A 120719-nucleotide genomic window follows, 5' to 3' on the forward strand; every position below is an offset into this window, starting at 1 on the left:
AACACTGTAAAATAAGCATCGGGGTTTTCATTAAAGTAAAAAAGTCCAGTCCTTCAGTCAAATATTGATAAATAAAAAAAATACTATTCTTTCCCAAATAACATGAAGCACTATCCTACAGCATTTATGTCAAAATTCTTTAGTTAAGGTGAATAGGAGAGCCTGTAGTTTCGAATGTAATAGTTGAAAAATGCAGTGAAAACCTCATTTTTGTGGCAATCTATACCAATTTTGAAATGATGACTTAATTTTCTAGATATGAAGACTTACATGTTAGTTCTTAGGTAATGCTTAAGCTCAAGTCTAAGTGGATAAAGGACCTTCTCATAAAACCAGATACACTGAAACTAATAGAAGAGAAGGTGGAGCTGAAGCTCAAATACTTGGGTGAAGGGGAAATGTTCCTGAGCAAAACACCAATGGCTTATGCTCTAAGATCAAGAATTGACAAATGGGACCTCATAAAATTGCAAAGCTTCTGTAAAGCAAAGGACACCGTCAACAGGACAAAATAGCAACCAACAGATTGGGAAACGAATGTTACTCATCCTATATCTGATAGAGGGCTAATATCCAATATATACAAAGAACTCAAGAAATTAGACACCAGACAACCAAAAAACCCTATTAAAATTTGGGTACAAAGCTAAACAAAGAATTCTCAACTGAGGAAACTCGAATGGCCGAGAAACACCTAAAGAAATGTTCAACATCCTTAGTCATCTGGGAAATGCAAATCAAAACAACCCTGAGATTCCACCTCACACCAGTCAGAATGACTAAGATAAAAAAACTCAGGTGATAGCAGATGATGTCTAAGATGTGGAGAAAGAGGAACACTCCTCCATTTTTGGTGGGATTGCAAGCTGATACAACCACTCTGGAAATCAATCTGGAGGTTCCTCAGAAAATTGGACATAGCATTACCTGAGGATCCAGCTATACCACTACTGGGCATATACCCAGAAGATGCTCCAACATAACAAGGACATATGCTCCACTATGTTCATAGCAGCCTTATTTATAATAGCCAGAAGCTGGAAAGAATTCAGATGTCCTTCAACAGAGGAATGGATATAGAAAATGTGGTATATTTACACAATGGAGTACTACTCAGCTATTAAAAACAATGAATTCATGTTAAATGGATGGTAAATGAATGGAACTAGAAAATATCATCCTGAGTGAGGTAACCCAACCACAAAAGAACACACCTGGTATTTACTCACTGATAAATGAATATTAGCCCAAAAGGTCACAATACCCAAGATACAACTCACAGATCACATGAAGCTCATAAAGAAGGAAGACCAAAGTGTGGGTACTTCAGTCCTTCTTAGGAGTAACAAAATACTCAGGGGAGCAAATATGGAGAAAAAGTGTGGGACAGAAACTGAAAAAGGGGCTGTCTGGAGACAGCTCCACCTGGGTATCTATCCCAGGTGCAGTCACCAAAAGCAGACACTGATGTGGATGCCAGGAAGTACATGCTGACAGGAGCTTGATATAGCTGTCTCCTTAGAGGTCTGCCAGAGCCTGACATATACACAGGCATAAGCTCACAGCTAACCATTGAACTGATCATGAGGTTCCCAATGGAGGAGTTAGAGAAAAGACTGAAGGAGCTGAAGGGGTTTGCGGCCCCATGGGGAGAGCAACAGTACCAACCAACCAGAGCTCCCAGGGTCTAAACCACCAGCCTGGGAGCACATAGGGAGGTACCGATGGCTCCAACTGTATATGTAGGGGAGGATGGCCTTTTCTGGCATAGGTGGGAGAGTAAGTCCTTGGTTCCATGACGGCTAGATGCCCCAGTGTGGGGGAGTTCGAGTGTGGGGAGGTGGGAGTGGGTGGGTGTTGGGAGCCGACTTTAGTAGAAAGCGGCTAGATCAACTTTGCAGCCATCTGGAACCATATACCCTGATGAAAGACTTGGTTGTCAAAAGCCTATAACAGCTGAAGCACACTCTGATAACTATATTGTTTATCCCACATAGCTTGTTTTGCTGTTTAGTGACCTCAGCTGTATGGTGCACGTGGTAAAGTGTTTTCACCTGTGTTCTCCTGCTTGTGTATATAAATACCTCAGAATTCCCTTCAAAAGAAGAGACTTGATCACACCCTGTCTTGTCTCCATTCTTCGAGTCTCCTGCCCCTGTAGCCCCACTCTCTCTCTTGACCAGAGCACTTAGCCCCCAAAGCGTTGAGAAAGAGTACGGGCCGAAACAGGTGGGTGGGTGGGTGAGGGCACATTCTCATAGAAACAGGAGGAGGGGAGATGGGATAGGGGGTTTCTGGGTGGGTGGGGGAATGGGGAAAGGGGATAACATCTGAAATGTAAATAAAATATCCAATAAAAAATTAAAAAAAAAGAATTTTCACATAAAATTGTAACTAAAATCTCATCAAGTCCAAATAGGATGTATGGCTATTGTTATATATTTACATGGATACATAGTGTCTTAGTTATGGTTTTACTCCTGTGAACAGACATTATGACAAAGGCAACTCTTATAAGAATAACATTTCATTCGGGCTGGCTTACAGGTTCAGAGGATCAGTGTATTATCAAGGCAGGAACATGGCAGCATCCAATCAGGCATGGTGCAGGAGGAGCTGAGAGTTCTACATTTTCATCTGAAGACTGGTAACAGAATACTGACTTCCAGGCAACTAGGATGAGGGTCTTAAAGTCCACACCCAAGCTGACAGATGTACTCCAACAAGGCCACACCTTTGAATAGTACCACTCCCTGGGCTGAGCATATACAAACTATCATATATGAGTAGTGAAATTTGCCTAAAAATTATTTTCCTATAGGTGTGTTTACAAGAACACATTGAAGATCAGACTGAGACAGTAGATGTAAAGAGAAAATGAGGACTTTTATGATTCTATTTTTATTTAAACATAGCTTCACTTTTCAGTATATTAATTTTAATTTCACTGAAGTCTTGCTGTTTTCACCATTGATTTTTCTGTCTTCTCAATCTGAGACCCTGGTTTCCAAGTAGCAAAACAACAATCTCTTGGCTTTCAGAAACAGCAGTCTTCACTCTACACCAACACTTTAGCTTCTTGTGAACTTCTCTGAAGGCAGAAGTTTAGAACCATCAAGAACACTATGTGTTTACTTATTTCATTAAGTGTTGAATTCAAAATATTTAAGTGCCTTCGACTTTCTTTTAGAGGAGAAATGTTCCATTTCAGTTACAGAAATTTTTTTAAGTCACTTTCATTTCTTGGTGATTCTTATGTACTATTTAGCTCCTATTACAAAGAGAACAAATTCTCCAACAAATGAAAATTAATGAAAAACCATGTCTCTGAACAAGAAATGTTAGATGAGACTGTCAAAGATTTTATCAAAACTAGCAATAACATTGGATTTTTCCATTAATACTAAGAAAAATATATTTTAATCAAAGTATATACTTGAACAGAGTTATACATGACAGAACAATTAATTACTAAGTTTTATTGAAAAGCACTTTCTAGACTTACATTTTGTAAATTCAGATCTCAGCTCTGCTATTTATCATCTGAGTCCAATATGAGTCAAATCTAATGACCACAGTGCACCTCAGTTTAGTCATCTACAAATGAGAATTAGGCAGGGCTTTGATGAGTTTTAACTGGGCTAACATTTCTACTTGTAATAATGCCTGGCATGTACAGGTACTCTTTGATCTAATAATGTATTGCTATATTGTGGTGATTTGAAGAAATTACCTCCATAGATTCATGTGTTTGAGTGGCTGGTCCATAGGGAGTGGAACTATTCAGAGGTATAGCCTAGTTGGAGTTAGTATGGCTTTGTTGAAGTAGGTGCATCACAAGGAAGTAAGCTTTGAGGGTTCAGAAGCTCAAGCCAGTTCTCTCCCTGCTGCCTGAGAATCCAGGTATAGAACTCTCAGCTCTTTCTCCAGCACCAGCACCATGTCTGCCTGCAGGACACCATACTTCCTGCCATGACAACAATGGACTAAACCTCTGAAACTGTAAGCCAGCCCCAATAAAACATTTTCCTTTATAAGAATTATCATGACCATGGTGTCTCTTCACATTAATAGAAACCCTAAGACATATATCATGTATAGATTAATATACAATTTTTAACTTTGTGATTTTTTGTTATATTTGTGGATATTGGATTTCTATGAACAATAATAAAAGTAAATCGATATCTCAATCAGAGAAGAAATGAAATATATATACATATATATACATACATATATACATATATATATACATACATATATACATATACATTATATATGTATATATATATATGTGTGTATATATATATATATATATAGTCTATAAACTCCTTCTTGAGAAGGAGTTTATGGACTAGTGGTAGTAGTGATATATGCTTTTGATTCCAGTACTGGGGAAGAAGACACCCACAAATGTCTCAGTTTGAGGCCAGCTTGGTCTACAGAATGAGTTCCAGAACAGCCAAGATTATACAGAGAAATCCTGTCTTAAAAAACACAACAATAACGACAACTGAATAACACCTATCACCAAGTAGTCACCATTGGGAAACAGTAGAAATTCTGAGAGGTGTGGCCTAATGAGCTGTCCTTAAGTCCATTAGAAATATGCTCTCCCAGGGAATACTGGAATGGTGTAGTCTTTCTCATTCTTAGTCATAAACTTAATGACTATTTTAGCATGCCACAGCTCAATGCCACTGGGGCTGGTTGGTTATGAACTGACTTCCAAAACCATGAACCAAAGTAACCCTTGTTTTGGTGTGAGTCAATTGTTTCAGCTATTTCTTACCTCAACAGAATTAAAAGATCAGGCAAGCTACTTGGTACCATGATAAAACCCAAAACCAAAATTTTCATGTACTCCACACTGAAATATTTTGATGGTCAACTTTTTTAAATTAAATTTATTAAATTTTCTCCACAGCCTATTCCATGCCTTCTCCCCTACCCCTCCTTTGTCTCCAAGAGTATGTCCCACCTACCCACTCACCCACCACCACCACCACCACCACCCCACCAGACCTCCCTACTCCCTGAGGCCACAAGTCTCTCTAGGGTTAGGAACATCTCTCACTGAGGCCAGACCAGGCAGTCCTCTGCTGTTTATGTGTCGGGGGGGGGGTCTCATATCAGTTGGTGTATGCTGCCTGGTTGGTGGCTCAGTGTCTGAGAGATCTTGGGATACAGATCAGTTGAGACTGCTGGTCTCCTATGGGGTTGCCTTCCTCCTCAGCTTCTTCCAGCTTTTCCACAGGGGTCCTTGGCTTATGTCCATTGGTTGGTTGCTAGTATCTGCCTCTGACTCTTTCAGTTGCTTGTTGGGCCTCTCGGAGGGCAGCAATGCTAGGTTCCTGTCTGCAAGCACACCACAGCATTAGTAAATGTCAGGGCCTTGGGACTTGCCCTGAGCTGAATCCCAATTAGGGCCTGTCACTGCCTTTCTCTCATGCTCTTCTTCCTTTTTGTCCCTTCAGTTCCTTTAGACAGAAACAATTCTGGGCCAGAGCTTTTGAGTGTGGGATGGCAACCTCATTCCTCCTCTTGATGTTCTGTCCCTCCACTGGAGGTGGACTCTAATAGTTTCCCCTTCCCACTGTAGAGCACTTTATCCAAGATCCTTCTCTTTGAGTCCTGAGAAGCTCTCACCTCCCAGGTTTCTGGTATATTCTAGAGAATCTCCCTAATTCCTATTTCCCAAGGTTTCCTGTTTCATTTTTTCTGCTGGCCTTCAGGGCTTCAGTCCTGTTTTCCCCCAATACCTGATCATGTTTCCCCCTTCCCTTTCCTGTCACCTCTTCTACCAAGGTCTGTCCCTCCCTCTACCTCCTGTGACTGCTTTCTTCTTCCTCCCATGTGGGACTGAGGCATCTTCACTTGGGTCCTTCAGCTTGTTAACCTTCTTGAGTCCTGTGGGTTGTGTCCTGGGTATTCTGTACATTTTGGGCTAATATTCACTTATTAATGAGTGACATACCATGCATGTCCTTTTGGGTCTGAGTCACCTCACTCAGGATGATATTTTCTAGCTCCATCCATTTGCCTGCAAAACTCAGGATGTCTTCATTCTTAATAGCTGAGTATTATTCCATTGTATAAATGAATCACATTTTCTGTATCCATTCCTCCACTGTGGGACATCTGGGGTTGTTTCCAGCTTCTGGCTATCACAAATAAGGCTGTAATGAACATAGTAGAACTCATGCCCCTATGGCATGGTAGGGCATGTTTTGGGTATATCCCAAGAGTGTCTTCAGGTAGATCTATTTCCAGTTTTCTGAGGAACTTCCAGACTGAATTCCAGAGTGGTTGTACCAGTTTGCAATCCTACCAGCAATGGAGGAGTGTTCCTCTTTCTCCACATCCTTGCCAACATGTGTTGTCACCTGTGTTTTTAATCTCAGCCATTTTGATTAGTGTAATATTTAAGCTTTGCATAAATGTTATTTTTTTGTAATTATTTTCCCCTCTATCCATGCTTTTCAGCAAGTTGTTTGGTTTATGTTGAGGTTGCTTGGTTTGTTTACTCTGTTGATTTCTTTTAGAGGTTAGTGTGGACAAGATGCAAACAGAGCTTCCAATTGACATGTAGAAGAAAATGGTTAGCTTTTTGTTGTAAAAAACAAGATACATATTTTTTCCTTCTATCCCAATGCCTTTGCAACACCATAAAGAAAAACAAAGATCAGGAAGGCAGCCTGCACAGCCTTCACTCTCAATAATGAGGTCAAAGATACCAGTTTGTAACTTTCATGCATGGTATCCGCCCTATGGAGATCTGCCCCTCTAGCAAATTGCAAGGTTTTCAGTGACTGTGAACAATCTTAGCCTTTGGTCTTAAAATGGCTCAATGTTTATTTAGTCATTTAGCTTATTTCTTTTTCTTTGTGCATCACACAAACCAACATGCTTGTTGAGGTTTCTTACAGCAGCAAGGGTGGGGTGTTACTTACAGAAGCATAGGTAATCAAGGCAGCTACTTCCTTGCAAAGAGCACCCTCCCACATGTAAAGCCTAACAGAGGCTACATCCAACGTAGCCTCCCCTCTGATCTCCAGCATATTCTTATTGCTCTTTGATGTCTTTAATAAAGGGCCTTTAAATTCTTGGATCACCAATTTCATCTAAGATAATAATTGTATTTCATATTTTTTTGTAAAAGAGAGCATAAGCTTCACTTCCATTTCCTTTGCAGTTTAAAAAAACGATCTTTTTTTGAAACAGCTTTTTTCTAAAGAAATCTTTCACTATCCTCCACATTACCTACGGTTATTCATATTTTATGTTGAGTTATATTTGCCATCAATTTGCAATCAAGCAATAATTATTTCCTTAAATATTTTCATTTTGTTTGGACACTAGAGTAAAATTTTGTTATTAATTTATGCTTACTCCAATTCTATAATAGGTCTATTTCTTCTTCTTCTTCTTCTTCTTCTTCTTCTTCTTCTTCTTCTTCTTCTTCTTCTTCTTCTTCTTCTTCTTCTTCTTCTTCTTCTTTTTCTTCTTCTTCTTCTTCTTCTTCTTCTTCTTTCTCCACTTACTCCTCCTCTTCCTCCTTCTCTTTCTCCTCCTCTTCCTCTTCCTCCTCATCCTTTTCTTTTTTCTTCTTCTTCTGCAGTGTCTGTGGCTCATTCTTAAGATTCTTACTTTGAAGATTCTTAAGATTCTTACTTTGAAGAGCTGGTCTCTAAAGTATCAAAATTGGTTTCTTGTTAAGCTGGTAACTTCTGTTAATAAAGCAGAGTCAAAATTTGCTGATGGTACTTTTGTAGTGTCTGGTAGTTTATTTCATGATTTCTGTTTGCTGGGATGGGGATACAGATTCTAACATCAGAGCCAGTCTCTAGAGAATTTGGAAAAAAAAAACAACTGATGGACAATTGTGCCAATTGTTTTTGCCTGATTATGTCTGGCTTTAAGGATCTAAGCCCTTGACCTCTACAAGGCAAGAAAATAACTCTACTCAGCTCTTCTCCATGGACTCATGAAAATCATCTTTCTCTGCAGGCTCTCCAAGAGCTTGTATGTGTGAGCTCCATGTTTAAGGCACCCATTGGAACCATGCCACATCTGTCACACAATCTGCTTTAGTGTGTCTTTTGCCCTCTAGTTAATATGCTAATATTTTTGTATTTAAATGAATTTCTTAAATTAAATGGTTAATTAATAGAAATGTAATATATCTGCATGGATTTATCTATATCAGGAGTTGAAAGGCTTATTTGGTTTAGTATTTTTTTCTGTAAAGAGCTTTTGACTGGAAGAATGCCTTGTGTAGGTTTTTTAATGAATAAAGCAGATCTTAAAGACATGATAGGAAAGATATTTTGCTTATAACTAACATCAAAATGCAATACCCATGGTTTAAAACAAGCTAAAGTATAATATTACATGTTGCATTATCGTATGTATTTAGATAAAATACCTTTTTTACAGGTGAGTAAATCAAAATTAATGCATACCTAAGACCAATGCTTCTCAAATTGTTCCACAAAACAAGAAAGAATGGAATACTACCAAACTCATCCTATGGAACTAGAATTAGCCTGCTACCCAAACTGGGTAAAAACACAACAACCTCCCCCCTCTCCCATAGGAAAAAAAAACCTATAGAAAACTTTTCCTGCTGAACACATGCAAAAATTTGTAACAACATACTTGCAAATAAAATTCAAGAACATGTTAAAAGGATCAAGATCCTGATCAACGGGACTTTGTCCCAGAGATGCAAGGTTTGATTAGCACACACAAAAGTAAATACAATATATTATATAAATAAACATAAGGCCAAATTTCACATAATCACCTAGGCAGGTGCTGAAAAAGTATTTAACAAAGTTCAGCATGCCTTCATTATTAAATTCCTAGAGTGATTAGGGATAGAAGGAATATAGCTCAAAATAATAAAGGCCATAGCCAACATTGTACTAAACAGAGACACCTTGAGAACATTTTTTCTTAAATCTGAAATGAGATAAGGAAGTCCTGTTTCACATCTGTTATTCAATAACATCTAACTTCGTCTTAATATTAACTTTTATCTTGGCCATCACTTGGGCAGAAAATTGTTTTAAGCAAGGACCACAAACAGGCAGAACTGACCTTGTATCTTAGTTTGCAGTATCTTTGTGTCCATGGAATCCCAGAAAACAAGATCTTCTCTCTGTTCACTTCTTACGTGCATGTGTAATTCTATTAGCTGGAAATGCTTGGGTCATATGTTTGTCTCTCAACATCAGTGTGACTGAGTATTAATCATTCAGGCTAGTAGCAAATTCTTACAATCTTCAAATTTGGGAGTGGCATTGTCCACTAAAACATTTATTAAATCAACTAATATTTACTAAGTACCTATAAGGTCTTTCCAAGTGATGGGTTAAAAACAAAATCTCTGGCACAACAGAGCTCACTTCTAGTTAAGAGTTATTAGTAGTACAATAAACAGAACAACATCATTATTCTCCAATTAATACGATACACAGCTGACATACTTTTTATCTATATGTGGTCTTTGGTGTTCCTATATACAAGTGTAAAATGAAAAAATAAAAGAAAAAAAGCTTTGCTCTTTACTAAGGATTTTAGAAGTGTTCTTTCCCATTTTCTTTTATAATATTATAGTTACCTAGTTGCTCTAAAACAAACTCAAAATACTAAGTGGAAAGAAGTAAATCACAAGGAAATGCATTCTGGTCAGGTGACTGCAGCAATTATTTTAAGTAGGTGGAAATGAGTTAAGGGGGAATGTGAGAAGAGAATTTCAGGTAATGTGTCTATAATATTTCAAAATTAAAAGCATAATGAGTACTGTTTAGCAAAAAAGAATTGAGGGAAATGGTAAGAAGCCATGTTATTTTTTTCCTTAGTGTAAATGGGAAATATTTTTCAAATTGCAAGGTAAAATGACATCTGATAATTATATTTTAAAATATAATCTGCTCCTAAGTGGAGAATTAGATGTAAATAGTTAAGCATGGTTGTGGAGAAGCTATTGGAGGATGCTGGGATTTTGGTCCCATGAAGGACAAATGGGTTAGCGGATATGTTGAGCAATTTCTCATTCTAAGACAGGAAAACGGATTCTTAAGATCAACATAACATTACCTACAGATATGTTAACTAATGGACAAAGAGTCATATGTTTCCAAGGTACTTCAGTTTCTGTATGCTATCTACCAGTTTAGGCTGACATAACAAACAGCAAAAACAGGCTCACTTATACAATGACCATATATTCTTCATAATTCCAAAAGCTGAGGACAGAGATCCAAGCACTGGCATATCTGATAACTGGTGAGAGCTTGGTTCCTGATACACAGATAACTATCTTTTTCTTGTGTCCTCATTTGGCACAGAAAGGAATTACTCTTTTATCTCAATGAGAATTCTGCTCTCACTGTGAAGGCTGTACCTCATGCTTCAGTTACCTCTCCAAAGCTTCCCCTTCAATTCTATCAGACTCTGGCTTCCACATTTTACTAGGGCATACCACTTGGTCCAAAGTAGCCTAAATGTTTGCATGAAGGTAGTTCCATTGATTGAAATGATGGTCATATAAAAGGAGAAATGTTAGAGTTTATTAAAATAACATTATAGTTACATTGTTATGGTTAGAGAAAAATTCAAGATGTCCAATTAGAAATATCTAATATGCCATGGAAAAAGGAGGGCTGAATATAGAAAAACACAAGTTGAGAATGGATACATCAAAACTGGAGATATAGGCACAGCAAGCCATTGCTTGAGGGTGGATGTGGAGGCTATAAACCCTAGCCACTATATATATGTATTTTACATTCTATATACTAAAATGTGCAGATTAGTAGTGGGTAAATTTTTTTGAGTTCCTAGGCATTTTCCTGAAGTAAGTCTGTGTTTTGCTCCTGTTAATAGAAAAATCAAAAACTAAAAATTAGAAAATATACTAGTGTGTATCAGTAGAAATTTTGAGGTCAGTGAAAACTTACTTAAGGGCTGACCACTGCCTTCAATTTGCAGAGGGCTGGATCTTGCTTTTAATTTTTATCTTGCTCATCATCCAATAAAACACAGAAGTAAGTTTGTTGTAAGCATGGTTTCCTTTGCTCATGTAATGGCCTCCAGAATAAAGGATGCAAAGATTTTCTTACTTTGCGTCAGGAAGAGAGATGATTGACTTCACATTTTATCTGTTAATAGATGGAAAAGTTTGACATATCTGCCATAGAGATGCCAGAATATAATGCCTTGCATCTCAGCATGATTTGGATCACAGATTCACTGTTGAATCTAAGTACAACCAAGAGGATGGATGTTTTCTGCTAAAGGACATTTGTTTTGATATGAAGTCTATCTGGAAGAAGTAAAAAGAATAGAATTACCTCTAATACAAGAAAACTTCCCATTATTAGATGACTACTGTAGTATTATGAAGCTTAATATGGATGGTAGCAGCAGAGGTGGCCTGACACATGTGACAAAGAAAGATGTATTTTATTTTTAAAGTCTCCCTTTGACTGGAAGGGATCATGGTACGCACTCACTGATAAATGGATATTAGCCCCAAAGCTTGTAATACTCAAGATACAATTCACAGACCACATGAAGCTCAAGAAGAAGGAAGACAAAAGTGTAGGTGCTTCAGTCCTTCTTAGAAAGGGGAACAAAATACTCATGAGAGGAAATATGGAAACAAAATGTGGAGCATAGACTGAAGGAAAGGTCATCCAGAGACTGCCTCATCTGGGGAACCATCCCATATGCAGTCACCAAACCCAGACACTATTGTGGATGCTAAGAAGCACTTGCTGACAGGAGCCTGGTATGGCTGTCTCCTGAGAGGCTCTACCCGAGCCTGACAAATACAGAGGCAGATGCTCGCAACCAACTACTGGACTGAACATGAGGTCTCCAATGGAGGAGTTAGGGAAAGGACTGAAGGAGTTGAAGGGGTTTGCAACACCATAGGAAGAACAACAATATCGACCAACCAGACCCTCCAGAGGTCCCAGGGACTAAACCACAACCAAGGAGTACTCATAGAGGGACACATGGCTCCAGTTGCATATGTAGCAGAGGATGGCCTTGTTGGGCATCAAAGGAAGGAGAGGCCCTGAGTCCTGTGAAGGCTTGATGCCCCAGTGTAGGGAGGGTAGGCACGCATGGCTTGGTGGGTGGGGAAACACCCTCATAGAAGCAGGGAGAGGGGAGATGGGATAGGAGGGTTTCCTGGGGGGAAATGGAAAAGGGGGATAACATTTGAAATGTAAATAAAGAAAAAATCCATTAAAAAAAGGAGAAATAAAATTTTTAAAAAGTCTCCTTTTGGTCCAACGCACCCATATCTAAAGTCATCCTATTTACATCATGTAAATAGGAAAATAAAAAGTAATATCATATTAGTTGTTTTTCTCGACATATTCTATTCCCTTGTCTGGGTCAAACTCATTTTATGCTCGGAATATCCTCTAACACATAGAAGCTTCTTTAATGTGATTACATGGCAATCACCCCCATTGTTCTGTAATCACAAGGGAAGACATTTTTAACTGATTTTGTCTAACCGTTGATATAAACGTGGGAGAAGATCAGTAAGATTTCATTCTTTAATTAATACAGTGCATTCAATGCCATCATTTTTGTTAATGCAGTCTATAATGAACAGGTTTTGGGGACAAAGATTAAGATTTGCTCTTAGACACTGATATTATGGCTGCATGCAAGTGAAGAAATGAAAAAAATACTTTCATTTTCATCAAGGGAATATCAATATTTTCTGAACTTCCTGTAAAATTGTATAATGAATAGATGTGTATCCAATTTAAACTAATAGAGGAAAGTTTTGACAATGGTACAAAATTGTATTCTGTGTTAAAAATACATTTTGAACACAATACAAATGATTCCCAATTATTCCAGATAACCATGATAAACCTTTAAAGCATACTAACTCTTAATAGGCTTTCCATTATCCAAAAATATTCTTTATAAAGTTTATAAAATTATCCCAAATTTCAATCACTCAAAAACTCAGAGAAGAAAGTGAAAACTTTCAGGCTAACTAATTGCTCCCTGCTCCTGAGTTTTCTGACTTTTAGAATATGATCACCAGTCAACATTACTTTCTAAGTCTAAAATTAAATAGAAATAGGACTGTACACATGCAGCATTTTAAGTGTACCATTTAGTGACACAGGATTTAAGACATGCCAATGAAAGGAATTCACAGATCATGGAATAAATATTAGACCCACAGTGTTAAATTGAAAGATTTCTCTGAATATCCTGATATCTATGTGTTCATTTTTAACAACATTTTCCCTAGTTCTTCTTTGTGTATTCTTTTCTATAGGTAGTGCTGCAATCATACATATATCAAGTTGTGTGCAATGTGTGACAATGTTTCCCCACTAACTCACTATTGTTAACTATTTGTTACCTCAATTACGCTAAGATTTCTTTGTTTCATGTATAAATGGAATTCAACATAGGCATCAAACGACAGTACTTCTACTGGGAGACATAAGAACTTTCTGGCCTTGGCTGAGCCCACATTTTCCCTCCTCATTGTGTTTGCATTGCATCCTCAATGTATATCTAACACAGAAATAGAGAAATAATTTTTGTATACAATGGCACTGTTGGGATATTTTATTTTTAATGTTAAGTCAGTTTACTTAAGAAATGTTTTCTCGTCGAACAATCAAAAGACTTAAAACAATTTTGATTACATTTTGTACATCTTAGTATACATCTTTTGTATAATTTAATAAGTTACCTTTATTGAGATGGATTTTCCTAGTTTTATACCCAGAACCCAAGTCAAGGTAGAAGGAGAAAACCAGTTTCTGTGACTTCAACACTCATGCCCAGAAGTCATGTCCACAAATACACACGAAAAAATAATTAAATAATTTTATTTGGCTGAGGGAAAACTCCAAGGATTATTAAATATCAATAATATATACAATTACATAGGGGACCAGTACATACATGTAGTCTAAGGAGGGAGTCTGAGGCAGGAGCACTGCTTGAGTTCAGCAGTCTAGGGTTAATTTATCCTGGGCAACAGAGTAATATCCTATGAAAAGATATGCTATAAGTAAAGAAATACAAATGAAATATATCAATTTATAACTGAAGAACTGTCATTTGTATTAACCTAAGTTTTAAAATTTTAGATGTCCCTAATCATTATTATCAAAGATCTCTCATTTTTCATATTCCTCAAAATATGGCCTTGGGATCATTTATAGACCATAGTAGGTTTTCATATAATTCATGAGAAATAAAAAAAAACACACTCACACACACATAGACACACACACACACACACACACACACACACACACACACCATAAATATAACGCTAGTATTTATAAAGTGAGATTTTCTATTTCTCTATTTCTTGGGCATATATTAGCACTTTGTGACATATAGTCACATATAAGCACACTCATGTATATGCAAAGTCAATGTCTCCTCATCAATTCTACTGACAGTTTTTAACAATTTGTAAAGAGGAAAAGATAAAATGTTTTTCCAAACTTGTGGACTAATTGTAAATGAAACGATTTGTATATTAGGCATTATGTCTTAGTTAACCATTCATCAAGTATTCATTGCTATCTTAGTTAGGGTTTTACTGCTGTGAATAGATACCATGACCAAAGCAACTCTTATAAGGACAACATTTAATTGGGGCTGGCTTACAGGTTCCAAGGTTCAGTCAATTATCATCAAGGTGGGAACATGGCAGCATCCAGACAGGCATGGTACAGGAGGAGCTAAGAATTACACATCTTCATCTAAAGGCTGCTAGCAAAATACTGACTTCTAGGCAGCTAGGATAAGGGTCTTAAATCCACACCCACAGTGACACACCTACTGCAACAAGGCCACACATCCAAATAGTGCCACTTCTTAGGCCAAGCATATTCAAACCATGACAACTGCCTATTAAATGAAGAAGTCTGCCATCTTTGCTGTAGTGGAATTCACATTGTATTGTAAAATACAATGAAATTAGTCAATTTTTCTCTATGTTGAAGTTCATCAAAGATTATATATAAAGAAAACAAAAGCAGAATTATGTATTGGATTTTAAATAGTCAGGGTGACTCTTTTGAAATTATATTTTTGGAAATACTTGAGTTAGACAGGAAAAACTATTCTAGTAATATTATGTAGCACCAAATGAAAGCTGCCAATTTATCTGGAGTGAGTGAAAATCATGTCAAACAAGAAGTGCAGAAGATGGATCAGATCATCTTACCATTTAGACTAGTAAAGCTTGGACTTTTACTCTGACAGCATTATTGAGTCCTTGTGATATTGGAGCAGGTATGAATGATATAACCCACAGTGTGTTCAGATAGAGAATGGTTGTGTGCAGGCAGGATGGAGAGGATAATACAGCAAGGGTGATCCTCTAGAATGCTCTTGCAGAATACAATCCAGAAAGCACAGAACCTTGGATCAAAGTTTTGTTGAAGATAGGCAGCCATCTGATTTCGTACACCTTTTAGAGGCATGACAGGAGGATAGGTACAGGAAACATTAAGATTGACACATATGAGACTCCAGTTGGTGGGGGGAAACTAAATGGAACTCTTTCACACAGGCTTTTTTTCTGAGGAAGGCTTCAGGAGCAAGAAAAGTAAAGTCATCAGGTAAATTTGGAAAACCCAAGGTATCTGTAAGTGACCCACAGAAAGTCAAGCAGCTCCTCTCCTCTCCCTTTTTTTCTCTTTTTTTTTTCTTAGAGCCTGGACAAAAGCCAGGTCTGGTGTCTCTCCAAGCACATCAATATTTCCTTTAAATAAGAGAGCAACTTCTATGTAACTAGTCACAGTTTTGTGTACACATTTTTTGGAAAGATGCACAAGAATCTAGAATCTTCAGAATTTCCCCCTAAATAAGTCTGTACTTGAACAGGGTGAAAGGTCAATGAAAATTAGATTATTTATCAAATTCCCTCTGTGCTCAAAATACTTAGGCTTATACTCACAGAGAAGTGTGGCTCTTATCCCTATTCAAAGAAGCTCCGTTTTGCATCCAGATACAAACTATAACATATAGTCACATCTATATGGACTATATAGATACAGTCTAGATGGAAAAAAATGTTATATTGGGGTGCCTAACCCTAAGTGTTACATCTCCAAGTAACACCCCCATCTAAGGCTCAGGAAACATCATGGGTAAGGAGGGGAGAGATTATAAGAGGCCCATCAGGCCTGTTGTGGGACAGGGTCTTCTAATCTTCTAGACAAGATAAGGAAGGTACAGCCATAAGATTTCAACAATATTGATACATAAAGAACTGAACAATGATAAAACCAGTTGACTTGTCAACTAGAATAAGGGAAATTTCACAGCAGTACCAACAGTGATAGTAATTATATTGCAACAGGAGTTCAGGAAGAGGTCATGAATTTGATGTGGAGTCAGTGAGGAAATGGGAAAAGTCAGAATGGGTGGAAATTATGTAAATACAGGACTCATGTACACAATTCTCAAAAATATAAGATAAAATTTAATAAAAAAAGAATGTTGAGTAATCATCACATTCCTTTTGTTAGGAAATGAATAAAGGTTAACTACAACCACCACCATCACCACTACCACAACAACAAAACAAAAACAAACAACCAAAAGCCCTAAAAGGCTCTTATGGATTTCATACACTTCCAACATGAAACCAAAAAATAGTCATCTTCTTCTTCTAACAGGAAATCAAAAAACAGAATAGTCACCTCCTTATGAAGATCTATAGCAAGGATAGTAAAAGGTAACATTTGTATGTGTGTGTGTGTGTGTGCCTGTGTGCACATGTGATTTATGATTCATCTTCATCTTTCCTTACAGTTTTTGATTTTTTAAAAGAAGATATATATATATATATATATAATATAAGTACACTGTATCTGTCTTCAGACACACCAGAAATGGGCATTGAATCCTATTACAGATGGTTGTGAGCCACCATGTTGTCATTGCTGGTAATTGAGCAAAGGACGTCTGGAAAAGCAGCCAGTGCTCTCAAATGCTGAGCCATCTCCCCAGCCCCCTTCTTTAATGTTTTCAAGCTTCTGTAGATGATGACAATAGGATCCTCCTACGTGTCTTGCAGATCTGTATGTAAATGACACATCTCATTTTTATAAAGTCTAATCCACAGTTCCTCATTAGTGCATGTTTAGTTCAGGAAATAGATTGGTACTTTGTAAGGCAAGTTTTTATGAGCCAGCTAGCTGGTGTCACACACTTTTTTCAGAAATCTCATAGTAGATGGGGATAGTTCTAGGCCCTAATTCTTTAGTCACCGTTGGATGAGCTGACAGACTCAGAGATTCATAGCTCTGAGTGTTGAGAAGTAGAGGCTTTTGGTTTTTGTTTTGAATTTTGTGTTTATTGAAACTAGATTCTTTTCTCATACAATCTATTCTGATTACAGTTTCCCCTCCCTCTACTCCTCTCCGTCCCTGCCACCTCCCCCTTATCTTTCTTTGGCTCTTTACAGTCTCATGCCCTTGCTGTGCTTCCACGTTCCTTCATCTCTGCTGCCTTTGTCTCTCACATCTCTGCTCCCATTGACCTACAGAACTCTTCAGCCATAATCTTGTCACTATTGTTGATGCCACTACTGCTGTGGTTTGTTGAAGCCACTGCTGTTGCCCTCCATACCCTATTTGTCCCAACAGCTGAGATCGCTCAACCCATGATATACATCACACACAGACAAGAAAGACTGTGAGAAGAGTTTTATTTTAGCAAAGGTGAATGTCTTTTAACTGACTTTAAAACCAAGCCTGCAAATGCACCATTGTATTTTCATGATTTATAGCACAGCGTCTAGTTCCACCAATCGCAGGTGTTACATACAGACCAATCTCTGCCTTCAGTTACCACCAACAAGCTTCCTGCTGAGCTACCTAGTGAGGTATTCTCTCTTTGGTCTGAATAAGCAGAATCCTTAGGGATCCTCTGAGGCTTCTCTTAGAGTACTGTGTTCCAAGGCCAGTGCAGTTGGCCTGGAGTACTCATGACTGGAGCACGGACTCCTGCAGCCTGCATTCTGTGAGCTGCCACATGGTTGTAGTAGTTGCCTGAAGCTGCTGCAGGTTGTCAGAGTAATTTTAGTGTCTAATATAGTCAGGCAGCCACGCACACAGTCCAATGTTTGGCCAAGGAACTGTCTCTGCATTTGAGGTAATCAGGCAGAATAAGTTAGTTCTGAGAAGTGCTGCTAACTGGTTGAGTGAATGGGCTCAACATTTGAATTAATTATTAAAAGCCAAGAAGTGTTTGCAGCAGAGAAATAACACGAAATTAACATTCTTAGTAAATGTTCCACACGGCTTTGTTTGTTCAGGTGGTCAATTTGGTCCTTCTTATATATGTATATAATATATGTATGAACATAATAAAGTATGAACATAATAAAGCAAGAGTACATTATATTAGCATCAGTACATGGTTAGAGTTCTATGTATGGGGTGAATGGGTGTTATAGAATATGAGCTTCATAAGTATGTAAAATGTATATTTGCTATGAGATAATCTTAATGGTAAAGTGAGCTTAAGTAAGTGCAAACTTCAAAAATATTTTGGCTCAGTGAATATTAGTTATGAAGATAAATAATAAAAATAATAATTTTTTAATTAAATAAAACAAATACTCAGCAAATTGGCCACTCAAGAATAACAAGCTAATATTATTATTTCATGAACATAGTTTCAGAATCTCTATACAAATAAATAGAAGAAAGCAACTTGATTTGGTGGATAGAATTAATTTTAAGCTAATATTTGATACAAAAAGTTATTTTCAATTAAAAACTATCAACTAAAATTTTGTTTGAATTAGTGAAAGCAAAAAAAAAAAACCAACAAATAAAACGGAGGGGACAAATAAACTTCAAATAAGTCTCTCTCTCTCTCTCTCTCTCTCTCTCTCTCTCTCTCTCTTTCTCTCTCTACACACACACACACACACACACACACACACACACACACACACACATTATACAGGTAAATTGTGATAAGGATGAAAGGGGCCAAGGGGAGTGTAACTGGAAGAGAGAGGAATTCATTTCTGCTGTACTTTTATTATAAGCCTTAGCCCACCACAAATTCTTACGGAAACAGTCAACTTTGAGTCTTGAGAGAACTATATAGTTTTTTAGCAGCAGGGCATTAAGCTCCCTGACAGGCCTTGACAGCTTTCTCACACTCTGAAAAAAGGTAGTCAGATACTTAGAGTAATTAGATTAAATGCTCCAGTGAGATGATTTTTTAAAAAAGAACATTTCTGTATTTTCAAAAGAATTAGAAATACTGATCAAACAGTTATGATTTTAAAATTTGCAGAATGAAGATGACACGACATAAGCAAACAGTTCCAAATACTAGCGATCAAACTTTAGTCTGTATCTCATCAAATCAAATCAGAGAATAAAAATGAAGGAGTAGAACAATTGGTAGCACACACAGAAGTCTGATTAACCAAAAATATAGCATCTATGAAGCAATAGTTCAGTGGTGACGGTATCTTGAAGCAGACATAGGCTGCCATGTATGTGCATATGAAGAATCATGGGGAGTTACAACAATCTCGTGTATACAGCTTGTTGTACACACATGTACAGCATGGCACAGCTGTACAGATCTGTATTCTTCAGATTTCAAGAGGCTATGCTGGGGAGGATGGAAAGTTCCAGCACAGCCTTGGCTAAACAGTAAATTCCAGACCCAAATTGCATTTCAAGACTAAGTCTCAAAAACTATTGCTAGCGAAAATCTTAGGTTTACATACAAGATGGTGTTGTCATGCTTTAGGGATATAACCTGATGACAGCAGATTGTAGAACAGGCATGCTGCACATAGGACATGCAAAAAATAGCAAAATGTAAAATATTATTCCATGCATTGAATTGTTGAATGATGGACTTCAATATCAATAGACTCAAAAGTACTGAAAAATCAATCTGAAAATACTAATATGTAAGAAATGCCAGTTTTAAATCAATATTTTTCATTTTTCATTTATTACTTATAGTAACTGCATTGACTCTTTCTGTCCATTATTATCTAATAAAACTTCCAGTCCACTTCTGATGCTCATTATTTATTAGTTGGGATCTTATTTTAAACATTGCTTAAAGAAGAACACTTGTACACTACAGAGTTTATATTAAAACATTTTAGTATGTTCAAAAATTATAACTTGTAACAGTTAATACATGGGTTATTAAAATCAAAATAGCTGTTTTAAGCTGTTTCATTCGGCAAAGTAAACCAGAATCTGTTTAGGTTCTAGTTAATTCAATGGGTCCCTTTATTATTTTAAAATTTATTTTTTTTATTATTTATAAATAAAAATTTATTATTACTCATGTTCAACTTTCCCCACTTACACAAACTAATTTTTGATGTGAGGAAATACAATACGGGTTTTGGAGTCAGATGCAGACCAAACTCAGGTGTAAAGTGGGAGATCATGAAATAAACCAGGATCATAAGTTCCCTGGTTTGTAGAAAGTATTTACATCCTTGAGACATTAAGAGTAACCACTAGAACATAACCAACTAATCAGATATATATATAGTTCTGGCACAGGTCTTCATTAGACCCTGTAGTATGGGAATATGTATATGATGAAGAGAGGGAGAGGAAAAAGTTAAATAACTGAATTGACAAGGGGTAAAAAGAAAACATTACTTTTAATCCACTTATGGTCAAAATTTAGAAAACAACCAATCCTGGGCTGCTCAGTCCCAGTGGATGCATCTACAGCACAACACCTAAATCAAAGGCTCAGATAACATCTGAGGAGAGAGTGGCAGGACTGTAAAGGCCAGGGGACCAGGAAGTCAGCTGTGAGATTTGTGTTTCCTAGAAATGACTCCAAAGCTACACCCCTGATACTTCAACAGTACGGCTGCCTACACAAGATAGGCGCCGTTACACCAATAAACTGGCAAATGTAGAAACAGGGAATCTCAAGGAATCTTAACCCATAATAACTACAGTGATTCAATGACTTCTTCATGTATTATCTGATAAAATTCCCATCTCAATTCTGATGGTCATTATTAATCAGTGGGAATCTCATCTTAAACATGTCTTGACTAGGAACACCTTTTAAAGATGTACGTGCTGTGTGTGTGTGTAATTAAAGAAAAAGAAGCCATGAAATTGAAGAGCCAGGAGGTGTGGGAGCAGCTAGATTGAAGAAAAGAGACTAAATGATGTAATTGTAATTTCAACTGTAAAAAAAAAAGAAAAGAAAAGAAAAGAAGAACACAAATTCACACATTTTGGGAAAATCCTTGGCCAATAAGACGAGTTTAGTAATTTTGACAAGAAAACCACAATGCTTTCAGATAGTAAAAAAACTTCTTGAGACTAAATATCTCCTTTGGCTTAGCAACAAGGTGTCTTCCCTGTTTTAGTTAAGAAAAATTTCCACATAATTGGCTGAGGGTTTGGGAAAAGCTGATGTTAAAGGTAAGAAAAGAAGCATATTTTCCCCCTGAGTATTGTTCATCTAATGAATATTTCACTCCTGAAGCTATCGGCCGTTGTATACTGGTCTTGGTTCTAAAACAGAACCGTTATCCCTGCTCCTAGTAAACTTCAAATGTAGAAGAATGTGTTTAAATACTGAGGGAAAGTAATGAGGAAAACATGAACACCTGCTAGGAGGATATATGCAATTTAACTGTGGTGGAAGTGAGGGTGTCACCGACCGACTGGGTAGCAGCTTTGTCTGACGTCAGACACAGATCAGATAGGGGAATTCGTTCTGAAGCAAATGCAAAGCTTTGTGCAGAAAACAAGTACAGCAGCTTTCTTAACAGACCAGAAATTCATAAAACAACAACTGTGCGTATCACTTACAGAAGAGGGTTTACTTTTTCTGGGAAAAGGGGACTTCGTTCACAAGCCACGTAACATAAACTTCTAAGTATTCTTGTGCTCCTCCCACTCCTGAAGAATGTTAACCTGTTATTATAATGAAGCTATAACCAGCAATAACAGCTCTCTTGACCAGTATGTCACCAGTTTGGTTGCTGGTTATTGTTAATTTTTCTAATTTCCTCCTTGCTTATTGCCAAAGATGCTGTCTCCAGGCTCTCAGTTGGAGTTGGGAGAATCTTCTGGTTCCCTGCTTTCGACCAAAGTGCACAGGATCCAGACAGCGGCTAAACTGAGCCAATAAATAGCATTTCACAACCATGTGAGGTGACTCACAGTATGGGTCTGAGCCTTACCATGTTCCTCTAATGGGCAGTCCTTGAATTCCACTTTAGTTGTTATTCCTGGTTCCCTTATGTTTTATGAACACAGGGATGGGGAAGGAAAAGAAAGCTTTAGAAAATAATGGCAAGGTTCTGCAACTTAACTGAAGAGACCACAGATGTCACTAAAGCGCTATAAAACAAGTAACATCATGACCATCATGTATTTATAGCCTTGGAAAAGTTGCATTTGAATGTTTAACTTAAGAATGAGAATAAAAGCTTTAGCGTCAGGGGTTTCTCGTCGACCGAATGGAACCTGGAACCAACGCCTGGTTTGGAATAGAGTTCTTACTGGCTAAAGGATTTAAGAATTTTATTTTGGGTTGTGAGGCCAGCCTTTAATGGCTGAGCCACCTCACCTCTCCAGTCCAGGATTTAGAAATCCTAAGAGCTGGTCAAGCTCCCTCTGCAGGCTAGGGGTTGTCTCTGCAGGTTAGGGCAGAGGAGTTGCGAGCCGCCTGGGTACCTGTGACGCGGCTTGCAGTGGCTCCGCGCTGCTCCTCCTCACAATGTTTACCCGGGAGACTTCCGCAGGCCGCTGGGCAATTCTAGTGGAGTGCGCATGCGTGAACTAAGCGGCGCGCTCCCGCGCGCGCGCAGAACGTCACCGGCGCGTCCATCCAGACATTAGTTGTCCGCGAGTTTTGCTGGTGAGTGAACCTGAGGAGGTTTGGAATTTGTGACCGGGACGCGGCGGGCTCGACCCTGAATAAACGTAACGGGAACTGTTTAGTTCATTGCAAAATTTGGTACAGTTTTGCAGAAACTCTGTTACGTACCGTTAGTGTTGACCGAACACTATCGGAGGGAGACGTGAATAGATCCAACCAAGTTCGCCCTCATGCTTCTGAGTGGTGCGGGAACCATTTGCAGCAGAGTTAAAGGCGATGCTATTGAGGAGCCCAGGCAAGAAGTTTGAGAAGAATAAAACTAGAGTTCACAGATTAGCATCCATTGCAATTTCTCAAAAGGTATTTACGAGTTTGAGGGAGGAATCAACCCAGTTTTGGAAACAAGAAGCTTTAGGTTCAGTGTTCCCCCTGAATAAACCTCCTCCCCCTTGGAACCGCGTGGTCTGGAGTGGTCTGTTCTGAGCTGCGGTCGGACTTCTTAAAACAACCAGCAGTTCCTACACAGTATTTTAATTGAAAAAGGAATTAAAGAATGAAACCCGTACTTACCCCGCCTCCCCCCTACCCCCATGTCCAACGCTTTAAAATACCAAGGTGAAGTTGGTAACTGATTTTTGAAGTTCTTTAAATACAAAAGCGAAGTGGATAGCCTGCTAAGAAGGTTGAACTCAGAAAACATTTTCCTCCTAGAAGGAATACCCATATTTTATATTCTGTATCTTTGTGAGAGATTGGTTTTTATTTTTACAGTTACAGCTGAGACAATAGATCAATGTTACAATTTTCCAGCAGACACTTAACAAACATATTTTATGATACAATGGAATATGTTTCTGAGGTCCAAGAGATAAATATAACTCTAATTCTAATTAATAATGTGTAGCAGTATGATATGTGAACACGAGATAACTTTTTGGTCTGTTACGTTAGAGTAAGAAAGTTAAACTGGGACTTTCAGGGTGATGGTGTATTTACTTACTCCTTTTGACAATGGGCAGTCCTGTGCTGAAGAATTTGGATGCTATGATAAAACTGTGTTAGTTTCATATTAGATGTTGGCAGGAGAAAGACATAGCCACTCTGCCTCCTGTACAAAGAATATAGCAGATATAGAAAGCTTAGGCAAGGACCACAATGAACGTAAGTATTGATAATGATTTGAATTCATGGTAGAAAGCTTAGGAAAAAATAGTCATTTAATGCTAATGAACAATACAATTTAGTATTTTTTTTTCCTGGTATGTGGCATTTTGGTGTTGTGTGTATGTTAATTCGTTTAATTATCACAAAGACTTGGGACATTAATGATTTATATCTTACCTATGTAGACAAAGGTGCTGTATTTCAGAAAGGTTAAGTAATTTTCCTGAGATCAGATAGCTAACAGATGGCAGAGATGACATTTGAATCTAGACAGCTTGTTTCAGACTTGATGAGATAAAATCCAGAACAATTAGAATAGAGGGTCAGTGAGTTCAGGAAACTAACTTTTAAATTCTCATCTATGCTGGGCAAGAGGAGAGGAGACACAGTCTTGTGCCCAGAGTTCAGGTTTAGATATTGGAGAGGTCTCAGTCTAGGGACATCTTACCCTATCCTAACTATAGATTTTGACTTTCTGTGTTTTGCTAGTGATATACAACTCTAAATTCTAATGCTTCAAAATCTATTGTAGCATTTGCTTATATATCATTAAAAATGATCTTTTTCTTGCTAACTATTTTCCTTTTCCCTTCAGGGAAAACTAAACTCAGTTGCTTCTTAATGCCTTGTGGAAGTTAAACAGCTATTTTGAAGATTAGACTTAAAGGTATGTCATGAAAGCATGCTTCATTTGTGCTTATCTTTTTACTTATACTCTAGAAATAAGTAACATTTATTTACATTTCACATGGAGTTGGGGACTCACACAGACACAATGATTTTTTTTTTCAAAACACTTTATCAGCATTTGTATATACATATATACTTATACATGTATACATATATAAACAATAATTAAATAATAAGATGTATTTAAAAAGTATGGGGGGTTGGGGAGAGTGGGAGGAAGGAGAGAAAGGGGAAAATTATGTAAATACAGTGCTCATATATAAAATTCTCAAAAAGGAATCCAGTTTTTTAAAATGTTCAACAGATTAACTAGCATTTTACAATATGAAAATAAATATGACCTATAATTATGTTGAAGGACATTTTAACTCATTACAAACTTTGAAGTTTAAAATGAAAGCAATAAAAATTATTTGACCCAGCATACTAACAAAAACCACAATAACGTTTTATAATTCAAAGTATTTCTGAGAACAAGAAAATAGATTGTCAGGAGCTAAGTCGGCAGAGCCGGGGCACACTGTGTGTTATTTCTTTTTTCTTTTTCTTTTTTTTTTATTATCAAATCATAATTTTTACTTTTTAACACAGGGGTTATAAACACGAAAATGCAGGATATGGGGAAGGGGATGACACAGGAGCATAGGTGTTCAGGGGGAGTACAGATATCTTTCAGAACAGGGTATCAGCTGGGTGAAGGTTCAGGGGTCAGGTCATTATGACTCTGCCTATGCTTCACTTGTCCTTATCTAATTTGGTCCTATCCGCCAAGGCTGCCTATTTACAAGGTTTATGACTGCTCAGGCTGGTAGATTTCCACAAAAGCTGCCTGTTTACAATATTTCATAGCCATCTGTTTCAGTGTTTTTCCATAGAGACCCAAGACTTTGTGTTAGCAGGCATGAATGTCAGGCCTATTGCTGATTTTAGGCTTATGGCTGATTTTAGGCCTTCAGTGTATAAGCAGGGCTGCCCCTGACATCTCCTCCCTTCTCCAAGTATAGAAGGGCTGTGGTGATTTTAATCTTGCCAAGGTGGGGATAGAGGCCTGACCTCCAGTAATTAAAGGGGACCTTGTAATGGCTTCAGTTCATTCAGTAATGCCTCATGAGGCATGAGGGCCATACCCATCCTGGTGTCTTTTTCCACACAGTGATTTTTAATAGGTAATATTTTTACAATAATGGAGACAGACAGTATCAGTATCTCTCATTCTTTACCATTAGATGAGATCCCTTTACTCCTACGACCAGACTATTGCAATAGCTGACTGCTCTGTTTGTACTTTGACTAGTGTGACCTAATTATTTTAGCAACCTTCTTTAAATTTTGCCTTCAATATACTACTTTTTATATTGATGGCCTCCTATATAGGGAGAATTCTCTCTCCTTAGTAATCCTGGCAAGCTGGAAAGTGTACCTTAACCATTTAGATACTACCAGTTAGTCACAGTTAAAGCCTGTAAAGTGTTTGTATAGTTTGGGGCAGTGAATGGGAATCAGACTAGGAACTGCAAGTATTAACACCATCACTAGAATAGACACTATTAGTACTGGGAATACTGTGGTGACCAAACTTAACCTTTGCTTCTTAGAGTTTACATCATAGAGGGGAGAAGAAATGCAGTGAATAGTTATAACATTTATAATACAAAATACAAATATGATCTTGGTAAAAAACAAATTAAACCTGTGGAGTATAAAGACAATAAATTTTGAAGAAATTGAATGTCTCTATTATATTTATCAAGTAAGAGATATTGGCAGAACATTGAAAATTGTCTTGTTTGGTTTGGGATCGTATTAGTTGGATTTGTCAGATGACCACTGAATGGACTGTAAAGTTCTGACGGGGCCAGAGATCAAGTAAGCAGAAGGCTCAGTTATGGACCTCATGTGTGGATCTTTTCTGAGAAGCCATTCATTTGCTAAGCAAACAAGGACAAATGAGTGTAGTATGGCCGGCCAGCACTGTTTCAGTCCAGATGGGTCTGTTTCTTTAAGCCTTTACATTTTCTCAGATGTACATCCTTGTGAAAAAAATGACCAAGTCAGACAGGAAACATACACTTGTAATTAATATCTAATCCAGAAAAGAGGTTGACATAGGCCTAGCTCTATCACTAACCTCCAAAGATAAGAATGACCTTGTGATCCATAGATTTGTTGTCTTTTCCTTTAGTTTTATGGCCTCACATCACTCTTCTATGAGCTTTATGTTAATGAGGTTTAACAGATGATTTTTGGTCTATTTTCATTGCCCTGGACTATTCTTTTCTGTGCATATATGGCCATGTATCTGTTCTGATCTTTTCATTGTTCTACTGTTGATAGACAGTTGAAGTTTTATGGTTTTGGCTGTATCAGATATGATTGCATATATTTTTAGGAGCATGTGTAGCTCGCGGTGGTGGCGCACGCCTTTAATCCCAGCACTTGGGAGGCAGAGGCAGGCGGATTTCTGAGTTCCAGGCCAACCTGGTCTACAGAGTGAGTTCCAGGACATCCAGGGCTACACAGAGAAACCCTGTTTCAAAAAAACAAAACAAAAACAAAAACAAAAAAGGAGTATGTGTTTCTGCTGACCATACAGAATAACATTTGGTGAAGTTTGTATACTTTAGGCCATTCACATATTTATTGTTACTAAATTTTGACAGAGCTTTTCCCAGAGTATTAATGCCTATTTACATTTCCATCAGTATTTCTATGAGAATTTGGGTGACTTCCACACTATCATCAGCATATTATATTTTTCACATTTTAAATGTGTGTTGTTTATGTGTGTGTGATTTAATTTTATAGCAGTTTATCATAGATGACTAGAACTGTCATAAACCTCTTTTGATATGACCATGACTGTCTTCCAAAGTCGCAGCAAATATTATAGTTAATGGTGTGTCACTTTAACCTTTCCCCAAGATCAGGAATATAACGTGGGTACTCATTCTACTCCTTGTCTAAGTAGCCAGTGTTGTATACTGAAGACAGAAAGAGAAGGTGGATGGACCAGAAGAAGACCCTCTGTAACTCTACTAGGGACAGATGACTGTATATGCGAAAGCAGTCTGTGGAAATGTAGTGTTAGTAAGTCATCCATCCTTTCAAATGATGTTTTATCAGTAAGTATATCCCTCAGATTGAGCAGATGTCTTCACACCTTAATTCACTGAGAGCTCCTTCTTAACTGGATGTTGGGTTTTGCTAAAGACACTAGTTCACCTTGAGTGCTGATCACTGGTTCTCTTAATTCACTATGCTAATATGTAGTTCCCTTGATTGATCGTTTTTGTCCTTTTAAAACTATCTTGTAGTTTTAGGAAAAACTATTTTTGGTATACTGTTGAGTTTGGGTCTCTAATATTTTGCTACAGATGCTTGCTAAGGCTAGTGGTATGAACCTTTTTTATGATGATACTCTTGTCTAAGAATGCAGTTCTCATGAGATGGGTTGTTAGTGGCCCTTCCTCTTTATTTAAGATTAGTTTGGGGAATGATTATTGCTGCCTTAAATGTCTAGTAGACATTTTTATGGGAGGAATATTAACAATAAGTGCTATTATTCAAGTTGAGGTCAGTCTCCTCTCTCTACTTGTACTGTTTTGATTTAAGGGAACTTTTGACAGTTTTTATTTCTATAGGAAATTGCCCTTTTCATTTAAGTTGACCAATGTACTATTATAAATTTATTCTTTGGCACATTTTAATGTTGATAAGATTAGTAGCAGTACCTCATTTTTAGCTTTTATCTTCATAATTTTTTTTCTTTTAGTCAATTCTAGCTAGAGGTCTATTTGATATATTGTGCCAGCTTTTTATGTCATTAAATTTCTGTATTTTGCATTATAGTGCCTTCATATGTGTTGATCTCTTAACTCTGTTCAGTAGCTCTTCAGCTTCTGTTGTAGTTTTGTTTTGTTTTGTTTGTTTTTTTGTTTTTCGAGACAGGGTTTCTCTGTATAGCCTTGGCTGTCCTGGAACTCACTCTGTAGACCAGGCTGGCCTGGAACTCAGAAATCCACCTGCCTCTGCCTCCCAAGTGCTGGGATTAAAGGCATGTGCTACCACCACCCGGACCTGTTGTAGTTTTTAACACAAAGTTTCTACGGTGTCTTTTTAGTAAGTACTTTTTTCCGTGTCTGCATTTTCCTCTATTTGGATAATTTTTAATTGTCCAATTTGAGGATTTAATTTTATTTAATCATTTCTGCTAGTATTCTTGTCTGTTATTTCTGGAATTTTTGACCTTTCTATTTTAAACATGTTATTTTTAATCTTCTTATTCTTCTTCCTCCTCCTCTTCTTCCTCCTCTTCTCCTCCTCCTCTTCTTCCACTTCCTCCTCCTCTTCCTTCTTCTTGTTATTTTATGTGTATGGATGTTTTTCCGTCATGTGTATCTGTGCAGTGCACGTATGCACTCTCAGAGACCAGCAGGGGGCGCCAGGTTTCCTGGTCCTGGAGTTACAGACAGTTGTGAGCTACCATGTGTGTGTTAGAAACCAAAACCAGGTCCTGTGGTAGAACAACCGGTGGTCTTAAACTCTGAATGGTTCAGCGATCTCCAGCCCGTGTTTTTGGTTTGATTTTAAACTTAGGGCTTTATTCAGGTTGTGCATCTGTTTTTCCACTATGCACTTGTGCTAGAGTTTCATTGTACAGTTCAGACAGGATGTGACACTGTGAAACAATATGACAAGGAACACTGTAGTTTCTTGGCTTCTGTCTCTCAAAGTGCTAGAATTATAGGCATGACACCCCACATCTTGTTTCTATTGATTTGCTTTAACCCATTTCATAAACTTATTTTTTTTTGACATGCCTTAAGTACAAACATTTAAATTTTTTTCTTCATAGTTATATTTGAAAATAACTGTGCTTGTGAAAATATACTTACCAGCTTTATTATGGGTAAAACAGTTGTATTTAAAATGTTTATCTATATGCATATGATTTTATCAATTGACAAAGACAAATCAAAAGTCAACAGTGTAGTAGTGTTTTTGAAAAATAATTAAATGGCTGAAAAAGTTTACTTTCAAGTAGCAGAATAATTTTAAACAGTAATATTTATTGTTTTAAAATAGATTTAGAGTTATTAATAATATTCTCTTAGATTCATTTTTGAAAAATTGTCAAATATATTTCCATATGGAAAAGATACATAAAATGATGCCTTTAATATTTTACATATGCAAAAAATACATAAAAAATGATGTCTTTAGAATTGCAAAAGTCCAAAAGGTATATAACTTAGCCATGTATAATGGAATGGTTTCTCCTGTCGCTTCATTTCAATATTCAGTATTCAACAGAAGCTCTAACCTTACATATCTTACATTTCTTACATTTCTTACATGAAATATCTTACATTTCTTCCTCAATTAAACTAATGTAATTAAAAATTACTGTATTTTGTAACTCATTGTGCTCATAAGATTCTTATATCTTAAAAATGCATACCTGTAAAACCCTTAGCCAAATAGTAGTCAAGGTAAAGTTACAACGTAAGAATCGGATTAGGCTGAGTAGCATTAATACCAGGCAGAGATATAAAAAATGGAAAATAATAATTGCCGGGAGCCAACCCCCTCGCCCCCGGCTTGGGGGTGAGAGAAGGGGAGAGAGAGAGATGCAGCTGGTTCTTCTTTCTTCTCCTCCTCCCACCGTCCGGTTCTTCTCCGAGGCAGCCCCTATGCTACTGTAGCTGACCTGCAGTCAGCATCCTGGCCCTAAGACCAGCAAGGTGTTAAGTAAATAGCCCTGTGCTATCCTAAAAACTTCTTCTGAGGGTAAATGAACTGCAGGCTAGGGTGATTAACACCTGTAGCCTAACAGCAGAGGGTTAGGCAACCTGGTCTTTGTTCTATCTCAGCAGGAACTGCTGGGCTCTAACTTACAAGAAGAAAAGACACTTTAGAAAAGTTACTATAGAGTTTATTTAGTGTAAAAAGTATCCTATGAAAGCTATCTGAGAGGAAGCGTGGAAAAGTCCTGAGTGGGGAAGAAGAAAAGATTCTAACAAAGTAAAATTCTAAGGGAGAAAAATTCTAGGCAGGGGGAAAGGAAAGGGCGATGGGGTCTAACTAACTGACTAGTCTAACTCACCATTCTAAGACACCATTCTAACTGCTCATTCTAACTTCCTATTCTAACTGCCTTCTCATCTCTTTGTGCTCAGAACTTATACATCTTTCAGAGTACATGGTCACATGTTACAAGGTTCATCACAAGTTCACACCAAATTTCAAGTCATAAATTGAAATAGAAGTTTACAACACAGAATGTTTACATGAATACCCATTAGGAGTAATTATCTAACTAGACATTCATCACCTGTCTAGCTCTACAGGTTCGCAGAAAGTTTGAAACTATAACTTAAGAAATTAGTGAAGTTTTGTATAGATAAACCCAGGCAATATTTTCTCTTCTGTCCTGGTACCTATAATAAATTGTGGATTCCCTCTAGTAACCTAGGCTAATGGTTTTATGTCCTCTTGGAATGTGCTCTGAGCAGGAGAAGGTCCAGTTACTGTCACTCTTGGGGCAATTAACTGATAACACTCAGGAGACTGGCAGAGTTCTCATTGCAGTTTGACTATGCCTAAGGGACTTAATAGCAGTCCCGATATAAAAGAGCTTAATAATCACTGATATAATTTTAGGAATTCTTATAAGATCATCATTAATACTTAAGAAGTCATCTATTTGTCTGTATAGTATCACTACAAGACAGTACATCTTCGTGGATCTGCAGAGATCTGCTACAAAGGGGTGTGCTATTGCTTGGTGATAGTAGCATATGTCTAATAATAGTAATAATGGAAAAAGCATATTAATAGCAGGAATCTTTCCCAAAATCACGTCCACCACAGCCTTGCTAATGGGGCACACTCGTCGCAGATTATATGATAATCCGAGGCAAGCATTTCAGGATGATCATCTGCTCATTATTAGCTTGTCCCATTATGGCTCCTGACAAATAATAATAATAATAATAATAATAATAATAATAATAATAATAATAAGACATTGCAATATACTACCTTAATTGAATAAAGGGGGAATATAAAATGATTATATCAGTAGCTGCAGAAAACTTTTTTGACAGTTTCAGCATTTTTCATGAGAGTAGAACTCAGAAAGTTAAAAGGGTACTTGCTTATTATAATAAAGACATTTATGACATTTAGCTAACACCATGTTCAGGAATATAGAGGTCAAAGGACAACATATGTAGTTGGTCCTCTCCTACAAAGTGGGTATTGAAATCAAATTCAGGTTGTCAGGCTTGGCATCAGCTTCTTTAACAGACTAAGCCTTATTATGCAAAAACTTTAAACATACAGAACCAGTGAGAGTTATTTAGCTAATAGTTATACATTTATCACCTAGTTTCAACTGCATATTACAGTTTTCTAGTGGAACTGATAGAAAGTTTATGTTGTTTGTTTATCCTATAGAGGCTCGCTTGTCCTAACAGTGACCATCTGCATGCTGGATGAGAACCCTGTAGCTGTTCAGCCAATCTGTTTGATGCCTCAGCAGTCTCTGTCTTCTGTTGTTGAAAGCCTAGTATTTCTGTAGAGTCTTTTGAAGACTCAAGAGGCTGCCATCTGATATCAGTAAAGGATAGCAGCAGAGGTGGTGGCGGCAGTAGCAGCAGTGGGACTGATGCACTCACCAGCAGGAATGAAAGATAGGCAGTCAAGCTGCACTGCTTTTTCTTTAGACCTCTTGGATATATGAGTCTTTGTATAATCTTACCTGGAATGTAAGACTATACAAAGTCTAGAATGGTGGTTTTGTAGTACTTGAAGGCCTATCCTACATGATGGAAACTGAAGCCAACATTGCTGGCACTGGCAGAGGATGGTTATCCTGGTGTTTGTGTGGTGGAGTGGGTGAAGAATTTGGTATTTGGTTGTTTTCGGGCAACAAAGATGCCTAAAATAATATCTACTTCCTGTGTTCTGAATTTGAATTTTCTAAAATGCTGAATATCAAATTTTCCTACTTTTTAAGTAAATATTGGATTAATAACCACCTGTTCTTTGATAGCATATGTTCCCTATAATTTTTGTTATCTTTGTATTTCTTTCTATATAATGTTTATATTTGAAAATGTTTTTAGTGAAATAGTAAATTTGTACTAGCCGGGATTTGTATGTATGTGTGTGAGTACAGGTTCCGTGTGTGTGTGTGTGTGTGTGTGTGTGTCTGTCTGTCTGTCTGTCTGTCTGTCTGTCTGTGTCTATGTCTATCTGTCTGAGTATACTTTAGAATTTAGAATGGACAGACATGTTAGATTAGACACTTGTAAATCTTTGACTAAAATCTTACGTTTGTTTAAATTATAATGTATTTCTCTGAGGCCAGTTGAAAGCAAGTGTGTTTTACTTTTTGTGAAAATTACATGAAAGTGTACTTACTTTGTTCCTTAAGTGTCAGCATATGCTAGAGAGAAGTAAAAGCTTCAGACAGAAACTTTTCATGGATTTAACCATAAAGAGCTCTGGTGACTTGGAGTCGTCTACTCTTGTTGTGGTTTTATTAGAACAAAGTAATTGAATAGAATGATATTTCTTTAAGTTTATGAGTGAAATACTAAGTCTGAGTTGTTTAGTTGTTTAGTGTGGAGGCTGAAACATTCTCACTGAGTTGTTTGCCAGTAGACAGATTAAAAGAAACAAAGATGATAACGGTGCACGTGAGCCACAAACGTGCCATACAGAGGCCAGAGTTTAAGGCCTGAATATCCTTCTCCCCTTTCAAAATCATTAGCTACTGTGCTAAAATTATTTATTGCAAAAATAAATTAATAAATAAAAAACTGTGTCTGGGGAATATATAACTAGAAATTTCCTGCACTGTTAGTGCAGGGTTGGATTATCAGTCTCTTCCTCTGTGCTAAGTGTAATATTGGCTAATGAAGTTGCTGTAAGGAGATTTGAGAGCCACCCCCCCCCCCTTTAGCTACATTATTTGATCTTAAATCTTTAACATTTTTTAAATTATGTGTGTGTGTGTGTGTGTGTGTGTGTGTGTGTTTGTGTGTGTGTAGGGATATGTGCATGTGAATGCAGGTGCCTGTGGAGGCCAGAGCAGCATGTTGGGCCCCCTGGAACTACAGATGCAGGTGGTTGTGTGTGTTTGACATGCATCATGGAACCAAACTGTACCGTGATAGAGAATGTAAGTATTGTTAAATGTACAGTTAATCATATTTGAATGGAAGTAACATACATACAAAGAAATCCTCTTCTTTTGTTTTCAGGTTTATGATAGATCTGTGAGAGGATTTTTCATCAAACAATGTCTTTGGTAAGGTGATATTTAATACACAGTGATACATACACATTTATGCATCTGCTTCATATTTTGATTTGCTTTATAGTTTGATTTTAATTTAGTCTATTTTATAGTCAGCTTTTGCATTAGTGCTAATCCAGTGGAAACCTGTATCTTCATTTTTTTATATGATGGTATTGCATTATAGTTCTGTATATTCTTAATGATAGTTGATTTTTTTTTTACCTATATCATCTACTAATATCTCTGCAAAAGCTGTACATATGTAAGAAAACTGGAAGAAAACCAGTTCTTACTTTATGAAGACACACAGTTGTTGTTAGTTTAAACCATAGGCAAATTTATCTCTTTTTGTCAGCCTGTATTAAGGCAGGTTGTTATGTACAGAGTCATGATTTAACAAATTATTTATATATATATATATATATATATATATATATATATATATATATATAATACATTTTTTAACCAAATTTTCTTTATTTTATAAAATTGTGATATTTAATATCAGAAGGAAGTATTTTCATTTTTGCAGGTTGGATACTTACACCTGAATGAAATTAGAAAGAAGGCAATACATTGATAAAGTTAAATGTAATGTGTGTTCTACATCTATGCATTCATTTATTATTCATTCTCTTTCTGTGTGTCTGTATATGCTTGTTTGAGTTTATGTACAGCATTTGCATGGAGGTGCCCACCCAGGCTAGAAGGCATTGGATCTCCTGGAGTGGAGTTGTAGACATTTCTGAGCCACTCAATATGGGTGCTAGAATCCAAATGTTAGTCTCGTTCAAGAGCAGTAAGCTATCATTAACCACTGTGCATGTACACGGTATAAGCTAGCAGTTGGTGATCAGATGTCTTCTTTTTATCACTATCTACTATTCTGAAGCAGGATATCTCACTAAAACCTTGTGTTGGCTAATTCTAGTCTAGCAAGCCTGGATCCTCTGTCTGCTTCCAGAGCGCTGTGAGTATAGGTGGACCACCAAGTGTTTACCTGAGTTCTCCAATTTGTACATGCACATGGCCAGTACTTCTCCTACTGAACCATCTTCCCAACCCTGCTAGATACATTTTCATCTTCCAGGCATAATTGTCTTGGTTTTTTTATACACTGCTGTAAATGATATTATATTTAACTCATTTTTTTTTAGGGATGGAGTTTGTTTTCATTTGAGGAGAGATTGTGTTGCCTTTTGTTTCTTTGGGGTTTTTGGTTGATAGGATGGTACAAGACTCTTGTACATGGCAGTCAACACTGTGTCTGAAGTACATCCTCAGTCCTTAGTGCTCACATTCTCTTGCCTCGTTGTTTTGCTTGCCCCATCATGTGCTCAGCTTTGTCTTAAGCTATCAAGACATAATAGAAGCCTTTCATGTCTTGGCTATAAATAGGTGACCTAAATGCTGAACAGTTTTTGAAGATATCATCAAATTATCCTTAGTGTATTATGTCCTGTAGTTTCCTCACGAATGTTTTAGTATCTTTGGGTGACTTCTATATCTATGCTGAGTAATGTTGCAGCAGTTGGACATGAGACTATTAAAATTTAAAAAACAAACAAGCAAACAAACCCAAAAAACCTTGTTGGCACATGCTGTACTCTCAGCATGACAGAACTCAGTGAAGCAGAAAAATTACTACATCCTGGGTCTCATGAGGAGACTCTCCCTCAATTCAGTAATGAAAAACTCATCCCATCACTGAACTAGTCATATTTAGATCTTCTATGTACCCTTGTGTTGGCTAGAGCAGTCACCTTATCACACAAGGTCCTATTGCACAAGAATATTTAGTTCTTTTAAGATTATTTATTAAGCAATATAGCGCCCTAGGAATCACTGTCACACAAAAAGCAATACAAGATCGTGTTACTAGGTTAGGACATGATAGGATGTTTTAAATACTATATTCCTATTGGCATAGATATTAGACATTTAGCACCAGCTTGTCAGACTGTTTTCACATCCCTGATAGATTTTCATGTCCAAGTGTTTGTAAGTGGTGTTTGCTTTATGGGTTTTATTAATGTTTCCATGTTAACACCTGCCAAAGACCAGTCTCAGCTTGGGATAAGGTCCTGCCAAAGGGGTCTTTGGGAGCAGTAGAAGAAATGACTCAAAATCAGTGATGGATGCAAGTTAACAGCTCTGCTGTCTGCTCAAGATAGCTCTCTAGACAGCTTTCTAGGTAGTCCATGGGTTTTCCAACCAATGTCAGAAAACCTCATAGAAAATTTCTAAAAGAGCTGTAATAGATCTCTGGATATTTCTTGGATTTTCTAATCAGAGTCAGAAACCTGCTGGAAAAATTCTGAAAGAGCTCTGATAGCTCTCTTTGGTCAGAAAACCTGCTAGACAAAAATCTAAAAGAGCTATGTTAGCCTTCTAAATAGCTGAGCTCTTTCAGACCAAAACTCAGTCTTTTATTTGCATATCAATTTAATCATTTACTCCCTGTTTACTTTAGATTATCCCACAAATCAGCATTTTATGACCTTAGTTCCTTGATTCTTAGAAAAGACAGCAGGTGCATATTTTAATACAGCAAGTCCTATGCAGTTTGTTGGGCACAGCACTTGTGGTTGCCAAATGTGACAAAGGGTAGCTTTTTGTTTTCTAACTCCTTCACTGCCTAAGCGATGATGCTGTTCTGGAACTTCCTCTGTAGCATCCTTGAGCTTAGAGACCTGCTTGTCTTTCTAAGCACAAGCAATAAGCTTAGCTAGGTGGGGTCCTGCTCTGAGTTCACCACTCCCTCATTTCCTGGTGCTCCTTTATTACATGATCCCTAAATCTTGTTTTGTAACTATTCCTTTTTCTTTACTGACTTATTAGTGAAGCTGTCTCTGTTCATTTAGGTCTGTGAAGCTCCTCATAGAATTCATATGGCATCCTTATATTTTGCATAGTTGAGAAATACTGTTTATATATTTTGGAACTCATGTTTTCAGAGTTTCTTCTCACAGCCTAAGGGTTGTCCTAAAGTTCACAGTATTACCATTTTGCTGAGGGACATTAGTTACATTCTTGCTTCCCAGACTCAATTATCATGGAGTCATTAACCTTAGGAGGGAGAACATTCACTGCAACATGAAAAATATGTACATGGCTATGTAAACAATCCTTACACCAATAGCAAGCATCTGCACTTGAGAAGACCTTGCTGGCTGTGCTCCAGGGGTGGGAACTGTGTCAGGTCCCTTCCACAGTCATGCTGAACCTGGCAGCTACCTAATCTGTGATAGCCATTTATTCTTCATTTCCCTTATCTAGCTATCGCTGCTGTTAACTGTCCCCTAACAACAAGTATCTCAAGTTCAAAGTGACTTCGATGTCCCCTCCCCCTGGAATCTTGCTTTAGGGCATCATCCTTCACTGTCAGCAATAGAAACAAATTGCTACTCAGGTTGGCATTATTTGGAAGTACTATGTAAATTTATTTATGGTGTTCACAGATAATTTCCATTCAAGAGTACATTAACCCAACTTATAAGAGAATGACTATGCAGACAAATCAATTAATACATTTATATTGAAAAGAGCTGCAGCTATAAAAATTGGTATATGAATGTATAGTGACTAATTTCATGGGAAAGGAATTTAATAGTTTTTGTTTTGCTTGCTTTTTCTGGAAGTTATGCAGATACTGTTTAGTCTCCCTAAGCTGTGCTACCTTCTCCGTTCTTCTCATATCAGGGATATACTGGTTAAGGCAGAATCCCTGGTCCAGTTACTTTGTTGTTGGCATAATTTGACAGCCCAAATCTTCTCTTTTCTGTCCCTTTTGCTGAGTGTTATTCTAACATAATTAATGAGCTACAGTTTTCTCATGTATTAAAGACTGCTTAAATTTCAAAGCCCTTCTCTGTCTACACCAAAGAATCAGGTTTCTTTAAAAAAAAAAAATTAACCTCTGTTTGGGTTTTTAGTAGTCATGTTCAGAGTCATTTGCTAAGTTTATTTCTCACTGGGGCAGAAGTAAATGGGTACTGAAATTTTACACATTAATTTAGTGACCATGTTAACATGCAGATATAACCTCATATAACACTTTCTTTGTTCTTTCTTTTCCTGTGTTATTGTTCTGAATTGCTTTATTCAATTGATTTCTCAACCAAGTCTCAGATTTTCTTGTATATCTGTGTGGGTAGGGGGGTGATTTTGATTATATCTTAAGTTTTGCACTGATAATATATTTAAACTCCAGAGCCAAAATTTACATGTTTTGCAGTTTTCTCTGCCACGTTATTGTATGAGTTTCGTTTTTTGACTTATTCTTTGCCAGGTAGGAAAGAAGTAACTTAATGCTAGCTGGCATGATTCAATACTAAAAGAACCCTTAGAGCTAAATACACTTGGGAATATTCAAGAATGACTCACAAGGGCCACAGTCCTTAATTGGACAGGACAGAACTCTAGTGGCTTCTCTGGGCTTTCCCAGATGTCGTGCCACACTTAGTCATCTCTCTCAGTAAGATTCTCGTAGAGCTTTAACACTGGTGGTACACATATTCAAAGTATGTTCTGTATGACTTCAGAGTATACAACATTTTTTGATATTTTAATCGATTTTTAGAATTTTTTATCGAAGAAGTATAATTATATTTTCAGTTGGTTATACTTTTATAGGTTGGTGTGTTAATTTCCCTATTTCTGAATAAAATTACTTTAAGAAAGCTAGTTGGTTTCTATAGTAACATTTGGAAGCTACCGAGTTGTTTTATAGATGTTTTCCCTTTACATTTTGAAGTCTTCTTTAGGATAATCATTTGAAAATGCAGTGAAATATACTTGATAATTAATAGGTATCATCATAATATTCTAAAATATACATAGTGATATAATTGTTGTTTTTTCTTTCTTTAGGTTCCGGTAACGCCCTATACATATACACCCCTGAATCTACTTAAGGAAGGTACAATTGCCAATGTCTATGGTGTTGTGAAATTCTTTAAGCCTCCATATGTCAGCAAAGGAACTGGTAGGTATCAATGTGTGTGGTGCTTTATGATCAAGAACTGCTTTATTGATCCCAGGGATACAACTCAGATCAAGCTCAATCCTGATTTTTAATTGCCAAACCATAGTGATGAATATTCTTTGGCCATAATTTGTGAAAAGAATGTGGTCTTTAGATTCCAGGGTCTTATTAAGCAATACATGAATACAGTTTTCTAAAGGAGTCTAAATGATGTGAAAAAGCACATGAACATCTGGAAAGCACATGAACATCTGGCCCAGAAATTAAAGGCAAACAGAAGAGAAAATCTGGCCGTAATATGCGTTAATGGATACACAGTATAGAATGTGCTGAGTACGATCTGACAGTGCTGGGAGGACATGTGAAAGCAGAGAGTTTTTAAGTAATTGAAGTTAAATATCTGTAAGCTTAGAATAGATTGCTGCTATTGTAAAGTATATTACATGAGCCCATGGTAACCACAAAGAAAAGACCTGTGAGAAATATACATATAATGTGAAAAATCAAAGTTTGTCATTATAAAAGCTCAGTGTAGAATATGTAGAAGAAATTATCACAACTTCACAAACTTCATATATGCAACTCTCACAGCTGACATAATGCTAGTCACTGAGAAGGACAAAGCTTGTCCTCAGAAATTAGAAAAGTGCAACTGGCCTGTTTGTGGCAGTCTGTTCTACACAGTGTTTAGAATATATAGCCAAAACAGTTGTAGGTTGGAGGCAAAAGAAAAAAAAAAAAGGCCAATGAGGAAAGAAGAAATGAAGTTATGTCTGTAAAGAACATTATTCTGTAAGTAGAAAACTAAATACTTCACAAAGGAATTCCTCTGAGAACTTATAAATGAGTCTAGTAAAGTTATAAAATCAAGCATAACATTATATAAGCATACCAGTGATGAACAGTTTCAAAGGGTAGCAGAGAGAGAGCTTTGATTTAGAATAGCACTGGTATTGTAAATACTCAGGAATAAACTTAGGCAGGGAGTGAAGACTTGAGCTTGAATAGTAAGAACAGTGTTGGAACCACAGATGTCACAGACAGATGCAGTGATGTCTCGTGACAATGGAGCAAGGGTTTATAGTCTTCACAAGTCTACAGTCTTCACAGCAGGATGGAGAGTTACTGTAGTCACTATTGGCTTATTTTTTTACTATGAAAAGAAAAATCTCTCTTAAAATATATAGAAGGCCCCATATGGCCAGAAACAGTCTCCAGGAAGAAAAATTTTAAAGTCTATGATATTCTCATTTCCTAAGTATATTACAAATCTACAGTTAGTAAAGCAGTAGTATAGTACTGGCAGGAAGACATGTATATTTCAGTGAGATAAAAATGAAATTTCAGAAATAAAGGTTCATGTGTATGGTGATTGGCAAACGTGATGATTGGCAAACATGTATATAGTTCTAAAAGGATGGTCTCTTCAGCCAGTAGTGCCGGGAAAACTGCATATCCATACTCAAAGAAAACAAACGAACAAAACCTCCAAAAACATAAGAAAGAATTTCATATATGACATGAAGCTGAAGCTTTCAGAATAAAGCATTGAAAGCTTCTTTACCCTTATGTTAGTCTTGATGCCTTTTATATGACACCAAAGTCACAAAGAGTCACATGGGAAAGCACTAAGCTGTAGGCTCCAACTCAGCAAAAGAACTAGCCAGTACCACAAAGGCAACTTATAGAATGGGAGACATACTTGTAAACCATTTATCTCTTATGAGGTTCATCTAAATCTTTGGCTAGAACAAAGAAGTAGGCTTCAGGCATGAAAATGACATTAGGCTAGGACAGGGAAGTAGGCTCAGATATTTTGGACATCCTGATAAGCCTTTAGTAACAGTGATCACACGGGACTTTGTTTATTGCTTGCTTATTCTTTGACTATTTGTGTTTAATTGTATTGTGAGTTCCTCAACCTAGAACTGACCTTAATACTTGGATGTAATTAAAATGGTATAAAAGCAAAAAGGAAGAGGAGAGATAGGATAGAGTTTATGGGAGGTGGGGGGGGGGGAATGGGAAAAGGGGATAACATCTGAAATGTAAATACATAAAATATCCAATTTTAAAAAAAGAAAGAAAAAAAAAGGAGGTTCATCTCAAGTATTTAGGGAACTCTTACATCCCAGCAGGAAGAAATAAAATAAAAGCATGTGTATTTAAAAGTTAGGTTAAGAATGTGGATAGACAGTTATGCATAGAAGAGTGAAAGGGAGCAATCAGACCACCACCAACAGCAAAGTATGGCATTAGGGAGAGAAATCAGAACCATCCACAACTGTCACCTCATAAGGTGGCCATTAACAAAATGCCAAAGATATGCTGGTGTGGTTATGAAGAAAGTGAACTGTTTTTCCTTGTGCTAGAATTATGCCACCCTCATGAGAATAAACTTTCTCCAAAGTGGAAATGCCTTTTGATCCAACAGTCACGTGTAACTGACTAGAAAACTTGAAATCGAGATCTAGTAGTTACCTAGAAAACTTGAAATGGCGATTATAAAGTAATACTTGATTTCTCACTGTTCACTGCAGTGTTACTCACAACAGACAAGTTGCAGAATCAGGCAAATTGTCCATCAAGAGATGAGTAGGTGAAGAAAATCTCAGGTCCTTGCAATGGAGTATTGTTGAGTTTAGGAAGAAGGACATGTGTTACCTGGTGCAGTGAAAGAGCCTTAACTCCAGTATTCAGCTGAAATATGTCAGGATGGGACCAGATACCATGTACTATTTCTGTAGCCCTGTATAAATTGTCATGTACTGGAATGGACAGCAAAGTGGCTGTTGCCAGGGCCTAAATTAAGTAGGAAGTGGCTATTTGCTCATTAGTGACTATAAGTTTTTAGTTTTATGCAAAGTTAAAAAAAAGCTGTAAGGCTAACTGTGCTCTACACTGAAACTCTGTTTAATTCAGAGACCTTATGTTTCATTCTCTTGTCCCCATTGATCGAAAAAGGATATTTGAGGAAATTAGAAGATTGAAACTTAAACTATGTCAGTTTTTATTTCTACATTTTTGTAGTTTTTAAAGAAAATTAAAAAGGTATAATCCATACATTGTATGATAATGTAATTCTCTAAGCAAATTTGTAAAAAGGTATAGCAGGAATCATTAAGTTAGTGTTTTTCACAAGATAGTAGAAAACAGAGACCATACTTTACCTTAGTTTAGTCCAGTAATAAATTGATCATTTATTAGTGTATTTCATCTATTATAAAGCATTAATTTATTAGAGTCACTGTTAAGTATTTTAAGTGCAACGAATACTGCAAAGGTATTCTTTTTTTATTTTTAATGAGAACATGTTAAAAACAATGGGTCTTATTGATAAAGTAAAAAATATTATTTACATATTGCATTCTAGAAGCTGTGGTCATGTGGGAAGATATGTCCTCATTGAGTTCATGCTGCAAAATGTATTCATAAACATAAGTATATACAAGTTGTATTATAGAGCAGTCAGCTGAGAGTAAGCTCTTGAGTAAGCTTAATAGGAAGACAATCTCAGTTTCATACTTTACTATGTACAGTATTAAGACTGGGATCTGGAGATAATTAAGTAGGCTAGGCTAGCAGTATAAACTAAAGGAATCATTTATGAATAGTTATCATAACATTGTTTGTTTTAAAGGACAATAAAACAAACTGAAAGAGATAAAGCTTGATCTAAATATGGATTTCTTAAGTATTTTCATTCCAACTTGACCTTGCCTGAGCCTTCATCCCTTCTCCATCAGCATGCCTTCAGATGCCTTCACATTGGTGGTAATGACCTCTCCCCATTCTGTGCCTGAATATCACGTCATAATGATCACTGTGACCCCCTTACTTACTATCTGTCTTAGTGTCTGAGCCTGACCTGTCAAATTTATCCATCTAACTTGATAGAAGATAAAATTTTAAAACTTTGCATTTGACATGTCAATTTGTACATTGAAAGTTTTTAAATAACATTATCATAAAATACATCATTTTCAGAAGCAATTAAAAATGGCAATATAAAATTAAAATGTTATTTAAAAAACACTGATGGCAGTATATATTTAGTTATTTGGGAGCATAATCATTCTTTCTTCTGATCATATTATTAAATCATGAATAAAAAGGAATTCCATGGGGAGATATAATTACTTAGTATGTATGCTTATGTCTCATATTTCTATCAGATATGTGTAGTTGATTCCAACGCATTAGTAAAAAATTCATGTCTAGTAATGAAACATCTGTTATTATGGGTATAATATATTTCTGAGATACCAAATTAAAGTGAATGCTATCAATTTTATCTGAACAGTCGAGACTTTAAAATGCATCTCTCAGACATAGCCTGTCTTCACTCCAGCAAGACAGGCAGTGGAGTCTAAAATGATCCGTCCTGTAGGTTCAGTTACAGTTGTTTTTTTATTTCTGTTGACAGAGCTCATCCTTCAGCAGGATTAAGTGCAGCAACAGAAGTCAGGCAAATCACACTGATGTTTGTGTTCAGCAAAGGATCAACTTAGTGAATATCAGTACAGAAAATTACTAGAATAAGGGTATATGAACAGTCCATGACTGGGTCTTTTACATAAAGCAGTGTGATGTCTCAGTACAGTCCCATAGTGTCAGTAACATCTAGATGTATATATAACTAGGTAGATAGGGGAATTGCCTTTATAGGGCTTATATTTTGAATTTTCATATATGTGTGTGTGTGTGTGTGTATATATATATATATATATATATATATATATATGTATGTATATATATGTATATATGTATATGTATATATATACATATATATATATATAATCACCAAGTAAAATTTTTTGTTAATCAGTCCTATTATTAAAAAAATATATAATATTAAAAATACTGACTTCACAACTATGATACTTTTAGAATCCTTGTATATGTGTATGTTGTTCATGTGTGTTCTCTTTTATCTCTGTGAGTGCATACATGAGGAGACCAGTGGACAACCTCTGGTGGTGTTCCACAAGACCTGTCTACCCACTCATTTTTGTTTTGTTTTCATTTGAGACAAGGTCTCTCACAGGCCTGGACTGTACACTCAGGTACCTTATCACTGAGCCCCAGTGATCAGTCTCCTCAGCATAGGATTATAAATGTCACTCATTACACATGTTTTGTTGTTTGTTTCTTAAACTGGGTTCTGGAAAGCAAACATGAGTCCTCATGCTTCCTCAGCAAGGACTTTCCTAAGCTATTTCCCTAGCCCTCCATGTGGATTCTTCAAGATGTCATTCTGTTACTAAACACTGTGCTCTCTGTAGGATTTGGGAGTTTCTACAGCACTGATTTCCTCCGATAGCTCTGTGGTTCTGCTTTTAAACATAGATTTTAAAATTGAATGGCTATATGTCCCTGTAATGCTGCAGTTTCTAAGTGAAACAGTCACTGGATTGCCTACAATGAATTGCTATGGTGTCTCCCAGTGATGGCACTTGACTGTCTGACTTTCAGTAATGGAAGCCATCACAGCTGGAACTGTTCATCACCTGGTTAAAGATGTTGAATGTTGACCTGCCTTTGTCCATGACAACTACTCCATTTATAAATATTTCACCCATTTCTCCCAGGAGAATGGAGGTGGGGATGAAATGTGACCCTTTGTATTTGCTGATTTTCATATACATGAATGATTTTGATTGAAGTTTGAGGATTATATCTGGATTTTTGGTGTATAATATGACACTTTGCCTTTTATACTTTCCTGTAGCTAATCATTAACTGTAAAATTCCGTCTAAAAACTTGTCACATTTTTTTACTCGTTCATATTCAATGAGTAAATTGAATCGCAATAAAAAAATACACTATCATAGATAAAAAGGAAATGAAAAAGCATTTGCAGAGGCATCTCTTGTGGATTATGTATTTTATGTATGCATGCTTCTTTGATTAAAGACCTCTTTAGGTAAGCTACATTTTTTTCCCCTTACAATAAAACTCCAAGGCAATTTACACTTAGTCATGCTGGGGAAATTGGGTGAATTGCTCAAGATTGCAGAATAAAGAGCTTAATTTATCATCTGTTATCTTTTCAGATTTATGTCAAGTTACGCAAATATTGCCAAAGTGTAAAGCTAATTAAATGCCTTCTCATCAGTTTGGATCTGAAATATTCTTGAAGTATTTAAGCATATACATATGTGTTTATATACATGTATACTTGTACTATGCACTGTTTTGTAGCTGATATGATATTCTTAGATATTCTTTCTGCTCTCTCCACCTTCACTACTGATGCTAGGTATCAAGGCAGTAGACTATTAAATTATCTTTAATTTTGTATTTTCATTTGGGAAAGATTGAAAAATAATACAAGGGTCAAAAAGTGTTTATTATTCTATCTAATAATTTTGTTTTGTTTGTTGGATCACTTCCTTGGCACAATTATCATAGTCTGTTAAAACAGGCTCATTTCTGTTCTTTCCTGGTACACTTAGTCTTAAATTAGAATTAAGACATTAGATATTTTCAGTCCTTGATTATCCTTTTGTTCTACTGGGATTTTCTTATTTTTTGTCTTTGACTGTAATGGCTATTCCTGGTTGTCAACTTGACTGTATCTGGAATGAACTACGGGTTCACAGGGAGACTCACCTGTGATCTAGATCTTGAAGCTGGGAGATACAAGTTTCTGACCTGGATCTTGGCATGGAGATCTTGAGGCATAGTGGCTATGAATCCCAAGAGACTAAAGGCAAGAAGATCTCTGAGTTCAAGGTCAGCCTGGGACAAAACCAGTCCCAAATCCAGGCATGGTGGTACACACCTTTAATCTGGGACACACTTTCTGCTGGAGGCCTACATAAGGACATTGGAAGAAGGAAGATTTACTCTTCTTTGCCTGCTCACATTTACTTGCATGTTGTGCTCTGTGTAGATATGATCCTTTAGGTGAAGCACACACATGTTGAGATTTCAAGTCTCTCTGCTAAGTCTGTTGCTGCTAGAGTGTTTCTCTCTGATATAAATCTCTTATCTCATAGACATCTGTTTACAAAACTTGGCCATAGAATCTCCCTGTGACTTAGACATTCCTTAATGCATCTCCAGTCCTATAGCAGACTTCCTGTAGCAGCTTGCCTTTCCTCTTTTCCTATATTCCCTGGGGAACTCCACAGATTCTCTTTCCAGACCCAGTTATCTTTCATCTTGTGAACACCCCAGCACCCCTCTTCTAGCTCATCTTTATTCCTAAGTGTCAGCTTCCAAAACTTAGAAAAAAGTTCTGTCTTAGACCAACAGTTACGACACCTTGGAAGGACTCAGCACTCCATACCATGCAGCCAGTAACCAGTACACTTTTCTAAGCTCCAGAGAGGGCAACAGAAACCAAGGAATGAAAAATCTACTCAACAGAGATAGGACCTGGTAATCAGTACCTTGAATTATAAGCATTCCAAACCCAGATGCTTAGACACCAACATAAAACATAGGACAATATATATCCCTAGATCCCAGCAGCTCTAGTACCTGAAATACCCTGAGTATTTCAACATATGTGAAACAAAAGACAAGGGCTTCAAAATAGCCTTTATGAAATGTTCAAGGATCTTAAAGAGTATAGGAATGAAGCTATTTAATGAAATCTATGAAAACACAAACAAACATTGGAATAAAATGAAGAAAAAAGTTCAGAACCTGAAAGTGGAAATTGAACTGCTAAAGAAAGCTCCAATGAGGTAAAACTAGAAATGAATAATTTTAGGGAACTAAATAAAATCTCAGAGACAGTCTTGAACAACAGAATACAAAAGATAAATGAGAATATCAGGCATTGAAGATAGAAGAAATGGATACCTTGGTCAAAGAAAATGTTAAAGAAAAAAATCTAAACACAAGACATCAAGTAAATCTGAGACACTGAAAAGACTAAATCTAAGAATATTAGGAATGGAGGAAGGAGAAGAAAGCCAAGTAAAAGGTACAGAAAGTATTTTCAACAAAATACTTTTGTTGTTGTTGTTGTTGAAAGAACATTTCCGTAACTTAAAAGAGATGCTTGTCAAGTTACAAGAAGCACACAGAATATCTGATAGACTGGACAAGAAAAGAAAGTTACCACAACACAATAATCAAAACTCAACATGAAGAAAAATAAAATTTAAGAGCCATAGAGGAAAAAACCAAATAGCATACAAAACCAGACCTATTAGATTAACAGATAGATGTTCTACAAAGTAAAACCAGATGCCAGCCCAGATTTCTATACCCAGCAGAAGTTCCAACTAGATGGAGGAAGACATTCCAGGACAACACACCATTAAACAGTACCAATCCTCAAATCCAGGTTTGCAGAAGACACGAGAAGGAAAACTTCAATCTGAGGAAGTTAGTAATATTCAAGAAAACACAAAAAATAAATAATCCCAAACCAGTGAATCAAAGGGACTAAAGGAAAGTAGCATCACAGCAAAATAATAGCAATCAACAAATACTGCATTGATAACTCTCAAGATCAGTGATCTCATTTTCTCCATAAAAAGACATAGTCTAACAAATTAGATTAGAAAACAGGATCCATCTTGCTGCATATAAGAAGCACCTTAAAGATACGTATTCCCTCAGAGTGAATGTGTATAAAAGATATTCCAAGCTAAAGGAATCAAGGAAACCAGTGCAGCCATCTTAATAGCTGACAAAATAGACTTGAAAACAAAATTAGTCAGAAGAGACTGGAAAGGACACTATGTATTCAGCAAAGGGAAAATATACCAAGAAGATACATGCACAAATGGTATCCAGTTTCATAAAAGAAACTACTACAACTGACATCACTTCCTACCCTTCAAACAGTGATAGTGGGTGACATCAGTACCTCACTCTTGCCAATAGGCAGACAGACCATCCAGAGAAAAGCTGAACACAAGTGCTGACCTAAGTGACAGCATAAACCAAGTGGATCTAGCAGAAAGTTACAGAACATTCATCCCAAACAAAAGAATGAACTTTCTTCTCAGCAGCTCATGGACCCTTCTCCTAAGTCGACCACATACTTGAAGACAAAGCAAGCCTGAATAGATACAAGTAACAGTACATCCTATCAGACCCAAGGGTTATAGTTGGATATTAACAACAGAAAATTTCTAAACACATGGAACCTGTACAACTCAGTAATGAATGAAAAAAATAAGACAGAAAATGAAATTTACAACATTTTAAAATTGAAAGTAAAAGCATGTCCAAAATTATTGGACATAAAGGAAGGCAGTTCTAAGAGAGAAGAAGCTCATAGACTTAACCTTCCTAATATTGTGACCCTTTAATACAGTTCCTCACGTTGTGGTGACCCCCAACCATAAAATTATTTTCATTGCTACTTCATAGCTGTAATTTTGCTACTCTTATGAATCCTGATGTAAATATCTGATATGCATGATGTCTTATGCAACCATGTGAAAGGGCTATTAGATTCCTAAAGGGATTCCTGACTTACAGGTTGAGAACTAATGAACTAAGTGCTAAGTGCTTACGTAAAAAGATTGGAGAGCTTACTTAATTGCCACACCTGAAAGTTGTAAAATGAAAGAAAAGGGTGTGGGGGAGGAAGGAAAGGGCAAATGTCCTAAAAGCAGTAGCCAGCAAAAAATAATTAAATTAAGGGCTGAAATCAATAAGATAGAAACAAGGAAACACAAGTTGGTTCTTTCAGAAAAATCAATAGTATGGAGAAATCCGTAGCCAAACTAACTTAACAACAGACATGGAGAAAATAAGAACATTTAAAAAAATCTGTACTCTATGAACTGTAAATCTAAACGAAAGAGATGACTTGCTTGCTATGTAGCACATTCCAAAGTTAAATCAAGATCAGATAAATCACTGAAACGTACCCAATGAAATAGAAGCTATCATTAAATCACCTAACCAAACAGTCCAGATGGTTTTAGGGCAGAATTCTACCAGGTATTCAAAGAAGAATTAACACCAGTACTCTTAAAAGTATTCAACAAGAAACAAACCAAAAGAGCACTCTCCAATTCATTTTACAAGGCTGATTACAAGCCTTGATTTTACAAGCCTGATACATAAATCACACAAAGACCTAACAAAAAAAAGAATTAGATACTAATTTTGTTTATAAAAATACATGCAGTAACTCTCAATAAAACACTTGTAGTCTGCATTCAAGAACACAGTTAAAAAAAATTCCCACTATGATCAAGGAGGCTTCATTCCAGAGATTCTGGAATAGTTCAGTATATGTAAATCAGTAAGGGTAATCCACATTGTAAACAAAAAAAGCACAGGATCGTTTGCTTAAATGCTGAAAAGTCTTTTGATAAAACCCAATACCCATTCCTGATAAAAGTCCTGGAGAGACTAGGAATACAAGGAGCATAATGTTATACATAATAAATGCCGTTTACAGCAAAGCCACAGCCAGCATTAACCTTAATGGAGAAAAATTCAAAGCATTTTCACTAAAATCAGGAACAAGACTGACCACACTGTCCATATATATTTAGTACAATACTTGAAACCTAAGGTAGAGTGACAGAAAACTGAAGATCAAGAGGATACATGTCTAAATCTGTTTGTTCCTGTGGAGAGACACCATTACTATGACAGCTCTTATAAAGGAAAGCATTTTATTGGAGCTGGCTTACACTGTGGCCCACTTTAGAATCTTCACACCATAACCAAGCATCAAACAAAAGGAAAATCGAATGATCTGGATTTTTATTGAGTGTGTTGGTACTATTCCCCGCGAGTTGGCCTGTTTGTTGCTAGTTGTTTGCTTTTTCATTCATTCCCCCAAAAGCTGGAGAGAGTTTCTTGTTGACTTCCTATTCTAACAGATGGAGTTTTTTTTTTTTTTTTTTTTTTTTTTTTCCTAGCTGTGTTTTTGCTAACTGTCTTGTGTTGAATCGTAAATGTTGCCTCTCAGTGTGTAAATGTCCTGGTTGCAGTTTCCTTTTTCAGGCTTGAACTTTAATTTCCAAAGCCAAAATCACCACTGGTCAGCTAAATGTGCTCATAGATGTACCTTTGCTCTGCACTTGCCTGACTCACTTGTTTTTACCTTTGCTGTCCTGTGGGCTCAGGAGGGGATTTTGACTATGCCAGTTTAGGTGGACTGTATTCAGCAAGGAGTATTTTCATCACATGAATTCTTTTAGATGAATTGTTCTCACCCTTCCTAATTCTGCAACCCTTTAGTATATTTCCTCATGTTGTGGGGACCTCAACCATAAAATTATTTTGTTGCTACTTTATAACTCTAATTTTGCTACTGTTATAAATAGTAATGTAAATATCTGATGTGAAAACCCCTCAAAGGATCATGACCCACAAATTGAGAACCACTGTTTTAGATGATCAGCTCTATCTTTCTTTCTTTCTTTCTTTCTTTCTTTCTCTCTCTCTCTCTCTCTCTCTCTCTCTCTCTCTCTCTCTCTCTCTCTCTTTCTTCTTCTTCTTCTTCTTCTTCTTCTTCTTCTTCTTCTTCTTCTTCTTCTTCTTCTTCTTCTTCTTCTTTCTTCTTCTCCTCCTCCTCCTTCCCCTCCTCCTCTTCCTTCTCTCCCTCCTCCTCTTGCTTCTCCCCCTCCTCCTCTTCCCCCCTCCTTCTCCTCCTCCCCTTCCTCTTCCTCCTCCCCCTCCTCTTCTTCTTCTTCCTCTTTCTTCTTTCATATATTATGTCCGAATTGCAGTTTCCCCTCCCTCCACTCCTTCTAGTCACTCCCCCACCTCCTCTTCCCCAGATCCACTCCTCCTCTATTTCTTTTGAGAAAAGGGGAGGCTTCCCAAGGATATCAACCAAACATGGCATATCAGGTTGCAACAAGACTAGGAACCTCCCCTCTTATTAAGGGTGGACAAGGCAACTCAGTTTGAGAAAGAGGGTCTGAAAAGCAGGCAAAAGATTCAGAGACAGCTCCTGCTTCCATTGTTAGGAGTCCCACAAGTACACCAAGCTACATAGTCATAACAAATATGCAGAAGACCTAGGTCAGACCCATGCAACCTCCCTGATTGTCATTTCAGTCTGAGAGCCTTGATGAATTGTTTCTGTGAGTTTGTGAGTTTTGTGAGTTTGTGGTATCCATGATGCTTCTGTCTTCTACAGTGCTTCATCCCTCTCTCCTAGACTCTGAGATCCACCTACTGTTGGGATAAGGGTCTCATCTGCTCCTATCAGTTTCAGGATGAAGCCTCTTTCATGACAACTCTGAGCCAAGTAAAGCAGAATACCATTAGGTATCATCTCATTGACTTTGTTTTGTTTGGGTTTTGCCAGTCATGGTTGGCTGTATCCTAAGTCTCTGAGCTATCCAATCTCTGGTTCCTGCCCTCCAGGCAGGGTCAGGCTTAGGCTTCTTCTCATGACAGCGGTGGTCTCAAGCTGGACCAGTCACTGGTTGGCCACTCCCAAGAGTTCTTCACCTTAGTCCATCACATTTTACAGGCAGGACAAATTGTTAAGTTGAATGTTTTGTGACTGGCTTGGTCTCCCAGTCTTTTGATTGGCAGCCTTGCCTGATTACAGAAGATGGCTGGTTCAGGCTCTATTTCTCCCGTTACTAGGACTCTTTGCTAGAGTCACCCTCAGATTCCTGGGAAATTCTATTACACTAGGTTTCTACCTCCCCCAGTTTCTATTGTCTCTCAGAACTCTGTCCCTCTAGCCTCACCTCCTGTTTTCATGCCCCCCTGCCCTCAATCCACCCATAAAGTCTATTCTATTTCCTCTTCCCTAGAGATTCATGTGTTTCCCCTTATCTGGATCTGTGTATTGTAGTGTGATTATCTTTAACTTTACAGCTAATATCTACTTAAAAGAGAGTACATACCATGTTTGTCTTTCTGGATCTGATTTACCTTTCTAAGGATGAGTTCTTCTAGTTCCGTCCATTTCCCTGAAAATTTCATGATGTTATTTTTTTAATAGCCTAGTAATATTTCATGGAAAATGTTGTTCCTCTTGAATTTTATTGCTTACTTTTTTCTTATTGACTATTAATGTGTTCATTTAAAATAGTTACATTTATTTACTTCTTTGGGTTTTTTTTTGTGAAGATGATTTTCTTTTCTATCTTCTTCTTTTTAAATATTTTTATTGGTTATTTTATTTATTTACATTTCAAATGTTATCTCCCTTCCTGGTTTGCCTTCCTTGACTTTAAAGTAGTGAAAGATCTCTTTTCCAGAAAAATAATATACAATATTTATTTTCATACCTTCTTCCCTATTCTTTGACAGTTTGTGTTCTTGTCTCTTTTGTTACCATCATTACTCAGAGAATCTTAGGGAAGACAGGAAGGCAGAGCACTTTGTTAGTGTGTCATTTTCTGATACAGCAGTATCTATTATAACTTTAAATAGCAACAATGTTAAAATTGTGCTTCCCTGTAAACACAAATATTATTAATTTTTCCAAGTTAAAATCTCATTATTTTCTTGACCTGTTTATTAGTATGTAGTTTTATATAAATTCTGCATTTTTATTAAATGCTTACTCTGACAGGAGTTTGTAAACTTTCTGATCATTCATATCTGTACAATACAGATATGACTTTATATTTTCTGCATTTATATTCTTGTCCTCTCTCTTTCTTTCTTTCTCTTCCTCATATAATGCTGAAGGTTAAACCCAGGGCCTTGTTCGTGTTAGGCATCTGGTATCTGTCTAGGAAATTGTTGATTTCAGATTTCATCCAGATTTTCCAGTTTTGTTGAGTATAGGCTTTTGTAATAGGATCTGATGATTTTTTTTGAATTTCCTTATGTCTACCTTTTCAGTTCTGATTTTATTAATTTGGATACTGTCTCTATGCCCTCTGGTTAGTCTGGCTAAGGGTTTATCTATCTTGTTGATTTCCTCAAAGAACCAGTTTTCGTTGATTCTTTGTATAGTTCTTTTTGTTTCTACTTGGTTGATTTCAGCCCTGAGTTTGATTATTTTCTGCTGTCTACTCCTCTTGGGTGCATGTGCTTCCTTTTGTTCTAGAGCTTTCAGGTGTGCTGTCAAGCTACTAGTGTGTGCTCTCTCCAGTTTTTTTGTAAGCACTTAGAGTTATGAGTTTTCCTCTTAGCACTGCTTTCATTGTGTCCCACAAGTTTTGGTATGATGTGTCCTCATTTTCATTAAATTCTAAAAAGTCTTTAATTTCTTTATTTATTTCTTCCCTGACCAAGTTATCATTGAGTAGAGCAGTGTTCAGTTTCCATGTGTATGTGGGCTTTCCATTGATTTTATCATTATTGAAGACCAGCCTTAGCTCGTGGTGATCCGATAGGATGCATGGGATTATTTCAGTCTTCTTGTATCTGTTGAGGCCTGTTTTGTGATCAATTATATGGTCAATTTTGGAGAAGGTACCATGAGGTGCTGAGAAGAAGGTATATTCTTTTGTTTTGGGATGAAATGTTCTACAAATATCTGCTAAATCCATTTGGTTTATAACTTCTGTTAGTTTCATTATGTCTCTGTTTAGTTTCTGTTTCCATGATCTGTCCATTGATGAGAGTGGGGTGTTGAAGTCTCCTACTATTATTGTGTGAGGTGCAATGTGTGCTTTCAGCTGTTCATGTTAGGCAAACATTTTTATTCCCATAGCCCTCACTATAAGTATAATTATATTTATTTTACAAATTTTATATTGTTTACTTGAATATATTCATCTCTTTCATACTTTTATACTTTACAAAAAAGTTATTTTTCTCCATAAAAATAATGTAGATTATTTTTGTTTCATTATATATCTTAAGGTTAAATTTTGTTGATCACTTTTTCAGATTAATTTCGCAATCGTATTGGAAACCTAAAACATGTCTTTATCTCATTTTCTTCTTAGAAGTCTTAATAATAGAAATGAGTAAAATTTGTTTGGTATTTTAAAATAAGCATATTCTACTTTTATCAGATGCATTGAAATACTTTAATTTTTTTGTTAAATATTTTTTGTTTCCCAGATTACTGCTCAGTTGTAACAATTGTGGACCAGACAAATGTGAAGTTAACATGCATGCTCTTTAGTGGAAACTATGAAGCCCTTCCGATCATTTATAAAGTTGGAGACATTGTTCGCTTCCACAGGCTGAAGGTATAATTCATCCTTTCTGCAACCTACGTTATTAGACAAGAAGTCTGCATTGTTCACTAACAGCAGTTAGTATTAATTATATGTCTGCCTTGTTAAAATGTCACAGGAAGCATTTAAACAGATAAGAAATGTAAATAGTATCAGGCTTCATTAGTAGCTAGACTTCTCTTCATTTAAATAAATTGCATGTCCTCTTTCCCTAGACACGTATTAGAAGCCTTGATTCTGACTGGTTCTAGTTTGTCCTGTTATTTCCAAATATGGTTGCTGTTCTCAAGTTTCCATGTTTAATTTGCTAAGGATAGGATACATTCTTGTAACTTATTTTTGATTAATTTAATTTTATTTAATACGGGGTTCTTACTTTGTTGCTCTGACTGGCTTCAGACTCCTGAAGTACAAGTTGTATAGTTCTGCCAAGCTGAGGAAGGGAAGACTAAAACTCCACCCAGCTAAAAGAACTTGATTCTCTCTAGAGAGAAAAAGGTATGCAGTTGTATCCAGAAGTCTGCTGGGTTTAGGGTCATTTTGCCCCAGAATACAACTGAGAACTGTTTTGTACAGGCTAAGCAAGATCACTTAAGGGTTTTCTGTTAGGAGAATTCCAGGTGAATAGGAAACAGAGATGTAACGGTAGAGATGCTGGAGGTCCAGGCTCGTCAAGGGTAGCTAATGTTCTACCTCTTTAACATTGTCTTGTTCTTCCTGGTTATTAGGACAAAGGTCCCCGACAGGCACAGCTTATAAAAAGGCACTTCATTTAGGCTCATTCTCACAGTAGAGATGCTGGTAGCAGTCTGTCTCAGGTGACTGCCAGAATAAGGAGCAGAGGAAAGCAAGTCTAGAATTGGAGGTGTTAGGTACCTAGCACTAGCACCGAGGCCCTGTGTTCCATAGTCGGTACAGCTATGGTTACCACACGAGCCTGTAGTGCTTTCACACGAACCATAACTAGGCCTTTGTACAAGTCTGGTAAGACCCCACAAAGCCCTATCTTATCTCGTGAAGGGCATCCTTCTAGGAGAAGGCTTCTTGGACTCATATTCTGTCAAGAACTACAAGTCCTACTAAGATTGCAGGGTGAGTCCCATTAAGGCAGAGGGCTTGGGGGACACCCCGTGCTTTCTTCAGATTCACCCTTAAGAGAGCATAAATTCAGTCTTTTGTCAGTTTTAGGTGCTCAGCTAGCAACTTGCCAAAGGAGCAGAACTGTGTCCATAGGAGGAGGCAACCTTCAGTACTTTGAGGTGTGACTCTGCAGTTCCTAATCATCAAGAACAGAGAGCTTACTATAAGTACAGGAGCTTACTACCAGGAGGTAGAAGAAGAAAGGTTTTAAAAAAATAAATGGACTGTCCAAACAAATTCCACGGGAACCCAGACACTGAGTCTATTAAACAGTTTTACAGTAGATATTATAAGTCTTTTTTTAAAACGTATGTTCAGCAAATTTAAATGTTAAACAAATAAAAATAAATCACCAATCAAAACAGAGAAATAGAAACTGAACAAGAAACAAAGAGAAGTACAGTACCTAAAAGGAACAACAGATGAAAATCTACCATACGCATTAATAAGGTTTACTTACTGAAGGTAGGTAGAGCCAGTGACACTACCAGGTATAAAGACATAGTAGATAAAAATAAATAGATCATAATGACCTTTGCAGCAGTATTGAGTAATGTAATGTGTAGCTTAACGTTCAAAAGGAAAAATAAAAGGGGAAATAGATTTAAGACAGCAAGACAAATCTTAAAAAGTTAATGGGTGGGAAAACCATTGAAAAGCACAGGCAAACATAAATCAGCTGGAAGAGAAATAGCACATTCCATATAGGCAACAATAGCAATGATCTCCGATAAAAATTGATGTACCTAGAATTTTATATTTAGCTAAACTATTCTTCAGTAGCATGGGCCCTTTCAACTAGAAATTGGTTAAGAAATTGCAAAACTATTTGACTATAAGTATATATGAGTGTTTTTTTATTTAGCTTAATAATTTCACTAAGAGGTCAATGACTTAAGCAAAAGCAGTGTTATTGTACGATAACAGTATACAATGGGATGGTTAGGTAGGATTCCAGCACTGACCTGTTAACAGTTGTGTAGTAGAGTAGATAGAAGAAAGTGGGAAATGTAAAGCAGACAGGGGCTAGAACAACAGTAGTAGTTCTGTACAGACCATGATGCAAACATCCATTTATACCTAAGAAAGTAAGTAAGTGTTAGGAATTCTGTAAGGTTAGGGAAAAAAGAACAATAGGAAACAGATGTTTAAAATCGAGAGTGAGGAACAGAAATAAAACAGTGAGGTGGAAGAGGATACTTACCCATACCCATAATGCTTATAGACCCTGAGTACTACCGGAAAGTATAAGTTAAATAAATATCAAGAATCAAATATGTGCTGCCTAGAAATTTTACTCTAAATATGGAAAAAAATTCAAATTGATAAAGTATAGGAAAAGTTTTTTTTTTTATCAAGTAACTAGAAAATGGAATAATTACTTTGTTTTCAGTCATGGGCTATTATCAGAGCTTTTAAAGCCCAAGGAAGTATTTTATATGAACAAATGACTTCGTGAACAAAATATTAATACTACATATTTGATAGGTGTTCATCTGTAAAGGAGCCCATAGACTTAGACAGGGAAAGTCCTCACAACATGCTTCAGCATATGCAGTCATACAAGTGCCTTAGCCTCTGTGTGTGCAGTACTTCACACATTGTGTCTTCAGAATTTTGCTGTGCCACATTGATAGCTATCACACTATTCCTTTGCCTTAATCAAATTTTATTAATCAAAAATTATGGTTAATAAAAACTCATACATGTAAAAATGCAAGTTCAATAGAATTTAGATACTATTTTTCTGAAGTATACATTTTTTTAATGTTTTAAATTTTGCATAGTTTTATATTCTGACATATTATCAATTGATTGTATTGTTTTGTGAGCTAATTCAATGGATGAGAAATAATTACTCTATTACTTATACCAGGAAAATGTATGCTGTCCAGTGTCTTTGTTTCCTGAGTTTTATTTATTTTCTACCTTGTCCCACTTTCTCAGATCCAAGTGTATAAAAGCGAGCTTCAGGGAATCAACACCTCTGGCTTCGCATCTTTGACATTTGAAGGAACTTTAGGGATGCCTGTCACAGCACGTACCTCAAGCAAAGGTTTTAGCTTCACTCCTCAGGACCAAAAGATGGTAGAAGCTCTGCGGGCTTGGGCATCCAAGCACATGTCAGCCTCTTCAACCTTAGTGCAGCTGTGCGATGCTCAGCCCATGCAGTATTATGACCTGACCTGTCAGCTGCTGGGTAAGGCGCAAGTGGATGGGCAAGCATTTCTTCTGAAGGTATGCTTGAAATACTTGAAGTCCTGCTTTAGTGCCACCTAACTGTCGTTAAGGAGCCTATAGCATTCCGAGAGTGTTTGTAGACTGCTTTTCATACTGAATTTAACTGAATGAATTGTTGAGACATCCTACTTCTTTTACATAGTTCTACTCCTGCCTTTTCCTGTGCTTTTCCTTCAGAGAAAAACAATATTGTCAAGTACGAATTTTAAAAACAGTGTGACACTTCTTTTAATAATAGTAACGTAGAGGAGAATGACACTTCAGTTTTGGGACTTCTGTTATTTTCTGGAAGTCAACTCTATGGTCATCCATTACCTTCCTTCTTATGGCCACTAAGTTCTGTCCCTATGTCTTTCATTGCCTGGTTCATGGGAATGGGCATAAATAACATTGAAATGTTTGTTGGTATCTTTGTTTTGTTTTTAAATCAGCCAGGAAAAAATGCAATCCCATAAACACTATGTAATCTTCATTTATTCTTACACCACAGAAAACCTAGAGAAGGTAGTTACTTAATGTTTTTCCATGCTTGACCATATGATAGAGGGTTTTTAGTGGTACCTTCTTGGCTGAGATCCTTGTTTAATTATTTGTTGTCTGTTTTTTTGGAATAATTAGACAAGAACTACAGTGTCATCCTTACACAAGACAGGGTCTAGCACTGCAGTTACTGCCAGGACATTTTAAAGGAACAGTTAAAATAGAAATCACTGAATAAAATACCAAATTTTTGAAGTTGACAGTTTTATATAAACATAGAACATAGAAATGAATTCTTATTTTAAAGAAAGTTAAGTAAGTCAAATAAATAAAGCTAAACCAAACAAACCTAAAATCATCTACAGTTAGAAGGAATCTTAGATAAATCACTTATATTCCCTAGCCAGTGTGACTTCCTTAACACATGGCCATTTACTAAAACATTGACCATTACCAAGGACAAAAACACGGGCTCTTTGCAGATAGCACCTGTTGACTGTGAAAGACTGTTACTACCCTGTAGCCGATCAGTCAAAAATGCATATTTCATTCTAAAGAACTAATATATGCTTATAGCCCAATTTAGTAAATAACCCATTATCTGATAGGTCATCCTTGGGGGAAGGGTTTATTACATTATCTTTTTAGATGTATTCTTTGAGAATTTCATAAATGTGTATAATAAAATGTTATATCCACCTCTCATTTCTCCCTTTAGCTCCTCATTCATCTCCACAGAACATCTCATTCCTACATTCATGTCCTTTTCTTTCTTTTTTTATGTTTTGTTTGTTTGCTTGTTTTTGTTTTGTTTTCATAACTCACTTAGGTCATTTAGTTCTGCCAATATATCCTTGAATGTGAGTTCATTCACTGGGGCATAGTAATCCCACCAAAGGTCACATTCTCAAAGAAAATGATTCTTCCTCCTTCAGAAGCTGTTGGCTGCAAATGTTAGGGGGTGAAACCTGGTAAGCTCCTCCCATTCCAGGCTTGAACATTAGCAGGTAGATCTTAATAAGTTCAAGAAATTTATTTTAAAATTCAGCATTGAGAAAGAAATATAAGAAAATTAATAGGGCTTTCTTGAGGACAGCTTAATATGTCTGAAACATCTTTGCAAATCATTTAAAATCTTATTTTCATGAATTCCTTTTATTGAAATCACTTTAAGTGTATGAAAAAGTATACTTGAAATGATAGTTTACCTTATATACAGTCAAAACCTGGAAGGGAAAAAATGTAGTAATTGACTCTAAACTATTTTTGTATGCTAGAATGTTCTATGACTACACAGTGAAATCATAGACTTAAACTTACTAAAATAAACTTTAATAGGAGTGGGCTTAGTAGTATGTCTTCATCTGTATGCTAACCATGTGTATGCAGTAGCAGAAATATTCTGGGAAGGACGCATGGCAATGCTTTGCTGTTAACTACTTTAAGGGAATAGGATTATGACTGATTTTTCTCTGATGTTGATTTTCTTATCTAAAATAATTTGTAATCAAATATTAAAAACAGGAAAATAGACACTATTCTAAGTTACATTTATTAGTATGCAAAGTAAAATTTTCCTTTTCAATCCTAGTACAATAGTAATCTTGGTTCCTTTTTTAGTATTCATGATAAATCTATTTCAGGTTTTCTTAGTAGCTATGTATTCTATTGCCATTTCTTTTGCTTTGATAAAACACCTTAACCAAAATTAACTTAGGGAAGGGAAGAGCTATTTGATGAATACGTACAGATCACAGTCCAGAGGGAAGTCAGGAAAGGCACTCAAGCGAGAACTTAAAGCCTCATATTCCATGCCACATTCTCTCTAGATGTAGAACTCATGCACAGCCCAGGAAGTGAGGCAGAAATTATGAAGGATGTTACTTGTTCACTGGTTTACAAACTAGCTTATACTCAGTTAGCTTTCTTACTTGGTTCAGGACAACATGCCTAAAGATGATGCTCTCTGCCTTCCTCTGTCAAATAGTCAAAACCAAATCCCCACAGACATGTACACAGGCCAGTCTGATCTAGGCTTTATTTTTTAATTATCTTAATATATGTGTATGTACATTTATACAGATGTGTGGTGAGGCCAGAAAAGTGTCTTAGATCCCCTAGAGATGAAGTTAACAGTTGTAAGATGCTTGACATTGGTTTCCTTCAGGAAACCAAACTAATGTCTTCTGTTACAGCTATATGCATTATTAGTTATGATCATCCTTCCTGACCCAAAATTCTTTAAACAAAGCATCATTCTACTGTTTCTCTATTACTCTGTTCATACAATGTGGATGCTAAAAAATACTTTTAAGTTTACATTTCTTTAAGCGTATTCTGACTTCTTTATATTCAATTTGAAACAGGTACAATCTGATTGTTTTAAGGTTTTATTTTTCTTAGTGTGTCTCATATCTTTGGTTTTTGTAGTAACCAAAGTCATACATACCCAGAGCTGACAGGTATCGTGGAGGAGATAAAGACAGAGAGGAGGGTAGGGGAAGAAGGAGTATGGTATTGGAGTACAGGATAGAAAAAATCCAAAGTCTACAGCTAATTAATGTTTTGCTTGGTATCATACAGTGACTTTTTCACTTTTGCATCTTCACATTTTCCTGCTTATCACCAGTAGTTCATGATTACTCCTCTTATAATCACAGATTGATATTAAAGTACTAGACACTTAATAACATACATCTATTCTTTTAGCTTGCCTCTGTTTTTGGATAAAGATCATTGAACTTTGCTTTACTATCCCATGGCAGGTATGGGATGGAACCAGGACTATGTTTCCCTCTTGGAGAGTCTCCACACAAGGTCTTTCTTTTGAAGGGGACTTGAGTCATATTCTGCGGCTCCAGAGTCTGGTGATAGACATTCTAGTCTACGATAACCATGTTCAAGTGGCAAAATCCCTCAAGGTGATGTTAAGAAGACAGATGCATATTATTTTGTTTTTATGTTCTTTTTAGTTTTATATATTCTGTATGTAAGTGATATTTGGTGTGTAGAAATTAACTTCAGATTTATCTCCAAAATTTAACTTATAAAATGAGTATCTAAATTAAATTAAAAACTTTGAATATTATACACACACACACACACACATTTTAAAATTATTTTTATTTGTGGGTATAATTGCATGATTAACTCTTCTCTTTCCAGCCCCTTTTAGGTACTCCCCATTCCTTGCTGTCTTTAAAATGGCATGACCTTTTTTGCTTTGGGGTGTGTGTGTGTGTGTGTGTGTGTGCATTTTCTAAATATAAATGTTACTTGCATGTATGTTTTCAGAGTTGGCCTTTTGGTATTTGTCTTACTTACGGTTTCTATTGCTGTAAAGAAATTTCATGACCACAGCAACTCTTACTAAGAAAAACTTTTAAATGGGCCTGGGTTTAAGGCTCAGAGGTTTAGTCCATTATCAATGTGGTGGAAAGCATGGGGGCTTTGAAATCAGACATGGTGCTTGGGAAGGAGCCAAGAGTTCTATATTTGGATCAGCAGGCAGCAAGAAGAGAAAGCCATTGGACCTGACTTGAGCTTCTGAATCCTCAAAGCCCACCCCCAATGACATACCTCCTCCAACAAGGCCACTCCTACGCCAACAAGGCTACACCTCCTAATAGTGCCATGCCCTGTGGGTCTATATGGGCCATTTTCATTCAAACAACAATATTCCACTCTCTGGCCCCCATAGGCTTATAGCATAGCATACCCATATCATAGCAGTCCAACTTCAAAAGGCCCTGTAGCCTATCACACTTTCAACCAATGTCCAAAGTCTCTTCTGAGACTCAGGGCAATCTAAATATTTAATCATCCCATAAAATCAAAAGCAAAAAGGAAATTACATACTTCCAACATATTATGGCACAGGATATATATATATATATATATATTCTAAAACAGAAAAAAAGGGAACATAATGGGAAAATACTATACCAAAGTAAGGCTGAAAACAAACTCCGAACTTTATTCCTTGTCTGATGTCAAAGCACTCTTCAGATCTTCAGCTCCTGTCAGCTTTGTTGACTGCAGCCACTTTACTCTCCAAGGCTGCTTCGACTCCCTGTTGCCCACGCTCCTTATCAGGTATCCTACGGCTCTGGCATCTTCAGCATCTTGGGGTCTTCAAGACAGTCCAGGCTTCACTTTCAAAGTTTCACACAGTGGCCTCTGTAGGCCTCCATGCAGGGACACTTTTGGTATATGCCTGGCCCAGCAGCTTTCCTAAGCTATAGAGAGGTAAATGCCATAACCCCATTCTTTCCTTGACTCTAAAGCTGCCAAGTTCTGCTTGCATTGCATCTTCATGAATTTTCTGTTTTATGGTTTCCTTTACAGCCTAATCTTGGCTGTTCTAGAACTCACTGTGTAGACCAGATTCTACCTTGCAAGTGCTGGTATTAAAGTTGTGCACCACCTTCTCTGGCCATAAGCTTTTCTTTAATTCCTTTTCACCAATTGGACACTTAGCTGGGTGGGGTCTTGCCTGAGGTCACCACTCTCTTTACCCCACTTAGCATCTGGCTTTTCTTTAATCTGCTCACACTTCCTGGTGCCTCCTTTGTCCTCCAGCTGTTCATTCTTTGTTTCCTTGTTCAGCTTGCTCCTTTTTAGTATAGATGTGCATGAGACTGGCCACTAATGACCTCACTACACAATCAGGGCAAGGTTGTCTGGGAATGTCCTTTGTGACACCTCTCGTTCATTGTTCTCCCATTTAGCCTTGGGCAATTTTTTTTTTTTTAAGACAAGGTCAGAAAGTAGCCACATTCTTCACCAAAATATCAGAAGAATGATCTCTAGGCCATATATTAATATTATTTTCCCCTGAGCTGGGTCCCCGCAGTTCAAATCACCCTCTGCACCACTGTCTTCCATGCTGTTCTTACTGTTGCCTGTTAAGCCATGCTTAAAGCATTTTACTGCTTTTCTAACCCAAGGTCCCAAAGTCTACATTCCTTGAAACAAAATCATAGTGTTGTCTATCACAGCGATCCCTCAGTCCCTGGTACAGGATTTCTGTTGCTGTGAAGGAACACCAGGACTATGGCAAATCTTATAAACGAAAACTAATTGGCGTTGACTTAACAGGTTCAGAGATTTAATTCATTATTATCATGGAGGGAAACATGGTGTTACACAGGCAGACATATGTTGGAGAAGTTGCTGAGAGTTCTTTGTTGGAACCAGCAGCTAACAGGAGGAGAGTATGAGCCATTCAACTGACTTTAGCTTCTAAAACCGGAAAGCCACCCACAGTGACACACTTCCTCTAAAAAAGGCCACACATACTCCAACAATGCCACACCTCCTAAATAGTGCCACTCACTGTGGGCCTATGTGGACCATTTTCACACAGCATTAGATAACCAGTTAATGCCTTCCTCCCTGCGGAAGGCTGTTTCTCCTGCTATCCCCATTCCTCAGTTGCCTGTAGTTGTCTGGGTTTCAGACCTTGTCATCTTCCTTCCATGTTAGCATGTCTATTGGTATCATCCTAGTTCAGATCTTACTTAGCAAGCCTTGCTGGTATGACTTCTGGGTTTAGCTTCTCTGATATGTCTAGGAGATACAATTTTACAGCAAACTTTCTGTGTCTCTGGCACTTTGTCTTCATACCCCTGTTTTGTTTTAACCATCAGAAAGTCATCACTAAAGCAGTATTTATCTTCAACATAATAATAGTGACAGATTATTTTACTCTTATGGGTAGCATCTGGACAACAAATATTTGTAAATCTGCTAATACGAGTTTTCTTTTGTAATGTCCACTTACAAGTAGCTTAGAAGGCTAGAAGCAATGGAAACGTGAATTTTCATCATACATTAATTTGTATGATGAAAAATTTTCATGTTGGTAAAGTTTTCAAGTTATTATAGGAAACAAATTTAACATTCAATTAAAAAATATCTTCAGGCCACATATTTTCTTTAGAATCTCCTTGTGTTCTTTTTTGCTTGCTTGTTTTTCCAAAAATAGATTTTGAGTTATTGGTGTATGCTGGAGGAAAGTCTGATTATCTGGAGGCAGATTCTGCAGCAGCTGCTCTGGGTCCTGCTAATGCTTATTCTGCAGCTCCTATTCCATGAACCACTAGGTTCCAAACAGCCAGAAAGAAGTCTATTCCTGCGTGGTTATGTGAAAGTACAGACTGAGGTCCCCAGTCATCACAGGTCACTGTCTGTCCAGGGACCATTGGGTATTGGCCTCACAGGTCTGTCTCAGTGAAGTCAAGTGGCTCTGTGATAGGCATACGACTAAAGTCTAGCCCCAATTCCAGCTCTCTAACTTAATTTCTTAAAACTTTCTGAATTGTTTGGATAGAGTATAGAGATAAACTATATGCATCTTACTTAATTATTATACCACCTCTAGCATGGGATAATGTTTGAATTATCCCATGCTAGAATTGAATTATTGAATTTGAATTATTATGTTTTTTTATATTATATAGGCCTTTCTTACAGTCCATGGAAATTTGGCAGTTCATAGTAAATTTAGACTCATAAATGATAGAGATTATATTTGTAAAGTCTCCTATAGCAGATGACACTATTGTGAATAACAGTATGCAGAGTGATTTGGATATTATCTCAAGAGAGAAGAGCTGCTGGCTTCATTCCCTTTTATACGAGAAAGTGAGGTATTTAGAAGATCAATATACAACGTCTTTTTCCAGGTTTAATAAATGTTGAAAGGAAGTAATCTTAGTTGTAGGTCATTTCAAACTATTTATAAGAAGAGAAAACGCAAAATAAAACTTTATGTGTGCATCTCAGTGCTGGGACAAATGTCGTAGAGCAGAAAACACTTGCACTCTCATATTGTGTTATACAGTGTCTTTGCTGACTCAGATCAGTGAACAACGTGAAGGGCAGGGCCAGGGTTTGTGACTCCATCTTCTTATTCTTTAGGCATTTGTATGTTCATGGAGGTACCCTAATAAAAGTATTAGGGAAAAATACTTTTGAAGGTAGACTTTCAAATTTTTTCTGAAGATTCTGTCTACACGGATTGACTTTCTTTAGAATAATAACCATAAGTCTAAATTTCAAGGTGTTTTCATAATACGCAGGAAGGGTTATTTAATGAGGAGAAAGGATGTGAACTTTTACTTGGCTCTATTGTCTACTTTGATCTTTGGATCATTTGAATTCTCTTCTCTTTCCCTGTGATACTGTCCTAACTACACACCTTCCTCCTCCTGCCCCACTTCTCTTCCCTAAATCTCAACTAGCTCATTGCAAAGGCTCTCAGGGCAGTGAGGCTTAAAGAACCTCTGCCAGTTAAGCAGTCCAAGAATATTGTGAATGGCTTTTTAGCCATAATAGTGTATCCTCTGCATTGTCCACTAGAGGGTGACGTGAGCACACATAAGTAAGAAAATAGATGGCATGGTATCAGGGACATCATAGCACTACAGCATTTGCAGGGCTGTATCAGGATGCAGAGATTTCTCTCTGTGTGATATAACGATGTAATATTCCTTAGGACCAGTTTCATTCATTTTCTCACAAATCAATCGGAAGTCTTCAGTCACATGTCATTGATGCAAATATCTTATTCTCAGCACTTCAGACAGATGTTCATATCAGCATGCATGGGATAATTCATAACTTGTATAGGAGCAGGAAAAGTATTTTTAACAATGACTTTATTATGAAGCATAATATCAACTTCCATAAATAGTACACTCTCACCATGCTGCAATTCTTAAAACAGCATAAAATGTATATAGTCATAATCACACTTTTTACACACTTTTTAAGCCTACTAATTATAGTTAGCTATAAGAGAAAATAAAAACATTGCCCTGTACCTACTTTTTAAACAAAAATTGGAGAATATTCTTTTATTCTGGCATAGTGATTTCTTTCTAGTTATATATTGTTAGTGATTATCTACTGATTAAACCTTTGTAACAGATTACACTACACCTTTATGCTTTTATTGTAATTCTTTAGCTTATAAATTCTGGAAAAAATATTCCATTACTAACAAAATTAAACAATTTTTGACATAATAGATCATCAGACATATTTCATAATCTTTACTAAAGCTTTATAAAAATACAGTGCTGCCTCCAGAAGGCATTTCTAATAATAACAATGTCATGTTGACTCTGTGATCTATTCAGAGAAGTAAGCTCTGTGCTGGCCTGTACTTGTTGTATACTAGTGCAGTGCAGTGAAGGATATCTGTAATAAGTAGCACAAGCTCAGCATTGAATTCTCTCCTGAAGATTTTACCACAGTTATTCCAGATAAAGCGACACATGGGACCTTCTTAAGCCCCTGCTCATCTCAGTCTCTTGCAGTTCAAGTCCCCCGACTTGCTCTAGCATGTAGCTATACTCAGTGTCCTCCTTAGAGTGTACATTGTACTTCCGCCTTGCCCTACATCCTGATCTTCAGATGATCTTGGCTTTTTCTTCCATACACATTTTTGGAATAAGTTGTTAGATGTCATGAAAGACCCTGAAGTATCTGGCTGAAATCTCCTTAAATTTAAATTTTAATGTAAATGAAATTGTACTTCAGACAGCTTAGCTAAAGTAGGTCATTTTTCTGTGTATCAGCTTCATTCTAGTCCTTCAATGGTTATCAACATCTTTACTATAGAAGTGATGTACTGATGTATAATCAAGATGTAGTGAACATTTCAAAATGCTTATAAAATAGACATTTTAACATCTATTATACTAGGATCTCACTTTAGAGTTCTTGGAAAAGTACGTATTTCTCTTGAGTTTTTACATATTTTCCCCAAACCTCTTTATTCCCTTTTCCACCTCTGATGTAGAAGCAGGTAAAGGCATGTGGGAGAAAATAGTCTGGATCCCTCCTCCTGCCTACCCTCTTCAGAACATCCACAGGACCATGAAGAAATGCCCTTGGAGGTAAAGGAGTGGTGCTAGAGTATGGCTGTTTCTTCCTGACTGCCTCTCTACTGCCTTGGCTCCACCCACACTAAAGATTGATAAGGAGGGTTAGAGTGGAACCCTTGATTGCTTGTCTTCCTATTTCTCTCTCCTTCCCCCTCTCCCTGCCTCCCTCTCTACCGCAACACCATGTTGACCTCTCCTTTGATGCTTGTTTTCTAATGCTACCATAATTGTACTGAATTTGTAGGGCAAAGGAGAAAGATGGCTTCTCATTTATCACACATTCAGGAATACTTTTTAATTGCAAATGAAGTAAATTCCCTCTTTTTTATTTCTTGTTGCTCATAAGACTATATAAAAATATATGCAGTTTATATTATATAGCTTGTCCCTTTGGGTTGATGTGAATGTCTTAATTATATTTATTTTATTTTATTAAAATGGGGTTGCCTGGGCTGGGTTTGAAAGGAGGTACAAACTGACTTTCCCCCATAGCTGATACTAGAGTGTATACAACAGCATTTGGCTCTAAGTGTTGTAAGTGCCCTTGAACACCCTAATATGTTTTCTTGTTTGAAATCTCCATTGAGGGAAATCTTAAATTCTCTAGTTAAAGATGATTTGACTACATTTAGAAAAATAGCTGACTCTGACTATAGAGTAGGTAGTTCAGCATTCTGGTTCAGTCCCATGTTTGAGTTCACATAATGTATTTTACAAGGTTGTGATAAATGTACATCTACTGTACTAAAACTTCACTTTCCATAGAATCTGTGCAGTAAGGAAAAGCATACATGTAATACCGGCAGTCAGAGGGCTAAGGAGCATGTCTGTGCCTAGCAAGAAAATGAGCCTGTGAAATAAAAAATCTACTGTTATTTTGATGATTACATTTTTTTCTAATGTGTCATAGTAAGGGCATTTTATGCCACATTTTTAATACTATTTTAGACCAGTTCAAACAAGTTCTTTCCCAAATATTATCAAATAGAATTTCATTTCAATCTTAAATACCTTCAGTATATTTTATTGACAGACCTGAGCTGGGTCTGCTTATGTTGTGTGATATGTACATGTTTCAAATCCATGCAGCTGATGTTAGTCACAGGGCCGTCCTGTCTTCTGTGATTAGACAGTGTCCTTGGGTGTTCTTGGTTATTGCCTCCTATTGATGGTGAAATGTTCAAATATCAGAAAATGTTTAATTAATCCCTTTTATTCTAAAATGAGATTTTTAAATCATCTTTTTGTAGGTTGGAAGCTTTCTTAGAATCTATAGCCTCCATACCAAACTTCAGTCTGTTAGTTCAGAAGCCAGCAGTTCACCATTAAGGCTGGAGTTCCATCTCCACGGAGGGACCAGTTATGGTCGGGGCATCAGGGTTTTACCAGATACAAGCTCTTGTGTGGATCAGCTGAAAAAGCAAGTATTTTATATCCCTTTTTTGAAAAACACAACTGAGATATTTATTAGGTTACTTTGCAAGCCTGTTCCTCAGGCTGTGTAAGACTTTTGGCTTTTTGTCTGTTTGTTTTTTCTCATTGTCTTGCTGAAAATCAAACCCAGACTTTCACCTGCTAGGCAGATTGTATCGCTGAACTGTATTCCTGTCTCTACCTCTATGTTCTTGTTTTCATACAATATATCTTAATCATATTCTTCTCCCTAAGTGCTCCCATATTCATCATCACATTTCTGCCTTTATGTTCTCTCTCTCTCTCTCTCTCTCTCTCTCTCTCTCTCTCTCTCTCTCTCTCTCTCTCCTCTCCTCTCCTCTCCTCTCCTCTCCTCTCCTCTCCTCTCCTCTCCTCTCTTCTCCTTTCCTCTCCATCTTTATCTCTAGAAAAAAGGAGAACAAATTGAAACACATAAACTAAACACAAAGTTAACAACATAAAAAATAACAAAACATATACTATGCAAAACAAAAACAGCAACAAAACAAAGGCTGTTTTATGTTGGGCTTTGGACAATATAGGACCTGACCTAGAGCTGTTGATAAACCAGGTGAAACTCCACTGGTGAGAACTGATTATCCCTTTTCCATCAGGTATAGTTAAAATCAACTTCTTGGTTAGAAGAAGGGCTTTATGTCCACTTCTCCTTTTCAGAGCTGTTTTTTTGTTGTTGTTGTTGTTGTTGTTGTTGTTTTTCTGGTTTGAATCTCTATGTCTTTGTGCTCTCAGAAAACACTTCCCCAGAAGATTCCATCTTAGTGGTGCTCGTGTCATTTTATTCACTGTTAATTTCTTAGCTCCAGGTAACCAGCATCAATTGTCCCAATAACTCCTTCCACTCTTGAATCTAAAGCCAGAGCCACATGGCTAAAACTGCTAAGTTCTGCTGTTCGCTGGGGCTGGAAAATGCATCCCCCCCTGCCCCGCTTTGTGCTATTATATCATCACCAGCTTTCTGTTTTTCAACTCCTTCAATTGCCTAAGCTTGGCTGTCCAGGAACTTGCTCTGTAGTCTGAAACACTCAGCACCAGTGTCTTCCTCATTCCTACTTGGGTGGCCCATTAAGCTTTCACTTACAGCATTCCACTGCTTTCCAAATCCAAAGTCCCCAAACCCACATTCTGAACCCATGTTCAAGCCTATGTTAGTAATACCCTAGTCTCTAGTACCAACTTCTTTTAGTTAAGGTTTTCATTGTTGTGAAGAGATGCCATGACCAAGTAAACTCATACAAAGAAAAATATTTAATTGGGGCTAGCTTACCGTTTCAGAGATTTAGTGACTAGAAGTGTAGCAGCATTCAGGCAAAGCTGAGAGTTCTGTGTCTTTATCTGCAGGCATCCAGGAGGAGGCTCCATTTCCACACCGGACATAGCTTGAACATTTGGAGAACTCAAAGCCCACCCCTACAGTGACACACTTCCTCCAATAAGGCCACACCTATTCCAACAAGAGGACACTTCCCAAGGGCCTAGCATATTTAAAGCACCATACAAACCTACATATTTAAACAACCACACAAACCTATCTATTTTGTCTATATTGTCTTCACGACCTGAAATTCTGTCCTCTGTAGGCTTACCTATGAGGTTTTTTTTGTTTGACTTTCATTTTTCACTTCCATTTTTATTTCATTTTGGTTTTTCTTTATTGACTTCACTTCTTTGTTAAAGTTTACTTTCTTATCTTTAATTGTTTTCATTATTTCATCCATGTATGTTTGTATGTCATGGTCTTCTTTTAGAAAGTTATTCATAATCCCTTATAAGATATTTGGCCATATTTATATTTGCTATTTTTGTTCTTGTTTTGTGCTTTGGCTTAATTGCTTTCTCGGGGCTTATTGTAATTGGCCTGTGTGCTTCTGGAGGAGGCATAATGTTTTGTTCTTCATTCTTGGGTTTTACTCTGTGACTTGGGCATCTGCAGAGAGGCTATTTAAGGTATTTCTTGTAGATATCTGATTTTCAAATTTTGGAGGACTGTCTGTTCTTTGATTGCTTTTGCTCAATTTGGGATTCCTGGTAACAAGTTGTTTTGGTCCTAGGAAAGGGTGGTAGTTCTGGGGTCTGTGGTAAAGAACTGTTATGCTGGTTTGTTGGGAAGTCAGGAAGGAATTGAGATAGGCTAGAAGGAATGGCTGAAAGAAGTGACTGGGAAAAGTTATAGAGATTTTGCATCTATACCAAGATGCTGAGTCCCAAGGGTGTCATTGTGAACTGGGAAAGGGATCAGACAAGTAGGCTGTAGCTGGATGAAGGTTATGTGTGGAGAGGTCAGAATGGAACACAGAAAGAAGAATGAAGGTCTTCTACCTGAACCCCAGGCTAGTGTGGCAGTCAATGGTCCCTGGAAGAAAGGTTATCTGCAGGTCAGTGAACTCACAAAGCAATGGAGATGGATGGGGAAGGTTGAAAGGGGCTCAACCCCAGTAGATTAAGCTTACTTTTCCAAGCTTCAGTGACATCATTGTAACTCATAATGTCAACTATTAAGTTCCCAGATTTTTTTTTGTAGTATTTAATTGACTAAGTGTTCTATTCCTATCTTCCTAACCTACTGCTTCTGATTGTGAGGGCTTTAGAGGTCTCAGATAATCTGATAAAATCGATAGACTATTGATTAGGACTGTCTGTTCTTTGATTGCTTTTGCTCAATTTGGGATTCCTGGTAACAAGTTGTTTTGGTCCTAGGAAAGGGTGTTAGTTCTGGGGTCTGTGGTAAAGAACTGTTATGCTGGTTTGTTGGGAAGTCAGGAAGGAATTGAGATAGGCTAGAAGGAATGGCTGAAAGAAGTGACTGGGAAAAGTTATAGAGATTTTGCATCTATACCAAGATGCTGAGTCCCAAGGGTGTCATTGTGAACTGGGAAAGGGATCAGACAAGTAGGCTGTAGCTGGACGAAGGTTATGTGATTAGATTAGAATTAATTAGATATTGATTAGAATCATACCAGATGATATAAGTTAATGTACTAGATTTTCGGGGATATAGCTAAAAAAGTTTTTCTATTGAATTTGCTACACAATTTGCTTTTATATTCTTCAATTTTAGAGATTTAGAATGTGCAGATGCAGCAGTCACTCGGACCTCAAATGATATCTGTCAGTCACAAAATGAGGACAACTTTGCACTTTCAAGTAAGGACAACTTATAACATTGATATTTTACCTTATCATAATTTTAGGAGCATACTTTTCTTTTCAGTGGTTTCTTGCTTGAGTCTTTCTTTTCCGTTCATGTGACTACACAGGGTATATATGTGTATGTTCATTAAAGAAACTCCTTAAACATTTACTTTGTCCTATTCACTAGCTTGGTTCACCCTTAAATATATAATAACATTTTCAAATTAAAGTAGTAGTGGTAATTGATTTTTGATGTGTGTGTGGTATTTTATATTCACTAAAAAAAAAAAAAAAAAATTGCATGAATTTCCTAAGCAACCATTTTCCTTGTCCGTTTCTAAAAGTAACAAAAGGTATTGATATTCCCTTATTAACTAGCCCAAATTGGCTTTTGTCCATACATGGATGTCTAATGCACAAACAGGAGTCATCCAAATCTCTCAAAGATACTCTTCTTATTGATCTTAATGGGATTGTTATTGGACACACACTGTTCTGAGATTCATTTATGCTGGAACATATGCCAGGCCAGTAGCTCATTTCTTAATGCTGAGAGACGTGCGGATGAGTAGACGTAGAGTTAGAAGCATTGTCTGTCTCCTTTTCATGTTTATGTGGCTTCAGTATCTATCAAAACATCCAGTGGCTGTAAATATGGTTTTATTGGGGGTTTCCAAGTAATCACTTATTGGTGTATTGTGAACCACTTTTTAGTAATAACTCCTAGTAGTTACAAAACCATTTCTTAAAAAACAAACAAGCAAAATAAACAATAAAAAACAACAACAAAACAAACAAAAACAAAAAACTGTATCTGTGAATGACCTTCCTTCCTTTGCTAACAGTCAAAATATGGGTTGATATCTAAACATCCCTGGTTTATCAGTCTTCCTATCAATACCAGAGTTCCTTGATTGATTCACTAAGTTGCTATTCAAAATTCTCTCTATTTCCCCTCAAAGAAAGGAGATACTTTGCCTGTTAAATTTTATAACTAAGCCTGTTATTTTTTTTAGGAGTACCTGAGTTTGAGGGGAGTAGACATGTCAATATTTATTTCATCTTTCTTTGATTTCCTTGAATAGTGTTCCTTAAGTTTTACATTAAGTTTCTAATGCACATGCTAAAGAGCTATGTAATTGTGTGATTTGCTTTTCTCTTCCTTTATGCTCTGAATCAGGCTCACTATCACTGTATGAGGAAGAACGATGTCAGCAAGTCTCTGCTACAAGTAAGACTCCTCACAATTCAGTAACCAGCATACAGGTGCCTGTCTACATTTCCCAAACAATTCCTTCGTATCCATCATTGACACTAGATTTCCTGGGAACAGTTAGTGTTTGTGTTTAACTTTGGTTCCCCTACCTCCTCCTGTAGTAGAATAAGGTAAAACCCATGCATGTGCATATCTCTATATTGAATATGTATTTTAAGTTATAGATCAATACAATTTATATAATTTATTGCATTTGGGTGTGTTATTAGCTTAATGATATAAATTGTACTCTGACATTAATTTAATAAAATACTATGTATTTAACTTTATACACCTAAGAAAACATTTTCATTATGTTCCCAAATTAGCAATAATAGTACACATTTACCATACCACTCTGTTATTTTAACTAACTTGGGGGGGGGACTTTAATTCAGAAAAAATATTTGTTAACAGAAATATATTAAATAATTTGTTAAGTAGTTCATTAAATATATAATGCTGTAAAATGGAAGTTTGTCCTCTTGGAGAAAGGAGATGTAAGTATGGGATGGAAGAATAAAGATATATGTTTTATTGGAACTGAAGATGGCTTTATACTCAGGCTTTATTTAGATGCTATGTGAAAACTATTATAGGTGTTGTCAGACAGAGGCAATGACCTCTAGAAGCAATGATCATATGAAGTGCACAGATAAATATTGACCTGTAAAGATAGTCCTGGTATCGTAGAGAAAAGGTGGATTCTAAAATTTGGACAAGGAAATTAGAGCTAAACCAAGAACATCCTGAATTGCTAGAAAGTAAAGAAATTCTCAGTTAATAGAAAATACCGAATCTGGAACAATGTGATTATCCAATGTTAAGGGTGGGTTAGAATTCACTGAGTAAAACTGCATTGGAAGAATGCAGGTTGCTAATAAAAATTAATGAACTGTGATTAAATGGAAAACGGTTAAAAGATGAAATGCCACGTCCTAAATGAAAAAAAATATTTAAAAATTCACCATTTTGCAAACATGAAGCTAAATTTTGGTTTACTTGTGAACAATCAGTTGGATTCTAAATGTTTGATAAAGAGTAATGTGGTTACCCCTTTTTAGCTGCTCCCTTAACTAATTGCTAAGTTGGAAATTAGTTCAGAGTAGAGTAAGACTGAACATCCTTTACTCACCAGCTTCTCTCCCCTGGAGGGGAAGCTCCTCTCTAATGGACCTCTTCTCAAAATGTATGAAGAACCAATATGACACAGGAGCTTCTGTGCCAAAACTATATGTCTGAATCTGAGTGCAAGAAAATACTAGGCATACCCAAATGGTGCTTACTCAGCAAAGTGAGTTTCTCATTCTCAAGTCCGTGTCATGAAGTGAACACAGATAGACTGGGGGCCATTTCAAGGTAGAATGTGAGCACATGAAAGACAAATACTTTGAATTGTCAAGACTAGAGCAGAAAGGTCTAATCAGTTGGAAAGATTTAAGTATCTGGTAATGGTATAATAGTATTAAATCCAAGTTGATTATCTTTGAGACAGTTACTATGAAACAGCTATTTGAGACAGCTATTTCCATGAAATGAATTCTTTTCATAAAATACTGAAGTGTTAGGAAGACTGGAAGCTGCTCTCAATAATTCAGTTACAAAATTTTAAGGAGAGAGACAGATAAATGTAGATGCAGAGACTAGTGTATGACAGTTGGTGGATTTTTTTTGAAGCTTATTCAGGACATCTTATTGCTCTCACAATTTTTACTTAAGTTTGAAACTTAAACGAAGTTCAAATATTTTAAAAGATTGCCTCAAAGGTGAAGTGAGGCATGTATTCATTTTACTTCAAATTTGATCAGATCTGTACAACATGGGTGTTTCACACGAGCACTTAGCCACTTACCACAGGAAAGGAAGTTGTATTCCTTGAAGGAAGGCTTTGTTGCATTAGAGCTATGTTCAGAAGCATTTTCCTGACTAAGGTTTGTAGGCTTGGGGAAGTGTTACCCTCTGAGTTAGATAGTCTAAGAGCTGAGTCAGAGCTGTTGCATTAAACTGCATAAGGTCGACTCATTTCAACTATCCCAACCTTGCAGTTTCCTATTTCCCAGGCATTTCCTCCTACTGTTCTTTTCTTCTATTGTTAACTCTGATTGATCCCCTCTCCCACAGCCTCCTTTTCTCCTCTATTGCCCCTTTCTGCTTATGAAATGAATCCATTTTCTTTCACACACTGCATGACTGTGATAATTGAATTCTCCTAATCACCATTTCTCTTCTCACATTCTGACTCCTTAAGTAAGAGGGTTCAATAAAGTCTTGAATTTGAGATAGCCAGGACAAGAGCCTATGTGGCAGTTATTTTTTTATTTAGCAAATATATTTTGTTAATGTTTGATGAAATCCGGTTGGCATGTAAGCTGTGGCCTAATGAATTGTCTGAGAGGTTGACAGTGAACTGATTGACACTTTATACAGGTGATGTTCATTTTCTTGTTAAAATGGTCTGTCAAGTTTCCTATGAGTTCATGGAAATTTCTATTACTTCTATATTAAAATACATAAGCAGATAGTATTTAATGGTATAAAGATACATAAGCACATTGTATATAATTAAATTCCCCCTTGTTCCAGGTACTCAGCATCTATTTATGTTTAATGAGTACCTACTGTGTACCTGGCCCAGTGTCCATCTAGAAACAGTAACTGTAGCTGAGATTGATTTTATAGTAAATCTTTGCTTCAGGAGAATTCATGCCAGATGTAGCTAAGACTCCCGAACATTAGTTATTTTGATTTAATGTAAAAATTCTTTACAGTACTTACAGATCACCAGTATTTAGAGAAAACACCATTGTGTGCCATTTTGAAGCAAAAAGCTCCTCAACAATATAGAATCCGTGCCAAACTGAGATCATATTTGCCCAGAAGACTTTTCCAGTCTGTTAAACTTCTTTGTCCTAAATGTCATTCATTGTAAGTATTTCCCAAAATGAAAACAAGCAAAAAACGTTCTCATGTCATGTTGTTTATTATTTATATATATGCATGCCCATATGTGTGTATGGTTGCCTGTTTGTATATGTGAAGTTTTAAGTCCTAAAATAAGTAAATTATGATTTGATTAATTTATAGTATTTTAAAAGAATGCTGATGACTAAAGGGAGAGTACTAAATTCATCCAAAGCTCCTTCTGTGTAGTAATAAGAAATAAAATAGAGTCTATTTGTGGGCTTAAAGTTCAAGGTTTAGTAGGTTTGCTACATATAATTGAAAATCTTTTGTCATGCTGAATAATGGTAATGGAATAAGTACAATGTCTTTCTTACAGACACTAGTTATTATATGAATATATAAATATATAGGATTTTTATAATCTTATCAATACGAATTCATCACAAAACATGTTTATATAATGAATTTTATCTCCTGTTATCTTTCTAATAGAATGTATTCTCTTCCCTTGAAATATAGAAAATGGTATTTTGGAAAATACAGAGAGTGCTTGAAAATCTACATGGGGCTAGCATCCATCAAGCTAAAGCACTAGTGCAGTATCATGTATAAAACACACCCATACATGTATACATGATTTGTGTGATTGCATGTTATCTGTTAATGTATCTCTAGAATAATGCATGTTTTTCTTACAAAATCTAAGATTATAGTATTTTGGAGAAATTTCATCCTTAAATCCAAAGAATCTGTTTTCTAGCCACATGATCTTGAACTCGAAATTGTGATTATGCTATAGAAATAAAGCATCTTATTGAGTGTAAGAGATTACCTGAAGTTCCAAGTAGCTGGTGACAGAATTAGGACAAGCCCTTAGACCTTTTGATTCTAAGCCATGCCATTTGTACTCCATGAACATTTGTGACATATGAATTATTAATTACTAAAGATGAATGAAGTTAATATGTTTTAAAGTAAGTACCCTGTAACGGGGAGAGTACCTGGGGTGAAGACAGAGCTACTTGTACAGCTGTCTACCAGTAGATTAGTATTGGCAGTAACTGTAACCTGGGATGCTGAACCAAGCATGCACCAAGGAGACAGGACAACAGGTGAAGATGCCTGCTAACATAGCCTGTTGACCTGAGAACCCACATGATAGGAGACTGTCGTCTGACTTTACACATACACCATGACATGTGTTCATCAACACAGATTCAATCTATCTCCCCACTTATGACACAGATTTCCCTTGCCATACAATGTTGAGCATCTATTGAATAAAATCCATTAAATCTGAAAAATGAATTATCTTCTAAATTTAGGAGATCATAGCTGATTTAATCTGCATATGAAATATTTTTAAAATGTTTTTCTGCATTCACTTGCTTTATGTATATGTGTGTTTTACCTGCATGTGTGTATGTATACCATGGATATGTCTGGCCCCCACAGAATTCAGAACTAGAATATGGTTGGTTTCATGGCTTCATATAGGTGCTGGGAAGTGAACCTGGGTTTTATGCAGGAGTAGCAACTTTTAACAGTGAGTAACCCTTAAGACGTTTTTTTTTACTTGAATAATTCTGATTCTTCATTATCAATAATTTTAGGCAAGAAGTTCCACATGAGGATAATTTGGATAAAATTTTGCAAGATGCTGCAACTGAAGCTCCAAACATCAAGCTGAAAGATAAATCATTTTATGATTCAAAAGTCTGGACCACTGAAGGCCAGGGAGGACGGCAGGTCGCTGTTCATTTTGTGAAAAATGATAACATTCTCCCACTTTCAAGTGAATGTCTAATTTTGATAGAAGGTAAGATACTTGTTATTAGGTTTTTAGAATATTGTTTGCAAATTGATCGTGTTAACTATGCACGCATATGTTATGGGCACATAGTAAAATACTGTTAGTTTAAATTCCCCAAGATTGTACATCAGCTAGATTTAAATATGTGTGACCAAACACATTTACCTGAATTGTACATTGTCAATTTATGAAAACTTGCATGTATCTACCTTGTTGAATGTCTGTCTGTGATCTTGTCAGATTTGAGCAGATGTGGCTGAATAATAATGTAGTAGAACGGCTGGTTGCTTATGTGCAGCTGATGTAGTCTTGGCCTCTGGATGTCACTGTTGTTTCATAAAAATAGAATGAACGTCCTTTACTAATACCTAAGTCAAGGGAAAGAGCCTTGAGAAGCCATGATAATGACAACTTTAAAAGAACGGAATTATGCTTTTTTTTTTTATTTTCTGGGTTTTTAATCTAATTTTTGTGTAAGAGGTTTTTTGTTCTGTTTTGTTTCATTTTATTTTATTTTTTGTCCGCTGAGTTTAAGTTTTCTAAATTTACAACTTCCTTTGTTATTATTTGTAGCTCATGTGTTACTTATATCTCACATATTGCTACAGTTATATTTGTGTTATTGAAAAATTAATTAATTAATTAATCAATTTAAAGGAGGAAGGCTCTGTGAAATTGCTAAACTGTCCAGCAAGTTCCACAGTTTGATCCCTGTGAGGTCCGGCCCTGAGGATCTGGAGCTCCTCGACCTGTCAGCCCCATTCCTCATACAGGGAAAGGTGCATCACTATGGGTATGTGGTCAGCTCAAGATCTGGGGTTACAACTATGTCTTTGTGGTTTATCCACCGCGCTGCTGTGGATACTTAGGAAGTATTTTCTTCCTGGTACTTACTTGTACCAGTTGTAGTTAAAAACAGTTCCTGAGCTGTAATGATTGTGTTAGAATTGTACGGATGCAATACAGGTTCAATAAACTCTTCTTTACATGTTGACTTTTAATCCTTTCCAGTCAAGTGGTGTGTAGCACAACACTCCTGTGCTAGGGAGAGATAGCAAATTCAGAATCTGAGTGGACAACAGGATTATGTGCTGGATGCTATATTCATTAGGTTAGATGTATTGATATAGCACCATTGTGAGTTCAAGAGCACCCATACTAAATTTTTCTTGAATAGTTCTATTCTAGAACACATATATACACACACATATATACATACTCTGTGTATGCATGGTAAATCACAGTGGATATAAGACTAAGTATTTTCTTCCTCAGTCGTAGCCTACGTTTTTGATTTTTTTTTTTTGTTTGTTTTTTGGGTTTTTTTCATAAGAATTAAGTTGCTACCTAAAGGGACAGTTCAGGGTTGCAAATCCAGTAAATGAATTATACAGCTGCTGAGCTAGCACCTTGCAGAGTCACTGCCACTGAAAACTGGCAAAGAGTATGAGGTCTGCAGAGTCTGACCTGGAAGGAAGAAGAGTAAAGCACTTTGTATGCTGCTGACGAAACAGTCACCCTGACAACATGCCATTTTGAGAAGCCTTTTCTGCAGCCTAGATAGATCTTGTCATCTCATCTTTCCGCCCTGTTTCCCTTTTCTTCTCCTAAGGTGTAGCATCAGCTAGTAATTATTACTAATCAAACAAAATTTTGATTTTCATCATAAAATTACTTTCTGCTGTTATCATAGCTACCTGATTGTTGTTCTTAGAGTGACCAGTGAGCCTTCCCCTTTGTTTTGTTTCATACCCAATAAACTGAAACCTTTAGCAATGAAGTAAAATCAATTATTAACTATTTTTGCTTTAAAGCACCCAGTGTCTTCATATCTTTAAACCTTCTGTAAGACTTATATGACACTTAGTTGAAACATCAAAGCCCATCATATTCTGTGCTCCTCTTAATATGAGCCACTAACTTGCCTTATCATTGTCTACGATTAGTGAATAATTTTCACTCCATTGTGTTTCTATTATTACTGTATATAAAGAAATATGTATAATTTGTTGATTAAATGATATGCCTAAAAACAGTCACCCTTGTATTTTTCAATTTTTAAGTGAAAAGTAGTATTGAATTTACTTCTAAGCATCTTTTTTTTATGTCTCATAGACATTCGATCATGCCTAATAAAGTAGAATTACTTATCCTTAAAATAGATTAATATATAAGGAGAGCAAATTGTATGAAACAATGTTCAATCTTATGTGTTAGATGGTTACTGACTATCAGGCATCATATAGTATATGACAGTCATAATATAGATTCTGAATATGGGCTTACTAAAAACAAGATTTTTCCTAAAATTTTAAATGTTCTCACCTTTCATTCAGAATAATTTTTTCTTACTGTTTTGGTAAGGCTGTGGCCATCAGATATTGCTATTAGAGCCATAAATTCAGCAGAGTTCCTACAACTTCTCTACTGACTCTTTTTGTTTTAACAAGAAAACTCATTGCCAAATTTATGATTTGATCTAAAGCCCAATTCCTGATTCTCAACATAAAAGTTCTATTCCCAAGCCCATTGTCTTAGTTACTGTTTTGTTACTGTGAAGAGACACCACAACCAAGGAAACCTATGAAAGAAAGCACTGAGTTTCGGGCTTGCTTACAGTTTCAATGGCTGAGTTCATGACCTTCACAGTGGGGAGCATGTCAGGAGGAAGGCAGGCATGGTGCAGGAGCAGGAGCTAAGGACTCCCATTTGCCTGCAAGTTGGAGTTAGAAAGAGTAAGAATGGGCCTGGTGTGGGCTTGTGATACCTCAATGCCCACACCTAGTAACACACCTTCTTCAGCAAGGTATAAAATCCAAGATTTCCTTCAAAGTCCGCCAAGATGGATCCAAACTTTCAACCATATGAGGCTAGGGGGCCTTTCTCATTCAAGCCACCACACCCGCAGTATCTCTGGTTGCTTTTATGTAGAAAGTCATTTATAATTCTCTTTTGACACAAACATCCTACAGTATAGACAGTGTTATGTTGTTCTTTTTAATAACTGACTTTCACATACTTGTATAGGATTTGATAATTAGATGAATTTGATTATATATGTAAATATTTACTGTTTTTCACTTCTTCATTTCAGATGTAAACAGTGTTCAAGCTTGAAACCTATACAAAACCTAAATTCCCTTCTTAATAAAGGACCATGGATTCCTTCCTCTGTGGCAGAAGGTTAGATAAATTGCTATGTTATATAATTTCAATTCTCCCTATCATCTCACGTATTCTTTAATATTTATTGATAATTTTTGGCAGGACTAGCCTAACTTCACTAAGTTGAAATCTGTTTACAATAATTGTATTGAAAATGAGGACTGAATGTTTAGATTGCTTGTGAATATTTCCAAGCATCATAATCACATTCATATTTTAATACTTGCTCATTTGTTTTCCATGTAATCATTGATGCCAAGCACAGGTCCCGAGCAAATCTTTCAGACTCTTATCTCAGCATTGGAAGAGATGTTGAGATGACTGTTACATTCCTCCCAAGTCTTTAGCCCAGGGAAAGGAGTCTTTATCTCTTACATACACAACTGACCACCTAGCCCATGTTTACAGCTCCTAGGACCAGGGCAATTTTAAACAGTTCTTGATATTGAAGCCAAGTCTTATCCCAAGTTACATGGACAATGTCCTGTCTACTAGAATTATTAAGTGTGTGTATCTATTAATCTTCTCTAAGGAAAACACTCTAGGTTTAGCAGTATCTCTTGTGCCTCCATTGAGTTTATATTTTAAAGCCAGTTCTCTCCCTCCTTTTATCACTTTACCTCATTCCTTCCTACTTTGTCTTCTCCATAAGCATTCCACTTGGCCAAATCTCTTCTCAGAATTTATCTTTCAAAGACATTGACAGCTGTAGGTATCGTTTGGGCAACTCAGAATATTTTTGTTAAACTGATCACCCAGATTCTTTCTGCTAGACCGGAATTTTGTTATATAAAATATTTTGTATAAATGTATGTGTACTTGTGTGGGGAGGGGTTGCTTTTTATATTTAGCTTTGTGATATGACTATGTCATATCCTGCAGTCCAGTGAGATGCCATGTTACACTGAACTGGGTAATCACCTTTTGCATTTCTCAGCATAGTTTCTAAGTGAAACATTTTTGTTTCAGCATAACCTCTTGGGGCCTTTTGAAGCCCCAAATACTGTTCCTCTTTTATTGCTATTGAATACTAAAATTCTGTCTGTTGCCAATTTATTCTTCTGACTTGTCTGCCTGCTTAATTAATTCTCCTACTGGTGTGTGGGCTGTGTGGATGGAAGCTAATATAACATTCCATACATCTATGTAGTTTCTTCGGCTTTTCAATAAAAGGATCTTCACCCTAATGGCAAATTCTCATGTGATTTGGTGTATCTAATTCATTTATTCTTCTTCTTCCTAGCAAATTATAGAATCCCAGATTCTAACAGTTTTGTTCTTTCAGCCAAATAACATTTCCTAAAAAAACAAATTTTCAATCCTCATTATACAAATAGGGATGAACTAGGAAAAACACTGCATTTTCCTTTTTAGAACACTCTAATTTTAATTTGACTTTTCATACTATTAAACATCCAGGCGGTGGTGGTGCACGCCTTTAATCCCAGCACTTGGGAGGCAGAGGCAGGTGGATTTCTGAGTTCGAGGCCAGCCTGGTCTATAGAGTGAGTTCCAGGACAGCCAGGGCTACACAGAGAAACCCTGTCTCGAAAAAACCAAAAACAACAACAACAAAAAAAAAACAAACAAGCAAAAAAAAAAAAAACAACAAAAAAAAGAATGCAATGTGTTACAATCAAATATTAAGATACAATTGCTTACATCATGAGACTACCCCTATATAAATACATTGGCCTGCTTCATGAATTTAACAAATTGATACTGGAGCAGACAGTTCCTAAGTACACATTGCTTTCTCTGTAAATGCTCTTAATGAACACCGTTTGCAGCTGCATGATGGAGTTCATCTTATAACAATGACGAGTTGCCTGCCTTCCGTAATGTGCTCTTTCCCTTCTCCAGTCCTGGGCATTGTGCCGCTGCAGTATGTGTTTGTTATGATTTTCACTCTGGATGACGGAACAGGAGTATTGGACGCTTACCTCAAGGATTCTGTGAGTAACAGAACTGCTAAAGATACTTCTCTAAAATTTTATACTTAAATTTTTTATATATTCATACTTCTTAGTTTTACTTCAGTGTAAATTATTGAAAACTTTTGAAGACTAAAACTTAGTTTCTCTGTATTTTGTTTTTAAAAGGATTTAAAATAACTTATTTAAAGTAGACAAAATATAACCACATAAATCTAATATTATATCTTTGCCTTTGATTTTTATTATAAATCAGATTTAAAAAAATGTAAACCTGAGGAGTCAAAGTTTGAGGCGTTATTCTCCCTTTCACACAGAAGTTCTGCTACTAGGAAGCAGACAGTTAGCCACACTGCAGTCCTCCCACTGTGCTTTGTAAGCTTCCACAGGTTCATCTAAAGGAAATGAAGTCACTTGATACACAGGTACTGTTGTCTAAGCTGTAGAGAAGCTGAGCAACTGTGACACTCATAGTTGCCGGTTGACTAGTCCTCGAGGCCACCCTTAGCTTTTATCATCAGTCAGAGCCTGTTATTTCCCTGTGCTGTATGGAGTAGTCGTGACAATGAGGAGAGATTAACTTAGGCCCTGATGTGACTTGTCATATGTGTCTTCATAACTGACTGCCCGTGTGGCTGATGACTCTCTTCCTGAGGTAAGGCTAATGACGCATGTCCCATACTTTTCCACCTCAGATGACACTGTTAGATGTTCCAGAGTAGCCCATAGTTCTAGTAGGCATAGTCAAGTCACTGGCTCTCAAAGTGCATGAAACACTAAAAGCTAAGAGGACGACCATCCATTGACTAGGGTAACAGGTTTTCTCATTTATGTGTGTGTGGTGGTGGGTGGGGGTGGTTAACGTACATAAATTGCAAAACAATCCAAGTTAAGGTTAAGAGATTTTCTTCTTCTGTTTCCACCATTTCATCCATCCACTTATTAAATGAATATTTACAGGCAGCTGCTGTGTGTCTTGTGTGTTGAACATAGAATAAATAGTTAGCAAAGCAAGAAAACTTTCTTCTCTGGAACCTCAATTAGAAGAGGACAAAAATAAATGTTTGTCTTCTTAATGTTAAACTCTATCATACCTCACGCTAGCTTTACTTTCCAGGGTACAATCACCGTCAGTATTTCTGCGGGATCTGTGTCTGAGTGCATCTCCAAGCTGTTTTACCAGTAAAGCAGTGAATCAGGTTTTAACTTTGACAAGTATTCCAGTTTATAGATTCCATAACCTTAAGAGACTAATGAAGACATTACGTCATTTTAGCAAATTTGATGTTGAAATTTTGTGCATTGAAGCTTTTCTTTTTTATTTATACCTTTATTTTTATTATATAAATGTTTTGTCTCTATGTATGTCAGTTCCCCATGTGTGTGCATGGTCGCTGTGGAGGTCAGAAGAGGATATCAGACCCCCTGGAACAGGAGTTATGGGTGGCTCTAACCTGAGCCCTCTGCTAAAGGAGACAGTGCTCTTAATCCCTGAGGCATTTCTCCAACCCCACATTGAAATTCTTTTCAGAAAATTAATATTTCCTGTGTTTATCATTTTTAGGAAAACTTTTTCAAGATCCCAGCATCGGAAATCTTAACTGATGACAACCTTCAGAGGAGTCTGGAAACAATCATGGATATGATGTGTACCCCAGGAATAAAAGTTGGTAGGTAGTAATTAAGAGATCTCTTCCATTCCTTCTTCTGTCCCTACCCCCTCCCTACCTCCCACCTCCCTCTTTTTTCTTGGAAAAATACCTAGCATGTTTCAAATCTGTAGCCTGTGATTTCAACAGAATGATTAGGTTGTGAAAAATAACTGTTACCTATGTTTTGACGAGATAGTGGCTGAGATAACAAAAATAAAGGAGTTTCAAAACAGTTTGAAATATACTTAAAACATAGCAGTTTTGGTCACAGTACATTTGACTCTGATTTTACACATAGAGCATACAGATATTGAAGCTGTAATTATACAAAGTAGATGTAATTTCTACAAGAAGTGTGTCCTGAAAATAATTTGTATTTATCTTGTTTGACTTATTGATGAGTTTTCTTTTTCATGTTAATGGACTTCAGAATTTTCAATTCTTACTTTGCAAAATTTATGAGCTTTAGTTGTCTCTGCACAAACACTGGCTGGTCAACATGCTCCTGCCCAGGCAAAGTTGTACCAGTTATAACTGCCACCGTGTCCTTCTGTGGCCAGGGATTCTGTTTCTCCACGATGTATAGGTCCAGCAGCAATGCATAGAAATGTCTCACATTTTACCTTGGCTGACTTTAGAGCTGTACCAGATGCTGTTCAGACTGTCCTGAGCCTTCTGTTGATGCTAGAAATGAGTCTGAACTATTTTCAGAGTGTAGAGATAGCTCCACTGCTGCCAGTATTGTGGGGGACCATAGCTGCTTCCTACAGGGCTGGTCACATATTAACACTCAGGCTGATCCACTTCTTTCTAACTCATCAAGGAAAAGTCAGGGGAGGCCACTAAGCAGTCAGCACTGAAAGGTGGGAGTGTGGCTGAGGTGGGAGTGTGACAGCGGTCTCTACTGTTGGATGTTCTATATTCCCAATCACGTTCATCTGTTTCTGGGGGACGGGGGGAATTAAAATTAGTCAGCATTACCAATCCTGTGATTAGTTCATGTCTAAATGAAGTTTCTTTTGGTCTGCAGATGCATACCCATGGCTAGAGTGCCTCATCAAGTCCTACAATGTCACTGTCGGAACAGAGCAGCGAATTTGCTACCAGATTTTTGACACCACAGTTGCTGAAGATGTTGTATAATGCTACTGTTCAGTGCAGTGCGTATGGGATTTTATAGTTTTAGAAAATGTCATGACTCTCTGAGCTTCTCAGAAGACACTTTGCTATTGTTAAAAAGTATTATATCCATTTTCACTATTTCATCATTTATACAGAAAAATATTTTATTGTTATTTATGCTGTCTTGCGAACATGTCAAAAATTACTTGTTGCTTATCATGTCCTGGGCTGTACAAAATGAGGCAGCACTGACGGGGAGAGACCAGGCTTTCTTGGCTCTTGTTTATAAAACACTTGGAGCTAACACTTCTGTGCTGTTTGATGTTTTTATGTACAGAAGAATCCACTTAGCAACTTCTGAAAGAATTCTCTCTCTGCTTCCACACCTGAGTCTCAGGTTAACTGAGTGCTGGTTGAACAAATGCTAGTCTTGGTGAGCCTGAGTGTACTAAAAGGAGGCTTTGCTTTCAGAAGACATGACAGAATGTTATGTCTGGATGCTCATTTTAGAGTAAATGTATCTCTTTGAAGCAAAGAGTATGTTTGACTTTCTACTTCTCTCTGGATTACTAGACGTTATTTCATTCCATACCAGCTAATAAAGTGATGAAATTTATGATTTTTTTTGTGAATTAGTGAATCATCTGTATTTTATCTTTTTCCATAGTCTTATGTAAAACATTCCCACATTGCATTATTGAGGTGTTACCACAATTGAATGTTCTGCATTGTGTTCAACAGTGTTTATTAATTTACATGCTTTTTTGAAAAACTATTTTGTACATTATAGTTTGATCACATTTTCTCCTCCTTAACATCTTCCAGATACTTTCCCCACACCCACCTCTACACATGTTCTTTTTCTCTCTTTAGAAAACAAACAGGTAACCAAAACAAGCCATAATATAAAGAGGAAAAAAAGAAAAAAACACACACATATAAAAACAATCAGTGAAAGAAAATCAGGAACCATAATCTAAACAAAAAGCCCATATGACAAAGGAGAGGGCGAGTCCCAAATAAGCAATATGAGACCAAAATGTCTACAAAATACAACTGAGTTTGGTTTTTGTTGGCCATTTACTTCTGGGTTAATATTACTAATGAGACTCCATTGGAGAAAGCTAGTTGTTTCTTTGCTCATGGTTGCATATTGACGATAGCTTCTTGATAATGGTTGGGAGCCCATATCCAGTTCTGCTGAGCACTGGGACCCTGTCTGGCTTGAATCTATGAAGGCCTTATATATGCAGGTAGTCTCTGAGCTCGTGTGTGTAGTTCTGTTGTGTCTACAGGACCTTTTTTTCTTAGTGTCCTCCATCCCCACTGGCTCTTACATTCTTTCTGCTTCCTCTTCTGTATAATTCCCTGAGCCTTTAGGAGAGAGGTTTGATGAAAACATCTCATTTAGGGAGCCCATGCTTGTGTGAGTGGCCAACCAATGTCTTCTTTAACTTGAGATCCATGCCACAAGAGAGAGTCCATGGCATATACTGCCTGGATGGTCAGGAACTAGAGACAGGATAGCCTAAAGACGTAGGGTAGACCCAAACATTATGGGGAAAAAAATCAATGAAATAATTTGTAATGATATTCTGCTATATGCATAGATCCATGCCTTCACTGAATTGGAGTCCTAATGGGATGTTTTCTTTTTCTTACTACTTTTTTATTTTTTTAGAAAAATAGTTTCTTATCTAACATAATACTTCCTAACCACCACTTTCCCTGCTTCCAATCCTCCCAGCTCTCCCCTACCTCTTCTCTCTCTAAGATCCACTCCCCTTCCATTTCCCTCAGAGAGACTTCCTCCAGCAGCTGTTGGGAACAGGGGCAGAGACCCACAGTCGGACATTTTTCTAAAACAGTCTAAGTTGGAGGTCTTCATCAGTACATCTCCCTTCTGAGAGAAACACATGGAAGATGAGGATGAAAGACTGCCGGAGTCAGAGATGAAAGATATGAGGAAAACATGGCCCACTGAAAAACTAAGCAGGATTCACATAGGCTCACAGAGAAAGAAAGAAAAGAAAACATCTGATTTAGGACTAAATGTTCCTAAACATCCCACACTTTGTATACTATCCAGTTGGACATTTTGCCTTAGTTTCCATCTACTACAAAAATAATCTTCTCTGATGCTGACTTATCTTGGTTGGCAACTTGACTACATCGGGAACTAAAACTCAAATGATGAAGGACACACCTAGAAGGATTCTTCTTAATTTGAAAAAGGAATATTTACTTCTAATCTTTGAGGTAGGAAGATGGGCCTTTATTCCAGGTCTTTTGAACTAGGGAAAGACACTCCTTTAATCCAGATCTTGAGTCAAGGCAACACATCTTTCTAATTTGGGCCAATTCTGGTAGAAGCCTGTATAAGGACATGGAAGAAGACTTTTGTTTATTACCTGTTTAACCATGCCTTGCTAATAAGTCCATTCCTTCAATAGCATTAGAAGTCACTTCTTTAGGATACTAACGTGTACTAAAGACCAGCTGAGTTATCTGGCCTTGTGGATTGAATAGCTACTGGATTCTTGTACTTGGGAATCCACACTTTCAGGCAACAAGGCCCTCTACTTTCACTGATGTCTAACCCCTTACTCCATTTTTCCTCTTCCAATTACTATGAGGGTATGCTCCCACCATCCTCTCATTCCCACCTCCCTGCTCTTGAAATTCCCCAACACTAGGGAATCCAAACTTTCAGGTACCAAGGCTGTCCACTTCTACTGATGCCTGGCAAGACCACCCTCAACTACCTATACAGGTAGAGCCATGAGTCCCTCCTTTTGTGTTCTTGGGCTAGAGATTTTAGAATGGCTACTCTAGCTTGTTTCTTAGGACCATTTGCTTGAAAATTTGTTTTCCAGCCTTTTACTCTAAGGTAGAGTCTGTCTTTGCACTGAGGTGGGTTTCCTGTATGCAGCAAAATGCTGGGTCCCATTTCTGTATCCAGTCCATTAGCCTATGTCTTTTAATTGGGGAACTGAGTCCATTGATGTTAAGAGATTTTAAGGAACACTGATTGTTGTCTCCTGTTATTTTTATTAGAGGTGAAGTTATCTTTGTGTGGCTATCTTCTTTTGGATTTGTTGGAAAAGGGTTACTTTCTTGCTCTTTCTAGGGTATAATTGTCCTCCTTGTATTGGAGCTTTCCTGATATTGTCCTTTGTAATGCTGGGTTTGTGGAAAGATATTGTGTAAATTTGGTTTTGTCATGGAATATCTTGATTTCTCCATCTATGGTAATTGAGAGTTTTGCTAGGTATAGTAGCCTGGGCTGGCATTTTGTTCTCTTAGGGTCTGTATGACATCTGTCCAGCATCTTCTAGCTTTTATAGTACCTGGTGAGAAGTCTGGTGTAATTCTGATAGGTCTGCCTTTATATGTTACTTGGCCTTTCTCCCTTACTGCATTTAATATTCTTTCTTTGCTTTGTGCACTTGGTGTTTTGATTATTATGTGATGGGAGGTATTTCTTTTCTGGTCTAGTCTATTTGGTGTTCTATAGATTTCTTGTATTTTTATGGGCATCTCTTTCTTTAGATTAGGGAAGTTTTCTTCTATAATTTTGTTGAAGATATTATTGGCCCTTTAAGTTGGGAGTCTTCACTCTCATCTATACCTATTATCCTTAGGTTTGGTCTCCTCATTGTGTCCTAGATTTCCTGGATATTTTGTGTTAAGAACTTTTTGCATTTTGCATTTTTTTGACAGTTATTTCAATATTTTCTATAGCACCTGAGATTCTCTCTTCTATCTCTTGTATTCTGTTGGTGATGCTTGTGTCTATGACTCCTGATTTCTTTCCTAGGTTTTCTATCTCCAGCATAGTCTCCCTTTGTAATTTCTTGATTGTTTCTACTTCCATTTTTATGTCCTGGATGGTTTTGTTCAATTCCTTCACCTGTTTGGTTGTGTTCTCTTGTAATTCTTTAAGGGATTTTTGTCTTTCTTCTTTAAGGGCTTCTACCTGTTTACCTGTGTTCTCCTCAAATTCTAAGATACTGCCCGGGTTAGAGTTCCTGGGAGCCCCGCTTCCTCTGGGTTCTGTGTGATTGGAGGCAGAGCTGCTGTCTTGGATCTGCTCAGTTCCTGGGCCCAGACTGGAAGTACGACTTCTTAATTCTTAATGATGATCTTTTAAGAATTCCTAAAATTATATCAGTATTTATTAAGCTCTTTTATAATGGCACTGCTATTAGGTCCTTTTCTGATAGTCAAAAGTGCAATGAGAACTCTACCAGTCTCCAAATGTCACCAATTAATTGCTTCTGAGATAGTAAGCAGACATTCTACTACTCAGAGCACATTCCAAAAGGTAAAACCATTAACCAAAGGTCATAAAAAGAGAACTAACAATTTACCATAGGTACTAGGACAGAAGATAATATACTGACTGGATTTATCTATACAAAACTTCACTAATAACTTAGTTATTATTTTTAATTCTCCATGAATTGTGGAGCTGTGACAGATGATGAATGTTTAGCCAGATAATTAGGAGTAATTATCTTCATTAGTAGAATGTTTATGCATATAAACATTCTCTATTGTAAACTTATTCATTTTATGATTTTAATTTATGTGTAAATTTTTGATAAACTTTTACCATGTGATCATGTATTCTGAAAGATGTAATGTTTAACTGCTGAAGACAAAGAGATTCTCACACACTCAATCTTCACTTTCCTTGTCATTATTCTCCCTATATCTCTCTTAGCTTTCCTTACATGGCTTTTTCTTAGATTCTGCTTATCCCCTTTTTCTTAGATCCCTTATCTCTCTTTTCTTTCAAGCCCTTTTCCCCTTAGAGAGCCTTCATAGGAAACTTTTTACAACTTAGAAATAATACTAAAATCACTTTTCAAAGTGTCCCCTTTTCTTCCTCACACTTCAACTAGCAGTCTGAAAGTTAGCGCCCCTGCAATTCCTGTGGAGCTAGAACAAAGGCTACTTTATTTAATCTCCTGTTTTAGGATGAGGTACTAAATGATTTCTCACCTCAGAGGAATTCAGGCAGGTCAGCTGCTGAAGCAATGTGGCATAGAATTGTGATAGGAAAACATATTATTATACAGAAACCCTAAATTTCTCATAAGACTAAGTCTTAGCCCTGATAATGCTCTTCCCCTTCCACTGCCTCAAGTGGAACTGAACAAGAAAGATCTCCCAGGGCTGGCTCCCTGCATTTAGGTATTTGCTAAAAACTAAGAGATAACAGATTTCTGTATCTTAAAATAAATACACACATTGTGAAGGGTTCATTAATTTGCAGGTGTTGAATCACCATACGAAGTGGAGTGCTATGGTTTGTATCTTGAATGTCCCTAAGGGACCACATATTGAAGGCATGTTGAATAGTCTATGGCATCATTAGGAAATTGTGGAAGCATTAAGATGTGGGGGTTATAGAAAAAAAAAATTAGATTGTATGGTCCATGTCCTGGAAGGGGACTTGGTGCCCTGACTTCTGCTTTTCTCATTCTTTGCATTCCCCTGACATGAGGTGAACTGGCTTCTGCCTTTTGTTTCACGATGATGCAGTATGCAACATAGGTCTAAAACCATGTGGTCAAGTGACCCTGTACTGACTCTTCTAAGGCTATGAGCCAAAATCAATATTTTTTCCTCATAAGTTATCATCATAGGTATCATGTCACAATAACAGAAATCTAACTCAGCAAAAAATGTCTGTATTACAGATATTTGGTACTAGCTGCATACTAAGTATTGTATGCAAATCCAAGTACATATTTGAACCTCACAACTAATTAATTTGACAAGACTGAATCTTGACAGAAAAGCCAACTTGGTCACGTGTTTCTGAATGCTAGTCACATGCTGAGTTCAGGTGATCTGTACTGGTAGCCACCACAACCTGGGCTGAGATGAATAAGGTCTAAGTCCTACTTTAAACAGCTGAGGTAAATTATAAAGTAAACTAGTGTGCTTTCCAGCACTATAGAAGGTTTCCTAACACCTTAGTGATGACCCATCTCTCCTGCTTATAGTAATCCTAAACTCCAGTTCCTTTGTGTGTTAATGCATTTCTACTCCTGGTTACCATCTTCGCCCATTCCTGACTTACCAGCTTTTGGGAGGATAGTGAGAAACTGATGCTGTTGTTCAGAGCCTATGAACTCTTGGTTCAAAATGTTCATCAAGCAGATATGTTTGAAATTAATGATGCAATAGAGATTCAGGGGTGAGATGAACATTTCTTCTTACTTTAGGAAGCAACCAGAGGATCAGGTGCCACAACCTCACATCAAATATGTCATGTACCTCCAGGTTTACAAAGGGAAACTTTCTCTGAACCTTGCTCTGCTTTCTCCTGCCTTTAAATAAACTCATATTGGTGTGATTTCTTTGTTTATTGTGAGTTTTTCTTCTTTTCGGTTTTAGACAAAAGTTTCATCTACACATAGTGTTTAGCTAATGGTGGCACATGCCTATGGCCCTTTATCAGGAAGAGACATTGGGAAAATTTCATTTCTAGAGCAATTGGATAGTAATTCATTATGGCTCTGATGGATATCGATCCTTTGTGTTTACCTTGTTAGAATCTGTTTTGATTTAACATTATGCAAATATAAGTAAATAGTTTATTTACAGCATCTGACTCAATTTTCAGTTTCTGTAACATCTGTGTAGACACCATAAGATTGTTTTTCTTCTCTTACATTTATCTATTTCTAAGACAAAATAATGTGCCTTAAAGCCTGGAGGTGTGCATTTGCTCCCACTTTATTTGATTGGCCACCCTTGGTGACACTGCTTTGAGAGAACTATGAATGCCAGAATACTGTAAAATTTCCACATGCATACCATTTCTTTAATTCTTGATTGTGTTTTATGTTTGGAGGTAGACACCAGAGAAGACCATTCATCTCCAGGTTTAGGCCAGTAGAAAGTGTGCTGGAACATAGATAGGGTGTTTGAGATCTTAATGTAGCTCCCAGATCTTTTCTGAGGGAAAATGACACCCTATATTGACACAATGTTTACAAAGAGCAATTAGCCAAAACCAGAACTACAGAAGCCAAAATGCAAGGTCAATACATTTAGAGACTTCCGAGAACTATGAGCTTTGATAGATTAGGTCTTTGCTTTTGTTTTGGAAGGTGCCGCTGTCTATGTGCTGAGTTTTACAGTCTGAATAACCCATTCATCATGGAGTCAGTTTTCATCATGTTAAGGTCTGGGGAACTACTATGGTCTTGGGCCTGTTACCCTTGCACAGTGAATGTTGTGTATACACACATAGATAAATATAATCTGCTGAGTCTGTTTTTGTTGTCCATGTGTATATGACATCAGGGTTAAGCACAGTGTCTTCAATAACCAATTAGGGGCGTATCCCTAGAAGAGGCTAATTCTGCTCTCTCAGCAGTCATTAGTTGCCTGTACTTCTTGATCTAGGGTTAGGATCCCATGGGATTTTCCCCATCTGCATTAGCCTATCTATTGATAATTGCCATTGTCCTGGTCTTATTAATGAAACCATTTCTTGGAGAGACTGTCACACCAGACTTTCCAGTACTCTGGCTCAACTAATCTTTCTGTGTTGCTTTTAAGGCATAGATGCAAGAGTTGGGTGTAGATACATCAGTGGGGCTAGGCTCTCCACAATCTTTTGGTCTCTGTATTGTATCTTCTTGTGGCTTACTCTGATAGTATACATTTGCTGTAAAGAGAAGTGTCTTTATTGTGTACTGTAATAACTATGCTTACTTCAGGAAATAAGGAATAATAAGATTGTTTTATATTTACCTAAAATTATGTATAATGCATATAAGTCGATATTTATATAAATATGTCAATAATATATGAATTTTAAAAGAAATTATGTCTCTTGAGTAGACGATGCTAGCCACAAGAACCATAGACTAACAAAATCCCAGTACCAGGCATATAGGAAACCTCCTTTTAAGGACAGGACAGTCCATCTGGCTCCCAGTACATTATAACTAATTGTTGTTGCTCAGAAGTTGAAAATAACATCCTATTGCTAAAGAACCCAAGGAAGTGAAGATAAAAGGCTCATATTATTTGAGCTGAATCTAACCTGAAAGCCTCCTTCCTATATTTAAGCCTCCATGATATCAGAAAATACTATGCAAGCTGCCAAGGGAGGGAAGAAATTGATAGTCCTACCCAGCTGTGATAACTCTGAAGCAAAATAGCATGGTAAGATATTTATAAAAGTGCAATACTGGTATTCACATGTCACTAGTAACCAAACGCTCCTCTAATTGGACTTAGAGCCTCTGTCAACAGGGAGCAAATCATGCCAGGTACTGGAAAGCTAGCCAAATCCCTAGTGCTGGTGAGATCTTGGATCTTAAAAAAAGAATTGACTTCTACTACTTGGCTAGACCAATATATTGCCTAATTAAATTCTAAATCTTGTCCTCCTGACTTAGGGTTTTATTGCTATGAACAGACACCATGACCTCAGCAGCTCTTGCAAGAAGCATGGGGACACACAGACAAACACGGTGCTGGAGTAGGAGCAGAGAGTTCTACATCTTGATCCACAGGCAACAGAAGGAAGACTGTGAGCCACACTGGGTATAACTTGAACATAGGAAACCTCAAAGCCCACCTCCAAAACAACACACTTCCTCCAAGAAGGTCATACCTTCTAATAGTGGGGGCAAGCATTCAAACACATGAGTTTGTGGGCGGGGGCATTCCTGTTCCCACCACCACACCTCCTGGCCACAGATAGTTAGAGTTGATAGAAGTAATATGTAGCACTGAAAGCGTTAGATAAGAGAGTATATGTGAAGTTACTCAGCAACTTAGCTGTTATCCCAGAGGAAGTCATTTTAGTTTGCTCTACAGTTTTCCATGTTCTTTTCCTAAAAATATATGTGTATGCTTTTGAAAATAGAATTACATTGTGGATCCATTGCTATATTTTTTCTTTGCCACCTTCTATTTCTCATGACCATGTTCAGAGAGGAAGAACCCCATTGTTTATAATTTCCCAACCTAGGAAACTTCAGTTGGGGATTCTGGAATTATTTTGTTTTGATCCCTGTTGTGATTTCTCCTAAATGTCTTATTTTCAGTTACTTTTGAAATTTTGAATTTTTATAAGAACCCATCATTATTTCTGCGTTTTTATCCTTATAACTTTGTAGTTAATAATGTCATTGTTTTTAAATTATTATTTTGATCTACCTTTTGTCTTGTTTTTCCTATAAATAAATCTAGCTATCCTGGCCTGATTTTACCATATCCGCTACAGTGTTTTAGGTTGAGTATTTTAGAGACTTGTCTAATACAGAGTAGAACTTCCATAGCACTGTTTCCTTGAGACACTTTTAATGCTTGACAGATCCATGGAGACAGAAAATTAATAGAAGGAAGGACATCATCTGTATGGTTTTTACTAGGAATTTTGAACTTAATTAAGGCAAAGAGGACTCACCCCATACTCCTAGAATATCATTTTGGGGAAAATAAAAGATATGTTCCTCTGCTCATGCCTTGGGATCTTGAGATAGTTTATAACCTATCTTCATTGATCAGGGAAGTATAAATTTCAACTACTAGTAAAATCTGGATGAAATAATCTGGTTTTGCCTCTGAGTCCTGGGAACTTATGAATGGTCATGTGTAACATTATATCTACACAGATATCTGGAAATTGTTCAGGAATGGTGTGTATTATTTTTTTTCCTTCAATGTTGTAATTAGAACCCTTAAGAAATTTGAGATGAGTTAAAATTTCAAAGTTGTGATCTTCTTACAAGGAGATAAATATCCCATCCTGTCACATGTGCATTTGAAGGGTTGGAAAGTCTCCAGCTTTCATTATCATTAGAGTGGTAAGAGTAAAGAATCTCAGACTCTCAGTTCTTTAGGCACTCGTTCAGTGGCGCTGCTACGTTTAGACTGTGACAGCATCTTAATGAAGTCTGCCTGTGATCCACTTGAAATGTGGATCACAAAGTCCTACATGGGGAGGAAGAAGAGAGAGAATGTGTTAAAGTGCTTGTATAGAGAAACTTTATTTTGATTCTTTAGAGACATTGTATTGTCATTTATCTGACAATCACCAGAAAAAAGCTCTTTGTACCTTGTGTAGGTTTTCTTTACTTCACCTGCTTATTAAAAGTATTTTAAAGAGTTGAAGAATGCATCTGTTAGAAACCTTAACCTCCTTATCATCTAGTAGCAAAATATTTTTTCATATGTTGTTGCAGTTTCTACAGCCATCTGATTTTTTTAAAAATAGCTTTTTTTTTTCTTTGAAATCAAATGAATTCCCAGAGGGAAAACATTAGAGCTTTACATAAACTCTTATTTTCAGATGATTTTTTTTTTACTTCCATTTAGAAGGCAGTTTTAAAATTTAGTCGTTTACCAAACTTAGCTACTTCATAAGTAGTTGTCTGTCCCAAGCATCCATGACAGTTAATAAAAATATGCATGTGTAGTTAATACCAGTTTTCTGTAGCATTATAGGGAAGATAAAACCTTTTTTGTGATGATCTCACAACCCAAACTTTCCTCCCAAGTACTAGGATTATAACCATTTACTACCATTCCAGCTCCAAGGTAAGATCTTTTAAAATCAAAATGAGTAACCAATGGAGTCAGGTGAAAATACACTTTGTAGTAGAAAGACCTTGTAGAAGGTTTTTTTTTTTTTTTATTTTTTTGGAAGTTACACATACTTATCCCTTATTAGATAAGGTTCTACTGTTAGACTCGGGGTGGAAGCCAAGAAAACACACTTCAAATAAGGAAGCTTAAAAATGAAAGCTTCATTCTCCTAGCACTCAGGGAGGTGGGCAGTTTGGGATCTATACTGTGTCACCAAGGGGAGTTTATACATTTTTTTTAAAAAGATGGGAACACAAATCAAAGGGGGAGTTGCAGTGTTATCCTACTGTATTTTGACATTATAGGTTAAGCATGGCAGTACTCATTGGAGACTGAACCATATCCAGAGCAAAGCTAGCTTTGGGGTCCTTAATTCATTCTCCTAGACATTAAGTCTGGAGGTCAGAGTGGTAAGGGGCCAAAGGAGGGGGGTCAGCGGCATGTAGTTAATTCGGGCATAGCAAGCAATTGGTTGTATGTTTGCACAACTTATGCATCTTGGTTTAGATAATAGCAATTTCTACATTCTTTACTGGTTAACAGACAATTAGGAAAACATTTGAAGAAGTGGGATAGGTGTTTATTCCTAGGCCTGAGAGTAAGAACTTGTTTGACCCTGCCAGCAAAATGGAAAAGTTGTCCTTGAGATGGCTGGATTCATACAACCATCTCCTTACAAGTTGTCCTTGAGATGTCTAGACTCAGACAACTGTTTACAACAGAAGCTGTTCAGGTATAGGCAAGTCCCCAGCTCCCCTAGGGCCTGGGACCTTGAACTTATTTTCTTCCTATAATTAAATGGAGTCTGAAAACAAAATGTTTGTACTTAGAATAAGTTTCTTTTGCATGATTCCAACACTACCAAGGTAAATTTGTCCTCAAATGTTGAAATCATTGATACATATTTCTATACAATGACCAAAGTACAGATGAAGGTTAAGATAAAGAATACAGTGTGCAAAATGGGTGTTTTAAAGGTTGGCTCATACATTTGTATTCAGTCATTACTCATACAGGATGTTCCTGAAAATGACTTGACACACTTTGTGAGAAAAGACAAGTAGGGGACATATCTTCAAAAAAAGGGACAAGAATGAGGCCAGGCATGATGCCACATCCCTGTAATCCCAGAATTTGGGAAGTGGGGTCAGGATCAACAGTTCTTGCCAACTATGGATGCATGGTAAGTTTGAGGCATCTGTGCTGCTAGGTCCAAAACCAACACAAGTAACAGAAAAACAGGAAAGAGGGTATGAAAATATATATCATATGAAGAGAAATACACAAACAATACATAATCTAGTCTAAGAAATGCTAACAGGATTGAACAAAATTTATACATGACAATTGCACATGAGGTTATATTGCTCTTATTGAATACAGAGATAGATATAGATGGAGATATAGATATGTAGATATAGATATATATTAGGCTATGTAAAACTTTATATTAGTCTCACTACTAACAAGACAGATTTATATAATCTAAACAGCAGAATAATTTATGTTATCGAGAATAGTTAAGGTACAGAAATTTAAATTTAATTGAGAATAATAGGAAGTAGTTCTGAAGATGATACTAGGTCTACACATTTTAAAACTATCATAAGTAGCAGTAAGTTACTGTATCAGAATCATGGAATGCTTTTAAAATTGTAGGAGCTGTTTTCTACTGATAGGAATGACCTCGAGAAGACTGGCTTATGCACCTATTGATCCCTGAGTCTAGATGCTGGATGGTTTACATGCCATGCTTCATGTCAGGGTAAATGTGGGTTTTAATAAATCATTGTCATTTGGACTATGCTTTCCTTTTTTTTTTTTAACCTCCACCAAGATGTTTCTTTTGTTAGAAGTTAAGCAGGCACATCACCACACGATTTCCTTAGCTCATATAAAGAACATTTACATCCTCTTCTGTTGGTGAAATTTTTAATTCTTTTGTGGAGCAGTTAACATCTCTAGAAACCACTGATATAAACAATAGCAAAGAGAGATAAATATAAGGTTAGAATGATAATTTCAAAGGAAGATTATAGAGTACTTTGGATGCTAGATTTAAGACCCTATGTATAAACCTTGAGGACTGGATCTCCCAGAACCTGATAATATGGACTCTGATGTTAGAAAATTAGGCATCACAAAGCTGTACTACTCCCTGGAGATGGATACCAATAACGTATTGCAAATTTGTACTGGGGAAGTAAATGGGGTATTTATAAAGTAGATGATTCTTTGAGAAGAAGAAGAAGGAGGAGGAGGAGGAAGAGGAAGAAGAAGAGAAAGAGGAGGAGCAGGAGGAGGAGGAGCAGGAGGAGGAGGAGCAGGAGGGGGAGCAGCAGGAGGAGGAGGAGGAGCAGGAGGAGGAGGAGGAGCTGGAGGAGGAGGAGAAGGAAGTTGTTAATTAGGCTTCACAAAGTTGCCATCTTGGAGAGGAATTAATCTACAGCAAATGTATTTAGCTCCAAGTCTGATCACCGTCTCTTTCCTTTTCTCTATGTATTCCACATTCAATCTATTAGAAAAATAATGTTGCATAATTCTCTAACATCTAGCCAGAAATTTGTACTTACCCTTCCCTATGACTGTGCTGCCCATGCAATGGTTAACAGCTTCTCTTATCTGGACTGCCATGTAGAGCGACATCTATGTTTTCTTGTAGGAAGCCGCTGTTAATGGTGGTATAATCTGCCATCCCAAGATGGCGCTGGCCTCGTGTCTTCTCCAGAAGTAAACAATTATCTGCGCAGCTGCTAAGGCAGAAAGACCGCCAAGTCACTGGCCAATCCCGAGGCGTAATATTGGGTGGTGAGCAAACAGCCAATCAGAAGTGAATACGTCACTCTAGGGTGTATTTAAGCTAGGCCGCTTCCGGCTTCTTCCGTCTTTCCGCTTTACCGTGACAAGAAGTAAATCCTCGTTTGCAGTATACCCGATTATTGCCTCCTGTCCTTATTCGCGGGCGAAAAAGGATTTTGGGGGTGCGCGGAACATTTTCTCATCACATAGAATGACATTGTAATGGCCTTCTCCAACCTATGTACTCCTTTGCCCTTTCTGAGCCTCTGGTACCTCCTATTGCCATGATTCTATTCTCTTCTCTCATCCAAACACTGCTCTTTGTTCCTTCAGCGCACCAGACAAACAAAGTCTCCCTCAGGGACTTGGGACTTTATGTTCCAGGGTTTACTCCCAAACATCCTTAGTATTTAAGTAACTGTCAACTATCCTACTGATAGAAAGTCTACCCTGCCCTGTCACAGATACCTATCTTCCGCCTTACATTTCTCCTTTGCACTTATCTACTGACTTACTGATCTGCTTATTCTGTTTTTTTTTCCCATCAGAAAACAGAATGAGCACCTTAGAAGCCAGAACTTAGCTCTGTTCACTGCTCAGAACCCAGAGTCTAGAATTTGTTGACAAGTTATGGGAAGTGTTTAATGACCCTAATATGAATAGATCCTGCCACATTAGATATCCCGGTCCTCAAATCAGAACCCTAGCATGTATTACCAACACAGATTTTAAACCAGTAATTACCTGCAAGCCAGAAATTTACCTTCAAATCTTGACTTTGTTATTTCCATGCAGAATGAACAAAAAGTCGATGGGAATGATGACTAGTAACCTGTATATTTAGTTGTGTTTGCTGGTAAAGCACTCAGACCTGCTTTAGGAAGCTATATAAATATAGACCTCCACCTATTCAAGCTTCACTGCTTGGTGGCTCAGAAAGCATTTGAGTAGAAACACCTTCCTCTAGAATGGAGAACACAGTGGTTCTCAATGCTAGTTTCACGTTACACTTATTGTTAAGTGTCAGATTCAGAGTTGCCATCATAAATCCTGCCTCAGATTCATTCAACTTGTGTCTGCATGGCCAAACAAGCTACTTAGACCTTGTGAAGACTGCAGATTGAAATAATGCTCACATCAGAATGTCAGGGAGAGCTGGGAATAAACATAGCACACTAAAACACTCAGAACCGAGAACAGAAAAATCTCTAAGGGTTTCAGTTGTGGTACACTTTTTTTTTTTTTTTTTTTTTTTTTTTTTTTTTTGGTTGCTGCTGTCTTAGAAAGACTTCGTTTTATTCTAGTCTTATTTTTCTGATGCCACAGCATCCTTCTAAGCCTTTCTACAGTGGTGAGAATGGGAAACAGCTGCACTCTCAGTTAATTTGAGGAACAGTCTAGGCAGGATGTTGCACACAGGGATGAAATGGAGCAATCATGAACTAACTGACATTAAAAGGATATTTATTTATTTATTTATTTATTTATTTGGACTCCAGACTCCATTTCCCTCCCGGTTCACCCCACAACCCCCTGTCTCCACGAGGATGTCCCTATATCTCCCCCCACCCCATCCCACCAGACCTCTATACTCCCTGGGTCCTCCAGTCTCTTGAGGGTTAGGTGCATCTTCTCTGACTGAACTCAGACCTGGCAGTTCTCTGCTATATATGTGTTGGGAGCCTCATATCAGCTGGTGTATGCTGTCCAGTTGGTAGTCTAATGTTTGAAAAATCTTGGGGTCCAGGTCAACTGAGACTGCTGTTCCTCCTACAGGGTTGCCCTCCTCCTCAGCTTCTTCCAGCTTTTCCCCAATTCAACCACAGGGGTCAGCAGCTTCTGTCCATTGGTTTGGTGCAAATATCTGCATCTGACTCAGCTGCTTGTTGGGTCTTTCAGAGGGCAGTTATGATAAGTCCATTTTTGTAAGTACTCCATAGCCTCAGTAATAGTGTCAGGCCTTGGGACATCCCCTTGAGCTGGATTTCACTTTGAGCCTGTCACTGGACCTTCTTTTCCTCAGGCTCCTCTCCATTTCCATCCTTGCAGTTCTTTCAGAAAGGAACAATTATGGGTAAAAGTTTTGACTGTGAGATGGCAACCCTATTCTTCACTTGATGCCCTGTCTTTCTGCTGGAAGTGGACTCTCATGAAAGAGAGAAATAGAACAGAATGGCAAACTCAGGTGGCAGAAATCACTACACTAGTAAGCCTGATGTTTAAAAAGGGCTAGTTTGGTTACAGTCACCACTGAGGGAGGCTCTGAGAGTGGAGCAGAAGCACTGAGAACAGATGCTTCTCTTTTTTTGCAATTAAAGATGAACGGTAATAAAGAGATGGAATGGCAATTAATTTTCAAATGTAAGGCGTGTGTTCCTGTGCTGTGTGGGTATGAAGGGTCCCGCATCCCCCCTAAATCTGTTGTTAATGTCATGATTGCCAGTTGATGAGCTTTGGGAAAGTGATTGCTAAGGGGCCTGACCAATCCAACATATTAACTTATTGTTGAATTCCTCATTGAATGGATCCTTAGGAAGTGTTGGAAACTGAGTAATGTGGCCAGATTGAACAAATCTATTCTCTTAAATCATGCACTTGATAGGTATTTATTGCCCAACCTCTTCCACAGTCTCTTGGCTTCCTGAACAACAAGAGAGTGACATGAGCATCCTCACTCTGTCACACCCTCTGACATCATTCTGTCTTGCAGTGCACCTCAGTGTTACATATACAGCCAACAATGAACTTTAAAGTAGACCCTAAGCTAGAATAAATCCTGCCTCCTTGAAATTGTTTTCCTTGGGATCTCATCATGGTGATCAAAAGCTACTTAACATGGTGGTTTTACATTAAACAAACAGATTTTATTGAAAATTTAAATTTGTTCAGCTCTGGTAGAACTGAGTAGATAGCAATAAGCCATCAGTGCCTGCCAAATATTACAGGCAGAATGAATCAGGCTGTAGCTGATAGTGATGGTCTTTCCTGGATGTGTAAGTTATGTGATTTTTTAAAATAATATGGTTCTCATTTTAGTGACTGAATGAATGAGAAATCACCCCAGTAGACTGCATGTGTTTCCTGATTTTTGTTTTTATTTTATGTCAGTTTAGCTTATTTTAGTTTTGTTTTCTTTTAAGGCAGAAACTCACTCTGCAGCACAGGCTGCCATGGAACTGTGTACTCAGGCTTTTGTGGAACTAGCTATAACTGTGCCTTGGCCTTTCAGTGCTGAGATTATACGCATGAGCCACCAAACCTAGTTAAATGGTTTTCTCAAGCAAGGTTGTGAAAATCAGTGTCGTGTTATCATAACAATTTGACCATCTTCACACCATGTGGCTGGGCTCCTGAATAAGGAGGGGAACAATTAATTAAGAGTGCATTAATTTAAGGCATTTCCATTCTTCAACATGTGAGACATTATTTAATACTTCCAAAGAGCATCCAATTCAGAAATGGAACAATTCTACTTTGTTTGCTAATAGTACTAAAGTCACTGTTATTCACAATTTGTACATAAGCAGCTAATGTAACACATATTCAAAACAGTAGAGTACCATATCTGTCATCATTTTACCCATACTAGAAATTTTGTTAGAATATTTTACTATAATGGTAGAAATGACCATTTATAATTATCATTGGCAAAGCACTGGAGTCTACTGAATGTCTAGGTAAAATATATAATCAGAAAAATGTTTTATTTTAAGATAACATATCTTATTTAAGATAGCAAGAATGAGTTTTCTACATTTTTCATAAGCTTCACCTAATCACTTTGTGTTTTGTTTGACTTTGTTTGTTTGTGACAGGGTTTCTCTATGTGACAGTTCTGCTGTTGGGAATGTTATTAGTAGACCAGGCTGGCCTTGAATTCCCAGAGATCCACCTGTCTCTGCCTCCTGAGTGCTGAGATTAAAGGTGTGACCCATCACACCCAGTTTTCTCATTTTTCTTGACAATGATGTTAGCTTCTAAGACCATAAGAAAATAAAAATTTAGCCTAACACTGAGAAGACAGAAAATTTATGCCTTTTTCTAGATATAAATTGGGCAATGATTTTAATGGTCAGATTTGGCTGTATCGTTAATAGGTACAAATGATCTACAGAGAAAATATAACCAAAGGAATTCACATTTCTGCTGCTGTCAGTAGGCCATTTGAAGACTTCTAATTAATTAATGTGTGTCATTGCCATCCCTTCAGTGGTTTTGGATGGCATGGGAAATAATCCACAGATTTTCTGTGATACTCTATTTTTCTATTTCATTCTCTTTGAGAAAATGTGATTTGTCTGGACCTGTATATGCCTCTGTCAAATTCATTTCACATTGTTTTTCAAAAGGAAAAAGAGATTAGCTTGTGAATGCTAAAGAAATAGGCCATGCATATTGACAAAGATGTGCTGCAGACTCCCCAAGGTATTAGGGAAGCTGTCAACATGCTGAGTTTGGTGTGCAATCACTGTCTCTATAAAGAGCAGCAGAAATAAATATAGGTAGTAAGGCTATCAAAGTGAAGCTCTAAGATGAACCCAGTAGATGGGCAGAGACCCAAGTTGAGGGATAGGGCCACCCAACCAACTCAAAATTTTTAACCCCAAAATGTTCTTGTCCAAAGGAAAGACGGGGATTAAAAAAAATGGAACTGAGACGGAAGGAAAGGCCATCCAGAGACTGCCTCACCTAGGGATCCATCCCATTTACAGTCACCAAACCCCTGCACTATTGCCAATGCCAAGAAGTACTTTCTCACAAGACCCTGGTATCCATGGTCTTCCATGAGAGGTTGGTTCTACCAGCACCTAACCAATATAGATGCAGATACTCACAGCCAGCAATCAAACTAAGTCTAGGAACCCCAATGGAAGAGCTTGTGAAAGGCCTGAAGGAACTGAAGGAGATTGCAACCCCACAGAAAGAACAATATCAACTCACCAGACCACCCAGAACTCCCTGAGACTGTGATCCTGGATCAAGAAAAGAAGTAATTCATTTGAAACATATAAACAAATTCACAGATCAATAGATTTTGCAATTAGCAGATAGTCATTTTAAATCATTATTATAAATCAGTCCAAGGAGAACAAAAGATGTGCATATTAAATAACATGTTAAGAATACCAGCCTAAAAATATATAAACTATAATTAGAACGTAATATAAATTATTGAGCTGGAGATTAAATGGTGTCATCTTGTGATGTTTTTAACAGTGTACTGGAGTTGGTGAAGACACTGTTGAACCCAGGGTTGGGAGTACAGATCAATGGTAGAACATTGCCAACCTTTAGCAAGGTCCTTGGTTTGATGCCCAGAACCACAAAAGTAGAGAAGAGAAAAGGAATGGAGAGGATAGAAGGAAAAGGAGAGAAGAAAGAAAGAGTACAAGGGGAGGGCATGAGGAAGGAAATGGAGAAGATACTGAATCCTAAGACACATCGATTGGTGTTATGCAATTTAAAGAGAAAGTGATTGAGGGTGAGAAACATTTAAAGATGGGAGAGTTGACACTAGGCTGTTTGACAAAGACGTGGATTCTCAGCTGACAGAGAGGAAGAAAATGAAAAATGACATATGTTGAAAATATACGGAATTTCTCAAATTTCTTGATAAACAAACATGATTAAAAATATCACTGGGCAAATAACTTGGGCCCATAAGGGCTCACAGGGACTGAGCTACCAACCAGCTAGCCAACAAAGTACTGACTTAGGCCTTCTGTACAGATATTACAGTTGTGCAGCCTAGCTTACAAATGGAATTCCTAACAGCAGAGCAAGAGCCGTCTCTCATTGTGTTGCCTGCCTGTGAGACCTTTTCTTCTTACTGGGCTGTCTCATCTAGACTCAATAGGAGAGGATGTACCTAGTCTTATTGCAACTTGATACGCCAGGGCTGGTTGACATCTATAGGAGGCCTCTCCTTTTCTGAAAAGAAAGTGAGGAGGAGTGGATGGAGGGAAGAAGAGTTGGGATGGAAGAACTGGGAGGAGAGGAGAGAGGGGATGGAAAGTAAATTAATTAATTAATTATTTTTTAAAAATTGAAATTATCAATAAAGGATACTGGAATTTGCAAAACAAAATACCAGGGAGAAATGAATATATTGGAAGCCATGTGTGTAAACATAAAATTCTATAACTGAAAAAATTTGGATGTCAGTGAGTTGTGTAAAGTTGGGGATGAAAGTGATGGAATATTATGTACGGGGAAATAGTGATTCGAAGATGATTGATTTCTCACTGGATACATAAAAGAGGAGGAGGAGGGCAAAAAAAAGCGAGCCTCTTACAGTGCAGAAAGAAATATCTTTCCACTGGAATTTTCGTCTCCAGAAAGAACATATTTTCACAAAGAAAGGCAATACACTTTGCAGATAACAGCTGATGGTCTGCCACTAGCCGACCCACAGCACAAGAAAATTCAAAAGGATTTTCTATGTGTTGAGAATTCTAAAAACTTGGAAACTCAGACCTACATGAAGGCATTAAGACCAGAGGAAAATATAAATATGTAGGTGCATGTAAAAGAATGTCATGCGTGTGCGTGTATGTGTGTGTGTGTGTGCACGCACATGCATGCACATGATATGCATCATATATGTGTACAGGTGGCTCACATATGTGTGCATAGAAGCTGCTGAAAGTGTTGGGTGTCCTGCTCTATATCCCTCTCCTCTTAAATCCCTGTGACAGAATCTTTCAGTGAATCTGGAGCAAAGCTGGTAACTAACAAACCCAGCAATCCTCCTGTCTCTGCCCATACAGTTCTGGGGTAACTGGTGAGCACAATCACATCTAAAGATTTGAACTTGATTCTCAGGCTTTTGTGAGTAGCCACAGCCTGGTGAGTTTTTGTGATGTAGCTGTCTTTCAGTTGTCCATGCTCCAGTAAGGCAGCTCAATGAACTCATTGCTTCACTGTGTTAGACCTGGGTGAATCATTTCTGTTCTTGGTGCTCTATTGGAGTAAACAGACACGTGTTTAAAGATCAAACAAAAGAGTCAAACAACGGTTTGTAATCCCAAACTCTGGTGGTTGGGGTAGAAAACTTAGAATGAGTTTAAAGTCAGCCTGCGCTATGTAGTAAGCTCTTGTCTTAAAACAACCCGAATAAAAAGGAAAATGAAGAAAAATACACAGTGGATCAGAATATTGGAAGTTGCACTCAGCAATTTATATTCGGTATTACACATTTCTCTAATTGTTATTATCCTCATGTTTGAAGTTACTAGCATAGATATGCCTTGCCTGCTATCCTATATTTGGAAGTGCGCTTTCTCTATAGAGACACGTCTCTCTGCCAGAGCAGCAGGTACTCTGACGTGTCAGCTGCATGGAGCTGGATATAGTTTAATGGTCTTCTAGGACTATGGTATCAAAGTGTCAGCAGTTATGAAAGCCTAGTGTGTTTCTTTTATTCTTACATGTCTCTTTCTAACTTTTATGTTCCCTCAATTTGCGTGCATTTTATAGGCATTTTCTGGAGATGGAATTATCATCATCTGACACTTCCACTTTTATGAAGAGACCAGCAGTGGAATGAATACCAATATTCTCAGGCAGCTCACACATTTGTGGCATGAGCAAATTTAACACTGAGATTTTATGAAGAAAAGTCTGTGGCACAGACTGTATATAAATCCAGTGATGCTCTTAAAGGTAAAGAGTATGTCAGAAAATGTTAGAAGACCAATAGGACCTATAATGAATTGTCGGGCAAGTCATGGGAGATTTAAGAGAAGCCTGTTTCCTCTCTCAGAAAGTCACCTTCCATTGCATTGAGCCAAAAGAAGAAAGCTCTTCAAAGAGAGACTGACATGAAATCAGGAAATTAATTTTCTATGCTGGGAGTGGACATCACATGTACATGGCTTTTAAAAAGTATATAATTTGTACATTACAGTCACTTAAAGTATTATATATAAAACTTCTATATAAATTTTATAATTACTTACTTTTCTAGTAATTTTCCAGGATGGTGAATAAGGCTCCATCAATATTAAATACACTACTCATGATGAATATCCTAATTTGAGACTATGAATATTTAATTTATGTACATACAACTTTTTTCATTAATTTTAAAGATCTAGTTATTTATTGAGTGGTGCATATGGTTCAGGCCCCGAGCAGACACTGCTGTCTGCTCTCAGTCTTTGCATATCCTAGTCTAATGGGATACACAGGACTACAGTGAGGGTTATGAGACACTGTATAGCACAGTGAAGAACAAGCACAAGCATCTCAGAAGTCACTTTGACCTGGAGGATAGGGGAAGCTTTCTGAGAGACGGGATTGCAAAGGCAGTACAAAGAGTGCTTAGGATTGGGGAGAAGCAGAGAACAAAAGACTATTCTGAGAGGAGGAGCAAAGCAGAAGTCAGAGGTGAGAGAGAGCATGTGCCACACTGGATAAAAGGTAGAGTTCAAGATTCTTATCGCAAGGAAGATCAGTGGGATCTAGACTTCATTCATCAAAGAGAGTTCTTAGATGTGGACTAGAGATCTAGGATACCTGTGAAGAATACCTGAGAATTGTTCAATGGAAGTCACAATGTTAGAAAGCTGGAAGACTGAGGCTTTGCTTTCAAAGAATGGAAATTTTGAGCTGAGACTTCAGAGGTGAAGTGTAAGGTGGCACAGATGTGGGGACATGTCATTCAAACCACGCTGGTATCTCTAGAATCAAACTCAGGCCATCAGGTTTGATGGACCCTCTAACCATTGAGCAATCTCACTGCCCCCACATCCTTAAACATTTTATCATGTTTAGAGAAAATTATTATTTATGTTGGGATACATTGGTGATCCTGGGGCTAACCACTGCTGTGCTTTCCCAGTTCTGAAAAGCCTTTAGCTGTCATCTCTTTAATGTCTCTGCTATTATTCCTAGAACCCTGAAGAGCTGGGTCCTTCTTTTGCTCTTCTACATTAGTAAGAACATCATTTCTCTCAAGAACTAACTGATCAATTACTTTCAGGTATGAACATCCATTTATAACTTTTATTACACTGTGGGTTTTGCTTTTTTCTTTTAACTATGTTTGAAAATTTCATATGTGAGTCCTGGTTTTTCATAATTTCCACACCTCACTGTTCTGACTGCAGCTCTTTCCATGTTCTCTCACTATGACCTCTCAAATTCATGATTTCTTCTTTAATTATTATTTTACACACACACACACACACACACACACACACACACAGAAAGGCCCTGCTTAGTGTTGCTAGTTGTTGTTATTGTTTATTTGGTTTGGTTTTTGTATTTAAGACTGATCACTTGGAATTGCATAAACCATCAAGGGATTTACCCTTGAAGAAGACAAATCCTCCATCTCTCAGCAGCCCACAATTACTTATATCTATCCATCTAGAGGTGAGTCCCTTTGAGCGTCCCCCAGCCCATGTTGGCATGTCAAACTGGTTTTTATTAACTTTAATATTTAGTCTTTTAATTCCTTGAAGTTTTTTTTCTTTTAACTAAAGCCAAAACTACTTTAACTTAAAGTAGCCACACACATTTCAGTCACGCAACAACAATAGCGATGATTGGAAAGAAAGACCCATGGGAAAGCATGCTAATGGTGATAAGCTTACAGGATACCAATTTCTAGACAGACGACTTTCTTTGAACATCTAGCTTTAGTGCTAAGTTTTCTCTCTCTCTCACTCACCTCATCTTTTGGGGTTTGACACTCTGGGTTCCATGCTGCAATCAGACATTAGCAATTTTAGTCATTATCTTAATCAAAGCTAATTTAGTCACTTACCTCCTTATGTTCTTAATTTTACCTCAGTTTTAGATTCCATATTCCCAAATTTCATGCTAGATAGGCTAGATAGTCTTTCAGGAAAATTTTGGTAGTAAACTAGAATTGTTCTTCTTGTTTCAAAAGAAGACTCATTCAAGATTTCTATATTGAAAGACCTTGGGTTCATCATGCAAGTCAACTTTCTGTGTGACTTGGTATAAAAGTTTCAGGAGCAGTAGGACTGAGGAGTGTTATTAGGATACTGAAGTCCTACAGGATGTGGCAAAATAATAATAATAATAATAATAACAATAATAACAATAATAATAATAATAATAATAATAATAATAATAATAATAATGTCTTAGAAAATCTTGGAAGTATGACCAGGAACTAAGGCAACAGTGATAAAGCTGACCTGTTGTCATAAGGTTTTCATTACTACTATAAAGACCATAACATAGCTTGTAGAGGAAAGGATTTATTTCGCTTATACTGTCTAATCATATTTCATCATCTAAGGACATCAGGGCAGAAACTCAAGGCAGAAACCTGGAGGCAGGAACAGATGTAGAGGCTGTAGAAAAGTGCTGTCTACTAGCTTGCTTGCTCATGGCTTGCTCAACCTGATTTTATATACCAACCAGGACCACCTGTACAAGGATAGCACCACAGTAAACTGAGTCGTACCACCTCAGTTTTAGATCAAGAAGATGCCTCAGAGACTTGACTACTATCCACTTCTATGAAAGAATTGTCTAAATTAAGACCTCACCTTCCAAGATGATTCTACCTTGTGTCCAGGTAGCATAGGAACTAGCCAGTACACTCCTTGCTAAAGAAGCATGGTGTGTGCCTCTGAGTTATATTGCGCTTTATACTATAATGAGAGAGTTGCTATCACTGGCAATAGAGTAGTTTCTCTGTTCCTCAATAAAGATTAAGAGAATAGGTATAGAGGGAAGTTGGGTAGAAGGTACCCAGGAGTCTGTCACAAGAAGTGTGTCCTAGTGTTTCACAGTACAATACTGTGCTGCTACAGCTAATTATATTGATTTGATCATTACATATTGCAGACGTGAACTAATTTATCATAGTGTATACTATAGGCATGCACAATTATTATGTGTCAGTCACAACAAGAAAAAATTAAATTGGAAGTGGCATGGCAGATAATACTGGAAACAAAAATGGCAAATGTCAGATAATATAACTAGAAAGACACATTCAAAGGGCGATAAACAAGAGAGATGCTTAAAACACTAAGAGACTGCAAGATAATATAGAGACACAGGGCAGAAAATTGGGAGGTAAGCAAGCTCACAGGACAGATGAGGGATGTGGTAGAAACACAGAGAAAAGAAAGAAGCACAAAAGGTACAATCAGGTATGTCTTTGTCTCTTGTATAGTGGGAAGGCTGGAGATTGGAGACTCTGAGGAAATGATTTCCAGTCCTTGGGCACATGCTAATTACTGTCCATGGGGAGCCTCCATGATTTTTTCTTAATAATGTAGAACAAGATGCAAAGATAGCAACAACAATGTTCCCATGACCAGGAAAATCAACCTTCATTACTAATGTTTGCTTGGAAGATTCAATGTTCTCCTGAAAAACAATTAAGAGAATTTAAAGAACAAAGTCTCTTGACTGGGATATAATTTGAATAAATAGCCAGAGACCAGGTTTCCTATTTTTCTTTAGTTTCAGTCAGCAGGTATTAGAAACCTACTGAGCTGAACAAGCAGTTGAGAGGAATTTCAGTTCAATTGATGATGCAAGAAGTCAGAGATCTCAGAGCACTTACAGATTCACAGTGAAGTTCCCAATCTGATTCTAGCACTGACAAAACACAAACTCAAGAGCACTTTGTTATGTATATATTCTGTGTTTGTAGATGGATAAAAGATACTTAGAGATAATTTCTCACAAGTACTTGCCAGTTTTGAAAGAATTACAGCTCAATTCTTGAAGCTATATGAAGATGGGTCCCTCAATAGAACTTAGATTCATGTGGATAACATCAAAACTTTTCTGATTTCTTTCATGTAGACTTTCAGTGAAATAGTCAACATCTATTCTGCCAAAATCACATGCAAAGAAGAATCTACCCTTTACAGTACAGCTAAATAAGGTCTAGAGAAAAACCAAATTTCCTACTGCATCTTGAGCCGAGAAGAGAAATGAAGAAAGGATAGATAAAACCTGCCACCTTATATCAAGTGTATCTGGAAAGAAGTGGTCTTGTTGTAGCTTGCGTCTTCAGTGTTTCCCAAATTCCAGTCTATTAAAGATGTGATCCCATGAAAATGTGATCCTATTAAGAGATTGTTATGACACTGGGCCTCATGGGATATTTAGGTCATGGCTTTGAAGGATATTGCAGGACCTTGGTCTTTTTCTTGCTCTCTTCTGTTTCCTAGATCATGATTCTACTCTGTCAAGCACTCCCGCCAGGCCACAGGACAAAACAGTGCAAGTTAGTTATGGATTGAATCCTAATAACTGGGAGGCCAAATAAGACTTTTCATTTAATTATCTGAGGTTTTTTGTTATAGTAATGAAATACCTACTGTTAAAGAAATCCTTGGTGCTGTGTTCCAGGATATCCTGGGATGTTATTTAGAACCAAAGATTTAGTAGGTATTGTGCATATGCTATACTTAATTATGTAGGACATAAAGACAGACAGAAACATCGCAATCACTTATCTGAAGGAACATGAAGGTTCTGGTTTACAATTAGATTCTTACATTAACACTACAAACATAATAATAGACAAAAATATTCATATTTGATTGTACACACACACACACACACACACGTGTGTGTGTGTGTGTGCATTTGCATGAACAACTTCATCCTAATTAACTTCTGGCTATGATCCAAGCAAAGGAAATGTACTTCCAAAAAAACATATTAATTCTCCCATTTTCTCCAGTCATCTCATCACTCAGCTGGTTAAACTAACATACAACTTAAGTTACCCCTTTCCTCTTTTAATGGATCAAAATGACTCAGACATGGGTGTCACAATGTCTAGTAGGCCCTATTAATAAAGCTTTTTTATATGATGAAATAAACAGAAACAAAAGAGGTTATCATCACATTATACATATACATACATATACACACACATGTACATCATATACATCATATACACATATGCATACGCATATGCACACACACATCATATACATATACATCATACACATATACATACACATATACATGGCAACTAGCAATCACAAGATGTTACTTCTACTTGTGGGTCTTCAACTTTTATCAGCTAAGTGTTATCTAAAATTTGCTTACCATTTTCATTTATAAAAATGAGAGAAAGTATTCCACAAAACATTTGGATCAATTAATATGAAGTTTACACAGAATGTCATATATAAAAATGTCTACTTTGTAGAAGGGTTTGAACCCATTTTATTTTATTTTCCTGCATTTCCCTCTCTCTTTTCCTTCTGTATATTCACTTTCTTCTCTCTGCCTATTTTCATTTTTTCTACTTCATAGCTACATTCCTGTAACAAACATGCTGTATTTCTCATTGCAATTCCTTTCTCGACTTCACACAGCACTGGGTCACTGATGCCCTATTATTTGTTTCATTATTTTCTATTCATATAGTTTGTCTTTCCTTCTTCGCCTTTTTCATTTTTTGTTTTGTTTCCTGAGCCAGAATTTCACTTATAGCTATGGTTGGCCTTGAAATCGCAGAGATATACTTACATTTTTTCAACTTACCCTTTATTGGGTTGGTCTGGTGCTGATTGTATTCTAATGCTAATATTGGGCCCCCCAGAGATGAGAGAGTCCCCATGTAGACCTATGACCCAGCCCCCAAGTTATTTCTGATTAGCATATAAAGGTGTCAACAACCAATAGCTGAGCAGAAAAGAAAAGGGTATAGGTTTCCTGGGCTTGAGATTGTAGGAGAACCACGAGGAGAAGAAGAAGGTTCTGAAGGGGAAGTCACCACCATGGGTTAGGTGAGCCATAAAAACCTGGTCCTGAGAGCTGGCCAATTGGAGTTAAGAGCAGCCCAGATGAAACAGTAAGTAGTAAGTAATAATTTGATGTTGTTGATAGGAAAGTAAATTCCAATAGCATAGCAGGTAGGCATCTACCCAACTCCTGTGCTGTTTAAGGATTATTTATGAATATAAAGTCAATGTGTGTCTTTTATCTAGAAACTAACGTGTCAAAGGCATTCAGAAACTGTAGTACATTATGAAGAGAAAGTAATTCAGGATGAACGTTTAAGCAGACACACATTAATTTTGAATATATGTCTAAAAGCTTTAGGTACAGAATGGAGTAACATCCTAGCATCTTGTGAAGAGAGCTGGAGGCTGGAATACAAAAGTGAAAGCTGAGAGCATGTTGCACCTGTTATCAACCAACAAGGGAAAACTGCTAATCTGGTAACTATTAATTACCTTTTTATTTTAGTGTTTGTGTGAACCAGGCAAATCTTTCCACAGTTACTTTTTTTCATTGCAAGGCAAATGCCCTGAATTTTAAAATTTGGTATGACAAAATGCATTCTAAATCATACACAAACATGTCATTTCCAGGATGATTACCTGTCACAATTTTCTTTTAACGAGCTCATAACTGAAAGTACACATAAGTTACAACTGCACAGATTCATAATCATCATCCATGCTAATGTAAAATAATCAAGTATTTTTTCTGAAGAAAATGTGTAGCCAATTCACATATTTTGTTTAACAGGAAATTTATAATGAATATTATATTTTGAACTTATTTATACACAGCACTCAATTTTTCAGATCAAGACTGTAACTACAGAAATGTCCAACCAATCTGAAGTGGAAACTGCACTGTGGCAGCCTGGCAGATGAGGGAGCTATTCCTTGCAGGATTCTGGACTGATCTAGAAACGATTCCAGTCTGAGACTATAGAGGTCACAACAGGCAGCAGCTTGCAAACTCTATCAGTCTCTGCAAATGTATATCCAGAGACCTCCAGAAACTTAACTGGCTTGGTCACAGCTGCTGGTGTCCCTGCCAATTGCGATTCCCTGCAAAGCTTCAGAGACTCCAAAAAGTTCCAGAAGAATACTAACATTATAGTATCCTCTCAGAACTATGAAAGAATGGACTTTGGCTCTTGGAGTAACACTAACACATCAGAATATAGTTGAAGAAGGTAATTCTTTCTCAAAGGTACTCATTAATATAGTCACTTTGTAGCTAGATGACACCAGTGAGTGAGCAGTGTTTACCCTTTGTTAACCAAAATATAAATATCACCTCAAGCACTGTGCACAGTTGCCTTTTCTTCTTCATATATTTTATAATAGAAATTCTGTTAAAGACTGATCGGATTAGCAGGTGCAGGTATTTTCAGATAAGAATGTAGTAATTAGGTACTAATAAGTTCCACATGACTATAGTCACCAGCCTGCTCTCTAACATCTAACGCGCGCCCCCGAGCCTTGCATCCGTGGGAGAGAAAACACGAGACGCAGAGATTGGGTAGTTACTGCAAAACGAGGACTTTTACTTTTGTATCACACATGTGGAAAAACGCGGAAGGGGTGAGCTGTGGAAGGGGCCTGGCTTAAATACAGTCTAGAGTGACGTATTCACTTCTGATTGGCTGTTCGCTCACCACCCAATATTCAGTGACTTTGGCAGGCTCTCTGCCTAGCAACTGCGCAGATAATTGTTTCTAGCACCAACTTGGGGTGGCAGATTATATTGCAGCTCCCTACACTAATAACTGCTTTTTTTTTTTTGTTTTTTTTGTTTTTTTTTTGTTTTTTTTTTTCAGGCAGAATAGTCCAAGAGTGTGTACACGTCATTGTGTGGGCCTTCTTGGTGGAGGTGTCTCGGTTTGTCACCATTTCTTTCTAAGAATTTCATACGGTGCACATCTAATGACTTGCCATCAGCAAAGAAAATAAGTCCACATAAATGTTCTTAAAACTTAATGAATGTTTTACAATTTATAAATGTATAACTATCATGAGTTACCTCATAACCACCAGGATAATTACTGATTGAAAAGAAGATATGAAGAAAGTAGGTCACCTATACATTGTTGGGAAAAAGGTAAAGTGACTCTGTTACAGTGGGGAAAAAATATGATACACCTTTAAAAACTAAACATACTAAAATTAAACTAATCATAAATTAACATACAGCCAGCAAGTCTACTTCTGGATACACATCCAAAAATTCGAAAGCAGCATAACAAAGCAATATTTGCATATTCATATCCACACGACCATTATTAACAACAGCCAAGGGGTGGAAACAACCCATATGTTTATGGATAGATGAAAAGCTCAAAATAATGTGGCATACAAATACAATGGGATATTTTTTCATTTGGAAAAAGGAAAATGAATGGTGTATGTAAAACCATAGATGAACCTTGAAGACACAGGCTAAGTGAAGTAAGACAGTTACAAAACAACAAATGTTACAAGTGTATGACTCAACGCAGATGACCCATTTATAGTCAAATTCATAAAAAAAGTATAATGGTAGTTGCTATACATAAAATAAAGTGGTGGTGAGGGTTGTTTTTTAATAGATATATAATTTCAAAATTTCCCTGGGTAGAATGAAAATGTTTTGCTTGTTTCGTAACCTGTTGTGTATAGCTCATTTTGAGTTTAAAATCGCTGAAGGAGTTTAGCTTCTTTAAAGAAACATATGTATGGCAGAAAGAATAAAGAAAAATCAAAAGGGGATAGAGCACATCATGAAAATAAGACCTTCTAGACACAAGGGGATAAATGCATAGATGAACTCACGTACTGTATCTGCACGTACAGGGCCTGCATCTATGGATGTGCCTGCTGCACATGAGATCCTAGTGCTTGAGAACTGGTCTCAAGTTCATATCCCTAACCCCATATACATCTTCAACTGATAACCACTTGCAAATATAAAATTAGTTTTCTACAAGGAAGTCTCACTAAAAAACCAAACCAGTCTTAAGGATAGGCTGCAGATTTGCAGCTGTAGATGGCCAAACAGAAATTGAACTCAAAGGCATCTATGGAGGTTCCTGGTATCATAATATTGAGTCAGGACATTCTGTTGTTTGTTTCTAACTCTTCAGATCCTTTGCATATATTTTGTTTGTATTTTTATGAAATTCCTATGTGTACAAACATCTCATCTCTATGTCTTTGTTTCTTGTGCCTTTTCTTTGGCTATTTTTCTACAGTTTGCATTCTTTCCCATCATAATTTTTGATTTTGCTATTTATTTTATTTTATTTTATTTTATATGCCTGATTGTTTTCTAAGGAGAGACAGAAAGTGTGTGAATCCAGATGGGAGACGAGGTTGGGGAGAAAATGGTAGTGGAAGGGCTAGAAACCATGATCAGAATATACTGTGTGAAAAATAATATTTTTTTTTTTTTAGTAAAAGAAAATAACATATGTAGGTTACAGAGAAATTTTTTAATGATTATAATTTTAATAATTCTGTTGAGGCCATGCCAAATATCAAAGTGTCTACATTCAACATCTCAAGATATACAGCATTGACTTGCAGACTGTCAGGTCTCGTTGTATTTCTGGTGGGTGAACAAGTTAAAATATCGCTCTTTTAGACAGAAAAACACAAAGCTCATTTCATTTGCTACTGCCACAGACCTCTTTCAAAATCAAATATTCATAATATTAAATTTTTTATATCAACAAGGAAATAGAGCATCAGAACAATTTAAAGACAAAGATTTACTTTAGGAAATTAAGGACTATTGATTCTGAGCTTCTAGATGTCCAAGTTTCTTTGGCTAATAGAAGAAATAAGCAAATAAATTATGTTATCATTAATTTCCGCGTGTTTATTATTCTGCCATTTTCTACATGCCTTGTATATGTTGCCTCTCTTCTTGCGCATGAGCCTCGGCTGGGCATATCTGCCTGGTTTTCAGAGTTCATCTTTAAGTCCATATGGTCTTGTAAATGATTTTCCTATTCTTACCTACTCTCCTCTAATTCTTCCATCTGTTGTACTTTCTTACCAGTGTCTAGTTGTGCCACACATGACCTTATGAGCACTGATACTAACGTTGACAATAATCTCTTTAAGATCTCACATTACTCTATTTTAACTGAGAATTCAATGACCCAATTCATATGAGGCTCCTGATAAATGCTTTGCACTAGCCATTTGCAGTGGAACATTCTACCCCTAAAGCTTTCTGGAAGTATTTTTCTCCTTTTCATGTTTTACATTTTTAGTTATATATCATCTACCTGCTTTACATAAATGAGAAGAAACTAAGAACCAGGGTGCTTTGATTCCATTCATCAGTGTATCAGTTCTTAAAATAGTGATTGTAGCTACCACAGAGACCAGCATGTATCAGATAAATGAGTGCCTGAGTCAAGCAATGGATTAAGTCAAATAAAAAAAAATACAGCTCTAGATCCCTGACTTTCTTATCCTATGCTCTTCTTACTCCATTTGGATAGACTGCATTGTACTGAAAACTTTATAGGTGCTGTATCAGACTCTGTTGCCTGCCATTGGATCCCTTTTGCCTACCTGGACTGCCTAGTTGGGCCTCAGTGGGAGAAGATATACCTAGTCCTGCTGAGACTAGATGTCCCAGGGTGAGGTGGTACCCAAGAGAAGGAGAAGAGACAAGTGGGAGGGATTTGTAAGGGTGGGACTGAGAGGAGAAGGGGGCTGCCATTGGGATAAAAGAGTGAATACAAATGAATTATTAAAAAAGAAAATCATATATACTGAAACACAGTCTAAGAAGGCAATGCTAATGATGACTTGGGATCCCTTGCCTTTAAATCCAGAGAACAGAATTCAAAGACTGAGTATGTAGAGAAAGATACTTAAATTAACAGGCAGGGAGATCGAAGATAAACTGGTATCACAGCTGCAGACCAGCATGCAAGATTGAGAAGACTTAGACTTCTGCTACACTGGGACTTCTGCTTCATTCAAGCCTCCAGCTCACTGAAGGGGCTCACTTGCATTATGGAGGGCACACAGATTAACTCCAGTACGCAGACGTAAATGGAAACTTTGCCCAGAAATACTCTCACAAAAATGTCTCTTATAGTATATCCCCATGAAATTGAATGTCAGTTTCACCTTAGCAAAATGGCTTTAATCTGAAGGCATTCGGAAATGTAAAACGTTAAATGTTCAGTGGATGTTACGTGCACAGCTCTCTGTTTGCTACTCTTCTGAGTGACCTGAGTGAACCGAACACTCTACTATAATCTCTGCTGGATATATATGCATAATACCACATCGAAACCCTCCTGTATAACATAAAAAGACTCCCTTTCTAATCGTTGCACTCAGTGTCACATTTACACATTTCTGGGTATAATATTTTTTTTCTTAATCAGGCTCAGTTTTCTCTTTTAAGGATTGGACTTTGTCAGGTGCAGAGGAATGTATCGGAATCTCTTTAATTCCGATGAGTACTTGTAATGCCCAGAGCCTCAGTTACTTCATTTCTAAAACTAGTATAATAGCTCTGACCATGTCACAATGGGATGGTGAAGTGGTTAGCAGGATGAAATGAAGCTTCAAGGTGACAAAACTCAGATGGAAAAAAGAAGAGTTACACAAAGCAGGAGACAATTCAGTAACTTTCAGAGGCAGCTATGGCTTTGCATAGTCTGTAGCATCCTAGTGTAATAACAAAACCTGAATAGAGTAAGGACGTAAGGACATAATAAGGTCTGGAAGTTTTCTCTACTCTCTTCAAAGAACACACACACACACACACACACACATACACACACACACACAACTAGTCTGGCTGGTCTGGAGACTCTGGCTTCATGCCCGACTCCTCAGTAGGTGCAAATAGCTAGGAGAAAATAAAATTAGCACCTTCTTTAGTATTCCCATGGAGTGGGATGAAGAGAAGTTCTTTCATATAGAATCAGACCTCAACAGCCCCAGGCTTCAAATTCAGTGAGAATGCCTTATACAAGCAATGTTCACAAAAAATCCAAAATGAACATGCTTTGAATATAACTGACATTGTTCATATTTCTAGAACTATATTACTTCATTGCCTTTATATTCATTATATTCATTGCCTGGAATATTCTATAAAATTGATTCTTATTATGGCTATAACAATACAGCTTTGTTATTCTGCATAGCATTAATATTATTCAGTGTACTCTACACATCATGTATTTAGAATTCTCATACTTCCAATCTTTTGCACCTTCCCTATATGCAGGATTTCTAAAAGGAACATTGTTCACTTTTGTATGTAACTAATGTTGGCAGTTACAGAATATTTTTTTCTCATTATAAACCCAGAAGCCATACTAATAGCCTTAACGTCGATGTTCTGAATATTTGATTGGTTTTAGAACAAGATTTCTCTTTGTCCTTTTCATATTAAGAATACCAAATTATACTATTTCTGAACACAAATCCTATAGGTCAAGCAGCATTGTGACAAACATGAAAAGATGCAAAATTTCCAGCTCTATATGTATGCATACATGTCTTTAATGCTTTCTTATATATGATGCCATATTTGTGCTTTCTACACTTTATATGTAAAAAAAGAGCTTTAAACCTGTTCCTGCTAACCACTACCTCTCCAAACAGAGCTCATTACTGTGCATTAGAATGGTATAAATCTGATACATATTCATAAAATGGATAAAAATTAAATGTGAGCCATATGTAAAATCATATAGTGTCAGACAGGCATTTTTATCATTGGACCATCAGAGGAAATATAATATTTTTAGTTATCTGTATGGAATATTTAAATCAGAAGATTCCAATGGATATTTCTTTCCATGTTTTTGATTTCTTAGGACACTTACTAATTCACCAAATGCTTTCAATGGAAATGTTTGCATGTTCTTTGACATTGTGTTTTGTCTTACTCCCCTCAGGGAGAAGAATGTCAGCCTGACTCTCTTTGACAGATCTACCATGACATGTCTACTCTGATAGAAAATTCTCTTCCCCAAAGGCTTTGCCTCTCCTGCAGAGAAGACTCCTGAGTCAGAGCTGTCAGCAGCAGCCAGGCATTGGGGAAGACAGTCACTACGAGAAAATCTCAGGCTTTGTTTCAGCAGATAGATTTGAGTAGAAACCCAAAGAAGACTTCAGAGTAGCAGCTATCAATGAAACAACATTTCCTCTTTGTCTTCAGGCTGCCTCTTGTTATTGTAATTTTATTTTTTCTTAGCTCTCTATTGAAAAAAATAGATTTTCTCTAGTACTTTCAATCATGCTTTCAAGAGATATTTTTAAAGCTATGCTATGGGACGTCACTTCTCTTTCTACAGCCTGTTTCATACCACATGGTTAAAAATGAACAAAAACACTTTTCCTGTAACTAGGACAAGAGGCACATCAAACTTTCCTGTATAACCATATTTTGTTTTGCTTTTTATATACACAGAAGCAATACTGCATAAAAATATTTAATATTTTTAATGAATCAATCCAGTAGTGCAGTTCATAACAAGCTATATGAGAAACAGTAATGCTTGGGCTTTTAAATATGTAAAACAATAAGCTGTGGCAATAATCCTATTTTCTGTTTTAGGATCCCCAAATTGAGTTAATAGATATATTTGTAGTGAATTCTCCATGAAAATGACAATGACTGAAACAGTAGATTATTGAACAAGTATTAATGGTACAACCAGTCCACTGTTTTAAAGTTGTTGTAATTTGTGGGTACCTATGCTTTATTGGTAAGTAAAGAAGAATTTAGAAAAAAAGGAAGTTTCGAAGATAATGTAAGGAGCAGAAAGATAAGTATCATGAAAGGATGGATATAGTGTCATCGGTATGAAGAGTTATCACAGGAACTTATATGTTTAACTTAGAACTTAGTCATTTAGTTGAAAGGCAATTACTTTAAAAGTAGTTAATATGTATCTTACACATTTTTTGAAACTAAAATATAAATTCTTACTGAGGTGGCCAAGAAGTGGGTTCCACAGCTGAATCAGTACCTTCTTCTCTTTCTTCATGTATGTGTGAGTAGGTATATGTTGGTGTGCTCGCATATGTTCATGTGTGCATGGAGGCCAGAAGTCAAAGTCAGCTGTCTTTCTTTCTGGATCTACATCTCATTTATTTTTTGAGGTGGGATCTCTCACTGAGCCTGTAGTAAACTGATTTGACATTACTAGCTAGCTAGCCAGCCACTTGGTCCCTCCTGTTTCTGCCTTCTCAGCACTACAAGA

At 37.0% G+C, this 120719-nt stretch overlaps 1 protein-coding gene and 2 non-coding genes across 6 annotated transcripts; 1 reads left to right on the forward strand and 2 right to left on the reverse strand.

Annotated features, from left to right (window-relative positions):
• The first annotated feature begins 22863 nt into the window (after nt 1–22863).
• On the forward strand, nt 22864–85916 carry Pot1 (protection of telomeres 1). Of its 4 annotated transcripts, none has more exons than XM_076913637.1 (17): nt 22864–22944; nt 24665–24736; nt 34035–34081; nt 38945–39059; nt 53995–54125; nt 57201–57491; nt 60740–60895; nt 68122–68291; nt 71382–71467; nt 72636–72686; nt 75479–75635; nt 77228–77433; nt 78085–78220; nt 80522–80610; nt 82456–82547; nt 84091–84196; nt 85209–85916. In XM_076913637.1, exons 3-17 carry the CDS (start codon nt 34073–34075, stop codon nt 85319–85321), a joined length of 1908 nt encoding a protein of 635 aa, XP_076769752.1. In that variant the 5' UTR covers nt 22864–22944; nt 24665–24736; nt 34035–34072; the 3' UTR covers nt 85322–85916. The 4 variants fall into 4 exon arrangements, with proteins under 4 accessions (XP_076769752.1, XP_076769753.1, XP_034374692.1 ...); XM_034518801.2 differs by lacking the exon at nt 22864–22944 and adding an exon at nt 22965–23265; XM_076913638.1 differs by lacking the exon at nt 34035–34081 and having other exon boundaries at nt 22868–22944.
• LOC117721157 (U7 small nuclear RNA) lies at nt 36274–36335 on the reverse strand. The gene has a single exon (XR_004608416.1). It is a non-coding gene; the product is annotated as a U7 small nuclear RNA (small nuclear RNA).
• LOC117721159 (U7 small nuclear RNA) lies at nt 36349–36409 on the reverse strand. The gene has a single exon (XR_004608418.1). It is a non-coding gene; the product is annotated as a U7 small nuclear RNA (small nuclear RNA).
• Nucleotides 85917–120719: the final 34803 nt, after the last annotated feature.

The sequence above is a fragment of the Arvicanthis niloticus genome, chromosome 15 (assembly GCF_011762505.2).
Source record: "Arvicanthis niloticus isolate mArvNil1 chromosome 15, mArvNil1.pat.X, whole genome shotgun sequence".
Taxonomy (NCBI): domain Eukaryota; kingdom Metazoa; phylum Chordata; class Mammalia; order Rodentia; family Muridae; genus Arvicanthis; species Arvicanthis niloticus.

Excerpts from the sequence above, each read along its gene's own strand:
- Pot1 (XM_076913637.1), top strand. Across the intron at positions 60,896-68,121 it reads AAGTGGCAAAATCCCTCAAG|GTTGGAAGCTTTCTTAGAAT; the intron begins GTGATGTTAAGA and ends ATCTTTTTGTAG. Across the intron at positions 68,292-71,381 it reads TGTGTGGATCAGCTGAAAAA|AGATTTAGAATGTGCAGATG; the intron begins GCAAGTATTTTA and ends CTTCAATTTTAG.